Source organism: Columba livia, chromosome 4 (assembly GCF_036013475.1).
Source record: "Columba livia isolate bColLiv1 breed racing homer chromosome 4, bColLiv1.pat.W.v2, whole genome shotgun sequence".
NCBI lineage: Eukaryota > Metazoa > Chordata > Aves > Columbiformes > Columbidae > Columba > Columba livia.
In genome coordinates this window covers 11483730-11608480 of record NC_088605.1, presented here as the reverse complement: position 1 = coordinate 11608480, position 124751 = coordinate 11483730, and the positions used below count along the sequence as shown (strand labels likewise).

Here is a 124751-nt window from a genome sequence, read left to right as displayed (position 1 = left end):
GTAAACAGTAATTGTTAGGTCTACACACCAGCTGTTTTGCTCACTTGCAGCTTCCACACATGTTAAGTTTATCTTCAGCCTTTCATCTTGCATGCATTATGTCTGTCCACACTACAAGCGATTTCTTTTTTCCCCAGAGCTCATAGTGATTCTGTACCTCATTACTGTTGCTGAACTACTCCAGCCAACAAGTGTCTCTGCTGAGAAGCAAGAAAAACCCCACATAGCTCTTCCACTCTCTTAGCTTTCTCAATAATTTTTAACAATGAAACCTGATGACTTTCTAAACATGCATACTCTCTTCTTTCCCTTCCCTGTGTGTCTTACATAGTTTTCATCATGTGCTCTTTAAGGTGAATGGAAACATGAATACTGGAGAGAGCTGGGAGGTTTGCTGGGTGCGCAGACTGTTCCTGGTAGCCGTCAGTGGGTGGGTCAGCACTTCTAAGGACTGATTTTGATGTGGGAAGATTTTCCATTTTAGTTTCTGTCTGAAATAATAGTTAGGTGAGAATAAAACCATTGTTGCCTGAGGTATAACAAAGAAATTGAAAAGAAATAGTCAAAGTCTGGAAAACCTCATGGAGTAGAGTTGGGGCCTTAATACAGCTGGGAGGGGTACGTGGGAGAGTGGGTGAGTTAGTTTGTCGGGAAACATTTAACACTGCAGTTAAGGATGGAGGAGGATGGAGTTTTAAGCTCGCTGGAAACTGCCACAGTCCATCAAGACATATTTTAGGAATTAAGAGCAGGCTGAGGTTTGTGTGCTTGTGACAGCTTGTGAATCTGACTGCAGTCCTGCTTCTCCTACATGGTGTAGATGATGCCATGACATCTGCACTAGGGGTTGTTTCTGGATTAACTGTTCAGAGAATCAGACCCTCTAGTGAAATATCTCCATGTATTTATTCTGTGTGGCTCGAGTTTTGGAAATATTTCTTGTTTCGAGTATAATTCTCAGGATTTTTTTTTTGCAATAATGTGTTCTGGCTGCTCAGTGCTGGCAGCCTTGCTTGTTTTTTGCTCTGCCATATCATGGTTTCCCCAGAAGAAAAAAGCACTACAAAAGTTAGCAATAGCAACTAGCTCAGAAATGGAATGGCAAGCATGAGAGCAATTCCCATTTGGCTATTAAGCACAGAACAGGGATCACACAGCTAAGCGTTTGCTGTTTTTTGTAGCTATTTTACAGTGTAGCACAGAGAATGACACTGTTAAAATTAATGCCTTAATTAAAAAAGCACACCCCTTTGGTATTTTTTTTTAAGTTGCAAGGAAACCTAGAATAAAGATTTAAGTCTGATTCCTCTTATCTGGGACAAGCAGCTAAATAGGTACAGCCTAACCTGACAATTTTGAGGAGTTACTGTCAGAAGTGGAGGTGCTAAAAATGTATCTGTAAGATACAGAGAAAGTAACTCAGACCGAACAGGATTTATTGGGTGGTAGTGGGAGGATAGCTGTTGGACATCGCCTTTGGTGGTGCTGGGTTTTTTTTATGGGGATGCAATATCAGATCAGTCTGCAAACACACAAAACACAAATTAAAAAAATATGGCTCACTAAATGAAATATAACTACTGACAGGAAGCACTAAAACAGGGAAAAGTACAAAGTCATAACTCTTCTTAAGTAACTTTCATTTCTTCTAAAGATTTAGGGATATCTTATTTTGTCCTTGAACTCCAAGGAGAGAATTCATTCCTTTCTGCACATCTCCTTTCTCTGGGATTGCATAATAACTAGTCCTTTCTTTCTTTACCGCCTCAATGTACTAGTTACCTTATAGACAGAAATAGCTGCTACAGTTCTGACCTGACTGTCTTGTAAATAGCCACCGCATCTTCAGTGTGGGACTTAAAATCCCTTTTCAGGATGAGGAGAAAAAAACTTACATGGAAAGAATTTATTATTAGTGTACTTTAAATCCAAACAGTCTAGCAAAGAGTAATTGCTAGCTCAGATCTAATTGTTATAGGTCAAATGAGGCTGGACAGGGCTTTGAGCAACCTGATCTAGTTGAAGATGTCCCTGCTTGTTGCAGAGGGGTTGGACCTGGTGAGCTTTAAAGGTCCCTTCCAACCCCAACTATTCTCTGATTGCAGAAAATATCTAATTAATAATACTGATGAAATTGTTACACTCAGATTTCCTATCCTCTACCCCTTCTCTGATGTTTTGCTCACCCCTCTGCTCCCTCTGGGTCCGAGGTTGATGGCTTCAGCCCAAGAAGATGATGGTGCTGTGCTGAGTTATAACATTCCAGATCCTTTCTGGGGACGGTGTGACACTGGTTGCAGGGACTTCTTCCTCTACTTTGCCATCACAAACATGATGTTGCAGATTTTTTCTGCCTCACTCCAGAGCCCACATGAGACTAACTTTAAGTACATCTTATGAGTGTCCTAAAAGTGTCCACTTAAAAAAAACAAAATGGACAATTTTAAGATGCAGCTGGACAGCATGCTGGGTCATCTTGTCTAGACCATGCTTTTGCCAAGAAAGGTTGGACCAGATAATCCTTGTGGTCCCTTCCAACCTCCTATTCTATGATTCTATAATTCTATGAAAGTCTTTATACACCTTCTATTATGCTTAACCCTTTTTCCTGTCTTTACTGGCTGCGATTTCAGGTTGCGTGTGAATATTCCTGTTGGATACTTGCCGTTTGTTCACTTTGCTATAGTTGAAGCCCATTTTGCATGGTTCCCAATCATTCCTGTCTTTAACAGACTACCATGGGCAGCTCATGGTCTGCAATTTCCAGTGCCAGCCTGTGCCCACTCCATTATCATCTCCTGCCTGTACTGCTCTGCCCCCCAGCCTGGGTCCCACTCCCATCATATCGTGCCACATTCCTCTACACAACATCGTGCTGGTGGGGTCATGAATATTCCACTCTACACTAGATAGCTACTTATTATTCCTAGCTGTATAAAAATTATCGTTATACTCAATGAATATAAAAGGAGATTATTCAAACAAGTTAGGAACTAGCCACCTGGTCATTAGAAAAAAATGCTGTTACAGCTAAACAAACTGAAACAAAACTAAGCTACAAGCAGGCCAACCCAAGCTCAGGCAGTGCCTGATAAGCCTGTTAGTAGCAATGGCAATAGGGTATTTACTGGGCAACAGGGCTACATTAGCTCTGTCACTCTGTATTATTAGCTCTTACGACTTTCTCTTTTTCGCAGCCAAATGTCATATTGACAGGTTAATCCAAGAACCCTTAAATAATTTAAGAATGAAGGTGACTGTTCTGTTAAAAATATGCCTATGGAAATTCATCTTAAAACAGGTGCTTGTTCTGAAGGCTGAGTTCTGTGATCATTAAAATCCAGTTACAGTTGTGTTGGGTGAATGCAAGAGAAGGGTGATGTTGCTTTTATGGAGGCAACTATAAAACCTTTCAAATTTCTCCTTGAGGGAGCTGTGTCTGGGGAATTCAGGATATTGGAAAGCCTGTTGCCCTGACACTGACCCACAGCAAGGGTCCCTCAGAGCAATCTGAATTAGAACATGTACCACAACCCTGCTGAAGCAGTGGCAGGTCTGGGTGAAGTGGCTCCAGCTTCTACTCACTGTCTCCTATGAGGATGTTTGTTCCAGCACTTGGCCAGAAGTCATCCTCCTCTCCTTGATTCTGTTTTGGGCTGGTTACTTTCTTTATCTGTACTCTATACCCAAAACTCTGAAATGATCGTTATTCAAAACCAACCAAATAAAAACCAACCAACAAAACCCACAAAACAAAACCAGCAGCAGTTAAAGTGGCAGATCTGAGGAGATGTTGATCTCTGGTAGGAAGGCAGAGTGAGAGTGGTAAAAAGGGGCTGGGGCTGACAACTCCTTGGCCTGGATCAGCACAGGTTGGGTGTTTTTCTTGAGTAAATATTAAGATGTTCTACCTGAATCTGATGGGTTTGACTGAATCAGGTTAGGGAGCAGTCAGCTGAGCAGTTTACGGCAGGTGATTTGAAAGGGTGCCAGTTTTTCCCAGGGAGGTGGTGATGAGAAGATACTGCTGAAATGGGGAACGTAACCTTTTCACCCAGCTGCGCTCCAGCCAGGGCAGGGTGTAAACAGACCCTTCAGCTAAAATAAAAAATTTCATAGATTAGAAGCTAGGAATAAGGGAGGGAGAGAAACCCACAGATTTAGTAGCAAATGCTCAAATTTCAGCCTAGCAAAATTGGAAAATGAGTGTGAATTTAATAGGACAAATATTTTTGTACCAGTATGTCTCTGGGAATGGTTGGGAAAATCATCTCTTTTTGTTCAGCATCTGGAAAAAAGCAGCGGGCAGGCTTTCAGCCAGAATCCTGTTTTCTCTCTCCTCTTCATTTAGCTCAGGGATGCTCCTGCCCTGCTCAGTGCTGCTTGTCAGCCAATAGTGCTGGACGCTTCTGGAGCAGGATGTGTTTTTTCCCTGTTGATGGTTATTTCGCTCCTTCACCATGAAGAGGCCATAGCACATCAAGGGCAATCTCTGTAACCCAGTCAGGTGGACCGAGAGCAATATGCATCATTAAAATTTAAGTCAAAAAGCAATCTGAAGAGTGAGACGTGTGTTCATACAGGCTCTTCGCTTCTTTTTAAGACAGTCTCCTGGTTTTTCTAGGGCTGATTTATTGCTTTTGAACCTACTGAACCATGCTGAAACCTGAATTTAGCATGAACTTATAAGGATGGAAACATACTTGCTTCAGTTTTAAGGTTTTTAAGCCTCAGTACCTAAGCATTTTATAAGATAAATATACTATGTGACATAGTATTATATCTATTTATAATGTAACTATATAATATAGCTTAAACATATTCCACTTTTTAATCTATTGTTTTAAAATTATTTTTTAATATTATATAAGAAAATTAATTCTATAAAAGTGTAAACTGAGGTAACTGCTTCCAGTTATTATTAGCCTTGAAGAGGTGAATTTTTATTTTCCCTTTCATCACAACTCCATTAAGGTATCAACATGAACTACTGTGAATTAATACTTCTAGATCAATATTTTAAGTAATAATTTTTTCCTCATTTTTAGAGAAAGCTATCCCAACAAGAGGTGATGTATGTTACCTCAACATGCAGTGACAGGTGAGAAGGTGAAAAAAACCCCAACATTTTGATTTCCTCTTTTGGTTGAAAACAGCAAGGATGTTATCTGGAAAAGCCACATGGCAAAAATAGCACTAAAAGGAAGATGCTATGTGATTAATATTTGTAAAATATTTCTTGGTACTCTTGAACAACTCTGATAGTTTTTATTGAAAATGCAAAAAACACATTTAAATGCTTTTCCATTAAATATGAGTAGAGTCATAATTTCAGTCATGTGTAATTTACCACTTCTAATTAACAAAACCAGAAAACTTTCTCTGTTTCCCAAACAACCTTTGCTATAGTGGAGTCTCATCTGTGCAACAGAGTCAATGGGCTGTGACTGCCAGTGTAGTGAAATTAATGAAACCATATTTTTCAAATCCTGATGAAGGGCACATTTGATGGGTATATAAGAAGTCAGGAAAACCAGCTCTGTCTGACACTGCAAGCAGCACGTGTTAGCGCTGCCACCCAGGCTAATTAATTGCATTTAGGCCATACCTGTCCTACTTCTGCCATCCCAGGCACTGCCTGCCTGGTGCTGAGCATCCCGGGCAGCTGCAGTGCAGGGCCGCTCGCTCATGTGAAGAGCACTGAATGTGTCAAAAAAAGAGCTGAGCTAGGGCCAAATTAGTGTTTCTGCTCTGAGATTTCAGACGGATTGTTAAAAGCATTTCATTTACGCATATATACTCACAGGCATGGTTTGGAGAACTATACTGACAGTTTGGTTTTTAATAGTTGATGAATTAAGGGGCAAGAGGCAATCAGAGAGTCCATATTCACAGTTCCTGGGATGAACTGCTACCGTGCTCTTTTTATCTAATACTACTCTCTGCTTGGCTTTGTGGTAGCTGTTTTTTAATTATAGAGTATTGTGGCAGTTGCACATCCCCCTGAGATCTGGAGCCTACAATGGGGCAGCTGATAGCTCTTCAGCACCTTTTGTGCCCCACTGTGACCGTCCCCACATAAACATCTAGGGTGGTGCTGACAGTATCTGGGGGCAGAGTGACTTCACTTCCTACCGGCTGTGGGGGCAGGAGGGTTGGGACCTTTGGTCAGTTGACAGGGTCCTCAACAAAGGAGGTGCCCAGAGAAGCTGAGAAGCTTCGGGACCATGTTGTAATGACCACAGGCTGACCTGACCAGGCTTTAAGACCCCTGGAGTAGTCTTCTCGGAGCAGCAGGTCTGTGAACTGGAGCCCTCTTCTTAGACTGGGATGCCGTCTAAGGAGACTTCCTGGGATTGAGAGCGCCTCACTATGGTGAGTGGTTTTCTCTGCTGGTTATATCCTTGCGTGAGCTTTCACCTAACCCAGGCAAGCAATTATTTCTTCTGGGCACCCTACAGCGAGAGGCCTCTAGTTTTGTTTCTTGTGAGTGAATGTGTGGATGTTGTGGATCCTCATTGTTCTGATGTTGTTGTGCCCCAATAATCTCCTCAACTGATTTCTGAACCTGTATTTTATGTTGTCGTAATGTTAAATAATTTTCTAAACCCTGTTTCTAGTCAGTTTATTTGCTACACTTTTCCGGCTAGAATGAAGTCTGTTTTGGAACTTACTGTCTGCCTAAAATTGACTTTTGGGGTGCCTCCATGACAATTATCTAAAGTGTAAGGTATTTTAGGACTACAAAAGAATACCAGCTGCACCTCCATCAAGCTGAACTTCTGATACATTATATTGCTTTTTTTTTTTTTCCCCTGAACCCAATTCTGCAGTGTTATCTCAGCAGTCCAATATGTGTGCCAGGCTTCTTTTTTCTTCTTCTTAGTGGTGCCTTCCTGATATTGTGACAAGCAAGCTGTGAAAAAATGCAGAACTGATAAAAGAAAAAGAAATTGTTTACAGATAAGCCTACTTCATCCTTGGCTGTTTTACCAGAACAAACAAATTTACTTTGTGAGCTTGAGAAAGAATGTAGGGTTTTTTCAGTTCCTGAAAGGTAGATTTAGAACAAAACAGGAATCACTGCCTTAAGCAAACATTGCTAAAAGAGAAATGGGATCTGCACAATATTACTATAAAACTCAGCTGTTCATTAGCAGTAACTGTTAATTAACCACTCAGAGCCAAGGAGTTTGACCAAGACCTTTTTGATTTGGTGTGTTGGTAATCAGGATAGAATAACATGTGTCTGTATTGCTTGGCATGGCTCCAGGTTGCTTGTCCCAGTCTTGCCTGAAAAGCTTCCCAAATCTTCCTTTACCAGCCAAATTCAGGAAAAAATAGTTAACAAGCAGCATGCACATAATCCAAATTTCAGATGTTCCCAATCCATCTGCTAATTCAGGATGGAGAGAGCTGGTCCTCTTACAGAACTAGTATGAACAGTTTAAGGAAAACCTGTCCTTAGCTGCTAGTTTCTGGAGGTGACTATCTCAAGGCTAAGCCATGTGGATAGGTCACATATTTTTTCGCCTACTTCTATGCAAAGACAACCCAGCTGAAATAGCCCTGAAATGGTTTAGGTTATCTCAGCTGCCTGTGCACTGCGGGAGATGAAGAGCAATTAATTGATCCATTAATAGATTTGGATTCTAATTAAAAGCTTACTTGACTATGAGTATGTGGCTGTGTCTTAAAAACTAACTAGCACGGTTCAGCGTAAGTAGCTGAGCCCTAAGGTGCCTTGGTGGTGATGTGGCTTTCTGAATCTGGTAGAGACATCAGTGTTGCTGCTGGACACAGGAAAAGCTGTCATTTCTTGTTGAGTCCTGTCCCATACCTCATCCACCACCCCCATTTCTAAGGGCATCTTGGACAAAAATTCCAACTCGTTGTGCTATCTTCTCAGGGTGGTGGAAGGTATAATCTATTTCTTAGGACTTGTGTCTGTAGAGCATGACAGGCTTATACAGAGCTGGAAGAAACGCTACCTCTAATGATACACTGATGCTCATGTGTTATTAGAGGTAGCATTTCTTCCAGCTCCATCTCATAGCCTGTGACTTCCCACCACAAACACACATCAGCCTGTGCTTATGAGGCAGCAGCCACAGCTCCCAGGATTTCAAAGCCCATTGACTTCTTGGTTTCATTTTATCTGCTGCTTTGTACTTCTGAAGCTCCCCAGTGACTGATGTCAGTTGTTGACAGCAAAGGCCACCTTGTTTTCAATTTTCTGTTGCACAAAATGGTAGGATGGGAGAAGCTGTGTCTGGCTGGTGCTGTTGTGCAATTTAACAGGGGTTTGCAGTGAGGAGTTTGCTGCCAGATAGAGTGGCTGGCCCATGGCAGGACATGGCAAAGGAACATCCCCAGCCATGGCTACTTTTAGGCTGACACATATTGCTTCACCTAAGACACTGTGGAATCGTTATTTTTATGACTTTTTTTTCCCCCTTAGGCATGTTCTAGAAATTCCATCCATTCAAAAGAAAAAAAAAAAAGAAAAAAAATAATTATTTCGAAGCTAACCAATTATATTGTAGTTTTAATAGAAAATGAGTGCTTGGTAGACTGTTGACATAAAATAATTTATTCTTAGAATTTAGCTCTTTTATGTTTCCCAGTTGCCAGTAAACAGATGATGACAATAAAATCCATAAATGTATATGTCACTTATATGCAAACCAGTAAAAGAGTAATTTATGTGGATAAAAATCAACTCAGATATCGATCTGACCATGAACTGTGTAGTGCAGAACTGTCTGAATGTTTAATATTCTCAGTTATTGTGGGTTTTACCAGAGAGACAGATACCTTGTATTCTTTTCATGAAGGGATAAGTGTTAGTTTCAGGGGGAGTGCCCGGTGCAGATAGATATAGCTGGAGAATCAAACTTAGTTGCCAAAAAGATTTAACATTCATATACCAAGATTGCTTTTTGAAATAAGTCTAAAATAATGTGCCTCATTTTAGTTTTAACTTACTTTTAAAATATTAAATGCTTAGCTTCTGTCAACATGACTACAGTACCTATTATAAATGCAAAGTTTAACACTGCTGTTAACAATGAGAGAAGTGTGTTATTACTGATGTTATGGTTGATGGGACTTCTATTATTGAGAATTTTAAGAACTGGCTATATAAAAGGCCTGGGGAGAGTGATTTTGGTATGGGTGATCTTGCCTTACCAGGGAGGGATGGGCTTGAGAGTTCTCTGTTTTCTGTGAGTCTTTCTGCAGAGAGGAGATTTGTATGCAACAGGTCAAGTAATGGAAAGCCTGGATGTGATGGTCCAAGCGATCCATACTGAAATTAGTAGCAAAATGAGCCTGGAGGGTCCGGTTGGGCTTAAGATCTGTGGGATGACGACTGACTGTATTCAGCCAGAACTAAAGCTGGGCCCACTCCTGTGAATTCAGCCTTATTGTCAGGTCCTTTGCAAAGCCCTTAATGGACTTTTCATCCCTTTGTTTAAAAAAAAAAGTCAACTTGGGCAATGAAATAGAATGATTTTTGAAGATAAGGTTTTTATCAAACAAATGACTACTGCCATTTTGATACTATATTTCTTCCACTGCTGTAATGTACAATTAATACTGATCTATCATGCTATGAAATATGCATGCAGCACTAAATATGTTAACCAGGATTTCTCAAAAGAACGATTTTCTGTGGAGTACTTAAAAAAAATGCAGTCTGAAATCATTTTGCTGCTCTTGGCTTGGTAAAAGGGACAGACTTTTTATTTCATAGAAGATTAATGTGTAGTCAGAAGGAAGAGGGTGCTTATATTTGGATCATTCTTCACAAGCAAAAGGCTGACTTTGTTTCACAGTGATTGCCTTTGTTTGATAAATAGTTCCTGGTTGAAATGGAATACGTAAATATTTGGGGACATAAATAAATCAGTCATGGTGGTGACTTATAGACAGTGATATATCAATGCTATTATGGAAATTTGTGTTCAGCATCATAAACAAAAGCTAAACCATAAACATGGGAGGGTATTTCTGTCCAAGTATTCCAGGGAGCAAAAGTTTGTGTATGTGTTTGCTGCAGATTAGCCCAAATTTCCAAAAGCGAGGTTTTATGAAAGAAACTGGTTCTACAAATATGCATGCTCAATCTGTCCAAACCCACCCTTAGGCTGCTCTGTGTATAGCTGTGAGAGAAGAGAATAGAGACAAGTCTTTAATACATAAGTGGTATCAGATTGGTGAGGAACTGCCCCAGGGAGAGATGGAGCTAGGTGGTACCAGCTTAGTGAGAAAGAAGTCCCTTGAGTAGCTCGTGCTTAGAGCCGACTTGGGCTGGCTTTGTGCAGCTGAAGGAAAACTATGGGCAAAATGAGCACAGAGGTGGACTCGGGTATCCAGCAAAAGATGGGGTGGTTTGTCAGGCTGGGAAGGTGGGCAGGGGCTTGAACTCCTTCATGGAGGGTGCAGTGTCAGGGGCTGGCGATGAGACTTCTTCAGTAATCATCCACTGGAAACAAGAAGACGACACAGATATATTTTTGCATGAGGCTGACTGAGAGCTGCTGTTGTGCTGTTGCTGTGAAAAAGCTAGAGTTGGCTCAGCAAAAAAAAATGTCCATTTGGGACAGAGATCAGAGGTATTGTAGGTCCTTGTGAATCCTGCATATAAATTTAACCAGTCACACATAAGACATTCAGACAAGAGGGTCCAAGTGTGTTTAACACTCTAATTTCAGTTTCCTAATTAATGGATATTCTTTGAATTGACTGCACAGTGACCCTGCATATTCAGATTTCTTAACTTCTGGTGCTTGCCTTCGTAAATGTTGGAATATTTTAAGCACAGGTTTTGTTTATTTGTTTATGTTTTGGGTGGAAATGTATGTAATGTCTTTAAATGCTTGTTACCATCTGGAAACAGGGATGAGAGCCAGAAAAACACAGCCATCTCTCTTAAAAATTCCAGCCAGGTCTTTTCAAATCACGTCAAGGCTTACTGATTTAGAGGATATACAATTGTTGAATATCGTGGAGCACATGCAGCCCGAGGAATGATGAACTTTAGATGAGATTTTGTAGGTTCTCCGGGGATACTGAAATTAAAGTGGCCCCTCTCCCCTGTTCAGAAAACTGCATACACTAGATTCAGACAAGTATTACTGACTGAATGTGACCTCCAGAGATTACTGGTTAGGCTTAGGATGTACTTTCACATTTCCAAGAGCCACTGATGGCTCTTTTTCTAGTCAGCAAACCTTCCGTCTCCAATTCTCAATGAAAATTAACAGGGAACCATACTGAAATATACATCTTCCTGAAGAAACCTAGGTTTTTTCCCCTTCTAATTCTGAGAATGCTAGTGTCAGAATATATGAAGTACCTTAAAAAAAACATAACTGCTTTATTAAAAAAAATATCTAAGAGACAACAGGAAGAAGGAAGCATTTATTTCAGCTTATCTTAGAACTATGTCTGCGTTGTTTGCTGGAAACTATATATACTGTCTGGAAAACCCAATAGCCAAAGAAAATATGAAGAATATGTCTTAAAATACTGCACTGCTAGAATAACACTGCTCAAAATGGGTCACTGTGATGGCTTTTAACTTGCCAAAACACAAGCAGTGTAGATAGAAGAATAGAGCTCTTCAGGTTCATAGGTCTATCTTTACATGAAGCAAATGAATATATCTTTTTCTATCAAAGCAATTTTTAACTTTGGCAGGTTGCTAATTTATTCATGTGTCATGTTGCCTTCCCTCTCCGGTGAAAACACTGTGTACTCACCTTCCAAATACAACCACATGCTGTAGGAAACTGTGGAGGATATTCGCATACAGCTTTCTTCAGGAATTTCTGGGCTTTTTCTTCATGTGCCTTTTGTTTTCTTCTCATTCAAAGGGAATGAGCAGCTCTGAGTTCAAACAGATGATTTCAATTGCTCTCTCCATTTGCACTGTTTGCAACAAAGCTTCCTTTCTTTTTTTTTGTCCCCCACACTTGTAATAACCTTAATAAGGAATCCCTGTATGAGCATAGAGAACTGTGGCACACCTATTCCAAACAAAAAATAATTAAAACCCCAGCTAAAAACATCTCACTAATGTTTATTTATTGGAAACTTCCTCCATGTAAAGGAGCAGAACGACAGTGTTGGCCAGAGAAAGTGCATCACGGGGATGGGGAGTGGGATGGGAGATCCTGCATGGTGTCAGGCACCACAGCTCTATGCCCCAGGTGGTAGAAATCAGACAGATGAGAATATGTGTGAAATGTACCCAGCTATGCATAAACCAGCACACATTTTTTTTCCTCTTCTCTCATCTTTTTTACATGTTGGGGAAGTGCATCTGGCCCAATGTGATCCCTCAGGCATGAAACAACCTCCCTGCACTTGTGATCCATAGTCACAATCAGTCCAGATTAACACAATGAGATGTGTCTTGCTGGAAATCTCTCTCAATAATTTACCATCCTTTTCTTCCCTGTCAATTGGCAGCCTCTGCTTTCCTCCAGGATTCATGCAAAAGCCCATGCAGCAGCATAACCTGATGTACCATATATGAACAGGAACATAAACAGTCATGCCAGAAACAGTAGGGCAAAGTCACAGCACTCCTACCATGGCTGGAGTCTCACACCTCATAGTTTAGTGACAACTATTTCACAGCCAACTAAAAAATCAAATATAAAGTTCTGAATTTTCAATGTCTACAGCTCAGTGAGGCCTGACAGTATTTTAATGCAATTTTACCAATATCAATAAATATTATTTTTACCAATCATATTTCTATTACCATAGTAATTAAGTGTATAACAATCTTCAATGTGACAATGCTTATAAGACCTCCAAAACATTAGAGGGCAATTCACTTCTATGCAGATGGACTGTCCTTTGCTTTGGGAGCAGTCTGGTCTGGTAGAAATTACAGTCCCATCCATTAACACTAAGCCTGTACTTTGTCAAAAGCCTCCACACCCAAGCACAGGAAGGTCCAATATAAATATTCTACATGGCTGTTCCCCTACTTTTACTCTTTGTCCTCTTAGTAGATGTTTTCCCATTCTTTGGGGTTATATTGCTACCAGAACTGATGGTGAGATTTCAACATCTGCAAATGCTGCAACTAGTACTAATTTAGGTGGTGAGGGTATTGACAGCTGTGCAACCACATCAGGATGGCTGTCAGCATGGACTTTTCTGAGCCCAGTGTAGGAGGTAATTTTGAAGAAGCCCATGGTGTTCAGGTTTCCTTTCAGCTGGCATCTGGCTGCCCTTGGTATATATATAGGAATGCCAAATTGTTACATGCTCTCTCTGTAGGTTTCCCTTTGCTGCTTTGCATTTTTTATCCTAAAACAAACTGAGCACCAGAAGCAGAGACGTGAGTTGTGTGGAGAAGGGAGGATGAAGAACAATACTGGAAAGGGTCTGAAATTTTCCCCTGTAGGGCAATCCCAGGTCTTAAAGATTCTTTGTTCCCAGAATGACAACCTCTGTGTAAAAATGTGTTTGCATTGGTGTTTTTTCTAAAAATGTCATGAAATTGAACTACATCCCATTTGCTCTAATCATTTATATTGTGAAAACAATGGTTTTGTCTCACCTATAAAGACAAGGTGCTTAATATTGCTTTCTTTAGCCAGCAGGGAAGTTTTTTTCCGTTGCCTTTGCTACAGAGAGCTGATCATATTTCTGATGGATTCAAACTGGCAGGTGTGTGTTTTCATTGTTCAATTCACACTCTGGTATTTATAGTTTCTGTTAGACTAATAATGAATCTTTGAAGAAGCCCATCTGTTAAGCTGCACAGCCACAACTTTGAAGACTTTAATTTCTCTTGAATTGCAGTATTCTCAGCTGCACAATGAAAGACATCTTTTGATCAGTCCACAGCATTATAATTCTCTGCCAGGCTTATTGTACTTACAAATGTTCTGATTTATATGCTTGTGGTGCTTATGATCTGCATTACAGAGTAACCTGTACGGAAACTTCACAGATTCACATGAGGCCAGCCCAGCTAAAAACAGGGTGGAAGTGGTTGAAGGTCCCATCTGATGACTAGGCTGTTCCTGCCTTACCTGGCTGACAAGAATGGCACTTGATAAATTTTCACTAAGACTGAGGAAAATGTGGCATAAAAATGTTTCATGAGGACATGGAAACATGTAAAGAACAACAAAATTACAGAATGGCTGAGGTTAGAAGGTTGAGGATGCATTGCTGGCTCATGGTCAACTTGGTGCCCACCAGCCCCTCCCCAGGTCCTTTTCTGCAGAGCTGCTTTCCAGATGGATGGCCTCCAGCCCATACTGGCACATGGAGTTATTTGTCCTCAGGTAGAAGATTTTACACTTCTCTTTATTAAATTTCACAGCATTCCTGTTGGCTCATTTCTCCAGCTCACTGAGGTCCCTTTGAATAGCAGCACAACCCAAATCTCCTGGAGCCATCTTCCCTCTAGGGACCAAGCAGGTCCCTGAAGAGGCCAAACTGAGAGCCAGCTGCTAACCTTCCTTTTAGATGTACAAAGTCTGTGCCATGTAAAAGGTTTAGATTCAGCTGTAGTGAAAAGTTCCCAAAATGCTAAACACCAGCTCCGAGGAATATCAATCACAAGCTCTCCTGGCAGCGGGCTCAAGAGGGGAATTTTGTTCCCATTGTCATTGGGTCTGTTTCTGAAGTCTTGACTTTTTCACTGTCTTTATTCAGGCAACTGCCAAACAATTGAATTTCTGAAGAACTTCAGACTCATGGGGTGAAGTCTGACACTGGGCCGGAGTGACAAACTGGGAAATTCTTACGTGGGAGTCTGTGGGTTGTTTACTTTCCTGGGGGGAAATTTAGGTTATTTGCACTGTGTTGTGAAAGTGGAATCATAAAAGAGGAAAATGGGCTCATTTAAAACTGACATTGCTTTGACTAGGCAGAGGTAGGTTGCAGGAAAAAATTAAACTGAATGCTGTGATTAAGTCCATACATTTCCAAATTGCATTTGTTTTTTACATTTTCCTACAGTAAATTAAAAGAACAATAAGCCCCAAGTAAATGAGATGAAAACATCTTGTTTTAGTCTCCATTCGATGTTTTAGTTGACTGGCAAAAAATTTATAGTTGTTTTGCTGAAAAAAGATTCTTTTTATTTTAGCTTTTTTTTGATTCAGTCAGTGATCCAAAAAAAAAATCAATTATTCCTAAGCTTCTCATTTTTCTTCAAAAACTGGGCATGGCTGACAAAGAGAATCAGATATTTATGTAAATATCATAGTGGATTTTTTTTTTTTAACTTGGGAATATTAAAAAGCTCATGTGATATAGATCTAATTCAGTCTAGGAGGGCTTAAATTTTACTGTGCTGAGCGCTACAAAGATAAAAGACTTGGAAAAATGGAAAATAATATAGGTTTTCACAGATCAAAAAACAAACAAACCATGGTTCTAGTACAAATGATGTGGACATGCAAGATGTATTACCTGTCAAATGTGATTGGCTTGATGAAGAAAACTGACAAATGAAGTATAAGAACTACAGCATCACAGCTGGAAAAGAGATTGATTCTCTGTTGTACCCCTTGCCAATGAAGAAATGCTCTCTTTCATTTTAATAACATTTATTGTACTATTTAGTCTCATTTTTACTGAATATTCTTTTGGGAGACTGACAGACCAACTAATCCCCACATCTCCATTATTTTTTTTCTAAAAAATTGTCTCTCTGTTTCTTTTCTTCTTTTGTGTCATTGATTCAGCTTCTTCATTTAAATAGTGTAAGTCTACCCAGCTAAATCTGCAGAGTCATTCCTTTAGGGAGGTCTGCTTTATCAAATGAAGTAAGGATGGTTCAGCTGGTGATCCTTTCCAACTGTATGAATTAGAGAAATCCCTCAAATCCCTCAAATTTCAGCTCTGCCAAGGTAAATTCTAACATTTTTCTTTCTTAATATATTGAAATTCCTTTTCAAACAGCTCATTTGAAAAATAATTTGAAAAAGAGGATTTCTGTATGTGTATATGAAAGATATAATCTGTCCAGACAATACTCACAGGGAAAGTTACACAAGACTCTTTTCCTGTAATTTTATTTCATCTAAGAGTTTATACAAGATATTCCAAAAACAAAAGGTAACTTTACCTATATTTTGCCATGTTTTTTATTCCTTCTGAGTACCTTCCAAATTATCTTTCTACAATCTTTCCCCACTAATTATGTCATCCAATAGAGGTATGTTCTGCAATGTTCAACTGTACATCAATGCATGTATTTAATCTTTCTAACCCCTTTGGTCACTGTCTTTCCTGTCCTTTATGTTCTCAGTCACCTTTTGACACATAAACTGACTTTGACAGACATTTGGATGCACACACACTGCTGGCAACCTATTGTCCATCACCTTTTCTTATTGCTGATAGTAAAAATCTTAGTCTTATATTGTGATTTTCTCCTTTCCTTATTTTCCATCCTTTCTGTTGCAGTCATTTTCCCTTATCTATTAATTATGAGGTATTTTTCTTTGGCTTATCTTTTATTAACTTTTATTACCTGTTGTACTCTTTATCCTGGTGGGAGGGTGGGGAACAGGTAGTTGAACATTGTGATTCCCTGAATTTTGCTTTCGGTGAAGAGACAGCGGAACCAGTACAGAAGCCAGTAACTAGATCCCTGAATGAGATCTTGAGACAGATGGGTTGGAATTCTCGTCAAAGAGACTTCGTGCCTGGCTGGACACTTAACCCACCAAGGCCTTAGTTCCCTTACTCTTTGGGAGTTTCAGGTACCTCATGTTGCAGAGGACTTGGCCCTGTGGTAACAGGTAATTTCACAAAGAGTGATAGAAAGCATAGGACTTCCCAAGTACTCCCCATAACTATCTTGGGATATATGAGCTCTAGGAGCTCAAGGTCCTTCAAGGTGAGCAAGGAGCCTTTGTTTTGTCATATACTGCTCTCACAGATGCCATGGTTTTTCTAGAAATATTTTTAATATTTTTAGGATGTATTTTACCTGGCTGCATTGCTCAATTTTGACAACAATGAAAGAAGAAAACTATGAAGTCTTTGTTGAGAACAATCTTTCTCTGAGTGCCACATCAGAAATGCAGAATGCGCTTTGGCAGAGCTTCTGCTAAAGTCTTACCTCAAAGGGAGATACCTGAAGACCAGCCCTAAAGCTTCTCAGGATTATGGAAAACACAGGAAAAAAATAGGTAGGGTCACCTTCAGAGTTGGTCTGCTCCTATGGGCTAATTCTCACTTATTTGTGAAATGGACTGCCATCAGCTATATATGGCATGTATATATCCAAGCTGGTGCTCTGATTGAGACAGCAAGTGAGGACTGCACTTGCCCATTAGTATAGATTTTCTCTTGCTAATAGCCCAGCTTGGAGCTCTGGTCTGAATTTTCACAGGTGTTTAAGAGAACAGGAACATTCAAGCTCCAGATCAACTACATGGAGTTCTTAGAAAACATTAAACTTCATGTCAGATGCAAAAATTGTGCTCTTTGCCAACTCCTCTTTACTAGTAACTTTTAAGGTTTCTCTTTTGGATAGCTATTCTCCTATGGATATTCAATATTTCTGTATGTATAGGGTTGCTATTAGCTATTTAGCCTTTTTTTTCCCTCAAAAAATAGCAACTTAGAAGGTCCTTATGGACTGAAAAGATTTATTGAGCTCTTTAAGAAGGTAGCATTCAAAACTCTGCAGCATTCTGCAACTAATCCACTAATATTATAATGTTGATAATTGATTCAGTATCAACAGGGTCTTTGACAACATACAGGGAGAAAAAGCCAAGTGGTTTATGTACCTGAAAGTTTGTAATTGGATCAAGACAGACACAGAGTAAAAACACAAACAAAGAGCAACAGCCAGCTCGTTGGCATAAGTCAGTGCAACTTCATAAAACCAGCAATTATGCCCTTTCCATGAGAATGTGACTCATTTTTACCCCCAATGATTGTCAAGGTGTGAAGCTGATACAAAAGCAAAAAGAAGTTTCTGGCTTTTATTTCTGATTGACTGAATTTTTCATAGTGTTGGGCAAATTATTTTGGTAAGATATTAGTCCACATTTCAGCAAATATGAAGCTTATTAAAGGTTCATCAGCTTCAGCAGGAAAAACAAGGCTGATAGTGATGAAGGATGGAGCAACTGCTGTGAAATTCTAATTTGGAAAGCAGGTGATCTTGGGTAATACACTGTGCTTTATTTCTCTTGTATACATTAAATCGATAAGGTGAAATCATTAGTTGTGAATTTTTGTTCGGGTCGCTTTAATTCCCTTTTAGTTGCATTTCAGGAGTTATTCTTTCAAGGGTGTTTCCCTCTACTTTGTAAAATTTGTTTCAAACCTTAACTTGCAGTAGGGTATACCTGATTGCAGTCTGTAACTTAATGTCCCCTCCTCATGAAAAATGGCTCTAATATGGATGTTTGCTAACACACCAAATTGCTACATTCAGAAGGGTTAGTTGAAAGCCTTAAATTAGCATAACAACATACAGATGGCCTTCAATAAAGAGTAATAAAAGTGTTCATGGTTCAAAAGTAATTTATGTCTGAAACTGTTGTCCTTGGCAACACACCTACACACTTTGTCTGGGGAATTTGTTACTGTTTTGTCTGCCGGAAGGGAAAAAAAGAATATTTTATGAAAATAAAAAGGCAAAATATATTATTATGAAGGGGAGAGGAAGGAATCTAGATTAGCACAGTGCTTCACTATTTTTGTTAATCTTGATCAAGAGTTATCATGTAAGTATCTAGTATGTTTTAACTCTGTGTAGGAGACGTTCTATCTTGAGATGTGAGGATAAAAAAATTGGGTCTTTAAATAACATCCCCACAGGAACATGTCTTGACGTGTTTCTAGATATCATTTTTCTCTTGTAAGGTAGAAATTCAGAGCTGCTTTCCTTGGTTTATAATTGTATAGCTGTCATTTTTCCTTTTCAAATCACAGGATAAAACATTTAAAGTCATAAAAATTCATGAAAGAAAAAATTAAAATAATGAACACAATAGTGGCTAGGAAAGGTTATTACTGGAGCTGTTTGATAAGAGTATGTTCATTGCATTCTTTTCACCAGAAAATTACACTCTTTCTAGACTGGCGTGTACACAAATAATTACCATGTGCTCCTGATAGCCGTGGGATAACTGTCTTGAAGCCTGACCCCACCACCCCCACTCTGCCCACAAAATGCAGCTGCTTCTAGTATTTTAAAACTCCTTAAAAACTTTCAAGCAGCCCCAAACCAGAAACACAAATAGAAATCATGTTTGTATTCCCCTTTTTATTCCAGTACCTTCCCCACCACACTAGTTCTTTCTTCTCCTATCTGAGCAATTCCAGAGGTTTAAGGCTCATGTTTCTGACTACCTTTGCACAATTTTTTCTTTCTGGGCACACAACATGCATTGAATACATAAATTGCATAACCAAGGCTGTTCCTCAGGAATCTCTGGAGATTCCTGCTCTACCCTGCAGCAGCAGAAGCACTTCTCTCGTTGGACCTCCAGCTGCTTGGGAAGCCAGGGGAGCTTTTGCATTTTTTACTAGACAAAGCTTGGGAGCAGAGAGGAGGACCTACATTGGAAACCCAGAGATCAGTTGCTTTGTAGAGAGCACTTCTGTAACTACCAAAAATGAAGTTCAACAACTAGGGGGTAACAGGCGAAATACTTGCTGACAATGAGGAAGGCATTGTGGATTCTCACAATTTTTAAAAGTAACAGTTCTTCTGGGTTTGGATAATTCTTACAGGCATACCCTAAGTAAGCTACATGGATTAAGGTACTTCTGAAGTTGATTTTTTTTTGACTGAAGTTGCAACAGAACCAGGAAAAGGCAATTGTATCATCAACTCCATTCCTACAGTCATACCATACAATCCCTTTTAGGCATTCGTGTGTATATTGTGAAATGAATGCAGCTCCATGACATATCAGAGATTATTCTGCATTTCTTCTGTCCTAAATTTAGTTTGGATCTTGTTCCTTTTGCATTGGTCAGACCGGACTCTCCATGCTCTAGAACTTAGGAAATTTCATCTTATTTCCAGCCTAAGTGCGTTCAAATCTACTTATAATATCTATTTATCTGTTTATTCCTCTGCCAGCATTATCCTGTAATAGAAAAAGATCTTCTTCCATATTTCTGAGGATGATCACATCCCATTTTCACCTTTTATGTTTTGAGACTGAATAAACCCATTTCTGTAGGTCTCTTTTCACGTGATCAATTCTCTTTATCCCAAACTTTCTGGGATCCACACTAGTCCAAGTTAACAGAGAAACAACAGTCATATTTCTAAACACCAGGCTGAACAGTATTGATTATTTTTCTTCTAAAAGTAGCACGTTAGACAATGTACTATATAGCATTCTTCAGAATTTATGTAAGTTGGAAAATATACCTAAAATCTGTTTCAAAAAAATACTAGTCTTACAGGAAAATTAAAAAGTCTCCTGTGCCTCCTGAAATTCTGAAATGAATATTTTCATGGAAAGAAAAAATGTTCAAAACTTGTTGGAAAATGCTAACAAATAAATCAAAGATAGAGGGACGCCTTTAATGTATACTGGAAAGTTTAGAGGAACTGCAGATCAGCAAAGTTTTGAAACCACTTGAATAAAACACAGGTTTTGTGAAAAGCATGCTTTGCTTATGGTCTGAGTAATTTCAAAGTCTAATTAAAGGAAATTCAAAGGAAATATTGTAGAGTCCACTTTCAATCAACCAATCAGTCAGTAAAGTAATCAACATTCTGAAGTCTTAGAAAACTGTCATCAGCAAATGAGTGTTGAAAATTTAGAAAGGGACAATTAGCAATTAAGGATTAAGTAAATATAAAATCCAAACCATGCTGTTAACACTTACTAATCAGAGGAAAATGAATGGATTAAAATTTTATTAGAAACTTTTAATATGTTTTAGAAATTTATGCAACTCTTTCCACTTAGAATGAATTTTCACTGAAAAGTAGAATTAAAACCAAATCACTGAAGAATTAAGTATCCAGGTTTCATTTTACAATTTTTAACCTGTTTCTTCTCTAATTAACCTTTTCAATTTCCCTACTACAATGAAGACAGCTGACAGATAAACCAAAGAGTGGGAAAAAAAAACAGCCCACCTTTCCTCCCTGCGGCCTCCAAATTCTGAACTGAAAGTTTATTGATGAAAACTATGAAAAATGTGTTAGTTTTTTTTGTTGTTGTTTTTGCTTTTGCCTTTTGTTTTTGTTGTTGTTCTTTGTTTGGTTTTGTATTGTTTTTAAATTAATTTTTTCACTAACTTCATTTGAACCCCTATGTTTTCTAAAGGTATTTGTTAATCTAAGCAGTTAGAGTAAGAAGGTGTAAACAATTCAGTTAACTTTTATTTTGTTAATTATGTTTGAGCAGAACAGGGATCCATGTAATAATTTAACTTCTCAAGGACTTCTTAATGAGCATTTCTAATTTAATTTTAGCCTTTAAAAAAACATCAATTAGTTTTAATTGAAACTTCCTGAAGCTCAGTCATTTATTTGTTCATGGAAGTCAGGATAGTATGAAACTGTGCTTTCTTCTGGGAACTCCAATAAAAACAGTTTTATCATAAAGAAATTGTAACCCAAAAAAACTAGCAGTGCAATGTGAATCTTGAAGAAGTCCTCCTTGTTCCCTTATACAGCCTTCCTATGAGAGAATTGTCCCTGGGAAAAGGTTCACAAAGGATGTACCACCATATTTCTACCAGATGTGGTACCAAGTAAAAATGCAGTGGGAACAGGGGAGATGGCCTGGATCAGATGCATCACTGTGAGTGCAGGGTGCACCGCAACAAGGTGGACATGTAGGAACAGAGCCAGGACTTGATACCTTTGGACAGAAAGTGTCTCTGAGGTCCTGGAGGGAGCAAACAACTCACAGCACAGTGGTAGCAATTCAGAGACTTTGAGTCTGAGCTTAGGCTTTTCAGCAACTGCAGCTTGAGCCTGAATAGCCTTTTCAGGTGAAGGTTAGTCATTGAGAGTCTTCAGTGACACTCAGGTCTGTCATTTGGAGATGCAGTCATGCTAGGAGGTGTGCTGAGGCTGGGGAGGACAACTGGGAGAGCACCTGGGGGAGCTGGAAGTGGGTGGGTTCTCCCAGCAGTGGCCCCTAAATCAGCCTTGGACACAACAGCAGCACAACAACAGCACCACAGCACCTTCTGCTTCCTCTCTTTGAAGAAAGCCTGAAGCCGTGCTTTAAGCCTGGGATAGCTGAAACAAGAGTATTCGTTGAAAACTCTCTTTTGCTGCATTTTTGTTCCCAGTGCTTCTTTGTTGTTATTGCCCCCTCCAGGACCTACTCATTATTTGTGTAAGGAGGGAGCTATTTTTGACCTCAGTCTTTCCCAGTTCACATACCCTTAAGGCTGACAATGCTGCAATAATGTGTATAACTATCGTCCATGGTTTGTTTTAACAGCTTGCCCTGTGTCACTCTCCATTTCCTTCCTTTCCTTTTGAACAATTCCTCTGATAATTCCTTATAACTCCAGGTATAACCTGTGTCATTCATTATATCAGAAATCCTTGCCATCGTATGGTTTGCCAGTGGTAGCTGTAACAGTACAGTAACATTTCCATAAAACAGGGAATAATTGCAGAGCATCTTTTTGGTGGTTAGGCATTGTAGAGATTCGACTCTAAATAAAAGCGCAGCTGTCTGAAGACTCTTGTTTTCCTGAACTTTAGCTGTAATCTTCGTAATACTTTATCCCTCCTGGGTCTATGAGCTCCTTCAAGACAATGAAGTAACCTTGATTATTTTGTGTTGAGAAAACTGAACTATTTTGTAGGAGGAATGTGTTGATTCAAGTGGTAGTAAGGTCCCATGTGCAGATTCCCTTTTTCTCTGCTTTGAGTGATGATAGTATTTTTTCACATTATATAAATAATGACCTTCAGCATAGTTTTCTTTAAAGAATGTGATTGTTTTCTATTGTATTTTAATGAATTTTAAATTATTTTAACTACTTTGATTCTTTTTTTTTTCTGGGTTGCCATGTCATAGCAAATGAAGACTATCAATAAACCAAGAGATCTTTGAAGTACCACGCCCACATCAACCAGTCGGAGGTGCAAAATGTTGAAAGTTTTCAACAGCTTAAAAGTTTTTGAAACTTATAATTCAAACACTACACTCAACCTACATACCAAGAGCATGCAACACCTAGAAGCTCACAGGGATTGCCACCACCCTCGGGACAGTGACGCATTGGTACACACTGACTAAATCCCCATTTGGATCCACGGTCAAGTTTAACTACTTGGAAATTAGCTGTTTGCATGTAATTCAAATCTTTATTGGAGCAAAGGGAAGCTGACTGCTTAAGAAACACCAAAATACTCATTAGAAGAAAGTTTAGAACACCCTTTTAGGACATCTGAAATATTAAAACTTTCCCTCTGTTGGAGTGAGTTCCCTGTTCTGACCTTTTCAAGAGCAAGCAAATGTGTCTATAGCTGTAAAGCAACACAGCTACTGATCATTAATGAAAAACATAAGTTCTGTATAGCAAATGAATTTCTATTATTTGCCTGAAGAGGTTTTGGTAAAGATGGTTAATGACTTTTCGTTTAAAAGTCAAGCCTCAATATAGTGCACTTTCAGAACATCCTAAATGCTCTTATTTTGCCTGGGTGGTAATTTCAGCTTGTACTTTCCAAATGCAAGGACATGAATACATAAAGAAGCACAAGATGTATCAGTTTCAGTTTAAGTAACATGCTTAGCAAATGTCACTCATGTCTTTGTATTACTTTTAGCTATTACACTTCAGCTGATATTATAAATGCAGTGATGTAAAATCTTCCCTTACTATTTCCTGCAAGTCGTAGGATTTTTTTTTAATTATCTGAATAAATGCATTTATTAGCACTGTTAACCTTTAAATAAAACTCCCATTACTGCCATCAGTCACCTAATTGGGCTTTCCTAACCTGCTCAAGCTCATTAGTTGTTCCTCCATCTTTCATATCAGCCTCCTGTGATAGAGAACTGAAAATCCAGCGCTGCATCCAGGGCTCAGCCAGCAGAGGTTGCCTGGGCAACCAAGATACAGGAACTGGATGTGTGGATAGTGGCAAGAGGAAAAATAAAACCTCTAATAAGAAAAAAAATAAAAAGTCCCAAACACTCTTTATAAATACTTCGCCATTTGTAAAACTGTTTATAAGTATTCCAGGGTAGCTCTGTACTGGTGCTTGAGAAGAGAGTCTCACCTACCTTGCATTTAGAGGCTACAAGAGCTCAGGCAACAGTTTAGCAAAGGGAAGGTTAATATGATCACAGCCTAGAATGATCCAGAGAGAGAAAATAGACTTCTGATACAATACGGCTTTCTATTTTAGAAGAAAAGGTATAACAGTATCTGACAGCCAGATCTAGTTGAAGCTGAATACTTTCAGACTAGAAATAATGTATGCATTTTTAATCAGGAGAGCAGTTAAGCTTTGAAGAAACTCACCTAAGGATTTCTCTCCCTATAACTTCATTGTCCCTTTGTAAAAGTTATTCTCCATCTTCTAGATAAACTGTGGATTTCACAAAGATCTCGCTCAGTATAAGACATCAGGCTGCTGCCTTCTGCAGTTCAAATAGTTCCTAATGGATTAAAGTCTATAGGGAGAAAGCAGAGCAAAATAAATAGTCCTTAAAAAAAGGTATCATGTTTTTCTTATGATGAGTAAATACTAACATGCGGGATCAGACCTGCACTCCAGCTACTTTACTGGTTTTCATTTTTCTACATCCTGACTGAGGCTTTTCAGAGAATGATTTTTTGCAGTAGCCAGTTCTGGCAATTCCTTATCTCTAGAGTCTCTTTCTTTTCAGTTCCAATGGGTGAAAGTGTGGCCTTGGCTATAAATATGGTTTACTATTTGCGATCTTTTCCAGATCTCCATATTTGCTTCTCTCATAAATGTATACATTCTAAGCATTTTTGTCATCCGTATTCTTTTTGATCTTCAAAAACAAGCTGTTGTTTTATATATGAGTTAGTTGCTAGTTGACTTCTGTTGTGGACATTATTTTTCTTAGCAGGATTTAGCCTCAAACCTTAATGACTGGTGTCAACCTGTGCATACCTTCAGTGGCCAGAGATCAAACCCAACACTGCTTCTTTTTGAATTCAAGATGTTACCCATCTGTGAAATATTTTCTGGTTTCCAGTGCTGAAATCTTGCGCACATTTTCATTACAGTAACAGACAAAAATCTCAAGAGAACAGTTTGGGTAATTTCAATGACAAATATAAAACTTATTCCTGACCACAACTTATGCTGTGAAGACTATTTACTAAGTCACCTGAAAAAATAATTTCTATGTTGCAATTTTCTTAGTCGCTCTGGTTAAATGTCTGCCTGGTTTTAGAAGTGCTGTTTGTACATCAGCCATCTCAGAATCACAAAGTGGTTGAGGTTGAAAGGGACCTCCGGAGGTCACCTAGTCCAACCTCTCTGCTCAGGCAGGACCACATAGACCTGGTTGCCCAGGACTGTGTCCAGATGGCTTCTGAGTATCTCCAAGGATGGAAACTCCACAACCTCTCTGGGCAGCCTGTGCCAGTCCTAGGTCACTCTGACAGTAAAAAAGTGTTTCCTGATGTTCAGAGGGAACCTCTGTTTGTACCTGTTGCCTCTGGCACTTAGGGATGGAATAGCTGCAGTGAGGCAAGTAGATGGAAGCTAATTGATGTATTTCATCCTAGTGTCCAAATACAGTGTGTAGCACAGGACAGTCACAAAATCTTCTGTTCTTTTCAGGGAAAGAAAGACATGAGTCTTGCAGCTCATGCTGACACATCCTCAGCCCTGTCAGCCACTTGTGGGTGAAGGGTTTGGCATTGGACATGTCCCTGGAGAACCCTGGAGCAAGGGAGGTCCACACCCTTTTTCCCTGGGTGCCCAAGGGCTGGGTGACACGCAAGATCCTGGCAACAACCCTGGCCATGTATTGGCCATGTCATGGCAGGCAGAGCACTGGTAGTGGCCCAAGCCACAGTTGGGTTGGTGATGTGGCCCAAGATGAGTGTCTGTTGGCTGTCAGGGAGGGGAGGGATCGACAGCCTTGGGGTGAGTCTGGGGGAAGCAGGGAGGCAGGGGCTGCCCATGGCTATGCAGGGTTAGATGCTGCCTTTGTTGATTCTCCTGTTTATTTCAGCCTCAGCCCTTGACTGAGCTCCTTGTGTGGTCCTGTTTCCTCCCCCATCTGCCACGAATCTTTAGAATCTCACCACTTTCTACATCTACATTTGCCTAAGGACTACAGAAACACCCACAGCCTTGGCAGAAGAGAGCTCTACAGCACCCATCCTCTCTGTACCCATCACGATCCTACAGGCAGCTGGAGGGTCACTGAAGTAATGTACAAAGGGAGCTCCACACCACTCACCTTCTCTGTGTAAAACTTACCTTAAAATAAATTTTTTGATTCATGAACCCATTGGCTGGTTTGTGGTGTCTTTTTTGGAAAGTCTTTTGGGACTTTTCCTTTTACATCAGGATTCCATAAGCCTCAGTTTCTTAGGAACTGGGGTGAAAAAACTTAACTGCATATCAGGCATCATATCTAAGATTAAAGTCTGTGGGCATGTGTATGTAAACCAGTTTATGCTTCATCTGAGCAATGTAGCAAATGTATATGATAAAGGAAATAGCAGGTCCTTCAGCAGCGTAACTGAACCCAACTGGCTCCTTGTGAGAATCCTTTTCACATGTAAACTTCAAACCTCTGATCAGCTTTTGAGAATGCAGGAATGAACAAATCTTAGGTTTAGCATCAGAAGCGACAGACTGAGCACAGCAGAAAAGCTTAAAGACTCGCTTTGATTTATGGACATCAATCATGACACTCTAACTTCTTTGACAGGGCTGAGATCAGTTACTCCCTTTCAGAAAACTGGCAGGAAAACCCTCAATTGAAACAATAGAAAACACTCTCTTTATGAGTGTGCAATACCCAGAATGCAAAATTTTTTATTGCCATGCTGGTAGGACCGCTAATGTCACAAGCAGCTGGTAAAATGAGCTTTTTGAAAAGAAGGGCAAATGCAATGTACTGTGAAGTTGCGTGTGAGGACCTGTGCTTTAAAGGATAAGGAACATACTGCACAGCAGCCAGCTGACCTACATTTACAGCTGAAGAAGTAAAGCTCACCCAGAGGGAGCTCTGTCTAACCTACAAATGCAGAAGGAGTGCTGGTCAAATGGACCATGTGTTTTAAAATTATAAAGTACACAGGAGCAGCAGTGTGGGTATAGTTTTTTCCTGTTGCCCTGCGTAAGAATCAAGCCAGATCAATATAGCATAATGAGCCACTGCTGGCAGGGAAACACAGCTCAAAGTAATTCCTACCTCCTCGATGTGCATGCTGTGCAGAGGCAAACCCTGGCTTGGAGGTGATCCCAGATGGGTTGCCAGCATTACCTGAGGTCGCAGCGTGGGCTGAGCTGGACAAAGCGGGTGAGTCCTGGGGTCCCGGTGCAGGCAGCAAGACGGCAGCAACACCAGCGCTGCTTTGCTTTTGCTGTTGCCAAGCCCATGGCAGCAAAGCTCACACAGGTAGGAACACCCATCCACAAATTGAGCTTGTCACATCAGCATGGATAACCTACAGAAGCAAGGAGGTAAACAGTGTGCTGTAGGGCCACAGAGGTGTAAAAAGAGGAGGGGGAAGAGGGGAGAGGAGGAGACAGAGTCAAAACCTCCCCTCTGCACCTAGGCGTGTTGGTGATAACTGAATCAGCACAAAGAGGGAACCGCACACACTTGGGACCAGATTTTTAGCCCCCACCAAACAAAGTAACTCCATTGAGTTCAGCACAGTGCTGCTTCTCACTGTATGAGGATCTCCTTGTTGGCATAAATCAGCCGTATGTAAATGGGCTCCCAGTTAATTTGCTCAGTCCTGCCCCAAATACATTGACTTTTTTTCTGAACAGAGCCTTCCCCATCCCTCTGTGGAGATGCATGGTCGTATGACAGATAAAGAGCACACAAGCAATTACTGCTGCAGTGGAAAAGCAAAGGTGTAAAAGAAAAATTGAAAGTTACTACAAACCAAAAATGCTTATCCTAAACTTGCCTATTAAAGATAAACCATAAGCATTAATTAAACCACCTTGCCTGTAGTTAAATTACATCACACCAACATTTCATTCCTGGCAAGCATGAGTGACAGTTCTATACTTCGGAGTTTTATAATACAAAACAAGACCAAGGAAAATAGCTGTGCTCTGCTTAGTAAATGTATGCAAATAAGCACAGCAGGAAACTGTCATTAAATAAAGCCCAGTTAGAAAGATATCTCCCAGATCACTCAGTGTAATTTTTTTTTCCTTTTCAGAAATCAAGTCATCTATTTTCAAAACTTCACACAGACAAGACCTTTCCTGGGACCAGCTGGTGTGTTTCCACAGTGTTTGGGGAAAGTCTGAAACACAGTCATTGCACCAATGCAAATGCTTAATACAGATGCAACTACCTCCTAGAAACCAGTGCATCTTATCTGCAGTATGAAGAGGGGACAGTCTTGTATCACAAAAGGAGGGCAAGAAGTTAACTGAATAGTTCACTTTCTAATTTTTGATGGTGACCATATTAAGGGCAAGAGGTAGGAGGTTTGGTTTGTAGCCCAGGCAAGAAACTTTAAAACAAAAGCTCAATCTGCTGTGATGGTACTGCTTGAGAAAATTCCTCTTTCTGCTTCCCATTCTGGAAGAAGGAAAAATAATTCAGGTGTTCACTGTTTCTTTCCTGAGACAAGACCATTTTCCCTCCATGCTTAGTTTGAAACATAATCACTTATATTATGAAGGTCACAGCATTTACTCGGTTCAGCAAGCCACTTCCAAATCTTACTCCTCATAGTCAATATTTCAGCAATGCTCTGTGGCCAAAGTTAGGCACTTTTTACTTTTGGTAAACACAGAGCCTTCCATACATTCAGGGAAGATAGACTACAAAAACATTTCAAAGGCAATTACAGGACTCAACAGCTTAAGCCTCTATCTCAGCCACTTTTGAGAAGGTGACTACTTCAGACAAATTTGAAAATTTTACCCTGATCTTTACCTACACCAATTTACAAGAACCTGAGGAGGTGACAGATCATCCCACATAGCCCAAAACATCCTGTCAGACTTAATTTTTGCTAGCTGCATGTAGGAAGTCTGCTGTTTCCTCTAAGAACAGAGGTGACCAGCACATATTCCCCGTGGCAAATTACATCTTCCCTAAAATCGCTCATCTGGAGTTATGAAACATTGCAGAACTCTTTGGAGGTAAAATAAAGAAACAAGTGTATGGTCCTCCTGTAGTTGAGCCTGAAAATGATAAGCATGTAACATCAGACAGAATATTTATTAAAAAGTATTTCCTAAAAAGACAGTCAAATAGAGAACTTGGGTATGTTGGAAGCATTCTACATATCAGCACTAGAGTATTGGCTGAAAGACTACAACACTCCTTGTTTTCACAGAGTTTTAAGTGCCTTATATTCAAGATCCATGAAGTAGCAACTTAAATGATTACATAAACTTTTCAAGGGCTTTTTTCTCCACTTTAGTTACAAGTGTGGAGAAAAATTTTTTCGACTTTGTGCCTTGCACTAAGGTTCCATGTGAGAGCTTGTTCTAGTCTAGACTCACACAAATTGCCACATTTTAATTATTTCTTCGTCAGAGGAGTGACACCAACCTGGTCAAACTTAACTGGTTACATTCCATCACACATATGAAATGATGCATGGTAGGTTATTTACAAAAAATTAAAGGGGCACAAGGATTAGTTTATATGGAGCAACGTGCAGTTTGGCCATTTGCTACTGTCAGAAGTTCAGACTACTTTTTGGGTGACAGTGTTGGAGCAAGTCATGAGTGGCCATAGGTTGCTGTCTCACTGATGAAGCTTGCCCAAAGCAAGATCAACAAGCTTTCCCTCCTCTCCTTCTCCCCTGCTTCCTTCCTGCATCTCCTTGCCCTCAGAAGGACCACAAGCAAGCTTGTGTTTCTGTCTTGCATAAACAAATAAAATTACATCAAAGATATGGAGCCATGTGTAATCAGTGTCATTTTGTAATAGAAACACCCCCAGAAGGCCCCAAACACTGGCTGCCCACTTGAATCAAACCGACTACAACAACTACAGCATAAGGGAGGACATGAGCTGCTCTGAAGAGATCCTGTCACTCATCTGTCTGTTGCAACAGTGGGTGTAGAAAGCTGAGTTGTCGCCTAGCTCAGTAAAATTCATTTTACATAGAAACGGGATGTACAAAAAGGTTTATTTAAAATGAGTCTCATCAAACAGTACTTGTAGAGCTGAACTTTGGTAACATAAACTGAAAATGAAAATGTACCATTTTCATTATAGTAATGGTATGTATCTGTGGAAGATTTTTGTATTGTCTAAGTTGAAGAATACATCTGATATCTTCTCAAAACCACCACCACAACAACTTTCCTCCCAGACACATGCACACACAGTAGTACCATAGTTTGCTGCTGTAGCTGATGAGAGCTGAAGCTGTTTGGAATCAATTTTTCAGGTATAGATTCACTGTAGATATATATCTGTGCACCCTGTGAACTCAAAACCAACCAAACAATTCTTTGTGCCAGACATAAAGTGAAATAAACACAGTGAAAAATGGTTGGTTTTCAAATGTGGTATTTGTTGGATGACTTGGTTGCTGGTTTGGTAGGAGAGCCAGGCCTTACCTTCCATATTTGTACAGCAGGAAGACAGCATCATTATAAAAAATAATAAACACGGGAATGATTAGCAGTACCACATCTTTAGAACCTTTCCTTTCCTTTCCTTTCCTTTCCTTTCCTTTCCTTTCCTTTCCTTTCCTTTCCTTTCCTTTCCTTTCCTTTCCTTTCCTTTCCTTTCCTTTCCTTTCCTTTCCTTTCCTTTCCTTTCCTTTCCTTTCCTTTCCTTTCCTTTCCTTTCCTTTCCTTTCCTTTCCTTTCCTTTCCTTTCCTTTCCTTTCCTTTCCTTTCCTTTCCTTTCCTTTCCTCTTTCCTTCCCCCCCGCCCCCACCTCCTTTTTTGTTATCTCAAGTATTTTCAGTCCAGCAAGGCAGTAATCACACTCTTCCCCTGCCACTTTCAGTAACTGAGTAGGTACCTTTATCATTTGGTTTCAAGAAGCCAAATCTTGTCCTTATGAAAGTTTCAGGGCAATTGCTTAGAAGAAAAAGCAGAAATACCCATGGGTTTCCTTTTCCTTTCCCTCTGATAACAGCTCTCAGGAATAAAGAAGCTGCTCTTAATTAAGACTATTGAATTAACATGCAGTTGTACAGGGATGTGTGTAACACTCTGTCACTTTTCCATCCCCTTCTGAGGCTTTGTGGGTTCACAACAACTCTTTCTTCAGTCAAACTGCTTTTGATGAAAGGTTTATCAAGTTACATTGCCATTTCAAGATACCCAGAGCTGGGACAATTTCATCTGCATGGTTATTCACTATGAAAATAGAAATCTTTTTCCTTCTGCAGATGTTCAGCCCAGAGCAACATTGGCCAAAGAATGTTAAATTTGTACTAAAATCTAGTTCATATTTTCTGGACAGATCCAGCAAAAATTAAAACCTAAAGAATTCTAATATGATCAAAAGATTTTTGTGATTTACCACAACCTAAAAACTAGACCAGAAATTATAAATAAATCAGGTGGTTTTAAAATGATAATGAAATCATCTGTATTTATAAGAGTAAAGTGGGTATTTTAGCAGAAATTGAGTTAGAGAAGGGGAAAATGCCTACGGGAGGGAGCTGGAAAGGAAGGGGGAAAGAAAAAAAAAAAGAAGAATAAAACTGAAAGGTATTTAAAAGGAAAGCTGAAATGTATTGTGAAGGAAAGGGAAAAGGGATGAAAGAAAGAGGGAAATAACAAAAGCTGAATCACCTGCAGATAGGAATTTCCAGCCCAAAATTACAGCTGCCGAGGAGAGAAGGGGAAAATAGATGGAGGGAGGACGGTAAAGTTAAACCAAGTAGAGATAAGAATAAGTAATATAAAAATTGGATTTCATTCTTAGCCCCTAAATTGATGGGTTTAGGAACAGCCTCACTATACAAATGGTCTGTTCCATGCCATAATCATTTATTGATGTTGACCTGCTGCACAGCAACTGATGAGACACAACCCCTATCAGTGTCTGCCCTCTGTCCTTATTAAGGTACTTTCAATACTGATGGATGACATATTCTGTGAAGATTAATGAAGCCTACATGGGAAGTGTATATTAATTTGAGAGAGTACTCAGACTCATCAGAAGTCAATGGGAAGGCTTTGCCAGGTGAAAAGTAAAATTTAGCTCTCAGTCCTGTAGATCTGTGTTTTCTTCCAGACCTTTTAAAATGAACAGGTTTGTTGAATTGAAACTCCATTTACAAATTTCAAAAAATTCTTAATGATCTTAGAAGCAGCAAGATACTCTAAAAATGTTCCACAGTTAGATATGTTTCTAGAAGGATTTTGAAGAGGATAACTTATAATAACGTAAGGTCTAAATAACAGCCCCTTCATAAAACTTTTATTCAAATAAGTCATCTTGTTAACTTTAATAAGCACATTGGAAGGGCTCAGCAGTCTCAGTTGGAGTTACATTAATCCTGCTTTAAGTACCTAGAAGAGCACATTAACTTTAGGTACATCATACACTCAAAGATTTAATGGTCAAAGGAACATTATGCAGATAGTGGAGTCAAACACTCTGTGGTAGAAAATGCCGAAAAAAAAATTGCCTGTGCAATCTTGATTCAGGTCTTGACGAACAGGCTTTCTTTTATGTTCTTTAGCCACATACAATACAGAAAGATGCTTTTCCCTTGCTTTCCTACTTGAATCTGGGCAGAAGATCGCTAGTGCTCAGGCAGTAAGCATAACTTTTTCCTCATTAAAGCGTTAATCAGCATTGGGAAGTAAAAGAAGCATTTTGGGAAATGGTTATTCATTTGTACATCTCCTGCAATAACATCATCCCTTGTTTCCCATTTTACAGAGAGCGAGCTTAGGCACAAAATGTAAAGGCAAACTTAAGGAAAATGTATGTGTGATTGATTTGTTCAGCATATGTATGAAAACTACCGTAATGGACAAATTTACTTTTCTGGCTTTCTCTTAGTTGTATTTTGGTCAAAATAATAACCTTCCTCTTCTATTTTTCACCATACACCTTCTGTCTTCTAATAAATGAAGAGACGAATACAGAGGAGTCAGCAGAAAAGGCCCATCTGTGGAGCATGATATGGATAGAAAGATGTTTTGTGTCATCATGTTAATTGTCCATGTATCCTGAAGCATTAACTCATGGGATGAAGAAAAGCAGAATAAGTGGCACAGCAAATTAAGTTTTGGGATTTCATAAGCATTGAATACTTTACATTGTTCTGTTTTGTTATATGGTGTTGTATGTTCTAAAACAAATTTAAAAAACCATGAAAAGTTAGAAATATGTAATGATGTTGACCTTCACCTGAGTCATCTAAAAGTACCATTTATGCAATTGTTACTTTGGTCTCTGTCACCTGAGAGAGGTGACTTGGTGGTTTATCTGGGGACCATCTCTAGGGAGAGAATATAACACACTACTAGACTCCAAACAACGTAACAAAAGATAAGAAACCTGCAGATCTGGGGGGAGAACATGATTTCACTGCCCGGACTTACTCCTGTCTGAGTTTCTACTGAGTATATCAGCTTTACCTCTGCATTGTGCCATTAGTCCTACTGCCTGCCTGGAGGAGACTTTGCATATCAAATTCCATCAGCTTTTTGAACTGTATTGTGTTTTATTTTATTTTAAACTTCTCCCTTTGTTTATAATGTAATATCTTTTCTTTCTTTCACGGATTTTGACATCTTCACTATCTGGATTCCAGTCCTGTGTTCTCATTTAAGGTCTTCACATGGCATAACTTACCAATCATCCTAGGTGGTCCATCCAGCCTCATCAAATTCTCCTTAAACCCTTGAGTTCTACAGCCAATCTGCTTCCTCATCTTTTGGTTTATCATTACTAGTGTCCTGAGAGCATGAATGGGCCTTAATGATCCTCAAAAGCCTCACCTGGGACTGCTCCCCACCCCCTGATCATGGGCCATGGAACCTCATTTAAGCTCAGACATGGCCATGACCTGAGTTATGTTTGTCTCTAGTTCTGCTTTTTAGAGCTATCTCCTGGATGTTCCTTAGACATATGTTGTAGGCTCATCTCTAGCCACATCTCCTGCTGCTTTTGAATATCCCATGGAGACTCTAATACTCTGGACAAAACTCCTGCTGATTGCACTCCCATCTCAGCAGTGGTGACCCAGAAACTGTGTGGAAGTCAAATACCTGAGTGAGTACAGTCAATGGGGTACAGAAAAGTAGCAGAAATGGGCTTGTGGTTGCTGAAAACTGAATCCACATATAAGTGAAGTATCAAGTTATATTTCAACTGCTATAGTGCAATACATGTTGAATCCCACGATTATTTTGGTGTGGCTAAAACAAAATAACTTTTAAAATGTAGTGGCCTCAGACTAACAGGGACTTAATTGATATTGAATTAGTAATATCAAACTGCTGAGACTCAGTTGCAAGACTTGCAATGTTTTACTCTAACATACTCCTGAAAAAACAGTTAAAAAACCTGTATCTATTGAGTTGACAAACATCTTATTGACTTCTAAAGCACTTCACAAGTAATTCATATTTAACTCTAGTGATAATGTAGACCTGTAATTGCTACAAAACTACATGAGCTGGTTTGTATGACTGTCAGTTTTCAGATCAGGTTGACTTGTTAGCTTCAAGATTTTACTGCCTTGGTTCAGCTATTGGGTCATGTAGTATTGTTTTTAACTAGCCTGAGCCAAAACACTCTCCTCACTGTGGAAAACTAAGACTAAAAACCAATAATAATAAAAAAATTAAAAAAAAAAAATTAAGAACTTCTTATTTGTGAGCTTGGTAACATATAGGATTTAAAATTTAATGTAACCTGCCACATTAAACTGGACAGCTCTAGAATGTGAGTGGGTTATAATTACTGTCTGATTAGCAAGTATCTTCTGCAAGTGATGATGTCCTGATAGCTGCTATTTTAGAAGAAAGTCAAAGAGGCTTCAAGCAGAAGGCTGATGTTACACATAGGCATTTTCTTAGCTGCAGGGTTAAAATATTTCTTTCAGTTTTAACTACTTAATTGCTATGCCTTTGTTCCTTAATCAGTTTTGCTGAAAACTGACATAATTTCCACCACTTCATTACCTCAGTACTTCTTCCATGCTCAGTCACATCCCTGGGAACCCTAGAATTTATCTAAGGGCATCAGCCAGTTTCCAAACTCTCTGCATATAGATGGGAAAACTGACAAACTGTGCAAAAATCACTCCTGAAATCAGTGATAAAACCTGAGACACACAGGTGTTTTATTTTTCCCACTTCCAGTTGAATAGCAACTTCCATTCATCAACACATTTAATAGTATGATAATGGGCTTTGTTGACAAAGGCTTTAATCCATAGAATGCTGTATAGAGTACTATACATTTTTTGTCTTTGTTTCAGAACAGCAGTGTGATGCCCTTCAAGTAATAAAGAAGGAACTTGAGATAATTGTTGTGGGATCTGATGTAGCAGACTTTGCAATGGCTACAAACTTTTGAATCATATTTTTATGTCAGTTTGAACAATAAATAATACAGCACAATTCCTATATTTGACCATTGATGCAGCTAATGTTCCAGCTCTACTTGGAGCTAAATATTGAATGCACAGCATCTGCAGCAGATGCAGCTTTTCCACTGTGTAACTTAAGCTCTTAACAAAAAATACAGTCTGTGTTCATCTAAACAATTTACAAAAATGCTTTATTTCAGAGTAGAAAAAGTGCAATCATGGAATGAAAGTCTTAAGTCATCTGGGGAAACAAATTCTAAGATTTGTATGACCAAGTTCAAACAGTGCTTTGGAACAAACTGCTTTAGTTTTATGTTATGTGTCTGTTGTCAGTGCTGGAGCCACCTGCACATCCCTGTGTAGCAGAGAAAGGGATGCTGGTGAAGTTGAGGAGCTCTGCTGTGTCTCTGCTGAATGCTTTTCCACCTCAAACAGTTTTACTAGACCAGGCTCAAGAAAACCTTTTCATGCAGACCTTTTCATACTTCTATTTCTTCAACCCTTCCTCCTTACAGGAAAATGCAGCTCAAGGTAACTCAGTATAGAAAAACATTTTGTACACCCTGATACATGTAGTAGGACTTCAGTCCAAAAGGCATCAAAAAGTACATGTTTGCATACATGATTGTCAGCAGTTGAAGGGATGGACTTGTCAGCTGGAGTAGTACTTTGGTTTCTCTGATGTTAAATTCACTACACTCCCAAACGCTCATCAGGGTTTTCACAAAGCTAGAATTACTCCATTAGGCTATGAGTCATACTTGAACCCATTGCCTTGCAAGACAACATAGTGCCAGTCATGGTTGAAAGGTGTGTGGGAACAGGCAAGAGCCTGGATGTGCCTGGGGTGGGCATGTGAACAGCTGAATGCAAATGAAATCACCTATTCAAAAGAGCATAATTTGCACCTGAAGAGGAACAGGTCATTAAAGCCACAGGACTGGGGAGCACAACATGCTCCTTAAATTCTCTCTGCTGAGATCTAGAAGCCATAGCACAAATTCAGGAGGAAAAGGAAAACAAAACGAAAATATGTATGGTGTCTCTCTCTACACATCTGCTGACACAAAGGCATGTGACACAGCAAACTATTGCAAAGCTCTGTGGTAAATGGGTCAAAATGCTCAGTGGGTGTTCCTGGCTTTGACCATGTTAGACTACTTAGATGTTTCCCTTTTCTAAACTCATGGTTAAGGTTTATGTAAGAGTGTAAATCTGGCTTTTTGAGGGGTTAGTAAAGTGTTTAGACTGCATGAACTGAATAGCAAAATTAGAGATGTGGATTTGTATACAAATTGTCAAGTGGATAAACTAACTAAGCAGAGACAAGGATGTGTTGCTCTGAGGAAGTTTCACAGAGATGTTTGACAGAACAAGAGAGCACAGAAAAAGGTCTTTGTTATGCAGCCTAAAACCCAGCTGTGTGGTAGCTTGAGACCAGACTCTTTGCAAATAGATAGTACAGTTTTTGTGCTTGTGACAATGTAATTTTTAAATTTAATTTTAAAATACCTCCCCACAAGACACCCTTTAGATTTTTCCCACAAGGTAAAAGGAAGAGATAGAATTTAAGTTGCCTGATGTGCCTGGCTGTGCCTGTGAGTTATGTGTTTCTACCACTTGCCATGGGAGCAGCATAGAACTTAAATATTGTGAAGGATGCCTCATATAGTTACGTTAGCATGATCATTTCAGCTGCTGCATGTTTGTTTAAAATGAATTTTCTAGTGGTAGGCTAAGAAATACTTCTTACAGTACTGTTTTGGGGAAATTTCCCACTTTTTTGCTGAACTTCTGAGGTGTCGAGCACATCTTTCTACAAAGGAGCAGTGAGCAGGTGGGAAAATGAAGGTGTTAATACAGTGCACTACAGGACTGAGCACTCTTACATTAAGAAGGTTCAGCTATGAACTAATATCTTGAGAAAAAAATTAGGAGTTTGAAGTCGCTACCAGTTGTCAAGAGGTTTGCACACAAATCTTCTGCTTCCCTTGGGAACAATTAAATAAAATCAGTTATATTTGCATATAAAATAGCTTTTTCTTTTTTTTTCCCCCTCATCTGAAAATAGGTATTATGAGACTCTTCTCTTTTTCCTCAGAAGAATTCACATGAGGATTATTTGATTGGAAAGCTTAAATCTGTTCTTCTGAAACCAAATAGAAAATTAGATTTTTGTATACATTTTTTAATAATATTCACAAATGGGAATTTTAATAGCTTGCTAATCTGTGGAGAAGTTGTATTTAATACTTTAATGAATTTATAATGCTTCATGAAGTTATATGCTCTCATTAATTTAAAAATTAGTTTTAGGTATTTTAAAGGAACCTTATTAACTAGTCTAGACAAAAGACAAAGAACTCCTACTGCCAAAGCAAGGCCAGCTTTCCAAACTGTTAAGCTAATGAGAATTTGTCAGGACTTCAATACACTTTCTTTTGAATCTCTGTTTCCAGTCTGCTTCTATAAATTAAGATTCAATTTTAAGTTTTGAGACTAGGTTATGAGCCACAAAACAGGAATAAGTAAATCTCCCTGATTTATTTGGGTAAGTTTTTTTTTTTAAATCTTAAAACTCAACCTGTAAGATATTTCATATCTGTTTCTGTGTTTCCTTAATGCCCATAAGAGCAGCTCTGTTCCTCGCCACGTCATTGTACTTCACTTCTGTTTGGGGTAGGGTTTTAAATCCCTTTTCCTGGTGACCACCGGGGCTGACTCCAAAGCTCCTGGGCCATTTCTACATTAACATGTAATTTAGTCCAGTGGGCTTTTCTTACAGTTTGGCTATTGGATCTGAGAGTGATGAGCAATTGGCCAAATAAGTACCCTGTTTCCCCCAAAATAGGACAGGGCCTTATTAATTTTTTTCTCCAAAACTTATTAATTTTTTACATGTATAGCTGCCTGGACACTATTTAAATTCACATTTTTTAATTAACTGTAACTAGGGCTTATATTTTGAGCATTGTCAAAAACCCTGAAAAATCATGCTAGGGCTTATTTTGGAGCAGACCTTATTTTTGGGGAAACAGGTTATTTACCAGATCAGGAACTTTCAGAACTAAGTACGAGACCTAGTAGCGAGAGTTAAACTCTATAGCTGGAAGTGTGTGATTTGTTATCCAGGCAGCACGAGGTTGCTTCAAAGCCCATTCATTATAATATGGTGCTGATAAACATATGGATATATATAACTGTGACTGGGAGGACTGTTGGATAACTCAGTAGGGCTGGTGAGGAGTGCCAGGAAAGCTTTGAAATCCAGGCAGGGTTTTACCAGCCTAGTTATGTACCTGGCTGCTGGATCCTTATCTCTGGCTGCCAACCTTATCTCTGCCTGCTTCCCTGCAGGATCCCCTCCTGGTTCTATGAACTGCACCCAGCGTTTTGGCAGTCCCCATGTACAAACTGGGGTCCTGACACTTCTCAAAACCGCACTCACAGTGCCTCTCAGGGGCATCAAAAGTGGGAGAAAACTAGACACTGTAAGTTGCACTTTGTCAGGGCACTACTATGGAACACAGACTTTTTATACCTTCCCTACTATAACGGAAGTCTTAATGCTTCACCCAAAGTATACTTTTTGGCATCTCTATTTGACTTTAAAAGTTATAGTCCATATGTCAGCTGTGAAAGAACTTTTGAATGCAGCCAACTGCTTTTTGTTTCCATGGGTAAATTGTGGCACAGGTCTGCTTCCAGGCTTGGTTGGGTTTTTTACTTTTGTATTGTAAAAACAGAGAACTTGGAATTAGAAATGAAGCTGGAGATACATTTTGTCCACGTCTTTACTTGCATTGAGTCTGACTTGTTATGAAAGCAATGGCTGTCTCTTCTCAAGAAATATTTCAGGATGTGATTAATTCACTGCCTGCATAGATTTTTTGATGCCTCTTTGCCGTATGTGAACGACCTGCTGAAGCATATGTTTTTCAAATCTAAGCAAGAGTCCAATGTTTCAAACATAGCTTGTGCAGAACTCAGCAGCACTGAAACCTGTAAGCCTTTTGCTAGAAATTACTACTGCAGGAGAATAATAAGGTCGAGGAACAGAGAAGCAGCACTAGCAGATTGATGCCTGAACTTTTGCTCAGAAATCCTGTACAGACATTGTGGTTCTTCTAGCTCCCAAAAGCCTGGTTTTTCATTAAGGTTGTACATAAAGTGTTGCTTCCTTCCCCTGTCCACTTTCCTAAGGAAAGTAAAGTTATCCATGTGCTGTCCCAGAATGTCTTTCTCTCTTTCTGCAATAATACTCTTTACTCGTTGTTTAGTTCTGATTAAGATAGAAAGGTGGGGGGAAACGTCAAAGATTTATGGCTTCCAAGTCCATTTGATGACCCCTCCCCATGTAGCCCTGAGACTGTTGGCTTCAGGCTCACCACCAATGCCAGCAGCAGCCAGCTGGCTGATCAGAACACCTCTGGCTCCAGCAGCATCTGCCTTCTCCTTCCTTGCAGAGTCAGCTGAGGACATGGAGGGGAGCTGAGGTTACTGCAGGGGAGGAGGAAGGGATGGGTGCAGAGCTTGGGAATTGTACTGTAGCTGCAAGAAATCAGTCTTCATTAGTCCTGCTGCAAAGATTTAGAGTGATTTTTCTCTGTGGCTCATGAGACCATCTTAATCATCTGGGACAGGGGAGTTCAGCATCTTTGTCCTGATTCTCCCTCCAGAGGCTGCTCCTTTTTTACGGATAATCCGCTATTCAGTAGAGAAACACTAGGAACTTGCTGGAAAGTGTCAGGAGACTGCTGCTGTTCTCCTTGGCCCACTGGATGTTGAGGTGTTTTATACCCACTTTCAAAAGGAAAAAGGCATTTATTGGAGGATAAAAAGTTCAGCAATGGGGGGAATAACTCCTCCCTCTTCTTGAAGCTGTTACTGTATCTGCTTATATGTTACAAATCATACACATTTAAAATAAAAGGAGGGTGAAAAAAATTCTGAAAGTTTTAGGGTAGAGGAAGATTCAAAAAGGTAACAATGTTCAGCAAAAAAAAAAAACTCAAAATAATTTAAAAAATCTTTTTTCCTTTTTTTTTCCTTCCACCAGAAACAAATCCTGAAGCAATGTTAATGAGATGTTTTGAATCAGTGTTGCAGGACAGCTAAGACCCATTGCTTTGGCAAATACTTGTCTACCATGAGAAACACCCTAGGCATTGCTAATTCCTCCAACACTGCAGGTTCATCAGGGAGTCCCTGCTAGAAGCTGCTCCACTTTCTGATGATTTTTCTGCTTTGGTTCTGTCAAAACTGGGCTTTCTTACAGGGATAATTTGATCCTTCAGAAATCAAGTGATCCCACTGAAACAGTATGTTGTTAGCATATGAGCAGTCACCTTCAGATTTCATCAGGTTTCTGCAAAATGCTCTTGTCAAGCCTGAAAGACTTTTCATTGTCATTTGAAACTAATTAGAGATTCTACCTTACTCTAATTTTATACAAGGCTGCGGCTGGGAAAAATTCAGTTACTCTTACAGCCCTAGCCCTTAGGAAACATCTCTATACAATACAGCAGACATCTAGATGTAAAATATGTATTTGGCATAATGCTTACATGCAATATAGTGTGACATTTGCCAGCCTTAAGATACAGTCAAACACTTGGAGTGCTTCTTTGTATACAGATAAACTCATGCTGATTCCAAGACAGTAGAATTAATATTCTGGTAATTATCTGTTTCCAATTAAAATATCATTGTGCAATGAATAATAATAAAGAAGAGCCAAGACTTTCAAATGTTTGAGGTTGGATGCCTTGAATTAATATTTATGAACCAAAAATAAATGTCCTGACTTCATAAAAGTGCGGTGCACTCAGCAGCATCTTCTCCAATCAACGAGAATGTAGAGGCAGCAGGGTAACCTGCCTCTCTTCTGCATTTTAATTAAGGACAGGACTTGCTGCCTCATTAAGTGCACAAGGCTGCAACACTTGGGTCAGGTGTGAGTCTGAGTTTCCTTGGTTAATGATGACCGTTCACAGTAATAACTAGTTTTAAGCAGCAGATGTACTTAACACTTCAAAAAGCACTCAGCAGCTTCTGAAATCCTGGCTTCTGAATTACAGGCCATTTATTTAGTAGTTTTTAGCTGCCAATCCATGAGAGTGACTTGTCTGAGTGTTAAGGCTTTGTTTTGAACTCTGCGGTAGTTTTGTATGTCTGAAGATTGTGGGAGAACAAATTACTACCATCCATTCCCTTTGAAATAAGCTTAATTAGGCTCTCTGAAGGGCTACGAAATACCTTTCTGCACTTGAAAGCAGCAGTTATTTAGAAAGATACAAGTTCTTCCATATGCATTTGCTGTCCAAACACCTTTCTGAGAGCTTGCTTAACCACTGCATCTTCAAAAGTACAAGAGGAGAAGACAGTTGTGTTGCTCTGTTCTACATCCAGATTTGCAACACTGCACTTGTAAACAGTGTGGGATGCAACAGAGCAAATTCCAGGCTGTTTAATCCTGTTCCCTGCAGTTCCTGGCTTTGCACAGAAAGGATGTGATGTCCTGATGCATGTGAAAATGCTGAGAAGTTGCTTGCACCAGCTGATAGATACTGACAAGTGACACAACATCAGGTCATCTGTTTAATGATGTTGTCTTTAGCCCTTTTCCCGTTGGACTTCTGCAGATATGTTCCTCAATGATATTCTCAAATTTTTAAGTCTTTGGAAAACTGCCCAGCCTTAGCCATTTTTGTATTGTACTTGGAGGTGCTCCTTTTATAAACATTGAGGTTAAAATTTTCTCTATCATTCTTCTGTGCATCCAGTAGCCTGTTTGCTGCTGGCCATCCAGCCAAGAATAATTTCCATAATTTCTTAGCATTGAGTGTTATGTTATCCCAGGCATAATAAAATTGTCCCATACATACCTATTAGTGACCAATTAAAGTGGATTTCAAAACTAATCAAAAAGTATTAACCTACTTTATACCATTCAGGGTGAGTCACTAGAGAAAGTGCCTGACAAGGATTAGGGCCCCCCTAGCCTCCTGTACAGGGTGTCTGTCAGCTCTACCTGCTCCCCAGGACTCTACAGCTCTGTCCAATGTAATCCAACAGTGTTGAGTGAAATAAGTATTTTAACATCCTAAGGTGTGTGGTTTACTTTTTTTCTTACTTCCACTCTCAAATGCAGATGTCCACCAAATAATAAAGTAAATCTTTATTTGGAAAGGGCGATAGGTCATGGTATCAGCTGAAGTTAAATTTGGGGTTTTTTTGCTAGTATAAATGGACAATCTATATCAACATTTCCTGGGTTTTTATCATTATTCCTGACTTTTATTCCTTCTTAGTCTTGCCAAATAACATTCTGCTTTGCACAGGAATTTCACAGCAGTTTGAACCCAAGGGACATCTAACAGTCACAGGGAGTCCAGAGTCAGCTATTTCAGTGAAAGGTGTAAAAATCCACAATTGGTAGACATCAGGTAAAAACATGTCATGTCAGTTCCTTGAATCTAACAGAGATTGGTTTACAGGCTTGTATATGGCATTTAAGTAATTCTATTCACTTTGAATAATTATGTGAAACATTTTTATTAATATATATGTCCAGCAGTCTGTGGCAAAATCTCTGCCTTCCTGTGGTTTGATACTTCACTTCAAGGACAATTTGTGCTAGACAGATGACCAGTGACCTTAGCTTAAAGGCAATTCTCCTGGTTCAAAACTCTTTACTTTCTCCTTCTTTAAATTTCTTAACAATGTTTGAAATAGTAATTTAAAAAAGATAGGGAGTAACTTCTTCCATCCACCCAGTTGTCAGGAATCAGCACAAATCAATCCCTGGCATCCATGATGTGCCAGGGAGACTTTTGGGAGAGCTGGGAAAGTTCAGTGCACCAACACTGGTGAAAATAACTCTGTGTTTGAGCATCACTGTGCTTCTTAGTTGATGCCAGTTTGCAGGAATATGGATTTTTTTTCTGCTGATTGCAAGAACAGGTTTTTGGTTGACTGAAGGGAAATATTCTTAAAAAGTCTCCCAGAACATTGCCAGACTTAAATTCTGATGAAAAACTTGATCTGCTCCATTAATTGCCTTCCAGAACTTCATTTTCTTTCAGAGATGCTCTCCTTGCTCAGCCCTCTGCTCCTGTACTTCCTCAGCTTTAAAAATGCATCTCTGGCTTACTGAAGTCAGAAGAAACTCTTCCATATCACAGGAGACTGCTGTCTGCTTGGAAAAACCTCTCTTTTTTTTTTGCATTCAGGATGAACAGCTGCTGATTGCAAGTGTTTTATGTGCACAGTATTACTGGCAGGTACCTGTGATCAGCTGGTAAGGAGGAATATGGGAAATCATCACTAGACAGCTGCTTAAATCAAACTGTCAGAGAGGTGAAATGGGTAATGGAGCCTTAAAACTCCTGAGGCTCATGTTGAGTTTGAGCATAGTCTGCATGCCATGATGATTGAAAGAGCACTGCACATTCCATTTTTTAGGTAGCATTTGAGCCCTGTCCAAATACGGGAATTGTACAATCCGAAGTGAAATTAAACTATGCAGTTTAGCTGTAAAGTTGTGGTGGAAAACTGAAGAAAAAGTTATAGTAGAACTCTACTGCCACGAATCCAGGTATTTCATCATTTTCCCTGTCTCAGGTTTTTGTTTATAAGCTGAGAACAATACTAATCTTTCTCTCTGTCTTTTGTTGCCCACATGCAATGCAGTTCATGTGGCAGAGACTATCTGTGTATGTTGAGGTTTGGCTAGGGAGGCTCATGGCTGTGAATGAAATGGTTCTTGATGCAAATAACTAAAATGGGATAATACAATTAATATGAGAGGGGGGGAAAAAGAAAGTCTAACCCACAGGTAATACAAGGTAATTGCCTTATGCCTTACAAGGACTGTGAATTTGTTGCAGATTTCATGAATCAAACTTAGAGCCACCTCGACATTATTGGGGACGAGAAGAATTTCTCAGTCTTCTAAACAACGTGGCCTGTGCTGGGACCTGGATCTATGCATGGACAAAGCCCATAGGCAGGCCTGGACTATGGGCATATTTCTCTTCTTTTTGAAATGTCATGTCTATGAAAAGTATCTTAGTACTCATGGACTTTTAAACTTTTATGGCTTCTGCTCCATGTTCTAAGGTATGCTTTTTTCTCTTTCCAACTTGTCATATTGAGATATTACTAAAGAGATCAAAGGCAAACGTTTAAATTATTTCCTTAGTTCCTATTGCATTTTGAATATGAAGTCTTCATTACTGTCTTCCATTTAACAGCCCCCCATGCAACTACCATTATCCATTATCACCCCCTTATCTTGTCCATAGTGCACCTTCATCAGGCTTAGGTTTGATGGGAAGATCTTACCTCAAGGAGCGCAGTTTGGCACCTGTAGTGTGATGCTGTGTGATTTTCGTATCTTGAACACCTTCAAGCCTTGTTCTCCTGTGTTTTTTTTTGTGACATTGGCTTCTGCAGCCCTTCACATAAAGGCAGAGGAGAGTCTGATCAACGTAAAGATGCTGTGAACTGCAGAAGGCAATGCCCAGGGTTCCTGTGAAAATTGGTGCTTTAGTACCATTTAGTGCTATGATTGAATTTAGGGGCATGAACCAAAAGAGTGGAGGAAAACTTCTACAAAGTGTTAAGAACTGAAGGAGAGTAACCTGGAGACAAGACTGCAAATTTCACTGCTCAGGCCCCACTGCCTATTGGCTTATACCTCATGTAAATGTATCACAAACTGTGACACTGAGCCGTGCTGTGCACTTACATGTTGGCCTATTCCAGCTAGTTAGAATTATGTAGGTTTTTTCCTATGGCTGTAAAATATTAGTTAAATTAGAAGTTCAGCTGGATTTCATCAACAGTATCGAAGTGGAAGTGCTATAACTGAATCCCCACTTAGATCTTAATTGTACAATCAACAAAACTGCAAAATTTTGACAGAGAGCTAAAAAGTGTCACTTGTGTCAAGCTAACACTGATTAAGTTGTTGATGTGTTTCTGTTTGGTTCATTACAAGTATATGATTCTGTAAGTAGCTGAGACCTTACCCTGGGACCACATTGTGCTGTTGATATTCCTGCATGGAGATGGTGTCTGTACCCATTCCTACAGAGCTGCCCTGCAGCTGGGTGATTGCTGTTCCGCAGCTGGTTTCTCTGGTCAGTAAACTGTGACAGTTCCACACCTGGTGTCTGCATAACTGGTGTTTTTTTTCTTTCTATATACCTATGACAAACATAGACAGTGAGCTAGAGACTGCTTAAGATTGTCCTACTTCTTATCAATGGAAAAGTTTCTTTTGCAAAAGAAATCACATCTATTAATATTTAGGGGAAAAAAAAACCAACATTAATGTTTACTGGATAGAGGCATAATGGGAATGCCTAGGCATTGATATGAAAGTTCATGTTGTATCCACAGAGAGATAAGATGAACTGGAGCCCCTATAAGCATTGGAAATACTGTTTGGGTGCTGACTATTTAGGCTTTCTGAAAACATGGTTTTGCTCGGGGTATTTCTTTAAATTAAAAATCTTCACAAAACAAACCATTATCTCTTAAAAAACCCTAAAGCCGTAAGCCCTGTTTTCTCTTACATAAAAGAAATTAAATATTAGGGATGACTGAGTATTTTCTATTGAAACTAGTTTATCTATCTTAGATTTTTCTCCAGGATATAAAAAGAGCATTTTCTTCTGTATGCTCTCTCCTTGCACCCCATCACTAGACTTTAGTCATTCGTAGAGAGATAACATTCTATCTGTGCAACACCTTCTAGGCTGTCAGGATAACTACACTGGTTAGTGAAAATCATCACTGAGGGCTAATGTCACTTCCAGTTTAGCTGTTTCCCACTAATATGAATTTTGCTGTCTTAATGTAGTTGAGTGTATATTGATTTTTTTTTTCCCAAGTATGGACTATTCTGATGCATCTGGTTGAGGTGAAGGTAACATGGAGAAACTGCGGCTGAACCATGGATTTTCAGTGTGTTGCCTCAGCCAGGAAAAGTGGTTAAAAATCTGTCTGATGGCATGATTTTTCTGGCTGTGTTTATCACCTTAGATTTAATGGAGAGTCCCATGGGAAAAACCCAGTATGACTTATTGACATTGACTTTGTTACTGAAGCCGGTGTCCTGTGGAACTGTGGCCTTGGATAAATATGACCCAGTATCACTGGGCACGACCATTAGACAGCTTTGTGTGCTGTAGCTTGCATCTATGTAATACAAGTACTGAATACTGAAATCTGAATAGTGGTATTTTATGTGTGTTTTGTGTGGAGTTTGCTGACCAAAAGGAGTAGTAGAGGACCAAGCTGAGGCCATTATCTCGTTTTGACTGAAACTTCCCAGTGCTGCCATATTTCCAGCAGTTGAACCGGGAGATGTTTTTATTAGCTTCTATTTCAAAATCTTTCTTGTCCTTGTAATGCAGACTTCTGAACAGAAGATAAAAACAGAGGCTTAGTCTCAACCCCCTTCCCCTCAAAAAAAAATCAACCAACCAACCAAAAAAAAAATCCCAAAGAAACAGCATACCAGTGTGGTGTACCAAGGAAACCATGAACCATTGGTCAATGTATCCAAATTCTACTTAGAAGGTTGTCAGCCTATATTGGTATTAGTCACAGTAGGTGAGCTGGAAAGGTAACAGCATGTGCTTGCCAAGACATGTCAGTCATTGTCAAGTGCTTTTTTGGCATGTGGCAAAGAAGAGTGTTCAGATGGACTATGAGGAGGATAACGCAGAAGAGTTAAGGAAGGTAGATCAAAATGGAGAAAGCATAAAAAAGTGTGTTTAAAAATCCACTTTGGAAAACCAGACTGACGTCAGCAGTTGATTCAGTGACGGCAGCTCCTGCTACTGCCTGAGGTGATAGGATGTGTTGGGGAACGGCCTTTTGGAGTTAAAACAGGGGCATTTGTGTCTCAGGCAGCAGGGGCCAGTGAAAGTATGGGAAGGTGTCACATAGTCACAGAAATTGACAGGAAGACTCTCGCTGTTCTGTCTTCCCAGGTAGATCTGGACTGGTGAAGTCACTTTTGCTACGGCCAAATAAAGAAGAAACCAGTAACACTGAACTATGTCTCATTATGTTGTCTTATGAGTCAGCCTTACACGTGACTGTCAATATGGAGTGCAACTAGAAGAAACTTCAGATACTGAGCTAAAGGGATTCCCACAAAAATATTGTTTTCCACTTCTCTTCTAAAAGGTGTCCTCAGTTGGATGCAAAGGTGAAAGATGTGAAGGAGGGTGTGATTTGGCCTGTGCCAGCAGAGAAGGTCACAGCTCAGGAGGGAAGGAAGCTAAACGTGAATTCATGCAGAGATCAGTGGTGGAGCTTTAACTGAAATTTTGCTAACTAACAAATTCTGAATTTTCCTAGGAAAGGTCAAGATAGTTTACCAGGGGGAAAAAAAGGCTGCTTCCAAAACACGACAACTTTCTTTCTTTTTCCCAGCTGGGAATAACTCTGAACTATTTGGATAAGTCTAACCTAGTGCAGTGCCAATAAAATAATCAGCCTTCCTTTAAGTTACTTTTCTGGACTATAACAAGGTCTTATCTGAGACATCTGAATAAAATAATAATTTTAAATCAAAAATATTAATAAAGTAGATATTTCAGATACTTCACTTGCAAATAATTCATTATACTGAATTAGTTTTCTCTAATCAATTAGGAGTCTGCCAGGTACCAGCAAATGGTAATTTAACAGCATGAACAATTTTATGTATTTTTAGAGAGGATGAGAGAGTAGAACCAATTTCTTTAAAATTGCTCCTCCATCCCACAGGGCCCTGGCTGAACATTTCCCTCCAACAACACAAGGGCTTATATTCACCAGTCTTCCTGTTTAGAACAAGGATATATTGACTTAGTGGCACTCTGAGCCTTGTTATTTTGTTTGCTGGTGGAGTACCATGAGCATTTACTTTGGTGAGCAAAATATAGAGTCATATAATTTATGTACCTCAAGGACAAACCCAAGATCTGCAGAGACAAATATAAGCGCCTACAGTTTTTACATATATAGCTCACATGGTTTTAGCAGAATGGTGCTTTTGTAATCACCACAGAAACACAGAGAACCAGAGTGACCCAGAATACCCAGGTGGTGATCTGAGACATGCTGCCGATGTACTGTTTTTTGCAGTTCTTGATAGATGCTGCTTATTAGTATTTAATGGATGATAATTTGGTCTAACCTGATTTGTTTGTTCTTATAAGCTCAGGTCTGCCTACAGCAGCAGTAGGTACAAATCATGTCTGAACTCTCACTCCTCTCTGGTATTCAGTAACTTGATATTTTATTCTTTCACCCACACAGAATACAAATAGAAACTATGTCCTGCTTGTCTGTGTCACTTCTGGTGATGGAGTTAGGGCCCTGTCACAGAACATGATAGTCTGACAAAGCCCATGCAGCTTTCAATAGATTAAAACAGCGTATCTTGAAAGTAAAAGGCATTTGACCCTCAGGCAAAAGAAAGTATGTGCCATACAATTGTCATTACTGCTTTTTGGTATGACTGCAAAAACTTGAGTGGCTTGGGGAAGTCATGTTTGACCAACCTCATAGCCTTTTATGAGGACATAATGAGGTGGATAGATGATGGCAGAGTGGTGGATGTGGTCTACCTTGATTTCAGTAAACCATTTGACACAGTCTCCCACAGCATCCTTACAGCTAAACTGAGGGAGTGCGGTCTAGACGGTCAGATAGTGAGGTGGACTGTGAACTGGCTGAAGGAAAGAAGTCAGAGAGTCATGGTCAATGGGGTGGAGTCTAGTTGGAGTCCTGTATCTAGTGGAGTGCCTCAAGGGTCAGTACTGGGGTATATTAGAATGGAGGTGGTTAGGAGTTCAAGAGAGGTTCTCCTTCCCCTCTGCTCTGCCCTGGTGAGACCACATCTGGAATATTGTGTCCAGTTCTGGGCCCCTCAGTTTCAGAAGGACAGGGAACTGCTGGAGAGAGTCCAGCACAGGGCAACAAAGATGATGAAGGGAGTGGAGCATCTCCCTTATGAGGAAAGGCTGAGGGAGCTGGATCTCTTTAGTTTGGAGAAGAGGAGACTGAGGGGTGACCTTATTAATGTTTACAAATAGATAAAGGGTGAGTGTCATGAGGATGGAGCCAGGCTCTTCTTAGTGACAACCAATGGTAGGACAAGGGATAATGGGTTCAAACTGGAACACAGGAGGTTGCAGTTAAATATGAGAAGAAACTTCTTCTCAGTAAGTGTATCAGAACACTGGAACAGGCTGCCCAGTGGGATTGTGGAGTCTCCTTCTCTGGAGACATTCAAAAGCTGCCTGGACACATTCCTGTGTAACTTCATCTAGGTGTTCCTGCTCTGGCAGGGGGATTGGACTAGATGATCTTTTGAGTTCCCTTCCAATCCCTAACATTTTGTGATTCTGTGGAGTTGTCACATTTAGTGCCATAATGGGTTCCACATTTCACTGGGTAAAATCTTAAATACTCTTGTTTCATGGAGTTAAAGAATTCTCTGTATCTACTTCCACAAACTCTATGTTGGTTTTACTATTAGTGAGCATTTTGTTCTGTATAACTGACTGTCTCAAGCCATCATTAAGGAGAATGACAGATGCAGTTCTCTGAAGTGATACGGGACATGTGTAAGGCAAATCAGTTTCTGTTCATGTGAAATGTCTCAGGGAAAAGAGCTGCTTCTCTTGTTTTGAATTGAATAACTGAAGACATTTCTGAAAATGTGTTATTCTAATAGCTACTCTCATACTTTAAAATAGCTATACAGGCTAATATCGGTACTATATTTTATTTGATGCCAAATACATTCTAAGCACTGTACAAAATTTCAAAACAAAGCCTCAAGTCTAATCCAAACCCCTTTTAGAGCAAATTTCTAGTCAACCATACACTTGTTTGTCACTAACCTAACTGAAACAATTTATAGGTGTGAAATGGAAGCACGAGCAGGAGTGCTTTGTAGGTCAAAGCTTGAGGGATTTTTAAGGGCATGAACCAAGGCTGAGGGAAGTCAGTGGGAGGCTTCTGCCTGCCAATGGATTTCAGAGGTCGAGTTGTAAAGACAAAAAATGAGTGCATAGATGTGTATCCAAAAAGGTTCTTGAAATTGTGTGTGATGACAGATGTTAGTACAAGTTTGAAACCCAGTGTCTCATGAGAGTGGAAAAAATAGGTTGTCCCACTGCTGGATGGTCCTTGTGGGACAAAAGCACATTCTCCTCTCCAGCATGCCTCTTGTCTCTCACTCAGTCACTGCGTGAAGACCCTGCTTAAATACAACTGTTTTTTAACGTTACCAAGGGCAATGTTACTAATTTATTTTTACAAATTAGATCTCATTTTTCATTGGAGCTTGGTGAATTAAATTGTACAATATTTTGTGTCTCTATTTTGAAATTTGTGAAAAGCAAAAAACAGTCCTGTTAAAAATGTGAATAACTCTAAGGGTTGTTGAAATTTCAGCTTTCAATAATTTCAGCTGTAATTAAAATAATTAGTGTGCGATTTACTTCATGAAAATGTTTAACAGAAATGTTTAAAGAACATATCAAATTAAAATGTACTTATTTTGAGATTCATAAGGTTTTCAGTCAGGATCTCAAATGACCTTATAGTCCCGCAATTTTTAAAATAAGCATATTATGCCAAACTGCCAGAATTCTGGGCCTTTTCCATCTCAAATATTAGGATTCTCTACAAGCTTATGAAAAGTTTTTGCAGTTAAAATACACCTCTAGTGCACTGTCTAACCTAGTTGCAAGCTAAGGCTATATAATAACTTAATAATTTAACCAGAAAAATGCATCTTGCTGCCCAGAAGTTGTTTTCCTATTATGATGAGGTAGGATGGAGTTGTGGCCAGCAGAGCATTGCTCTAGTTCAGAGCACTGGCAGTAGCCGAGCTTTTCTGTCCACTGCTGTTATATGCTGCTGCATTGTGGATGGAAGAATTTCTGTGAACTTGCCCATTGTGGGCTGGAGCAGTACATGCAGCTTTTAAAAACTGTGCAAAATGGTATAGGAAACTTCTTAGTATCACTAACACCAGCCTTGGCTACTGGATCAGATATTCCACTGCCTGTGCACCTGGAAAAGCAAGACAAGACTTTTGCTTAGGGTGAGAGATGATGCTCTGCAAGGTGCTGAAGATGAAACTGCTTGCTCCTAGCATCAAGCTCTGGGATGCTCTTTTCAGTTTTCCAGTGTTGCCCTTCCTTGATGCTGAGTTCATTTATTTCTTTGATGTGTTACATAGAGCTGCAAAGTGTGTGTGTTTTTTCGTTTGTGTTTTGTTTTTTGTGTGTGTGTGTCTTTGCTTTGTTTATTAAAAAAAAAAAAAAAGTGTAGGTGAGTGTGTGTTGGCTCCCTGGCCAGCTCTTCTCACCTTCCTGGAGGTGGGAATAACCTGTCAAGCAGTTTCCATCCACCCAATGAGTCCCTCTAGTGGTGCCATCCCAAACTAATGAGGACCAACTGCAAATCAAACAGAACAAATATTTTAATGCAACCTGTCATTAGTGAAAATACTGTAACTTTTTGAAATGCAGATGTGTTTGGTCTAATTAACATCATGTTTGTGGAAAATCATGTACCAGAGTAATTACAGTGCTTTCAGTTTAACAGGAGTTGAAACTGTTTCCAGTGACAGCTGAGCAAGGTCCACAACTTTCATGCAAACATGAAGCAAGCTAAAAATATCATATTTTTTCAACATGCAAAATGTTCTTCTCATCTCTTCTCAGAAAAATATTTAAGGAGGTTTATTTTGAGCAAATTATTTATATTTCTATGGTGACCTTGTGAGGGACAATTTCAGCACTATCAGTGCATGTACTGCAAATGGGGAGTTCAATTTGGGGAGTAATGTTCGCAAATAGACCTGAGAAAATAAATGATATTTCTGCTTTCTTGTAGCCATAAAATGTTGGGAAGGAAATAACAGTGAAAGGTTGGAAGTGAAATGGAAACATTGCTGAAAGTGAAATTAAAGAAATGCAGAATGGTCTTTTAAGCAAAAATGCACCTGCATGTGAAATGGTCAGTACAGCATTGTTTTAATTATTAGTGGGTTTTGTGTTGGGGTTTGTTTTTAAGCAGTGTATTTAGGTAAACAGGAGAAAGCAGGTTTATTTGTAGAGGCTTTTTTAGCTTTTGGTGTTCAGGGCAATCCAAATATGGGTAACTATAGCTTGTTCACTTACCATTTCAGTCAGACACAGTTCATCTGTTCCTTGCTGTTCCACCCAGATTCCCAGGCAGCTGAGTTCATGTGTTTTATTTCCCATTTCCCACAACGCCAATGAGCCACTGAGTGAGAGCACCTGATATTTCCATTTGGTTAGGAACTTGTTTGATCAAAATTCAACTTTATCTGGGAATACAACATTAACTCTGTTAGTCTTGGGTATTGAGAGATTCATGTGGAGAAATCAAATTAATTTCCTTTCTTCCACCAGGTTGTCAGTCAAGGTGTAGGGAGCAAAATGGTGTCATTTTTCAGGTTTTTTTCATCATACCTTGAGTTTAGATGAGATTAAATATGCTGTAATACTGCACTGTCAAGCAATGTTCTGCACAGATACTTGACCAAAGTCTGACTGACAAGTCAGTGAAACTGCATGTGGATCTTTACCTGGTCTTTGGATCAGCTGACCTCTGTTAGCCTGGCAAGGCGGCTCTGCTGCTTTTGGGCTGGAAATTCAGTTTCCAACCAGTCCAAAGCCAGCACAGCTCTTCCTACCAGGCTCTGTACTGCAGGCTGCAAATATGCACAGACTGACAGCCAAACAGTCCCTACTTCTACCCAGATATTGTTCTTAAGAGATGTAATGGATGAAATCTTCAAGGGCACCACCTTAAACCTACTATTGAAGTCAATAACAGGGAAACACTGATTGGAAACTTTCCTGGAATAAATCTAAATTTTAAATAGTTTCAAGCTGTTTTGATAGAGCTACAGGTGCTTTGGATATCACAATTTTGCATTTCTCAATGGACTGTTTGAATGTTGAGTCATCAAAAACTTATTTACATTTCCTTGAGTTTGACTATTTTTTTTAATTGTGTTACTTTCAAAAAAAAATGACAATTTGGGAGGAGGCTTTGAAACAGATGAGAATAATAAGAAAAAATATTATGTAGGTTCACTAATTATTCATTTTATTTGAAAACATAAAGCAGACAGCCATGCCTGCTTGATATTTGTGTTTACTTCTCTGCATGCAGAAGTGTTCTGACCAGGGAGGGAAGGTTTGGGCTCTGGAATCAATACTGAGCGCTGAAGTAGCTTTTAGATGCTCAGCTCCTGCTGTGCTTGGTCTAATTTGCAGTTTGTTGAAATCACGTTTTAAATGTCGCTGGAGAAGCCTGCTTTATCTCAGCAAGAAATCTAGGGAAGTTGGTAGTTGAAAATAATGGATCATCGGGAGATAAATGTAGGGATAATGTATGCAGCAAAAGCTTCAGGCATGAAACTTGTTTTGGAGGAGGTCAAGCCCAAATCTCTGCTCATTTTTTACTGCTAGAAACAAAAATCATCCAACCAGTGTGGGGAACGATTTGGTGTAGTAGTTACATTTGGGTCTTATGACTGAAATCCCAGATGGACTTTTATTAATTTGGTCTGACAGAGATAAATATCAACTAGTAATATTGTTTTAATTAAATGCCTTTTGACTAGGAGATAAATGTATTTATAAATAAATTTCAGAAGTGATCATGTGGAAGAAATTCTGGCTGCTCCTGACCTCTCCCTCACGTGCTGGATTTGACCTCTTGCAGCATTTTGGGAAGGGTGTCTGCAAAGCCAGCTGGGTTGAGCTCTGTGTAACTAGAACATTCCTAGTCCCTGCCAAAAAGCACAGCAATTACTGTATGTGTTGTAGTGTTACTTTGGCAAACTGATGCTTGCAGCAAAGGACATGTCAATGTTGGGCAGGAATTCCAGAGGGCAAGAAATAGCCCTCACCCTTCAGAGAGGAGAACGTTTTGATCGGTGAAACTTCCTCTTACCCTGCTCTTTGGCAGCCCCCTTTTTACAGGGAGCCAACAAAGACCACGGTAACTTGTCAGCAAGTTAAATGGAAAAATGAAAGGGAAAACTTTAAAAGCTCATGCTGCCTGACTCCATTCATTGCTATAGCAATAATTCCCTAGGAAAGCAGTGTAAAGAAATGTTTTAGATGGTAACATACTTTTAAAATTCAAAACCACTAGGAAAAACCCTCTCTCAGTGTAACACATGGGTCTGTGAAGTCCTTTGACTTTAATAAGGTTCTTCGCCTTCCTGAAGGAGTTTTCAAGCACCTGGGAATGAATTTAGCAACTACTACTTTGCAGTTGCATGCAAGAATGCAGATGCAAGAGTGCCTAAATAATAGGATGTTTAAGAAGATGTTGTGCCCTGATATGAGCAAGTCCTCTGCCTTCTCCAGTTTTTAAAGCCTCCGGAGCAGTTAGAGATGCAAATGTAACTATTAATAAAAGTCACTAGCTGTCATTTGGGTGTTAATCCCTTTTTGTGCTTTTGAAAATCCACTCCATACCAAAGTGTTAGAGTAGGAGAAACATTCCAAATACTTGTGTCCCAGCTAGGGCTGTGGTATGTCAGAGGCAGGGTATAAAACTAGGTTTTCCTGAAATATGTTATTTGCAATCTGCAGGGTACAGCTACATTCTTACCATAGCCAGTTCCTCATTTGTCTTCTCTATTTTTCTATGAAGAGGGGATGCAAGAGCCCTTTCATACCTTGTAAGGGCACTGGCACTGGGAAGGTTACAGGCTGTGAGGTCCTTGCATTTGGCACAGACTGAATATGAAGAGCTGAGGCTCTGCTGGAATATCTCCCTCTGACCTGTCCAGAAAGAGTCCTTGAAGGCACAGAGAGGACTACCAGCCTCTCCTGTTTGCAAGGCTGTAGTCTTTCTGTGCATTACATTTTTATTCTTCCAAACACCTGTAAAACACAGTCCAAAGAATCAGTGTGTTATTTGGCTTGTAAGGACTTTTTTTTGGTGCTGTTTGCTGAGGTGTTAACCATACCTTCGTGTTTATGTGCCTAGGAAATAGCAATATTGCTTTAATTAAATGCCTTTTGACTAGGAGAATTCAACTACTTTGTAAAAGGAGAAACATGAAGCAGCTTTGTTATATGTTGGTATTTCAGTACTACCCTGCTTTTTCTAAACTAATTACATACCAACTGAGAAAGCATTTAAAGTACTTCCATTTGTCTTAAGGCTTTAGAGTAGCCTTTACACTGCATCTATTTCAGCTGAACAAATGGAAAATTCTGTTCTAGTGAGCCCAGATTGAGCTAGTCTTAGATTTAGGGTGTTGGTTTTTGTTTGTTTTGTTTTGTTTTTTATTTTCAAAATGGGGAAAAATACAGTTGGCCAAGTAAAAGTTTAGTTCCCCTGAAAAAAAATGCTTTATTTTATTTTGGGAAATTCTTGTTGTTACTTTTTAGTGAAGCTACATGTTAGAATAATTTTGAATGTAATTGTTGAAAAGCTACTTGAGTTGTTCCTGAATTTTCCTTCGAGCTGAAACTAATTGCTGAATTTAATCCAAATGTTCAAACTGTTTCATTCCTCTTGACTCAGGGTTTCTCAGTGAAGGAGCTGTCTGCGAGAAAGCCCTCCTGAGCCCCAGGAAAATGTGAATTCTGAGGGTAAATGAGTGTGTGGGAGTTGCCAAGAAGGACCATGTATGTCCTCAGGGCACAGCGGAGCCAGGAGGTCCCATGGCACAGAGGCCCAGGGGAAGAAAACTGGAAGCAGGGAGGTGGTTTTCTTTAAGTCAATAGTATCCAACATATTATGATAAGTTATCCTATATGGTATGATTATTATAAAACTAATATAATATTATAATTATAAATAATACAATGATAATTACTATAATAAAGGATATAGTAATAATAGGATAATTCCTATATTACAGGATAACTTGTAATACATGATATCTGATATCTTGTATTGGAAGCTGTGGATTGCAGGATAACAGAATAATTATTTACTGGCCTCTGGTAGCTTGTGATCATCTCTGTCTCTGTCACTTCTAAGGTTTGCAAATAGCGTGGGGAGAGAGAGAGAACGCAACATCTGAATCAGCTCAGGCACAGTGATGTGATCAAGCCAGAAATGGCAAAGCTAAAGGCTATCTGAACCTCTCTGCATGTTCAACTGTTCAGGTTTTTGCCTGTGTGAGTCATCGGCTCTTTCAAACTTCAGACTGAAAAAAGCAAAATCCTGAAATGAACCACCAGTCACTCAAACGAGGGAAATATTCTTCCTAAATGGACAAAACAACTATTGCAGTATTAACAGGGATCAGTTTTTATGAAGTGAGGGTGGGATGAGGTAGCAGAAAAATTGTCAGATGAGCACACAAATGTATTCTCTGTATTTTGTCAGAATAGCCAACATCATGCAAAAGCCCCTTCCTTTCGCTGATTGTTAGTCCTTGGGGTGAAAGCCCAGAAGCAGCTGTATGCTTGTCAAGACTGGACGTGGTCTTCCAGTTGGAAGAGGTTATCATTCTTGGTCATGAATGGGATAGCTACCCAGTACAGTCTCAGACAGACTTTACTAAAACTGCAAGATCATTTAAAAATGAGGGAGGAAAGTGCAAGCATGACTATCCATTATAACATATATCTGCACTAAGTCTTTTAGTAACAGAAAGTACATGCTGTGTCTTGCTGATGATCAACACCAGCTCGGGGTCCATAGCAGGTCCTAGTAAAATCTGCTACAGCAGAATCTGTCAGTAAGAGAAAATCTACTGCGATGTTGTGTTAAATTCCATCCAGCTTCTCATGGCTGTGAGGCTGAACATTGCTGCAGGAAGAAGGGAGGGACTCTGGTTCAGTGTATACCCAAAAGAGATCTATCATTGTGGCTCCAAGAGCATCTTCTCAAAGTCCCTGAGTGATGCAAACCTTGAGTGGGACAAGTTCCTTCCCTCTATTGAAGAGTTTTCACTATGGGGTGTAATTTACACCTGTAAGCCAAGGGAAGTGAATCTTGAACTAGGTGTTCAGTGGTCAGACCTCAATAAAAGCACACATCTTGCCCCCCAAATTTCTCTCAAGATGTTGCCGTCCCTCAAGGATACCTTTAGGAAACCCCAAGCCACCTTTTGTGTGCCTGAGTAGAGTTGTTCTTGTGATTTTCAGTGGTTTAGTACAACAGCAGGAGAGGACAGATGGACTGTTTGTGGACTGCATATAATGCTCCTAATCTGTACTGGAAATTAGAATATTGGATGAGCTGCTTAAGATAGATGTAGACATACGTTCTGTCAAGCACACAGACAGCTTTTATAAGTATGGTATATGCTGCTCACATTTCCAGCCATTGAATTCATCAGTACAATGAATGCCATTTAGATGGGTAATGAAAAGTCCTCTATTCTACCTTAAACTGGCACATAATTTTCCCTGTCAACAATCTGCAGCACTGAGGTTGTTTCTGAAATTCCTGGCTCTGGAAGTTACAAGGTACTTATGAAAATGTACTTAACTGCCTGTGAGTCAGCATTTGGAGGTCTGAAACTCATTTCCAGGAATTACGTGATTTACAGGGCTTGACTTCCAAACCTGGTGACTGGTATAGCAAGAGAAAGAATAAAGAAACTCTCAAATACAAACCCCAAATGCTTTTCAAATGCAAACCACAGAAAGAAAAGTCTGTCTCTTGAGACATATCTGTCCCTGTCATTTCAAATAATAGGGTAGTGGAGAAATACTCCATCTCAGCTATTTTCTCTTTGGGGTCACAGTTTCTTCACTTACGTCTAAAGATTCCACTGAACCAGAAAAAGGAAACATACTTTAAATTTAACTGTACTAATGAAGAACATTCCTGTTCATTTGTATCCTTTAAATGTGGAATGAAGGCATTTAATATATTACCAGTATCAAAGAAACCGATGGTATCTGCTTAGCGTAGCACTATATGAGTGGAACAGGTGAGGGACTAATGGCAGCAAAAGACTTGGTATTATAATTTAATGTTAATATTTCAGTGAATTCCAAGAGTGTTTTGGCCAGGCTCATTTCCAAAGAGAACTTCCAAATAATGCCAGTGCTTTTCAGGTAGAAGTGAGATAATTTGCAGCCCTGCTTAGGGAATGAGATAGATAATTTATTTAGACCATTAAGGCAAAGGAAGTGACCCTTCCTAGGTGCTTCCTCAGCCACTAAGCAGAATTCTCTGGTAGCAGTCTCTTGGGGAGAATAACTTTTCCTGCTGGCAGTTCCTTCAGCAGCTAATTGTGTGCTCTTGGAAATAAGTTACTGTTCTGTCTCATTTCCTTAATTTCCTGGCTCTATGTCCTACTTCTCAGACAGTTATTTTTCCTTTTCATTAGGGATGGTAAAGTTGTAATTTGTACTTCTAGGAGCCAAAGCAGTAGTAGAGCTAATAAACATGCAGGCGATGCAACCTTATGAGACCCCATGGCTGGAAGGGGCATCCACACTTCTGGCCAAAGACAAGGCAGAGGCTTGTGGCCATGGTTTGCCAAGAGGCAGAACATCTACCCCTTGCACCGGAGCCTTGGTTAACTGAACAATGCTGTTCCTCTTGGGGTGGTATGTTTCTAATTGGAGTGAAGAACATGACAGCAAAGAACTAATGAAATTTGTGGCAAACATTATACACTTTTTTTGAAGAGTGGCATTTAGTAGTTTTATTTGCCATCTGACACCTATTTTGCTGCAGAAGTTACAATCCTCTTTGCTGTGATTGGCAAATACCTCTGAGGAATATGGAAATATGTATAAAGTGCCAATAGCTTTTAGATATACTTAGTTCTCTTGCTTATGGAAAAAATAGTTACTTGGCAAATTCCCAGTGTCCTATAATCTGCAGTATCTCACATTGCTATCAATTCATTTTCAGGCCTGGTTATGTCATGGAAACAAACTGGCTTGATCTTGTGAGAGCAGATGATGTCCTCAAGTTTGTGGGTACAAGTAAAGCCCCCATCAGGATTACCTGGAAAGTTTAGCAGATTTTACTTAATTATGTAGTAGTTTGGGCTGGTATGTGTGATTTGGCTGAACCTGAAAATAAGTGTTTTGTTCATGTCTTTGACAAAAGTCTGACGTTTGTAGTGGGAAAGTGGCCATCCTCCCTAAAAGCTATCTATTCTGCGATCCTATCACGTTCATACATTCCTTGCATATTTCTTTTGCTTAGTCAGTACAAACCTGCAGGTTCTCAATTATGTTTGTACAAATTAAAAGCCCTGACTGTGCAAGGTACGAGAATATATAAAAAAACTTGGGTCGACTTGCTTGTATTTTATCAGAACAGGAGAGGAATTATTTCCTAAGGTTGTTGCCAGGCCATTAAATAAAGAGGAATATGTTCAGTGCTCTGCTGGTAGCATGCCACTGGGGCTTTTCTTTCAAGCTGAAATATCGCAAACCAAATGTTTATGTTCCATCTGGAAGCCAACAGGTGACCTGCCTAGGTTTTTCTGGAAACAGATGCTATAAGACATTCTACATATTTTATGGATGGGGAGCGGGGGAAAAAGACAGCAAAGTTGTCTGTTACAATAGGAAGATCCTAAGGTAAAACAAGTTTAGAAATATTCGTAGGCACTACTCTGGGAACTGTGTGACACCGACCAGAGGTCTGACAGCACACTTCGTTTGTTCTTTGTCCAAAACAAACCAGTATTCCTTCATCATCATTTCATATTACATGACTTCTAGGTCTATTCCTGGGATGAGTTAAGAAACAAAGGAAAATTCATTTGAAATGGAGGAAAATTAAAAATAACATGATCCAAGCTCAATGTAGAGATGGGTGTTAGGTACGAAGGATCCTTATTTTTACATATTAGTTTTGTGATCCTCAATTTAGATCTCAACATTATACTGTAAAGACTGGGCTAGTTAGAAGTAACAAGATGAAATACTATATATTAAAAAAAAAAAAATCAGAGAAAATATTGTGGCTATGAAGAATATTGTACTGGAAACACAACAACATATGTAAACATATGTGAGTAGGTAAATGTATACGCATAACTAACATATGATCTTTATTGCATATAAAACATTAATGTTCTTGAAATCCTAAATAATCAAATGATAATAAATGAAAAAGCTCAGCCTGCTATATCAAGTGCATTCACAGACTTAGAGGAAAGCCTGATATTTCAGTAGACATTACATATGCAGTTGATACAGCACTTGAAAAATGCAACTGTAAATTATTTCTTATCACAGCCTAAATAAACCATTTACATTTTATCTGCTGAGAGAATTTCAAGAGAATTTCAGTAGTTGCCTTAGGCATCATTACTGAGTTCAAAGAAGAAAACATTTTAACCAGGACATCTTTACATCTACTTTTGTTTTAGTGAGGGTTCTTCATGTTCTTATTAAATCTCTTGTTTACTAATCAAGTGGGAAAAGACAGGAAGGTAAACACCATGGAAATTAAAATTGAAAGCATTTTGAAACGTTCCCATATTACTTGTTTTGCAGCCTGCAGAATTTGGTTTTAACACTGCAGCAAGCCATGAGACACTCACTTCTGCAAAATCAGAGGGTTCAGCTGACTCTGTATTGGCCACCATTGAGACACCCACCTTCAATCCTGAATTGGTTCACTCCCAGATGCGCAGAAAAAAGGCTCCACCAGGGACCAGTTCTAGAAAGAAGTGTCACTGCGAATCGTTCTGCTGCCACAACTTCACTCCTGGGCTGGGAGGAGAGAGGTGCAGTTTCAATTTTTTCTCCTTGTTCTGCTTGTTTCAGAACTTCTCCACTAACATATAGAGCTGTCTTCTCATTTAAAAAGGGCCCAAGTGAATGAGCAAGAATTGTAAATGATGGTCCAAGAAGACACATGGTACCCTTCTGTTTTAGGTAAATTTAATTTTAATATTGGATACTTTGGTGTTGCTTGGCCTTTTTTTTTTTTTTTTTTTTTTCCTTCCCGTGTGTCTATTTAACGCATAAATAACTTCCTATGGTGAAACAGCAGCCTCACTAACAATGGAACATCAATTTAACACCACTACAAATGATTATATATTTTAGAAATTTTGCAGAGCTCTTTGTCTCTAATCTTTCGTTGTTACACTATGGGACTTAGTGTTACAATAAATTGTCTGAGTTTGTCTTGCAACAGTAATGATAGCTATCAACCAGATGTTTATTTGCACACCAGTGTAACTAAGGAATAGGCACAAGAGGTACAGCAGCTCAAAGAGCTGAGTCTGCTCTTAAAGCTGAGGCAAACCACTACCATTGCAAACCACTGGAATACTACGAAATATTTTAAAAGCTTTTGTCTAAAAAATAGTTTTAAAAAACACTAAATAATTGTCTTAAACAAGTTCTTGATACAAAAAGTAAACCAAACAACAATAAAATGCTTGAAGAAGCAAACAAATTCATCCCAACCCACCCCCTAAAACCCCTAAAAACAATAAAAACCAACTCAAAATACAGTTTATTGCAACTGTCTCAATTGTCTCTCATAACTGATATGATCCCATTTCTCATTATTTATGCTCACTGTGGTTTTCAAGAGAGCAGTGAGCAGCATGCCATTTTTGGAACTGCTGTAATCGAGGGCATACATAGTTTAATTATTAAAACAAAGGGATTGTGTAGCATACTCTAAATGCTACTGCTGCCACTTAGAAACTGATGTGAATTGCATTCCTTTTAATAAATTAGGTACTTAATTACATTATAAATGTAACCTCTAATTGAAGCACCTTCTCCCAGTGGGCATAACTCTGTGATGATTTGGCATGAACTACCTAGAAGTAGATGCATGCTGCTGCAGGAGTGGGAGTCTCACTAATAAGCACTTAAACATCAATCTTGAGTATTTTTGCAACTTAATGGATCTTTCCCCAGGATATATCTCAGAAGGATATTTGTTCTGCTGCAGTGTTCTGCTGCCTTTTTCTCTGATCCACCACTTGTGACCATTTGTGTGTATGCACTTTTTTATTTGATAGCTTTTATTTTGCATTCTTGGATACCCACTGGTGTCTCCACAGTACATAAAGGTGGATGCAAGTCCCTGTCTATGGGTATTTCATGTTCTGTTTAACTGCCTAAATACAGCTCAAGTTTTTAATATCTGTAATGGTACTGGAGCTATTACATGACCTCTGAAACTTCAGTTTTCTCTGTGCAGTAACTCATGGACCCAGTTTAGAAGGGCTGAGGGTGCCAGGTAAAACTTCATTCTATGCTTAAGTCCTGTATCATTCTGATTGTTAAAGATTTAACAGCTTTAGATTCATTTAATTACCTTAGACTCTTTGCTAAAGTCTCATCTAAACAGTTATTAATATTTTCCTGATAATCTATAATTTGTTGTTGCTGCAGTAAGGGATTAGTTTTTTTGTTTGTGTCTGTAATTACTTCATAAGATTTCTGCCCAGTTTAACTGCCAAGGTGATTGAATTGATGCATTCAAATAACACTTGTCCATATTTCTTATACCTAGAGAGTGTTGTGAAATCGGTGAAAACAGAGTATAAATGAATATATTTAACTAATCTTACCATTCAATTGCAGGTCATCAAGGTGTCAGGCAGGGTTGCATAAAATAATAATTTGTGCCGTGTGGTTGAAGAGCAGCTTTGCAGTTTCTTGCCCTGATTCATATTTGCCAGACTACCCCTGGACTTGCCCTCTGTGTTTGTGACCAGCTCTTCCATCGACTTCCACTGGGGGCTGAAAACCTGGTGCTCAAACTTGAGCAAAGAGGGCACGCTCAGGCCAGTTACAAGTTTTGAGCTGATCTCTGTAACAGTGGTGCAATTCACTTGCTAAATCAGTGATGGAGGTCCTGAGGAGAGTAAAAAGATGTTAAGAATTGTTCAGTTTAGACGTTTCAATAGGTTCACTTGTTTGTTCTCAAATAGTACAGGAATTTCCATACCACATTAAAACCTGGAGTCTGTCTACTATAGTAACTTACTCCGGTCAATAGACAGTACTGCGTAACAGAAGGAGGTCTCAGGAAATAAAAGAACAAGAAAAGGCCATTTTGTGAATTGCTTACAGTTCCATTTCTCCCCAACTCCCTTAGAAAATTTTCTTTTTCTAATTCTTATTTAAAATCTGACTTTATTGCTAATCTCAGTTTTCTGCATGCTTTTCAATACAGTCTTAGTTCTGCTTAACACTGGCTAAACGCATGGAGTTGGGGACATATTTCTTTGGCTTTAATTTACTCTCTTTCACCATGCTTCTCCTGTTTCTCATAGTAGGTTGAAGATGACCAGGTATTTGCCATCTAAAAAAATTCTGATACTTAAATTCAACATGGTGCAGTTTCCTGGATTAGGACAGGTAAGGTAGATAAGAGCTGTGTGACCCTAGGAAAGTCTTATCTCTCAGGTGGAAGTTGAACAAGGTCATGTTGAAGAAGGACAAATCACAACTGTTTCTAGTTACTCTCTATATTCTGTAGACAACACAAGAACCTTCTCAGTTTCTCTGGGAGACATCCAAAGATTAATTCAGCCACTCATATGAATATATATATAGCTGATAGCCTGTAATATTCCTCCCCCCCCACCCCAAACCTCTCATTTTGAAAGATGAAGCCTGAAACTCATATATGAGATAAGCAACCCATTTAATTAGTTTAGGACTCTCCTATCTGTGGGCAGACAAATTCCATTTGTTTCTCTGAAGTACGGCAGCTCCTTTCCACATAAAGCTGAGAATGCAATGACATTTATTTTTCTTTCTATAAATTGTGTCACTAAATACCTAGTTAAAGTATGGGAATACCATTTCTGGTGGACAAACTGCACAAAACCAGTCTGACTGCAAAATGTATGTCTGTAAACATAGGATCGCATTCTCAACTGTGTAGCTTCATTGACTTTGATTAATAAGGATCTGGTCTATTGGTTTTCTTTCAGATAAGTATTAATGTACTCTTCCTTCTGTCTCAAAATTGTTCTCCAAATACCAAATGTAGAAAGCAGGACAGCTAAAGCAAGGCTTCCTAGCTAACACTTATAATAGAAACTATGTTTTTTTTCAAAAATATTAAAGAATAAGCAGTGCATATGGGGCTGCTAAAGAGGGGCGACTATTTTCACAGGGGGAATCTCACTTCTTCACCTTTTGTGGGATATGGCATTATCAAAGGCCAGCTCTGATTTGAATAAACAGATTATTATTTTTATTTTTTTTTTAAGACTTCATCCTGTGCCTATTAACATGTATTTTGTACCTTCAGCACCATCAACAATCACATCTGCAACTATGATGAGAAGACAATTAAAAGGGGAACAAGAGGCATCACTTGGTTTTGGCCAGGTTACCTTATTGCAGCTTAGGATTTTGCAGTCATAAGGCTGAGGATTTTATAGTAGCCTTGGGGTGACCAGTAGCAGCTTCTGAACTTCAGGGTGGTTTTGTTAGAGGCACAAGCAGAGCCTACTGCTGGGCTGTGGAGGAGCACAGTAACGTTTTGCTCTTTATCTGCTACTATTAACTAATTAAACTTGTCTTGGTCAAATAACCACAGTGAAGTTGGATCAACAGTGAAGGGCTTGCTTTTTGGGTGTGCCTACCTACTGCAGAGTTTGGTAATTCTCAGGTTGTTCATGGTGTTTTTTTTTTTTTCTTGGTGCTCCCTGTGGTCATTTAACAGAAGGCAAATTTCTCACCCTCTGCACCACCACCCTGTGTCAGCACTGCAGGTGTTGCTGCTCTTAGCACCCTTTTTGTCTTTTAGATATTGAATATCTCTGGTTATCCAAATTAAGTTTTTTGTTAAATCTCAGAGCTGTTAGAAAATAACATTACAGAATTCAGCACAGCTGTGGGGTCATAATGTAATCTGCATTTGGAAGATAGATGTGAGCAGAAAGGTAGGAAGCTCCCAATCAATACTGCTGGGAAAAATAAGTGGTGTGTACAACATCTGTGCTAGGAAAGGAGGAACTGTCATCTAATGCTGGGTGTGGGAAGCTCAGGGATAGTCATGATAGTTCATTCTGCTGGCAGGATGCCCTCTCCCAGCTGATCTCCATCCACATAAGGCAGGCAGCAGGGGTGCCTTGTGTTTCATGTGGGGGAAAAAAACAACCACCACGGTCAAAAAAAAAAAAACAAATACAACACCCCCCCTTCCCCTAACCAACCCTAAATCTTCATGCTCTGCTTGACTCCCTACAGCTTTGCTCCATGTGCTTTTGTTATACGACATATGGCTCTGTTATGAGACTCACCTTCAGCCTGGGAACTGTCTTTTCACTGCCTGGGACTTGTTTCGCTGCCTCCTGCCATCTGTAACTGTGACAGTTAAAATCATGTTGGTCTGGAGTATACTCAGGGTTTGTTGGTGAAAAACCTCAGAGCTGGAGATGGCCAAGCTATTTTATTAGTAAAGGCCAAAGTGAATGTTCATATGGGAGAGATTAGTTACAGCTTTGCACAGCAGTCACAGTGGTTTCCTCATTAAAGTTGTTTTTCACTAAATATAAGAATTTTCAAAGTTATGTGATGGGTGTTACACCTGATTTCAGTACAAACTAATTGAATGCACTGTGCTGTTCAAAAAGCAGTTTTGATTGACTTCTCTTTGTTCTCAACTTTAATCCAAATGAAAAAAAAGGCACTTAATTGTGCTAATTAATTTATTTATGTTAATGAACATTGATTGACTCATCCTTCTGTATTGCGTTGAAATTTGAGGTGTGCTACAAATCAGGCACAGTTTATCATTTTGAGGCTTTGAGTTGGTTATAAGTCTGCCATAAATAAAGGAAATTGAAAGCACTGACTTCAGGATGCTGGTTAGAGGAAAGCCCTTGTTTTCAGCCTGAGATGTGGCTCAGCTGTGTTTGTAGCACTGGCTATTTACAGCCTTTTATACTCATACAGATTTATAAATAGTTTACAGAAATATCACTGCAGTTGAACAATGCGATCTTTATTTTTTCCAGAAGCGAAGATAGAAGCCACTGAAGGCTGGGGAAGTTGTTGATAAAATGTCATGAACGAGGAGTGGAGGAAAGCCAGCTCTATCTGGAGCAGGATGTCACACAGCTATGAGGAGGTGTACCTAGGGTCATCCAGCCAGGATCTGGCATTTTGTGCCCTTGGGGATCTGTCAGACCAGAGCAACCAGGACAACAGCTTCTCCTTGGCTCATGAATTCAGAAGGACAAGAGAGGTATGGTTGGGATGTCTTGTGGGGGGAATGTTTTCCTTGTGGCTACTCCCAGTTGGAGGAATTTCCCCAAAGCCTCTGCCACCAGCAGAAGAGCACTTGAGCATGGCTGAGGCACAATGTCCAAGGTGGACATGCAAAAGGGAAGCTTTCCAGGAGCATCATCAGCTGCCATTCACCTTCTGCTGGCCACACAAAGGCTCAGCTCTGGCCACTCCCAAGTTTTATTTCAGTCACCCTCTTTCTCACCCTGAGAACACCCTGCACACTGAGCTGGTCAGTCCATAAGTGAGAAAACTTGGATGGCTGCAAGAGGGGTTGACAGGATCTTTTGCTTCTCTTGGATAGCAAGTGATAGATAAATGAAGTGTACTTGCAGGTCCAGCCAATACAGATGTTGGGTCTTGTGCAGCTGGTGAGAGAGCGTCAAGGTTTAAGGCAAGGCGGCAATAAACCATGGCAGACGCTCCCTGTTATCCCCTCATTTCCCGCCACCCCTTTCCTTTAGATCGAAAAAATTATTGGAAAGAAAAGAGGAAAGGAAGATAGATTTAGACTTCAAGTTGGAGAGTTTTAAAGGGTTTTACTAATGCTACTAATAAATAGAGAATATACACAAAATATACAAAACCAATCTTGAGTGCTCGATGTGCAGTTGGCTCAGGCCCCCGGAAGTCATGGGTGGGACTGCACAGCAAACCGGAACCTGGTTGCAGGATGCAGGACCTGAGGCCTGTAGATCACAGACAGACAGACATGGGCCTCTCTAGATGCTGGCCATTGTGTGACTCTTGTGATCACCCTCTTATATAGGGGGTATAACGATTATGGGATGGAATACTTCTGTTGGTCAGTTCTAGTCACCTGTTCCATCCACCCCTCCTCAAACACACCCCTCTCACAATGGAACGTGGGAAAACTTAACACTCTTTCTTAGCTACCGTAGTAATAAATCTGAACAAGAGCTTCTTCAGCATTCTGTTGGTCTCTTATCAGCATCAAGTACGGCATCCTAGGAAAAATATGCAGGCTAAAACTCAGAAAAGTACAGCCACCTAGAAGAACTTAGCTGAAAGAAAAATCACTAAAAGAGAAACGGTCTTGTTTTTAACAGAACCAGGACAGAGAGAAAAAACAAACAAACCAACCAAACCAAACAGTTACTGCTCTGTTTCAAATGCTTTCAAATATGATCTTTTCCCTTTTTGTCCTCTCCTGGTGAGCATCAGAGCCTCATCTCAGTTTTGAAGGATTCATATTTTCATATTGGTCATTTTTGTCATTTTTTTTCCCCATGTGCCTTGGTATCAGGTCATGATGATCCACCTTTGCTCTTGGCAGGTGTCTGCAGTGATTGGGTGGAGGTTGTGGATTGGTGCTGAGGCGAGCAGCTTGCCTACTGGTAGCATGTTATCGTGGGCAGGTATGCTGTACCCTTTCTACAAGTATACTTTGTGGTTGAAGAATGAGAAAGATTTAGGGTAAGTGAAAAAAGGGAAAGTGTGAATGTGAAGGAAAGTAGGAGCTGTGGAAGGGCCAGAGGTAGGGACCTGCCCACAGAGATGAAGTTGTGTTGGTTATTGTCTTCTGACGCTCAGCTGTTCTGGTGATAAAAGAAAAATGATGATCTCTGTCAGGATGACAGTCTTGAGAAGAACAGAAAACCCTCGAATGGGGCTGAGTGAGGAAAAGACCCCTTTTTTTAATCTCTTTTCCCTTCCAACCATGGTGAACATGAGCAGCAGCATAAGCCTACAAAACCATGCCAGGTATATGGTAGACTTTAAAGCCAAATGTTTACAACAAATCTAAACAGTATGACCGAAATGATGCTTGTGGGAGTCCTACACTCCAGGCAGACTTCCAGGCTGGGTGGGAAGTGAGCTGTAATCTTGCCAGGTGAGTATAAAGTGCAGATGTGCCGACATGAACCTCAGTGTTTTACCACGCCAAGAACTTAGCAGAACCTCAAACAGCTATAGGGAAGGTTCTGTGTTTCACCAGCAACTACAGAAAGCTCTGTTCTGTGTGTATACATACACTTACAGGCAGCAACCGATGGTTTCCTTCCACTGTGGCTGGCCAGACCTGATTGCATTTCAAAGCTCTCCACTTTGTGGCAGGATCCTGAAGCAAATTCTCTCCTCTTGCCCTTCTCCCCAAGTTAACTGCCCAGGAGTCTGACAGAGTTTTGCCTTGTGATTTTGGTTCCTTTAAAATCTTATTAAAATACTTTGTGGAGGTGGGTGTTCTCATGTGGAAGGGGCATCTCTATTTGATAGTCTGGTTAAATCGGGCATCATCACTTGGGTGAGTCTGCCTGGATGCTCACTTGGGGATGTAAGACAGCAGCTTTTGTTTCCAAATTTCTTTATATTTTGTGGAATTGCTTTCATCTGTGAGGCTTTAAAATAACATTGATTTTAAATGGTGGCATTTTGCACTTATTTTGTCCAAATGTAAATGTTTAGGCTGTTAGGCAGCAGAGACTCAGGCCTGGAATGAAACTTTTTACTTATCTGTTATTAAATAAAATCCTCTGAGGAAATATGGTCATAATTTCATCTGTCTCTAAAATTTCCACTCTGCCTTTAATCATATTTCCTGCAATACCTCCTTGCTTTTCCCCCAAAAGAATGAGTTCTTGGCTTTCTTTTTTTTTCAGTTTCTTCAGCAGAAAAATTGACAAAAACATTGTGTTTGGATGAATCTGTTGCAGGGAAAGAAATCAGTCAGTTACTACCTCTAGAAATCAACTCATGCAAGGTTATCTTGTGCATCCAGCTGGCAGAATTTCAAAGTTCTTGTTATCAGGAGTTGCAGCATTTCAACCTACCCGGTTTCTGGGAACATCAGTTTTTCCTTGTGCTCTGCAAAGTGGGTGAATGCATTGCTATTTATGGAACAAATGAGAGGTTTGCTTCACTATTGATTAGCTAACTTCAGAATCTACTTTAGGGAGGTAAAATGTGCTATCAGCACTTGAGGTTCAACAGTGCAATTAATAAAAGTTTAGGATTTGCCTGAGTTTCTGAAATCACCCTATTTGTTTGAATATTTAGTTAATTGCTAATTTTTTGTTTGTATAAATTCCTCAGAGAATATGTTTATGATGGTGGAAATTGCACAAATAGAGCATTACTGAATGTTTTCTATCCTTAGGAGCAGCTCAAAGCCTTTTACATACCTGCTTTGTAACTTGAAGCCTAGATTACCATTTAATTTCAGTTGCCCTTATTGCCATATAGCCTTTGGGTCATCCTACATGGAACTGCTTTCATTTTATTGCTATTTTAGAGCGTATGGGAATAAAGGACAAAACTACCCCACTTCAACTCCATACTTCTAATTTTTCTCAGATTTTTCATATGAGGGAAAGTACATTTCCAGAAGATAAACTTGATGCTTAGGAAATACAGCACAGGGACTGCTGTATACACATTCTGTGTATGTTCAAGCCATTTGGGGATTGAATGAGTCAGTTCATAGCCACTGTGGGATTATTTTTTTGTGGCTTTCTGCTCAGACAACTATGCACAAGTACATGGGAATTGTTAACAATGTTTGAAAAGGTGAGAACTGTTGTCCATATGTTGGTAGCTATGTGCATAGCTTTGAATCCCAAACACTGTTATCACAGAGCTAATACTTTACATTTAAAATTTCCCAAAGTTTATTTACGAACTTAAGATCTATTAAAACTTACTGGTTCTCTAGGTGAAAACAGTGTTTTTTTCCTAGTTAAAATGTAGAGATTATTTTTATCTGTAGAAATACGAAGAACAGCATGCTGATGTTTAGGTGTCATTAGATCTTCACACAGTTCATTGTGGTAGTAAACACAGCCAGGGCATATATGCAATATGAGGTGGGTAGGCTCATTTGGAAAAAATAGGTATCATGTAAATTTTGCCATTAGTTGAGTGGTTTTGTTTGTTTGTTTTGGTTGGTTGGTTTTTGTTGTGCTTCCCCCCCCCCCCCCCCCCGCCTTCTCAGATTGAAAATATTAGGACCTAAATTACTACAACATTTTGCTTACACAGGTGGCTGGGAAGTAGTTGGATCATGGCTTCATATGAAAGAATTGTCTACTAGAACAGGAGTTTTTGCCCTTCCAAAAAGAGAAATCTATATAATTAGCTGTAGATTGCTATTAAATGACACATGCTAGAGAAGTCATTAGGCTGTTCCAGGTAATGTTGGTGCTTAGCTACTGTGGGCTTTCCTTTAATCAGAAAAGCATAATTATAGCTTCACCATGGGCAGAAGAAAATCTGGGCTCTGAACTTCCATTCTATGTATTTGAATTTATCTCTGGCACCTCCTAGTTCTTGTCAATTAAGATGTGGGGTTGGAGGTCCAGTGGAGACCCAGTACAAAAACATAAACTTTTAGCAGAACTTCAAGTACCTCTTCCTAGCTATGTTGAATATATGATCCCCTGGACTTAAAAGAAAAATATAGTCTAAAGCTCCTCACTTGTCATTAAACAAACATTACCTTCACCTTTATTGATGTAAAAATACCCTCCAAAGGGATGTTGGATTAAATACAAGGCTGGGGTTTTGTGGGGTTTTTTTTATGCCCACAAACTGAAGTTGTTGCTAAATCTTCTCTATCAAGGAAAAATGTCAGATGTCTGTTAAGTCATCTTTAGTACATTAAAGTGAAAGGACAGTAAATGAATACTTTTTAGTCACAAAGTGTGTTTGCATAGCTGTAAAAATCTGGCAAGCAGATGGCAACACATTGAATTTCGATAGGAAATCAGATCTGCAAAAACATTGTTTGTTACCAAGTTGCTATTGAAGAGAAAGATTATGATGACTGACAGGAGTCCCTGCAATGAACCCCTTGCTCAGGCTGGCAAGCAATTGCTTATGTGAATAGCTGCAATGATTTCAACATACTGGCTTTCTCCCCAGTGCAGCGCAAGTGCATAAACTGGTGCAAATCTTTAATGTAATTCAATGTGCAGGTCAGCAATATTTTCTCTGAGGACTGGCAGATGACAAGATTAAGAGTTTATCAGCAATTGTGTGCATGTGCTTAACCCACAGCAAGTGAAGGGGGATGTGACTGAACAGGCATTGAGCTCTGCTGAGCTGTGCTGTGTTTAGCACAAGCTAAAAACAGGCTTGTGAAAAGCTACCACAGCCCAGCCAATGCATGGTAGGTCTTTAACCTTTTCTGAGGCATGAAAGGGCCTTTTTCACAGGAAAATCCTGTCTGCAGAAAGTGAGGGAATTTCAGGAGTGAAAGCACAGAGCCTGGTACAAGAAATAGCTTCAGCGTAGGAGGATATCTGAGAAGTATGCCTGGGATGCAAAAATACATCTAGGAACCTGGAGAAATCCTTTCAAGAGCTGTTGGAAAAGAGCAGGAGAAAGTCCAAGCAGTTCTGAGACATCTCAAACTAGAGCAAAGCTGTTTTCTCAGTACCTGGGATACATGGCACTGTCTGAAAAATCTTGTGTGTTGTCATTGTGTGTTTCATCATGAGAAAATAATGAAAAAAAAAAATTATTTTAAAGTTTTTGCTAGATAAGCTTAGGGAAGAACTGAGAAGTGCTGCTTTTGTTAGTCTAGCCAGAGTTTGCTTCTGTCTTTGTTCCAAGTCAATATTTTTTTAATATATTTAGGTATTTTTTAATTCCTTTCGTGGAGTCATATGTGAAAAGTAACAGAGAAGAAAAAAATCTATCCATGTGATGGGCTTGTGCAAGAGTCCCTCAAGTCATCTTGTTCTATGGGAGTTTGTGTTTCTTTTGGGAAATATTTAGAGCACGAAGACAAAAAACTGCAAACCACTTTTATAAGAGATGGAATATTTTAAAACCTCTAAATGCCATCTTGGCATGGACATACTTATTATGCAGTGAATTCTCAAAACTCTTGGAGGAGGGTCAAGGAGAGCATCTGTAGAAAGCAAAAATGTAGGTCTGAGATGCTGTGGATCTTTTCATAACCCTATATTTTGCTGTTTCCCCTAGGGTGTATTTTTCTTTGTCTCTTATTTCTTAGTATGATCTTGACTGTTTCTGGGACTCCTAAACTTTGTATCCTTCCAGTCATAGCTCACTGCAGGTGATATATTCTTTTGGGAACCATGCATTCACTGCTTTGCAGACATGGACACCAACACAGTTCTGCAAAACAGCTTAGGCGCAGCTTCCACAGATGAACATGCAGTAAGGCACAGGAGGGCAAGGGGAGATGATGTTAAAAAATAAAGTTATATGGTCTAAAAGTTGTGAAACATCTTAAGATAAGATTTTGGAGATAACATCAGGCCTCCAGTGATTCCTGATATACCTTCTGAGTTGTATAACTCTCTCAACTTTTATTTTTGGGATTGTCTCCTCCTTAGCCTCAAGGATCATCTGAGAATTTGACAAAGCAAAATGATGATGGTTATGATCAAGTTCCTTTATGTTCTTGCCAGAATTTGATGAAATCACAGGAGTTTTGTGTTAGCTTTTAAAAATCTGTTATGTTTTTATGTTTTTCCTCTGTTTCAATTTTCAGTAAGGTGATGGTGTGCACATGCTGTCACAGAGGCAACCCACAGGTCAATTTAAGGGACAACAAGGTCCAAAAACAACTTTTATTAGGCCGGCGAGGAACAGGGTTTTAGCACTCCAAAAGTGACTTAAATACAGGTTCGGATATCAGTGGAGGAAATTATTGAGAGGGGCGGTCCACAGAGTGCATGCACGTGGCTTCACTCAAAACAATACCGGAGCCGTCCCCGAGTCCCGGAGGAGTACACACTTGCCTAAACACGGTGTGGGGTTATTTTTATAGAGATACACGTACTCGTAGTGAGTATGGAAAGTGCGCACTCGCGATTCTGCGAGAGTTATTTTACACGTGCAAATGTGCACGGAAAGAAAATACACTCGCGATTGTGTGAGGGGCTCTCGGCGGCCACTCGCGATTGTGTGAGGAATAAATTTACTTGTGCAAATGTGCGCAAAAAGTATAAATATACTCGCAATCCTGCAAGAGGTTTACTTACACCTGTGGCAGCGAGGCAAGCGGAGTCTCCATCCCAGGGAGGGGGCTGTCCTGGCGGCAGTGGCTAAGCTCGTACTCCGAGAGACCCCCACACAAAATGGGGCTTGGGTCTCGACGAGAGTCCCGTTTTTATCTGATCAGATCTGACTGTAGGCACTCTAGAAGCTTCTCTGCATCCCCCACACTGGCTGTGGGTGCCCCTGAAGCCTCCAAACATCCCCCACACTGGGTGCGGCTCAGTGTGCCTTGGCACTCCCTTCTTCTAATGCCCCAGGAGCCAGGGTGCTCTGGGCCAGACAAAAGAAGCTGTTAGCCTCAAGTAGCAGAGGAAGAGGGAGATGTGCCATACTGAAGGAGGGAGGGGGGTTGCAATCTGCCACACATGCATACATGTGTACTTTGTGTTCTCCATTCATGCTCTTTGCACAAAGGGTGTTAGCTTTATTAACAGCAGATGCTTTCCAGAATTAAAACCTATGTTGCTCCTTTCTTTTTACCAAAATAGTGATCTCACAGAGCACTTAGAGTGGAACAGTCAGATACACATAATTTATGTCAGAAGGGACCTGTGCAGTCACCTACTCCAACACCCTGCTCAGAGCAAGGTAAACTTCAGAGTGCGGTCAGATGGCTCATGGTTTCATCCAGCTGAGTTTTGAGTGTTTCCAAGTATGGGTATTCCACAGCCTGTCTTGCAAGTTGTTTCCACACTGAATCTCCTTCCTTGTGAGTTTTCTCTCTGCCCACCTAGCTGGAGTTTCCCTTTTCTTGCATCTTGTCACAGCTGCTTCCTCTCCTGCAGCTGTGCACCTCTGTCTTCTCACAGCAACCAGATCTGTTCCTGGCCAGACTGAGAAGGATGCGGTCTCAGGCTCACCTCACCCCTCATCCTCTAGCACCAGACTAAAGGAGTCTACTCTGGTTTATGGAGTTCTCTTTCACACTGGGAGATCAAAGCTGGACATGGTGTGCTTAGGCGTGGCCTCATCAATACCAAACAGAGGGCAATAACAAATTATTATTGGGGCTTCTAAGCATGATCCAAAAACTAAATCCACAAACAAATATTAGCATCATTTTAACTGATTTTTGAAGAAAACTTAGCCATGAATATTTCTAAGGAAGTAAATGATATGGCTTTATTTGCTGGCTTCCATAGTTTGTGCCACAATATTCTTATTTCTTGACAGGGGCAAGGTATTCCACTACTAAAAATTAATTAGAAGTGGAGATTATAATAAAAATAGTTTAGGATTTGTTTGTTGCCAATAAAATGCAACAATTTGAACACTGAAGTAGGAAAAATACCACTGGATATAGAAGAAAGGTAAGTTTGAATGTTTGGAACTGATATGACATCATAGTCTTAATTCCCTAAATTCAAGTATGCATGAAATGGGGATAAAAATAGATCTATTTTTTTCTGGCTTTAGTTCATGGGAGTATCTTGTACTTATACCTTACTGCTAATATTTTCCACTGAGGGCTAAAGTTACTGTTACCCTTGTAATTTTCAGCCTTTATAAGCCAACTGATGGTCAGTATAAGAATTGGAGCCAGCTTTTAAGGGTTGTCAATTGATTGCCTTGGTGGAGTACAGCAGAAGTGAAGTTATGTCCAGGAGCTGGCACCCATGATGGTTCCTAGATCCTGCTAATGATAGAAAATCTCACCAATTTCCTACTGTCAACCATTTCAAATTTGGAAGCCTGAAACTATTCCAAACTAATTCCAAAGTTGTGAGCCCTGCAACTGTGGACAAGAATCAACAGTACAAATAATATAGCCACAGCTGATAGTGTTGATTGATGGCATTGCCTTAGATCCAGCTGCCCCTATTAAAAAAGATATTATTAAAGAGTATGGGCTGAGAAAATACATACTAATTTAAGCTTCCCAGAAAGTCATCATGTGCACTGTGGGGGAAATTCTGTGCTACAATAGATCTTCAAATCTCTACCCACCTTCCTGGCTTGAGTGTGTAGCACCGTACTGGTCTTCTGTATTGCAGCAAATACTTCAATTTATCTTTTATTTTCCTGTGTGTTTCCCAGTAGTTTCACAGCTACATCCAGCCTCATGGCATAGCACAGTGGTGGAGGGTCTGACTGCTGCACCCTTGGACTCATGGGGAAAGGATTTCTGGGCAAATCATGCAACAGGCATAAATACACCTCTGCTGCAATTACTGCTTCTGTGGAGCATATTGCAAAGCCTGCCTGGAGTCATGTAAGTGCAATGCAAAGCTGTGTGAGCTTGTGTTTCGATCCTTATTGGGGAAAAAAAAAAAAAAAAAAAAAAAAAGAGGTCTGAAAAGAACTTTAATATGACAGAAATTGATTCAGTTTTCCAGAAAAAAGAGAAAATTCACATGGAAAGATTCAAGTTCAAATTAATATAAATCTGATCATGAAAGACTGATGGAGGGCTTCTGGTCAGAAACATAACTCATTACCTGCCTGTTCACAGCATGCCATTTGCAAAAGTGGACCAAGTGAAAGGCATGGCTGAGTCCACCACTTTTTTTTAATGTTCATTTTGACAGAAGTCACTGGAAATTACCCTCATAGGTCTGATAGGATTCCTGTGGCTAGCAAAAGCAGGAACAATTCAATATTATAAACTATTTATAAGTCCCTAAGGTAGATTTACAAATGTCCTTAGCAACATCAATTTACAGCCTCTTAATAGCTTTAAAAGCTAAAAGCAGAACTGCAGACATTTTCTAGGCATCAAAAAGCAGCAAACACTGACAGACAAGTAGTGAGTAGGCAGATCCCTCTCTGCCCACCTCTGATAACAATCAAGTCGCTGTATTGTGCATTAGCTTCAGGGAATGGATTAGCCCTTTCGGCAGCCCACTATAAAGCACTTTGCAGTAATCTCATTTTGAGATCTCAAAGGCATGAATCATGCAGGTTAAGCTTAAATCAGGCTTTGAGGGCCAGATTCTGATCTTGCATACACCACAATGAATAGAGAGCTATTGCATTAGAGCCAGCGTTGTGCAACAGTGTAGTGTTAGTATGCAGGTAATCAGAACTGGGCCCTAAGGGTGAAAAATTGGCATACTAGTAAAAATTTGCCGAGGGAGGAAGTATGGCTTATTACATATAACAGTAAAGAATCAGCTATTTCTAACATTGAATGAGGAGCTTTCTGACAATAAAGAGAAGGGAATGGTCCAGTTTCAATTAAGTATTTAAGGTACTTACTGATTAGATTCCTTTTTCTTCACTGAGTTTGCCAAGACTCTTCTATGACAAATTATAAGCATTTTGCAGGCAGACATGAATATTTGAATGCATGTATCCTCCCATCACAAAAATACATGCCCCCTGGTTTGGCATGAGGTCTCTCACTGCTGGTCCCTTCTTTTAGTACATGAAAGAGATGGCAGACAGTGGGCTGCTAGATGACTGTCCAACCAATGTCCCGCTCCCCACTTGCATATGAGGGACCCCAGAAAAAGAGGTTTAAAGTGATGCTGGGCACGGGGAGCTGTTCTTGGGGCCATATTGGCCTTGTAGACAGTATCTTTGGCATTTTCTCCATGTGATCAATTCTGAGACTGTCTTCAGCATCAGCACACTGCAGGCTGCATCCTCAGAAGAAGGTATGCATTTTTCAGCTTCATACCATTATAACAAAGTATATAGCACTGAGTTATTTCTTTGTCATGAATACCCAGGGTGAAAGACCTAAATACTTTAGTTTCCTCAGACCTTCTCTTATAAATAGCTGACAGGACACCTGTTTATATATTTTTGAGGCAGCTGACCCTGAAGCTTCTGTCCCTTCTCATACCTTCCTATTTAAATTGCTTGTATTTTTCTCATTTATAGGTTCCTGGTGAGCAGAGCAGATTTATTCCACTGGAGGAGAAAGCCAAGGGGTGGGCCCAGTGCTAATGCAAGAGATTTCTGAAGAGTTGCACACAGCTCTTCCTCTGTAAGCTGCTCGCTCAACCTATCCCACCTTTTCTGAAGGTTTACTTTGGAAATAATATGCTTAAAAGCTGCCTCAATCTCAAGAGCTTCAAATGCAGAGGATATAAACAGTGTCCAGAAATCTGAAATGGAACAAGGCACTGTTCTGTCCAGTGGCCTGGAATAAAAGCAATGTGGCTCAGAATAGCTTGCAGGGGTCAGGTAGTCCATGCCCTGCCTTACGGCAAGCTCAGCCCTTCCTAGAGCTTTACTGACAAGTGTAAGTCTACCTTGTTCTTAAAAAAATCTCCTGGAGGGGAGGTTCTGCTGCCTCCTGAAGAAAACTGCTCTGGTACTTACTCGTCTTCAGTTGCTGTTGATATGTAACAGCACTGAGAAGTTGGACAGGTCTGAACTTAGGTTTCCCTACTTGGTTTTTCTATTGCGATAAAGAGAGTTTTGGTCTGGAATATTCACTTTTGAAGGTGTATGGGGTGGAGAAGACCAGAGCTATTGCTTCACACTACAAGCATATTCTTTGACTTTCAAAGAAAAATCAAGAGGGTTCCCCAGCTCAAAATACTTAAAAGGCGGACTCATGGAAGCTGAAATTTCTGTAACCACTAGTCAAGCTCAGACTTGTAGGATTGTTATCATCTGGCTGCACCGCGGGGAGTCTGTCAGCCCTGTGAAATGCAAGGTGGTGGAAGGGCAGGTGCATTTGTCTTGGAAGGCTAAATTCAACTAGCGTGTCCCTGATAAACATGCAAATTATTGAACTGGCATATTCCTGTAGGGTGGGGGAAAAAGTTCATCTAAAAATTGCTAACCAACCTTTTAGAAAACCACCCTTCCACCATGTGTTTTTCAAATATGCTAATCCTTTCTGCTCAGATAGTTTAAAAGAAGCTTTTGCATTGATTTTCTGGGTCACAGTACAGATGCAAGATTCTTTAAGGCAATTCTACAAGAGTGTCTCTGTATTTTCTTGTAGCAGGCATCTATACGAAGAGACTCCCTCCTCAGCTTGAAAGATTGCCAGATAAGAGACTTTCTGCATGTGGGTTTTGTAGGAAGTGATCTAATAAATGGAGGGAAAATACTGAACTTTGTATGTGTGTGCAGTTTTGTGATAGTGTATCCCTTATATTGCTGCAACATAATCAGCTTTCATTATGATTAATACTGTACTGCCAATGAAATAAACTGCCTGCATGCAGACAATTAGGAGAACAGCTTATTGAGTGGGTTCACAGGTCTCAGGTTCTTTTTCCAAGAACTTCAGTGAAGTAGTAAGGCATTTTTGATTTTTCTGTTTTACAGCCAGAACACCAATATTTGATTCTATACATTCTTTGATCCTTCCATTAATGTCTTCATACCGGCTATGTTTTTACTGAAGTTATAAAGAGACCTCAGCTATAGCAAGAGCTTTTGCCTGTGGAAATAAACACTGCTGCTCCTCAGCTGCCACTCAAGCCCAGGGTTATGAGGAACATTTGCAGAAAAATGCACATCGAATGCAAGAGCACTTTCTTTCCTGCTTACACTTTGTTCCCTCCCACAATACTTGGAATTTAAATGATTCAATCAGTGACCAGGCTCTTCTCTATTTTGCCTGGAAAAAGTTGTTCCCCTCCCAGAAGTCTACAACATCTACAAAACCACAAGTGGTTTCTTTTATAAAAGATTGGAGGCAAAGCTATTCTGTTTGATGCTTGGACAAGAGGAAGCACGAACAAATGCTGCTCAGTTACACAAAATGAATTGACTGTGAAGGCAGGACACATCTTACAAAGTACGGACAACTCAGGATTGGGACAGGACTCTCCTCACAGCAGTGGAAAGGGACAGAGATGCAGCTGTCAGGCATGCTCTCCTTCATCCTTACTGCCTTCAGCTCCAGCACTAGAAAACATACCATTAAAATATACACATTGACAAGTCTTTCAGCAAAGGAAGTCTATTTGCAATTGGGTTTGTTTATTTAAGGCCTCTTTTAAGTAATGCAGCTCCTTTCTGGAACTTAGTGATGGTTTCTGCTCTAGCATCTCATACAGCACCAGCAGGGAACATATGGATGATGGTTTCTGGCTGCTCGTATGAAAGCTTGTCTCCATGAAAGGAACTGACAAGCAAAAGGAGCACGAGAAAATACCGGGAAGTTAAGAACAAGAACAGGTATGGGTGGACCATGAAGGAACTTGCAGGCACTCAGGGTAGCTTTCAATCTCCCAGCTAAATCACCGGCATGTGGATGTATCTGTATGAAACAGGTGTTTAAAAGTCTTTCAAAGTTAGTGGAGATGAGAGGGCTGTGTGGCTGACCAGACGTGAATGTTGAGGGAAAGCATTTGCCCTGGACCTTCTCTGATGTTAAAATGTAGGTGGGTTCCAGTCTGCACCATCTCACATTAGCTGAATTCTTGTTGTGTATCTCCTCATTCTCCTTTTCCTCCTCTCATTCCTCTTCACAGTTTTCATTTGCTATAGTATAATAAGTATATAGCTGAAACGGATTGGAGGCCTAGAAAGACAACCACCACCATCCGTTGACTATATAGACACATAACCAAACTTGGACAGTTTGCAGACTATGTCCCCTAGCTACAATCTGTGGGTCACATTGTGAGCAAAGAAGTTTTTCATACATAGTATTCTACGTTCAGTTAAAGATTTTGCTTTTCACCAGCATAATTTGCTCACTTGTAACTGAGCATGTACTCTGGTGATCTACAGACTCTTGCAAAATTCCTTTAGATGTGAACAAAAATGACAAACACTGTTGTACTGACAGCTTAGTCATTTATCTTGTGGAGAATGAATCCTCCTGGTGCCTAAAATTAGGCTTGTATTAGGTGAATACTTGCTTTTCTCACCAGAACTACAGTGCTGTACTGGAAGACACATCCCTCACCAGAAAATGCTCTCAAAGTAATTGCAACAGCCTTTTATGTATCCCAAGATTACTTTTCCTCTCGGTCTTCTCTAAGCTAAGCAACCACATTTCTTTCAACTGTCCCTGACAAGCCATGTTTCCTCAGGCTCTGATTATCCTTGTCACGCTCTTATTGACATGCCAATTGCTCCCGTCTTTCTCTAATTACAGTATTTCAGATGAGAGGCAGGATTCCTGCTGTGGCCATGGAAGGCCCATCTGCCTCTACAAGCCAGAAAGAGGTAGGTAGATACAGTGCAGTTGTGTGACATTCTAATCTCCTTCAGTATGCAGGCTTGATACTCTTCTCCAAAACTTAACGTTTATCAAGTTCTTTCCCATCTTCTATTTGTGCAGCTGAATAGTCCTGCCTTCTCACCTGTCCTTGCTGAATTGCATCTCATTTATTTCAGACTGCTACTCCAGCTAATTAAGGTATTTCTTTCCTTTTATTTCTACATCAGAGGGCTTGCAACTTACATTAAACTTCAGATTGTATACAAATTTCATAAAGAACACTCCCCACTCTCATATGAGTCATTAAAGAAAATACCGAGAAACACCAGAAGCAAGCTGGATTTTTGCAAAAAGCCACAGGGCATCCTTCTGGTTTGATAGTGAACACCAATAATTTTTGGCATACAGTTTTCAGGGAATTGTAGATAGATTATAACAATTTCAGCTAGGGTAGTCATTTAGAAAATATAGTATAAGTACCTCCAGTAGAGTATCCAAGCTACTTTAAAAACCTTACTCCTAGACAGCAAGATTACTCCTTTTTACCTGAGTGATGTCCAGCAGAGAGTCAGGGACTTATTATCATTATTGACAGTAGTAGCTTAGGAAACCAAGCCTAACTCCTCAACTACTGGACATTCTTGGTGTTTTAAGAAAAATACAACACATCACATCGATTTCCTTCAAGTATTTTGGAACCATTGTAGAATAAAATGCATTATTTGACATCAGTTTGCCTTGGCAATTCATGTAGCTGTTTTTGGCTTTTTAGGGGCTTGTAAATTAGCAATTTTTTTATACTGTCTCAAGGAATATTTGAGTTAGGCTGACCAGGCTATACTTCTGACCTTTTTTGTCTCTGTCTACTCTGCCAAAAGCTGGCCTGAGGAGCCCCATACCTGTGAGGCCCCAGTGGAAGTCAGGACAATAGAGGAGCCTGCCTTAGTTGAGGAGGACTGGGTTAGGGAGCAATTAGGCAGTCTGGATATTCATAAATCCATGGGTCCGGATGGGATGCACCCACAGGTGCTGAAGGAGCTGGCTGAGGGCATTGCTAGGCCAGCCTCCATCATCTTTGCCAAGTCTTGTGAAAGAGGAGCGGCACCTGAGGACTGGAGGAAAGCAAATGTCACTCCAGTCTTCAAAAAGGGCAAGAAGGAGGACCCAGGTAACTATAGACCAGTCAGCCTCACCTCTATCCCTGGGAAACTGATGGAATGACTTTATCCTTGATGCCATCTCATGGCATATCAAGGATAAGAGGGTCTTTAGGGGCAGTCAACATGGCTTCATCAACGGAAGTCATGCTTGACCAACCTCATAGACTTTTATGAGGACATAACGAGGTGGATAGATGATGGGAGAGTGGTGGATGTGGTCTACCTTGACTTCAGTAAAGCATTTGACACAGTCTCCCACAGCATCCTTACAGCTAAACTGAGGAAGTGTGGTCTGGACGATCAGGTAGTGAGGTGGACTGTGAACCGGCTGAAGGGAAGAAGTCAGAGAGTCGTGGTCAATGGGGCGGAGTCCAGTTGGAGGCCTGTATCTAGTGGAGTGCCTCAAGGGTCAGTACTGAGGCCGGTATTATTCAATATATTCATCAGTGCTTCGGATGAGGGAATAGAGTGTACTATCAGCAGGTTTGCTGATGGCATGAAGCTGGGAGGAGTAGCTGAGCTGACACACCAGAAGGCTGTGCTGCCATCCAGTGAGACCTGGACAGGCTGGAGATTTGGGCGGGGAAAAATTTAATGAAATATAACAAGGGGAAGTGTAGAGTCTTGCATCTGGGTAGGAACAACCCCAGGTTCCAGTATAAGTTGGGGAATGACCTATTAGAGAGCCGTGTAGGGGAAAGGGACCTGGCGGTCCTGGTGGACAGCAGGATGACCATGAGCCAGCACTGTGCCCTTGTGGCCAAGAAGCCCAATGGCATCCTGGGGAGTATTAGAAGCGGGGTGGTTAGTAGGTTGAGAGAGGTTCTCCTTCCCCTCTACTCTGCCCTGGTGAGACCACACCTGGAATATTGTGTCCAGTTCTGGGCCCCTCAGTTCCAGAAGGACAGGGAACAGCTGGAGAGAGTCCAGCGCAGGGCAACAAAGATGATGGAGTGGAGCATCTCCCTTATGAGGAAAGGCTAAGGGAGCTGGGTCTCTTTAGTTTGGAGGAGACTGAGGGGTGACCTTATTAATGTTTGTAAATATGTAAAGGGTGAGTGTCATGAGGATGGAGCCAGGCTCTTCTCAGTGACAACCAACGGTATTACAAGGGGTAATGGATTCAAACTGAAACACAGAAGATTCCACTTAAATTTGAGAAGAAACTTCTTCTCAGTAAGGGTGACAGACACTGGAACAGGCTGCCCAGGGGTTGTGGATTCTCCTTCTCTGGAGACATTCAAAACCCACCTGGACACCTTCCTGTGTAACCTCACCTAAGTGTTCCTGCTCTGGCAGGGGGATTGGACTAGATGATCTTTTGAGGTCCTTTCCAATCCCTAACATTCTGTGATTCCGCATTCCTACTCCAGACTTTTTTTTTTTTTTTTAATAGATACACCACATGCACTTTCAAAGGTTTCTGATTTTACCTGTTCTCTAGAATTTTCCAAGTGAATACTGGTGAACTGCCTGACATTGCACCACCACTCAGTTCCTCATACACATCAGTGTGATTTCCACAGGGTCAGCGTGAGCCAGGAAAAGTCATTTATGGAAGTGTAGTATAATATAGGTTACATATAACTTCTGGAGATCATTTATTGCAGTCCTTGCTCACAGGCCCAACTTAAGCTTATCAAAGCATTTTCTGCCTTTGTTTAGTTTTGTTTTCTCTTATTCAAGCTTAAGCTCTCTCTTTTATATTCATGTGGTTGATTGTTGCAGATGCTTAATTACTATTAAACTCCAGAGAAGACTAAGCAAAAAGAAGATAACAGCAGAAAGCTGTTTATTGGCTTTTTAGCCTCACAGAGTGATGAATCAGGTTTATCTTCTTCTGAAGACTGTGTTCATTGAATATTTCCCTGTTTCTGTCAGTATATTTTTCAAAGAACAAAATGAGCTACCTTTTGGTCATCTTTTTCCTATACAATACAGTAACTATCTCACATTCCTTGTGAGTAACTTGAATCAGCAAAATAGTATTTTCATGGGATTCCAAGAGTGAAAGTATTTAGAAGTGCAACTGAACTATTCAGTCTTTTCCTCACAGCAGCAGTTCGTATTTCACTCTGTATTTGTTCCTTGAAGGAATAATTACTGAACAATTCACATTCTTTTCAATGCCAAGATAGCTCCTTTACTTACATTCTTCATCAGGAATGTTACTGATTATTGCTGTTAATTTTCCCCTTTCTACGTTGTTACTCAATGTAGTCCTCAAAAATGTGTCAAGAAGGTGTCTCTCAAAGTCATTTTTCACTGGAGTAGTTTTAAAACTGGAAATGCATTCCAATATTTATCTGTATTTGTTATATTGCACTACTAGATCTTAATCTGTTTAAATCTATAAAGTCTAGGTCATTTCCCAGAATTACTGAAAACAAACAAAAAAAACCCCTGCTCCTCTCTTTCATTGGGCAAGAATTGTTTCCAGGCCTATCATACTTTGACACAGTATAACAACAATTCTTTTTTGTATTAGCCTCTTGAATATGGTAGAAAAGCATGTTACAGTGTTGGCTTTTAAGCTCTTCCTCTGGTTTGATCTCTTTCAGTAAGAGATCACTATAATTTCTAACTGTTTGATTTTGCATGAAGTCTCTGGGTCTCTTTATTAGTGAAAGGTATTATCACTCATATTGATTTTTGTGGCACTGCTGGCCGTGTTGTGGCTGCTGAAGCTGTGGACAGCTGGCTGAGTGCTGGGATGAGTGCTCTGCTGTACTGCCCAATGTGAATTTGTTGAGTCAGTGGGATTAACTCATGATCACAGATATTTCAGTTCTTGAGAGCTAGAGACTTACAAATTAGCTTCTGAAGAAAGTTCATAGTTGCTTTTGTCAAACGTGGCTTAACTTGTGGCTAAAAGCTTCGTTAAAAGACCTTGCTTCTTCTTGGGAAGTGTTATTAAAAAATAACCTTAATTACAACTTCATACACCCCTGAAATACAGAATGTTTGTAAGTACATAAAAGAGCACTGCCTGTTCAGGAGATGTGGTGTGTTATTGTGCTTCAAATATCTCTTACTTCAGCTTATTTATGTGTTCAGAGATACACTTTCATGTCTCACAAAAAAAAAAAAAAAAGGCTTTTCATTTAAAAAAAATCAAAAAGTAATTTACCTGTACATCTGTAAAGAAAATGCAACAAATACATTTATCTTGTATTTGGATTCAGCTCTACCGAATAATTTTCTCTTTTCAGCTAAGCAAAAATATGACAGATGACTGAAAATGAATGTTGCAGTATTGCATTGTGCTGAATTCATTCAATTCCATTTTCTAAGGGAAAATATTGAGACATCAGTATCCAACTCCATGACTTGGAGTGCCTTCTAGTCATGTATAGAATTGTGGGTTTTTTCATGAAACTGCAGCACTATGAGGAAAATGGCTCAATTTCTGCAGTTGAAGAAGCCTTTAAAGAAAACCCTTAAAATTGAGGGCCATTTCTTCAGCTACAAAATAGAAGTAACACCCACTGATTTTATAGAGTGCTGCTCATATTGTACAGTTGGGCAAAGTGCTATGATGAAAATAAAAATAAACAAATTAGCTCTTTTGTCTAATAGGACTAGGGAACCAATTGGTGCCCATGCGTGGGAGTACAGTGATGCAAACATTTGAACTATTCAGCCTAACTTTTAACACGTTTCAGTGTTTGATTTCTGATTTCAGCTTTATCTGTTATACAGCTATGCCTCAGGTTTCATCCAGCTGGTAACGAAGTTTTGTGGGAAGATGAATCTAGCTTTGTGATTGCAGCTTCTGCTTTCCAAAATATAGCAGTTTTCTGCCTTGGAATAAGGCAAAGGTGCACAGTATCTGCACAAGTATTTCCAACTTTTTTCTTTAAGAAACTATTGTCTGTTTTCAGGAGTCAGTTTTTAGCTGTAGATTATGGTTCCTTATCTGTGTGAAATGTTTTCTATTTTTGCATGATCATATAGTTGTGATGTACAGGATGTTTCAAAAAGGTGGGCTTAATTTGTAATCACTTCATTTTGAGATTGAGTCCATCTTTTTGAAACACCCTGTAGACTCTGTATCTTACCACTCAGGGAATATACCCCTCGCTATTCAACAAAGAATGGACAGCTCTTCCTTTTTTCCCCCCTCAGAAGTACCAGGCTTTTCATTATTTTTTTATTTGAGTATTAGTCCTAAAGCCTTTTCCCGCCTGAGATTCTCCTCAGTTTCAAATCTGTTGTTGGATTGCTGAGATGCTTTTTAGTTATCTGTGGAAGAAACTTATCTTTTGAATGTCTTGTCTACAGTCAGCTCTGTTTGGTGGCACTAGTGGCTGCCTTGGTGAGTACTGAGAGTGTTGCAATCTACATAAAGGCATTTGAGAAAAATTTGCAGATAGGAAAGATGTTGTAGTTATATAGAATGGAAGCCAAAAGATTTTTTTATGTAAAACAACAACAATAACAAAAAAAACCAACCAACCAACCAAATGAAAAAAACTATAGGTGTGTGAATGCATTTTAAGATAATCACAGTATCACAGTATGTTTGGGATTGGAAGGGACCTCAAAAGATCATCTAGTCCAATCCCCCTGCTGGAGCAGGAACGCCTAGGTGAGGTCGCACAGGAACATGTCCAGGCGGGTTTTGAATGTCTCCAGAGAAGGAGACTCCACAACCTCCCTGGGCAGCCTGTTCCAGTGCTCTGTCACCCTTACTGAGAAGAAGTTTTTTCTCAAATTTAAGCAGAACCTCTTGTGTTCCAGCTTGATCCCATTACCCCTTGTCCTATCATTGTTTGCCACCGAGAAGAGCCTGGCTCCATCCTCATGGCACTCACCCTTTATATATTTATAAACATTAATGAGGTCCCCCCTTAGTCTCCTCTTCTCCAAACTAAAGAGACCCAGCTCCCTCAGCCTTTCTTCATAAGGGAGGTGCTCCACTCCCTTAATCATCTTTCTTGCCCTGTGCTGGACTCTCTCCAGCAGTTCCCTGTCCTTCTGGAACTGAGGGGCCCAGAACTGGACACAATATTCCAGATGTGGTCTCACCAGGGCGGAGTAGAGGGGAAGGAGGACCTCTCTCGATCTACTAGCCACTCCCCTTCTAATACACCCCAGGATGCCATTGGCCTTCCTGGCCACAAGGGCACAGTGCTGGCTCATGGTCATCCTGTCGTCCACCAGGACCCCCAGGTCCCTTTCCTCTACACTGCTCTCTAATATGTATGGAACCTGGGGTTGTTCCTGCCCAGATGCAGGACTCTACACTTTCCCTTGTTAAATTTCATTAGGTTATTCCCCGCCCAACTCTCCAGCTTGTCCAAGTCCCGCTGGATGGCAGCACAGCCTTCTGGTGTGTCAGCCACACCTCCCAGCTTAGTGTCATCAGCAAACTTGCTGATAGAACACACTATTCCCTCGTCTAAATCGTTAATGAATATATTGAATAATATTGGCCCCAGTACTGACCCCTGAGGCACTCCACTAGATACTGGCCTCCAACTAGACTCCGCACCATTGACTACCACTCTCTGGCTTCTCTCCTTAAGCCAGTTTGCAACCCACCTCACTAGTCTATTGTCTACACCACACCTCCTCAACTTAGCTGTGAGAATGCTGTGGGAGATTGTGTCAAAGGCTTTACTGAAGTCAAGGTAGACCACATCCACTGCTCTGCCATCATCCATCCACCTTGTTACATTCTCATAAAAGGCTATGTGGTTGGTCAAGCATGACTTACCCTTGGTAAAGCCATGCTGACTGCCCCTAATAACCCTCTTATCCTTGATATGCCTTGAGATGGCACCAAGGATAAGCTGTTCCATTACTTTCCCAGGGACAGAGGTGAGGCTGACCGGTCTATAATCACCCGGGTCCTCCTTCTTGCCCTTTTTGAAGACTGGAGTGACATTTGCTTTCCTCCAATCCTCGGGCACCTCCCCCGTTTCCCAAGACTTGGCAAAGATGATGGAGAGCGGTCCAGCAATGACTTCAGCCAGCTCCCTCAGCACCCGCGGATGCATCCCATCTGGACCCATGGATTTATGGATGTCCAGACTATTTAATTGCTCCCTAACCCAGCCCTCATCGACTAAAGCAAACTCCTCCATTGACCTGGCTTCATCCGGGGTCTCAGGGGTACAGGGCTCCCCAGGACAACCTCCGGCAGAGTAGACAGAGACAAAGAAGGCATTCAGTAATTCTGCCTTCTCTGTATCTTCTGCCACCAGGGCACCCACCCCGTTCATCAGTGGGCCTACATTGCCTCTGGTATTAGTTTTATCTGTTATGTATTTGAAAAAGTTCTTTTTGCTGTCATTGACCCCTCTCACCAGAACAATAGTTTGCTAAATACTCTAAAATGTGTGGTTGTTTGGTCTCCAATATACAAAGAAAAAAAAAAAAAGAGACTTGAGTGGAAACATTTATATAGGTAGTTGAAAAGATGTCTGAGTCAGTTGAATATACCAGGTAGGTAAAGGATCCATCTGCTATGTTGTTGAGGTTCAATGACATGCTCTCCCATCTATTTCTTGTTTACATAAGTTGTTATTTAGGAATTGCTGTTGCCTTTTAAATCAATGAATTTTGTTTTAATCAGCAGATACCAAATTTAAACAGGTCCTTGTTAATCACTGGAGCATCAAGCTTTCCACTTAGCAATGTGTAACACCAACTTGGACAGAAATATAAATCAAACAAGATTAAATGTAGCAGGAACAAGCTCAGGTATTCCTGAATCACAGACATTTTCTATTGGAGATGTTTTAAACCTTAAGTGCCTCAGTCCTGCTGTAGTTTATCTCCTCAGCACTGTGGCCGGCTATGCACAATTGCTTTTTACACTAGCTTTTCGGAAGAAGTTGCCTGCAATTCAGGGTCTTGCCCTTACCTTCAAAAGACTCCAGGTAGGATTCGTCAGACCAGATGTAGACTCCTACATCCGAGTGAGTCATCACAGGCTCACTGTACTGTCAGTGAAGAGAAATAGGTGCTCGATGGCAGAAATCTTCTCATCCTGAGGTCAATGCCTAAAATAGTGCAGACAAATCTTACCCTGCAGTGCTTGTTTCTTTCTGTGGGCTATATTTGTGTAAGATGAATTCCATATGTGCTCTGCAGCAAAGGGAAAAAGTATTCTTCTGACTCTAAATACCAGCTGGATTATTACAGAAGAGACTCTACTACAAATATTTCTCCTGCTGGGACTGACAGAGTGAACAGACAAGTGACAAACATCTTACAAGACCTCATGAATGTTGGAGGAGGTGCTGACTACAGGGAGAGCTGGATGTGAACACGCACAGGGCATGCCAATGTAGCCTGAGATATGAGCTGAGCTGCTTTTCCCAATTTGGTAATCTGTTACACAGGTCTCATTTTATCTAAGTATAAATGTACTTCTGTTCAATGTAAAGACTATATTTCGTAAGTCAGTGACATCAGCTTTCTACTCCTCTTCTGGGAACAGTTAAAGTATTTGATATTAAATCAGTGCATATGTTGTTCCTGGTTATCTCTATGATTGTTTAGTACTCCATATGAGCTGAAAATAAATGCTTGGGACATTGTAACTACTGTTTTTTACAGTGAAAATTCCTGCTGGGGTGTGAGCAATTTCAAACGAAGACTCTTGTTTTTAGAATTTGGTTTTCTATCAGGTCAGACAAAGAGTGTTTTCTGACTTCTGTGGCAATGAAAATGTGCTTACTATTTTTCTCTGTACAGCCTACTATCACTTGTCAAGAAGAGAGAGATGGTTTTAGGTTTCCTCAGAGGAATATTGAAAACCAGTACACAGGGAATTTCTTTCTTTAACAAGACAACTTCTGGCTACAAAATAGGATATTACTATTCTTTCCACATGACCTAGGCGCCTTTGCAGAAGTATGCTGCTGTTTATGAAAACATGTCTGTCAATTTAATAATTGAGCAGACATCAGCTTTCATTGAGTCAATCAGAAATAATGTACTGATTATCTAACACTGTATTGTTTTGTAGACTGGTTGAAAGACTGTAGTTGACTCCAAGCTTTCTGATTTCTTTCATTATCATTAAAATAATTTTCTGTTCAGTGTTATTTTTTGTATGGTAATTGGTGCTTAGGGTTTATTAATATTTTTGTGCAATCTATTCCAATACTAGGAAATCCATGTCTACTTACTGTTGCATCAGTCTGCATGGTTTTGAATGAATAATACTTATGAGAATAAGTAGATTGTTAACTGATTATAGTAAGGTTTTCCATGTAACATGGTGTAACTAACGGTCTTCTGATTCAAAATGGCAATACTGGAATTAATTACACAGAGTTAAATAAGTTACTTTGATCTGAAGCTAGTAAAGAGGAGGGAACACCTGAGATATTTTGAGGCTACAATGATCTTACTGAGACAACTGCATGTGATCCACCAGTGTTGCCCATAACAGCAAGTGAGTTATTCAGCTGATCAAAGGTAGGCTCACCTCATGGGAAGCTGAGTACCTCATTGGAATCACTAATTAGAGACAATATTGGCTACAGCAGAAACATTGACACCACAATACCTATATTTAGGCACTCAGATTTAGGTTCTTGCACTCTGAACTGTCTTCCTTAGACAGACAAAAAGGCAGGGAAGACTTTGAAGACTGTTGGGCCAGAGCCTGAAACTCATTTGTTTTCTTTTTCTATCTTTACTGAATCTCACTAAGAACACTTAGGAGTTTGAATTTATAAAGAGGTTTGTTCTGAAATTACTGCTTTGGGAATGTGGTGGTTAGGAGATACCATCCTTTACAAGCTCGAAAGACATGTATTTTTATAAGTCTTCACAGCAGACTGTTCTGTAATTCTGGGTGTGGTGCCTTTGGAAAGAAAAATTAAAACACATATTCTTTTAGATAAATGGCTACCACCTCTTCTAATTAATCTCTTATTAATCCCACCTGTGGTGCAGCAGCCATGCTATTAGCCAGTGACTGACACCTAGGTATGTTTGCAGAAGCCTATGCAGCTGACAGTACACTTATGGAAGGATGCCCTAGTAGGCAAAACACAAATAGCATTTGTACTTCTTGAATGTGGTACAGATATTGCATCTCAGCCCTCAGACCAGACACACATCTCAGTCTTGCATTGATCAAACCCTTAAGCTAGAGATATTTTTAACACCTACATTTATAAACTTTCTACTGTGCTTTGACCCTACTGAAAGGAAAAGACAGAGAGTGATGTGTCAGGCTAAATGGTTGTTATCAGATAGTCCCACAGAGCTTCAAAGAGAACTGGTGAACACATCTGGTAATTGCCATACTTAATCTCTGGATGGTTCCTGGTCCTTCTGCTGATCTGCTTCAGTGAACATATGCCCATGGAGATTTGAATCTGTACCTCCTTATCCATCTCCTTCTTCCAAGCTGGCAAAGACCAAAGTTGCAGGATCATGCTTGTAGATTGCAAGCATCAGACTTGATTGCAAAGTGTCAGACATTCAAAACCTATGAAGAGTAAGTAGAACAGCTCCCATTCCTGTTAGTATGGGGTGGTAGATTTTAATTTAAATCTACGTTAATTTGTAGTAGCTTCAGAATCTGTATTTTAAAAAATATGCTGGCAAGCACTTGTTCTTGGTACTTTCTAGCAGAAATAATATAGCTTCTTTTGACCCTCTGCTGAAGGGAAAGTACTTAGCTAGATCGAACATATGGACTTCACATTTCAAGATCCCATGCTAAATCTTACATGGGACATAAACTTTAAAAGCAGATCTAAGAAGAATTGAAGCTATGATGTCCAGAGTATCTTATTAAGCTGCTGCCAAATCTGTCTTATCATAATGCTATCCAGAAACTCATAATTCTCTTCGTATGCATGACCAGAACAGCTCTAGCTGAGATGGTGTCTTTCAGAAGATGTCGATGTATGCCAGTGCAAGGGCACACAGAAATGTCCAAACAGCTTCTGAGCAAACCTAGATGGTTCCTGAGCTCCAGTCACTTTAACAGTACTGCTCTACCCTGGCTAACTGCACTTCCTAAGAAGCAAACTTGATTTGTCTGGATGGACTTTTTTTAAGTTAACATAGTTATGAGGCTTCCCCAGTCTTCTCTAGATCATTCTAAGCCAGGATCTTTGCCCAACAGAGCACTGCAGTCCTTTGAGGAGCCTAGTTGCAACAACTTTCCTTGGAAACATGGACAGTGATGGTGTTCCTCTCAGATAAAAAAGCCTAGTCCTTAGAGAAAACCAAGCAGTAAGTCCTCACTTCTACTTCTTCCCAAAAGAGGTTGCAAGACTTGCCAGAGTAAGGCTGACATTTTGATGGAAGAAGAGCCATTGCACACAAAATACTCAGCTTTCATTGAAACTTGACTTGTGTCCATCTCTTGGTCTACTATTTGCTCTTGTAAGCAACCCTTTTTGGGTTAATGGCTATTTTGAATATTCTTTTGGACATCTCATTTCTTTCACATACAACTCGGAGTTCAACCACCCAATTCTGTGCTCAGTACTTTCTTCAGGAGCTTCTCTTGTTAGTACCTTACCTAGTTATTTGGCCTAATTATAGTACTCCCAGCAAAATTAGTGGCATATAAGATGGTCAACATTTTGCATATAGAAAAGAAAGATGAATCATCACAGTGTCTTCACCGTAAGATGTCCTCTACTGGCATACTCCACTCAGATAAAACTTGCAGGTTTTCTTGCCTGCGAATAACAATTTGGGTTTTTTTTCTAAATTTCAATGAGCCCAAAATTTCTGTCAGCTGCATCTCTTGTTATTGCTGAAATTCAATCAAACACATTCTGAGTGTCTGACAATTAAAGCATTAAGTTTAGCTTCATGTTTAATTGGAGAGAATTTTCTCAGCAAGTACAAAGGGGCACTGTCTACTGCCTTCAGTCATGTTAGCTTTCAGTAGCAGAGACAGGTAAACTAATCCTTTCTTTCCAGCCAGACGACTGAAAATAGGCCAGGTCCCACTGGGAACAAAAGATGCTTCTAGAAAAGTCTGTAATTAGTCAACTTCAACCGCTCTGCACAAATACCTCATTAAAGTTCCACTATGATCAAGTCTGCTGATGCATAAGACAGACATAAACATATCAGCTGAAAGCTGTATTTTCTTTGATTCATTCTCTGAAGAAAATATTGCAGGGACTGTTTATCTCTTTAATCCAAGTAGACAGCCATTTTTCTTCATTGATAACCCAAACAAATATCTGTTGTAGCTGACAGAATATTTTCTAATAATTTAAAAGGATTGAATAATTTGGATCAGGCCCTGAGAACTGCTAATGCAGGGTCTGCAGAATAAATGCATGCTAGCACTTCATTCATCTCAGTTAGAGGCGTAGCCTGCAGTTGTGCCCAGCCACTGACTCAGAGTCAGTGCCGGCTAGATTTTTGTTCAAAGTTTACATCCATATACCAATGTTAAGTTTGATACTTCAGAAAATAAGATCAGAATGAATGTCTGATTTAAGATTAAGCATGGAAAAAAGAACAGCAAAGATGGTAATTTTAGTCATTTTTCTAATATATTCATGGTGTTCTGCATTCTTTAGCTTTTTCCGATACAGTTGTCTGCACATGAAACTCGAATTATCTCTTGTGAGATGTAGATTACTGTTCTTAGGACAAAGCGTTTTGCCTGCACTAGGATCTTAATCTTCAACACTGGTTCTTGGTTTCACACTTTCTCCCGACCCCACAAAACCCATCCACTGAACCCAGCCAATAGTTTCTGACAGACAAAGGAGCTCAAGGCAGCCCTGGTTAGCTTGCTGTTTCTGTGTGATTCAGCGTCAGATTGAAAAATCAGTTTTCCCCTTTTAAGTGTGATGGTGTCATCTCCTGCCCTGTGACTGGGCTGTGCATCTTTCAGCTGGCAAAGGGAAGCAGAATAGTGATCTCCCTCCCTGCACTTTGGCTAAAGAACCAGCAATGCTAGAGAAAGTTTGTTTCTCAAGAGAGAAGTCCTTGGAGGCTAATGACAAATGTGGTATAACTTGTTCATATTATATTTCTTTCCTAACTGATACAAGACCTCTTTGGAAAGAACCTACACCTTATTAAAATAAATTGGGGAAGACAGGAAGGAAAGGTAGAGACTGAGGCTGAAAATATGAATCTGTATTTTATGATATTCACAGAGAAAACACATGACTGTGATGTCAATTAAAATAATCAAAAGAGATTTAGATAGAAGCGATGAGTCTACAGCCAAAAAAGAGAAACAGAGTAAATTACAGGATTTATTTTGCGTAGGAAACTGTGCCACTTTTTAGTTTTAATGCAGTTGTTTCTACACTGTTTCCTGTTTTTTTTGTTCAAGGGATTTACCAAAGAGTTTTGATGTTCAGTGCTTGTTTTGAAGCCCTCTGCACTGCAGCTTGCTGTTTCAGATCCTGGGGACTGACAGATGCTCTGATCCTTCTTGGTGCAATGCCAACAGTGGCAGCAGGTAATGAACTACACTGCATGGCACTAGCCCATATGGCATGTCCACACATTAATTAGTTCTCAAGAGTCAGTCCTCCTGAGGCCACCCATTTGTTGCTTTCATTGACTACTGCCTTATCTTATTAATCAATATTCATTTCTGCAAATTTCTGGTAAAGCCAGTTAGCAGACCTGTAGCAAGCAAACCTAGAAATATGGCTTTTTGTAGCGTTTAAGTTCAAAACTTAAAGGTTGGCAAAGCAAAGATGACTTCCTAACTTTTACAGTTAGCACACTGGAGACTGAACTTCTGGCTCAGAAAATAATTATGCAGTGTTGATATATTGAAACCTGAATAACTGACAAAGGGACTTGGATATCTCCTTCCATACATGTTCTCCCCCTCCATCCTTATGGTAGTTGCTGCAGATTGAGTTCCTGACATAATACCTTAATCTGATATTTGGAATCAAGTCCCTCTTCTCTAGCAAGACTTTGGGAAGAGAGGAGGAGTAACTGGTAATTTCACTGTCTCTACACAAAAGTAGTGAGATCAATGAAAAAAAAATTATTATATTTATCAGTTCCTTTTCAGTGACTTTTTCTGCTTTAAATGTATCTAACTAGAATGCAATTCCCATTATCTGCCTAAAACTGAAAAATACCTGCCAGGAGTCTTCCAGGTACTGTGGGCTTATGTTTTTCTTTTTGCTTGTTGATTATATCAAGACACGCTCCTATCCCTTGGGAATTTCATGCAGCCAAGGTCATCCTTTGCCTTTCACATCAAACTTTTGGCCTGTCATTTCCTCAGCCTTTCCAAATTCCTGGGAAACTCTCTCTCCCTATCTCAGGTTTTGTTACATGTTTCTAAATGAGTAATTCTTAGATTTGCAAATGTTGATCCTGCACTTGGTTTTGTTTTCACCTGAACTACATTTCTGTCATTTGCAGGCAGGAACAAGCCTTGGACACATAGTTTACTGTCCTGGTTTTGTTAAAAAAACAGGTTTCTCTTTTAGTGAATTTACCTGTAAGCTAAAGCCTTCATATTAGCTGCATTTTCCTGGAAAACAAGATACATGTTTTGGTAAACATAGCAATGGAATGTGAGGTTATTGATAATGATAGATGTACATCTCATGAGAGGGGCAACGAGAAACAGGTGACCAAGAAACTGACCAACGGAGTATAACATTCCATTCACGTGAATACTTCATATAAAAGAGGGAGATCACGAGGATCTTGTCCCTAGTCTTTATGGCCGACACTAGGAGAGGACCTTGCTAGTCATCCCTCTGAACTGAGGCCTAGTGACAGACTGAATCCATCTCCGGCTGGCTGCAGAGTCCAATCCAGGACTTCAGGTGCTGGCTCTGTTGTTGCTGGGACTTTCAAGATTGGTTTTGTATATTTTGTATTATTTTCTCTATTCTTAGTAAAACATTTTTTAATTTTTCCAACTCTCTTCTCTCTGTCCTTCTTTCCCTCCCGATCGCCCATCCTTAGTGTGAAGTGGGGAGAGGGAGGGGCTGAAGGAGGAACTGGGGGGAGAGGGGGTTAACAATACATCTGACACAGTTTTATTGTCACCCCGCAATCAAATCCTCAACATTTATATACAGTAATAAATAAATAAATAGCTGAAAAGACAAGCCAATAAGGAGTACACTTTTTTTTATGACTAGAGCTCCTTTTAGTGCTTGAAAAAAAACTTTTTTGGCTTGGAGCTTGAATCAGTTGCCTAAAATAGGTTTTGAGGACCAGATGGGATGCCTTAGGCTATCCCACCTAGCCTCCAGCTCCACCTCAGCCTGCCTACATCTCCTGTAGGTCCTGAGTCTATTCTGCCAGACCCATGCAGATCTCCACTCACCAAGATCATCCTGCATGGCACTGGACCTGGTACCTTAATCTCTCTGAATGCCCTTCTCATGAACTTTCTTTTCTTTTTGTACATTTTCATCCCTACACCCTCAATATCATCTCTACTTCCCTCTAGGTTCATTTTGCTGGTACTGCGATCATTACTGAGGTCTCTCATGTTGCAGGAGCCAGCCTCCCTCCTCTCTGGTATCCAGAGGTAGGATGCATGGCAATAGTTCAAAGCCGCATCAGAGGTGGTTTCGATACGACATTAGGAAGCATTTATTTACTGAGAGGGTGGTCAAACACTGGAACAAGCTTCCCAGAGAGATGGTCAATGCCCATCTACAGCCTGCACTCTTGCAGAGGGTTGATGAGGAGGAGAAATGCATCTTGTCTGACAGCACCTCACTCAAAAGGGGGATGCATCCATCCTACAGTGCTGTTGCTGGATGGCAGCAGATAGGAGTACACCCAGCAGGGATATGACTAGGCTGTAAATATGCTCTGCCTCCTCTCCGAGATGCAACTACAGTACCACTGTGAGGGCAGCAGGAACCAATGATGCAGCACCATGGATTCTCTTCAGTTTGCTCACCCCAGGAGGTACCTCACCTGCAGGACTGTCTCTCTCCTGCCTGCAGCACCAGGCTTCAGTGCTGCTCCTGCCATGGCACCTTGACCAAGGGGTCTGGGGAAAATCACCTGAGTTGCCATCACTTATTAATCAATTAATCTAGATTACTTTCCCTAACAGTGTCAGATTTTGTGCGTGCTTTCTTGTGCTGGAAGAGTATTATGCAGAAGGAATTGGTCCCAGTGGGTGCTCTTGTACTTGGAGTGTTGGAAGACAGAGGTTACAGCACTGCATAAAAGGATGTGGAGTGCTGGTGCTTTGGTTGTGGAGCCTTCCCTTCCCTTTCTTAAAGATTGTTTTTATTCCTCAGAAGACCAAAAGAAGGTAGAGACGGGAGGGGTCCTTTGCCAGGTCCTCATAGTTCTGCTGCTGAGCTTTCCATCAAAACCAGTTAATCCACAGAGTCTCTATTCTTCTTCATGGACATTACCCTGAGAAAAGTGCTGCACAGCAAAGGCTCTTCAGAGAGTTATCCCATATGTCTCTCAAAAATGTATCCATGACAGTTCGCTTTGATATTATACCTCTAGATATGCCTGCTGTGGGATCAAGTTATGTTTAACTTTCTAAAGTAGAACATGAAGCAGAGAGGTGTTGTGTGGTAAAGTGAATATTCATATGGTGTATATCATGATGAAAATGTATATCCAATAAAAGCAAAATTATTATAGGACAGAGATAAAGGAGGAAACTGTATAGTATTGTGATATAGAATGATCAACCTAACTCCATAGTCAGTTATAAATCAAGTACAGTCAAGTCCAGAGCGTGATGGTTTTTTTCATTCCAGATTTCAATACACATTACCTTTTTTTCTGAAAAGGAAATGTATTGTAAGCATAATAGAGAATTTCACCAAATGCATTTTCTCATGTACTGATGCTGCATCCAAATTTTTATTCAGCTCTGGGTAAGTGCTGGTAGAAATTTTAAGAGAACAATTAAAGCCTGAAGAATTATTTACATTACCATTAAATCAAAGGATTTCCTGTGTTCACAGTTTCTTTGTCTTCTAGCAAGACCTTTTGCTGGAAGTTAAGGGACACGTCCTCCTGTAGTTCTCAAAGATGTAGCATAGACTCCCTGGAGACAGAGCTTACGAAACAAAACAATTCACAGAGAAGATGAGACAGAAAGGGCAAAAGTAGAGTGGAGGAGGGAGAAAACTCACCAGCGAGACTGTACATCTGCTCAGCAGGGACAAGTGCATGGTGGAATGAAGCACATCTGAAACAGAAAAGAAATAACTGTCAAGGTAGATAATTGGTTTGATGTTTTGCCAAATGAGTGGGTGTTCACATCAGTCTGAGCAGAGTGTAAGTGGTTTTGCAGGTGGTCCTAAAACATGGAAGAGAGCCTGGGGACAGTGGTGGGGGAAATGGATGTGCAGAAGGTTTGGGAATTTATTGGATAAACATACAGAAATCTGAACATGAGCTTGAATCTGCCCAGGCTTCTTAAGGAAAAGTCTCACACGTTACTGTGGTGGTAGCCAACAACTTTAGAAAAGTATTCAGAGACTTGAAAGGAAGGAATTAACTGAATGATTTTGCAATGTAAAGAGACCAGAACCAAAAGCCCATCAGAGGATGAAGAATTTCCAGTCCCATGTTGATTTAATAGATAGTCAACCTCACTTGAAAATCAAAACCCCTCATTTCTGCCTTGAGTTTTCTGAACTATTGTTTCGGCTGCCAGCCATTGAATCACATTGTGATTTTAGCTGATACCTGATAGATCTTACTGGTATCATTTTATGTTCTTATGTGATTTGTTTGGTTTGGTTTTGACACATTAGTCTCATGCAGTGAATGTAAGAAAGATTTCCTTAGCCAGTTTGTTTTAGGAACATTTGGATTTTCTGTGACCCTTTAAAAGCTCTTAAAATGCTTCTATATTTTTCAAAGCTAGGCAGATCCTTAGCATAAAGTAGTGGGGTGAAGTAATAAGAAGCTGATTATTATTTTGTAACATATCATAATGTAACATATCATAACATAACCTAGCATAACACAAGAGAGTGATTGCTGTAAAAACTGGTGCTAAGGTTGGCCCATTCACACTCTGTTTTCCTTCTACTCCCTATCCTGAAAATCTGCACCTGATATGAAAAACACAATGTAAATTTGAATAAATAAGAGTTCACATCTCACCATACATTATGTTTCATGAACAAAGTATGGACCATGATGTGAAAAAAAAACTCCTAAAATTGTTTTATTTTTTTATTTGATTTGGATAGCTTTTGTACTTCAGGACAAAGCTTGGCAAGTTGAGTGTATTTTTTTGCTGAAAGCCATCTGCTGAAAAAGATTTGAGGTTGAACTGTAATTTCAGGTTATTACTGCAAATTCCACAAAGGAAGGAAGTGGGAATTGACTACCTATTTTTCAGCTGCTCTAGACTAAATGAGAATGACAAGCACTGGGAAAAGAAACATCATTTCAGACACCAGGCACTGTCTCATGGGAAAGAAGTAGAAATAATTGATGTCTAAAAGTAAACTACTCATTAGGATGGACATGTGTATTAGAGAACCTGTGGTTGAACAACAGGATTGACTTTAGTCAGAATTTCTTTCTCATTCTCAGTGTATAAAAATATCAGCAGTGAACAAAATAGGTTTACACTGAAGCCAATACCCCAGGACAGCCCTGGGTGAGATAATTTTATATCCAAGTTTACTTGAGAACTAGACCAAGGCAAGTTGCCAGAGCTATTTCTGTGGTTCCTCAGCTTGTCCTTCCACTGGGATAAGGCTGTTCACTGAGGTGAAGGTAGGAATAAAATTTTCTTTTGCCAGCCAGCTTTGTTTTGCTCATTATAAGCTTGGCTGTTTCTCTAACTAGCCTGCCTTGGTTATCTTTCATGTCCTTTTGTAATGCCGAAGTCTTCAAGCTGTCTGAAGGCAAGTATTACTCAATGGGTGGTATGGTTACTGTGCCATTGCAGAGCAACACATGCTATCCAGTTATGTAAAGGGGAGAAATAAGTACATATGCTCATATAAATGTACAGAATCTTTCACTTAATGCTGTGAGGGATCAGCACGGCCTGGGAGCTGTGTGGGACCCCAGCTGGGCAGGCTGCAGTGTCCCTAAGATGGCACCAAGCCCCAGGAGGCAAACTCCAAGAGAAGATGGGTGCTCTGCAGGCTCTTACAGCACCTTTTCCAAACGGTGAAGAGAAAGACCATCATACCGATGGGAATCTAGTATGACCATCATTAAAAGAGCTTTACTCCTGCTTTAGGTCAAGGACACAAAGACAACAAAGCCATTAATTTCATAGGGCCCTTGGCTGCAGTGCCAGGGATGCGGTTCTCGGCACTCACAGGTTTCCTTGACACAGCAGCACCTTTAGTTTGTAAACCGCAGAATTTGGTGAATCAGTCTAGCTCTGTCCCAAGTCTCCCCACAAAATTGCTTTTTCTAGCACTCCCACTCCCAAGAAAAAAGAGTAATTAATAGCAGGTTCAGTTACTGACTACTGTTACACCTGGTGGCTTGCTCTGATGCCTGGACTCCACACTGCTGCAGGTGTTAAAAAGCAGAGACAGTATATAACCATAGGCTGGGTCTGGAACCTGAGATCAACATTGCCTATCACAGCAGGCGGCATTGATGAAGGATGCTTGCTGAACATACTTCCACCGTCACCTGTGTAAGGGTCCTGGTTTTGGCTGAGATTGAGCTAATTTTCTTCCTAGTAGCTGGTATGGTGCTGTGATTTGGGTTTAGAATGAGAATAGTTGTGATAACACTCTGATGTTTTAGTTGTTGCTAAGTAGTCAAGAACTTTTCAGCTTCTCACACTGTGCCAGGTGCACAAGGAGTTGGAAGGGGGCACAGCCAGGACAGGTGACCCCAACTGGCCAAAGGGATATTCCACACTCTGTGACACCAGTATATGTTTTCGGGGGAGCTGGCCAGGGGAACTGCTTCTTGGGGATGGGCTGAACATTGTGCATTGCACATTTTGTATATTCTTGTTTCATTATTATTTTCTCTTCCCTTGTTGTCCTATAAACTGTCTTTCTCAACTCTTTTTTTTTTTCATTCTCCCTCCCATCCCACTGTGGGGTGGAGGAGAACAAGTGGCTACATGGTGCTTGGTTTCTGGCTGGGGTTAAACCATGACAGTAAGAAAGTTAAAGCACTTATTTCATAGACATAAGTTAAAGCCTAGAGAACATAGGATTTAAGATGATCTTTTTAAGCAGAACCATGTCTATAAACATCTGATCTTAAAAATGGCACACAGCTACTCTTTCTAATGCCTTAGCTGCCTTCCCACTCACATACACATTTTTGAAATCTAGGGAAAAAACTTAATCATGCACCTCAGGCAGTGGAGGTACAAATTGGTCCTCTGTATTTTAAAAACTGCCATAAATACATTATACAGGTGGATGAATAAGCAGTCTTACAGATCCATGATTGCTTATTATGGTTTCCAGGGATTTTACCTCTGCAAAAAAGTGGCAATTCACTTACCCCACTCTCTTGTCTTCAGTTTCAGTAATCATTGTAATCAGGTTTATTTTTGAGCTTTTCTGATTGAGGTGACTAAGCAGCATGTAAATAAAATGTACTTCTTTAAATTATTGTTCTGGAACCATTTTTAAGCCTTTAATTTTTAACTGAAAGGGAAGACAAAGTATACATTCTTTGTGGACAAGACCATCATATGGGGAAATCACTTCCCTGGACCAGTAACATGAGATACAGCTGCAATTTCTGTGCTGTGGTGAGTGAAGATGGCAGTAAAAGCTCAATTTAACTGAATTTCTTTGTCGTAGGATATTCTGAAACTTGTTTTTCTTCTGAAGAAGAATGATTTGCAATAACTTTGGAAATCCTGAAAAGGTCTGCTCCATTTTAAAAAGCGTCATTCCCCATTTCTAGGAAATCTTGTATTGCATAGCTGAAATAAAGCCTTTGTCAAAGGCAAAGTGTCATTAACTTTTTGGAAATGTTTATTTGGCACAAATCACTGATGCAAAGAGTAAACATGCCAGAGCCAGGCTGGGTGGCTGAGTGGTTCTCTTTAACATTCTTTCATGTGGTCCTGGAGGACAGCCATGGTGTGCTGGAGGAGGAGTGAGTATCACAGCAGCTGCTGCATTTCCCTCCCACAAAAATTTCCAGCACAGAGCTGGAGAAGTGCTGACTTTTCCCATGGTGATGTGGCATTTTTTATTCTCTGCCACTAGCAAACTCACGCTGCCATAGGGATGCTATGTTATTGAAGTAGATGTCACACGTGTTCAAAGATCCTGAGGACACTCATAGAGGATCATGGAAAGCACAAGCTACAGTAGCATGTCCCAGATAGGGAAGATGACAGTGAGAAATGAAGAGATAACGAGTGTATCATATAGGGATGAAACCTCAAAGTAAAGAAAGGAAGAAAAAGCAGCTTTTGACAAAAAAAAAGAGGGGGCGGTTGTTGTTTGAGATTAGTTGAGGGTATTTCTCAGAAGCGATTGGTAGTTTTCTTCCTTTCAGGGAGTCCTGAACATCTCTGTTTCTCTACCTCTGCTCAGGAAGAAGCTGCTTGGTTAAACAGGGAACTGCTCAGCAAGCTCAAGTGGAAGAGGAGCGTTTACAGATCATGGAAGGAGGGGCTGGCAACTCAGGAAGCACATAAGGCTGATGTCAGAGGATGTAGGGAGGCAACTAGGAAAGCTAGAGCCTCCTTAGAATTAAATCTTGCAAGAGGGGTCAAGGACAACAGAAAGAACTTTTTAAAATACATGGCAGGTAAACCTAACACTGGAGGCAACATAGGCCCACTGATGAATGAGGTGGGTGCCCTACTGACAGAAGATACAGAGAAAACAGAGTTACTGAATGCTTCTTTGTCTCTGTCTACACTGCTGGAGGCTGTCCCGAGGAGCCCCATACCCCTGAGGCCCCAGAGGAAGGCAGGACAATGGAGGAGTTTGTCCTGGTTGATGAGGACTGGGTTAGGGAGCAATTAGGCAATCCGGACATTCATAAATCCATGGGTCCGGATGGGATACACCCACAGGTGCTGAGGAAGCTGGCTGAGGTCATTGCTAGGCCAGCCTCCATCATCTTTGCCAAGTCTTGGGAAAAAGGAGAGATGCCTGAGGACTGGAGAAAAGCAAATGTCACTCCAGTCTTCAAAAAGGGCAAAAAGGAGGACCCGGGTAACTATAGACTGGTCAGCCTCACCTCAACCTTGGAAAGGTGATGGAACAACTTAGCCTTAATGTCATCTCAAGGAATATGAAGGATAAGAGGGTCATTAGGGACAGTCAACATGGCTTCATCAAGGGAAAGTCATGCTTGACCAACCTCATAGACTTTTATGAGGACATAACGAGGTGGATAGATGATGGCAGAGTGGTGGACATGGTCTGCCTTGACTTCAGTAAAGCATTTGACACAGTCTCCCACAGCATCCTTACAGCTAGACTGAGGAAGTGTGGTCTGGACGATCAGGTAGTGAGGTGGACTGTGAACCGGCTGAAGGGAAGAAGCCAGAGAGTCGTGGTCAATGGGGCGGAGTCCAGTTGGAGGCCTGTATCTAGTGGAGTGCCTCAAGGGTCAGTACTGGGACCAGTACTATTCAATATATTCATCAGTGCTTCGAATGAGGGAATAGAGTGTACTATCAGCAAGTTTGCTGGTGACACCAAGCTGGGAGTAGTGGCTGACACACCAGTAGGCTGTACTGCCATCCAGTGAGACCTGGACAGGCTGGAGAGTTGGGCGGGGAAAAATTTAATGAAATTTAACAAGGGAAAGTGTAGAGTATTGCATCTGGGCCAGAACAACCCCAGGTTCCAGTATAAGTTGGGGAATGACCTATTAGAGAGCCGTGTAGGGGAAAGGGACCTGGGGGTCCTGGTGGACAACAGGATGACCATGAGCCAGCACTGTGCCCTTGTGGCCAGGAAGGCCAATGGCATCCTAGGGTGTTTTAGAAGGGGAGTGATTGGTAAGTCAAGAGAGGTTCTCCTTCCCCTCTGCTCTGCCCTGGTGAGACCACATCTGGAATATTGTGTCCAGTTCTGGACCCCTCAGTTCCAGAAGGACAGGGAACTGCTGGAGAGAGTCCACCACAGAGTCACGAACATGAATAAGGGATTTGTCTACAAAAAATGTAGTATCTTTTTTTTAGCATTTTTTGTCTACCATCAAAAATGACTAGTATTTCAGAATAAACCCAAGCATATCTAACACTGTAATCCACTTATATTGCCATTCTTCATGTATTTCTTTTTTTTTGTTGTTTACTTTAGTCTTACAAAATTTTGAAGTTTTCTTCTTCCTCTTCTTATGCAACTTTAGTACTGTCATGTCAGGCTTGTGTCATGAAAACCGGTAATGAAAGTACTGCTTTTTTAAAAAAAAAACCCTCATTCATTAATCATGGTGACATCTCATTTTAACTAGTTAATGTATAAAGGCCTTTGGACTTTTATGAATCTGTCATTTCAGAAGAACTAAAATGAAGTAATAGTATTTCAGGCAACCAAAGAACAATTCACCAAGGGCAAATTTAACATTATGCAACTGTTCCAAAAATATTCATTCTATACACAGAACAATACACTTTTTAAAAGTAAAAATCAAAACACACCAGAGATTTCACATATGAAAGCCTGGCTGCTTTCTAGGCAGAATGTCAGTTCTGTATTGAATCCTTACCATTCAAAGGGCCTCTTCCTTGCAATCAAAAAAGTCTTTGAAGAGAACAGGAAAACACGCTGACTAACTTTCTTAGGTGTTTTTTTAAGGTAGTATACATAGTTATTTGCTAGTGATCACTTTATAAGAAAGCGATACATCATGCGAATAACTACTGGTTTTACGATACTCTTGGTGCCTTATGCCTTACGCCTTACCTAACAAATAGTACCACAGATTTCTAAGGGGTTTTGTGTTATTTAACTGGAGTAAATTTTGAGACCTGAGTGTTTCTTACTAGCATGTAAGCATGCTAGATAAGGCTCTGAATCTCATGTGTAATTTGTCACTGTCATTAGATTAAGTTCCTTCTAATACATTCAATACGCAAATATAACAAAAAGTGCTAAAAACCCCTGTATCACCAAAGAAGCCATGCATGCTGGCAAAAGACTGTATTTCACAAATAGAGATAAATTACTTGAAAACATTGAAGTGAGGTGGAAATGCAGAATGTCCAAAAAAAGAGAAATATTGAAGAAAAAATGAAGTTAGAAGAGTGGCTTTAGAGAAACATATCTGAAATGTGACCTGGCAACATCTCATGCTATGATTCCTGAGTTGCTTTTCGCACCTGTAGAGAGTATCACAGAATCACAAAATGTTAGGAATTAGAAAGAACCTCGAAAGATCATCCAGTCCAATCCCCCTGCTGGAGCAGGAACACCCAGATGAGGTTACACGGGAAGGTGCCCAGGCAGGTTTTGAATGTCTTCAGAGAAGGAGACTCCACAATCCCCCTGGGCAGCCTGTTCAAGTGTCTGTCACCCTCACTGTGAAGAAGTTTCTTCTCATATTTAAGTGAAAACTCCTGTGTTCCAGTTTGTACCCATTGCTCCTTGTCCTATCATTGGTTGTCACTGAGTCACTACTTTTTTTCTCTTTTTTTTTCTTTCTTTTTTTTTTTCCTTTTTTTTTTTTTTTTTTTTTTTTGTGAAAGAAAAGCACCTCTTTTGACGGAGTATGTATGAGGGCAGTTTTCAGTTAACCATGCAATAACAGTGAATAGGGGTAGTAGAAATGGGTCTGTGACTTCCGATCAGGGTGACCCGCATGCAGGCTTGCTAGAGTTGCTCTTTACTTCTGCTGTACATTTCTGTGCAGTCTCTGGTAGTTGTCCAGGTGCATGTTAAAGAGCTCAGTGTGGTATTACAAGTCAAATTAATTATTTAGTCTGTGTGAGTCTTGAATTCATTACCTCGTATCTCCACTGAGCACAGGGATATGGCTGCCTGAATAAATTACTGTGAGATAAGACAGGCTGTGCACTTAAAAAGTATCATCTGCCTTGTGGAACTTGTCTACTTGCATGCTTCACTCTTGAAAAAAATATGAGGGAATTTGGGGTAACTTGCCTCTCAAAGTTTATGGTTGGACTTGATCTTAAGGGTCCTTTCCAATCAAAGTGATTCTATGATTCAATGCATGAAAAACACATTACAGGAGAGTTCCTGGGAGCAGTTACTATGAGGCAGCTGCCATGCTATATATGTCCATACTGGTTTTGATGTTTTGATAACTTTGCAATGACTCCCAAAATATGGGAATGAGAAGATCTGTACGCTGTTCTTACCACAATGAATTATGGTGGGGTTTTTTTGCATTTACAGCTAATCCATCAAAGAACTGAATATTCTTTAAGAGTAGAACATTTTCTGGCAAATACTCAGGATGTTAAAAATTGACACTTTAAACTGTAGCTAATGAGGCTGAAAATGACCTGGAAATGTTGTTTACTCCATTCCTTATCCAAAGACAGGATCAACAATACATTTATCATTCTTTACAGAAGTTTGCCTAACCTTTAACATGACCTCTGGTGCAGAAACTCTGTGACTTCCACAACCAGTGAACTTAAATTCCTTTTAAATCAGAGCTTGTAATTAAAGAGTTTTCCTAGTGTCTTACATAAATATTTTTGTCCTTTCTATCACAGATTAGAAGAAGATTTTACAAACTTTTTTTTTTTTTTAAAAAAAGAGACTTGAAAACCATCTTGCAAGACTTTAAAGAGTCTTTTTGCATGTAGATGGTTTACTGCTCCACATCAGTCTTCCAAAAACTTTGATTCATTCAACTGTTCCTTGCATGCAACCAAAAGCAATATTTTCCAGACTTCTGTCAGGCACATGACTTCTTTCTGGACCTTCTTTCTTTCTGCACTCGATTTCTGAATTGCATTTCTGCAAAAGAACTGCACAATTTGTTGTTCACCATCCTGTCCACTTTGTCACTCATTTATTTTTAGAACCTTGCGCTTGCTGAATTTCATCCCAGTTTTGGACCATTCTTCCAACTTGTCAGGATCACATCCTACAGCCTATGCAGAGTCATTTCTAGCTTTGTATTATCTTTGCTTTCAGTAGGCATACTGACCGTCCATCATCCAGATAATAAATTGAAATATTGTACAGACTTTTGGAGAATCCTGCTTGAGAAGTCTTTCAATTTTATCAGTGAATTCAATGAATTAGTCTCTGGAAATGAGTAGCCAAACTTTTTTTTAGCAGAGTCATTAAGGGCACTGGTAGTCTGTCCTAAAGCACAGTTAACGGACTTACCAAAACCTAGATACGTGATACCTTCTTTGTCCTTCTATCCACAAAGGCTGATGACCCTGTTATAGAAATAAATATCTTTTGGCAGAGTCAAAAAAGATTATACTTAACAACTCTGTGTTATATACTCCTTGTTTCCTTGCTAAGAAGTGGTTGGCTAATCAATATTTTCTTTGTTGCTCTCCTTTTTAAAGATAGGCATGTTCTTGGGCTTCATAGAGTGTTTCAGTGCTATAGCTGTCATTGCTGGAGTCTTATAAGCATCATTAGTTGTTCTGAAATTGCTTCTGTCAATTCCAGCCAACAACATGCTGTACTATGCCTTGGAGAATGAAACACTCAAGTTCTGTTTTTCACTAATAGCTTGGTAAATAGGAATACTGAAAACAAATATGTTCCTCTTGATTTACATTGAACAAACTGGAAACACAAAATTTGTTTCCATTTGGGTGTTGCCTTCATGGTGCTGATTTAAAAAATTACAAAAGTGATAAAGAAAGCATTATTCATTTTACAGATAGTGCTGAGATCAAATTAAAAATGAAAAATTTCTTCTGTCTTTCCCATAATGGTTCTTTCTGTGGTAATGTCCTTCTTTCCTGGCTATGATTGATTGCTTTTATTAATTAGTTACAGGCTAGTTTGTCTTATTTCTTTCACACACACACAGAAAAAAAGTCAATCCCCTGTCGGTGTATTTAGTAGAGAGTCTAGTCCACAGTTTACTGCATTAACTTTATAGTGAGTTGGAAGCATGTAGGGAAGACACTTATAATTCCTGGTTCTAAGAGCTCACTATAGCTAAAAGTAGACTTCAGATCCCTGGTGGGCTTTCTCTAAAGTGAGTAATTAATATTGTGTACTTTGTGTCTCTACTCAAGTGACTCATCTTCAGTGTCACTCTTGTTCAGAAACTATAGACCATAATCCCATGAGTTGATTGTGGCATCAGAGATTGGGTCACATCAGAAGTCAAGTTTGGCAACTGAATTCTCAGAGGGAAAACTGGATCTAAATAATGGCCTCTTTTGCTTTCTTGTTAGTTCCAGCACTCTATAACAGAGCAGGATGTCTAATCTTATGCCCTTTTCTTGTTCCTTTTACTTAGTCAATACATTACACTCTTGTCTTATTTCTTTCCTATGTTTTGTAATCAGACGAAGTCAAAACACACTATTGTATTCCCCATTTCATTAAAATTCTTGTTAGTTATTACTTTTTCATTTTCTCTCTTTCGAATGCCTCAACATCTGAAATTATCAAGTGGTTCCTTTAATGTACTTCAGTTCATGAAAACTGCTGTACATCTAGCCTGAGAATGTGACAAGTCATTTGATCTTTCATGGTATATTGCTTGATTTCATCTGTTCTCGAGTGGTGAATGTGCTTACCTTTGGTCAGCCCCCTGGTTTGAACTGTATCACAATTTCTCATACATATGTTTTAAAAGTAGGAGCTGGTTTTCTGCAGTTGTTTGAATTGGTGTCCTTCGAAGAACGTTATTGCAGGCGGGGGGAAAAGTTAACTGGGTCTGGGAGAAGTGATGGTAGTTGTATCCCAGTGTGGAGGTGTCATGCAGCTTCCCACTAACCTACATGGTCAAACTTGGGTTACATATGCTGACAAATCCTGATAGCAATGGCTTAACTAGACTGACATGCATCCCTGAAGCTGTTATGGACACATTGAGTATAAAGAAGCCGATTTTCCTGATTTGTGCTAATTTGATATTTTCTAACTTGGGCAAAATTCCAAGAAGTGGAAAGTAAAGAAGTTCAAGGAAGGTGAAGTAACAACATTGAAAGACATGGTTCTCATACAGCAGGGACACAGATCTGACATTGACACCATCTATGTCAGTTGTTTCTTCTTAGCCCAAGCTGGAGCTGAGATAAGCACCTCTAAGAAATGGTCAAAGTTTGTCTTTAAATTACCAGGTAATATGTAATATTCAATTAATAGCTATCTCCTACGGTTTTTGAAGAGGCAAGTTCTTACTGAACTGCATAAAATAAAATATGATGTGATGTTATGAAGCTACCATGGAGCTCGACGTATGTCAGCACTGAGAGTTATGTAGCCATTGTAACAACCTCAGGATTGCAGTGAAACAATTATATTGCTAGGTCAGGGGAAACTAAAGTAAATTATGGTCCTATACCTTATGTAATTGTTATTATGGTCTCAAAGAAGTGAATGAGAGCTCTTCTAACTTCATTTCTAATAAATATTCTTGACGAATTTTTTGCTGGTGAATGTAGCAATGGGCTTCTGTTCCATATATGACAATGAAATTAGTGCCTTGTACTTGCAAAATGTATCATCAGTAAAGTGTAAATCAGAGATGAACAGTTCTGGTTTATTGTTATTCTTGCAATAAGGAAATACTTTTTGAAGCTGGAATCATCCTGTTTTATTTTGCTGTTACATTTGGGAAAACTTTATGTGAAATTATGTTTACTTCTTGGCCAGCAACAGATTTTTCTGTAATGGCTTGGCAGATAAACAACATTTCATTATTTCTGCACTCTGTTTCATTACATCATGTTAATCTTCTTATGCAGGTACAAATTAATATGAATTCAACACTGGAAAATAATGCATGCTGAAAGACTATTCCTCTTGAAATACTAAATCTGATTTTTCTAATGTGAAGAGAGATCTGCGTACAATGGGCCTGAGTTTTCTAACAGAGCCAAATTTTTCCAGGAACTCAGCTTTCAGACCTAAAGAAAAGTGGGGGTTTAAAACTAAGAAGTACCTAATTTTTTTCCAAAGATACCAATGGATTATGAAAGGATTTGAAGTATTGGACTCTTTTAAGACACTCGATCATTGATTTTGTTTCATGTTCTTTTGAAAATTCCCTCTACATTATGCATTCTTTATGTCTTGATCAATTTCGTGTCACACCTGTGAATTGCTATTTTCATAGAGATTCATAGCTGTAAAGCTGTTCTGATACAAAGCTTAATGCTTTTGAAATTACTTTATTGTGTGAACAGATGTGTCTGAATTACAGACCTAGAAATGGAGGAGTTGGTATCTCTAGTATTCGTTTTCTTTGTGTCATTTTCTTTAATTAAATCCTCCAAGGAGTGACAAATTCAGAGATAAACAGCAATTAATAATTCACAGTGGCCAGAGGGAAGTAACAGCCAGTTGCACTTCATTGCACAGATCTAACAAGTAACACATAGCTTGGACACCCAGTTGAAGGAGTTGGTCACTAGCTGATTCTTCTTCAATTCAATCTCAGTTTGGATAAAACGGATCTGTAAACTTGAATACTTGTCTTCATAAAGCAATGTAAAGAATACTTATTTCTCTAACCATTGTCTTATTAATGCAATCTGTAATCTATTCTGCAATGCACATTGGTATTTTATCTCACTAAAATGGGATTCTTTTTAATCATCTGATGTGCGATAGAGGAAAAAAAGTCCCTTTCATGTCTTTTCTATGTTTGAAAGACTCACTGTGGTTATACACATGGTAGCCCCATGTCATTTCCTGGAGTTTAGCACCATGGGAAGTGACTATCACAGCCATTTAGTCATTGCAAATGCAAATATAGTTTTTAAAAACTTCTCTCATATTCAGGCTCTCTTCAGTCCCCATGAAGATTTCTTTTGCCTTCAAAACCCACTTCTTCCTTCCCATGTCTGTGCCTTGGCTTTTGCCTGTTGACACCTTCCCGTTCTCCATGGATTAACTAAAAAGCTTTTCTAGGTTATGGACTTCAAATCCATCCAAAATGTTCTGCTTGGGTCACATCATGTCTAGAATTGCCTCTTCTGCTTTCCACATTAAATCCATCTTCAGCCATCACATTTTCTAAACCAGAAAAAGACAGACCTGAAGTGGATATTCCTGCAGACTAATCTCCAATTCCTCTGATTTGCACTGGCTTTTTTTTTTTTTCTTTTTTTTCCTTAAGACCTACTAATGCAGTTTTCTTCAACTAATTTAGATCACAGAAACACAGAATATTTTGGGCTGGAAGGGACCTTAAAGGGCTTGTCTAGTCTAACTCCCTTGGAATAGGCAGGGACATCTTCCACCAGATCAAGTTGTTCAGATGGTGTCCTCTTGAAACAAGACAAAATTTTAGCAGTCATAGAACCTCTGTGACAAGGAGTTCCACAGTTTCTTTTGTTATTGCTTCAGATTATTTTCGTCCTGCCATATGCTCTTTTAATTTAGGCTCACTTAGTGTTTTTACAGGACATAGAAATGAGCAGCCATACTTTGTTTACTTTTTCCCTCCCATCTGAACTATACTTTCCTGTTGTATTTCTTCCTTCGTCATGTCTTTTGCAATGCAATAGATTCTTGATCTATTTTATCAGTCCTCATGCAGAAACTATTTGATTTTCCTTATCCTTTGCACTTACTTGAAATCAAGACTTTACAATTTGTTATATGCAGTATAGACAGACCTCTATTCAAATCCTAATTACATGTTTACTTTGCTTCAGCAAACTAAATATGAAAAGTATGTCTACATTTGAAAATGTTGACTGACAACCTTGGACTATTATTTTATCCATATTAGATTATAAACTACACGGGTTTGGTACCAAGTGCCAATTTCCCTTTTGAGTACATCTGCATTAATATTGAATAATAATAAGTAATTGAATATGCAACTGATGTTTAAAAGTCACATCCATTATGTAGAGACTTTTCATTGAAAACAGGCAAAATAGTAGTCGAAGAGTTCCAGAAAGGATTAATCAGCTTGATTTCCTGTACACTAACAATAGTTTAAGTTCTGAACATTCAGTGGTGGTTTTTTTTTTAAGATAATGTATCTATTTGTGGTATTTATCCGGACTTAATCTGGTGTTTAGTGGTAAGAATTGAGCACCTTTGGCTTTTGAGCAGCAGTCAGAAACATCCTGGGAGAGTACAAAAGGATCAGCTTAGCTCAGATACTTTGGTAGCGATTTCAGGCTGAATTTTGCACCAGCTAGGGGCAAGGATTAGATTTTTCACTAAATACAACATTTCTTACTGTTGCTAACATAATTTTATTTTAACATGTAGTAAGGACTATTGCAATTACTGGGCAATTCATATATTATTTTGAGGATTCTGAACTTAAGCTATTCAAGATCTTACATTTGGTAAACAATCTTTCTCCCTTTTTTCCCTTTGGTTAATATTTTTCATAAGCATACTGTTCTTGTTCCATACACTTTTTCCCTGAAAGCATGCATTATTTACTTTTATTTGTCAGAATTCATCTTATCTTGCAGTATGCTGAATTATAGATAAACTAGAAGGTTAGGTGAGCTGCCTCAAACTTGCTGAGAGATCTTATCTATTCTTATCCTGTTTCAGGAAAAAACTGCTCTGTTAAGGTGGTTTTGGTGAAAGTCTAAAGTCAGCATTCAGAAGATGGATATAACTTTGAAAAATATTGCTGGTGAGTAGAGTGACAAGTATCACTAAGATGCCAGAAAGAAGCAAGGTTGGAAAACACATATTCTCAGTCATAGGACAGCAATGTGAAGTAGTTTTGTTTTGTTTTGTTTTGTTTTCAGAAGGATGAAGGCTTTTCCAGGAGTCAGTAAGTAGTGAAAAAAATGTAAAAATTAGATTATTTGTAGTTGTTGGAGAAAGCAGAAGGGTCTATCTCCACCAAATTAACTTGTTTTGTTGGCTCAAGTAGCAGCTTTTTCTCACAGTCTCTCTTTGAAACTCATGCACCTGAAAACTGTGGATGAAACCTCCACCTGATGTATCAGGTCTTCATACATATATTTGTTTGGGGTTTTTTTTGCTTGTTTGTCTTGCTTTCTCATTTTGGTTTTGTTTTGTTTGTTTTCTTAGTTGTTGGTGGTGTTTTTTTGTTGTTGTTGTTGTTGTTTTTTTGGGTTTTTTTTTGTATATTTGGTTGATTGGGGGATTTTGTTTGGTTGGTTTTGGTTTTGATTGTTGTTTTGTGGTGTTTTTTTTTCCTCTCTCTATTTGCTTAATATGCAGTGAAAAGTAGATTCTAAATTTGCAGGTAAAGAAACATGCCAGGAATCAAATGTTCTCAGTGTTGAGGAAGTAATTTGACACTGTCTGAATTCCCTTTCACACAACACAAGCCACTTCAGAGCTTTTTTCAGGCTGTGTAACACTAGTGAAGTGATGGGGTCACGGCTGAAATTAATTACATAGATTCTACGGAGCTTGTCATGGAGGGTGCCATGAAAGTGCTTTTGACTGTGATTGGGATTGTAGAAGCTCATTGACTACATATAAAAATCATAAGCATCTCTCTAGTGAAGTAGTGTTTTCAAAGTGAGTAAGATATGGCAAGGTCATTTTGACATCTTGTAAAGCTGTTGTTAGTCAGGAATTTCCAAACTTGCTGTAGAGCAGTTAGTATCTTAATAAATACAAGATCTGTAGACTCATCTCTTTGTAAAAATGCAGTAACTTGTGGTAACTACAGCAGTTGCAATTGTATATAATTATTCTTAAATATTTTTAGGGTAAAGTGCCAGGACATTTCTTAAAAAAGTAGAATTTTAACTTTTATTTTTGTTTTCTGTACTCAGTCCCTCGGTACCATTCCTGTCTTCCCTTTCATAAAGTCTTCTCTGCTGTGTGTGTTACTTTTGATTATTCTAGCTACTTCTGCACTTTGGATACCAAATATTTGTCTGTTAATCTGACAGTACTTTCTAGTAGTGCTTCCTACTATCTATTAAGAGTCCATGGCAGAGAAATCTGATTTCTCTTTCAACTAAGAATGTAAGAACATAGTAACAAAATGGACCACAAAGATCATCACATCCTTTCCCCTGGGAAAGGGAAGGATTTTCCTTCCCTTTGTTGATTCTCCCTCTCACCATGTATTGCTTTTGGTTTGCCTCCTTTCTTCTTTTGGAACTGTCCCTAGGTAGCAAGGAAGATTGCATTTTGACTATAATTAATACCACTTCATTCATTACCAAATAAATATTCTTAGCACTATTTACAGCTGTGGCTATTTTAAAATTCTTCCAATGCCAGGTTACAGACGCATTGATTAAAAGCTGATTATAAACCATAAACCAGTTTACCATTACTGTAAACTAAGAAAAAATCTAAAATAACACAAATAATGGTCAACCAGCAGATTCTAAATTTTCATTCAGGTTTAATACATTAACATTATCCATAAAGTATTATCCATAAAGTGAATGATAGCATCTCTAAAAATACTTACTACTTTCAGCCAAACATTATATCTCTCAGTAGCAATGTCTATCAGAAGAAACATCAACACATCTGTAGCATTCGCCATGTTCGCCTCTGCTAGAGCCTGTGGGAACAGTGCAACAGGTACAACAAACTGAACGTCTTTGTAAATCCTACTCAGACTGTTTGGAGTATTGACGCAGAGGCATTATTCTGCTAAGGAGAATGTATGAATCAAAACATGAGCCTTTGCACCTGTCTGTCCTTCGCAATCATTTTCCTATTTTTTTTGTAAGAAAGGATACTATGGTATTGATTTATCAGTATTCATCTTTGTCCTTACTTCTCATCTTAGATGTAACCAGTTAATTCAAGAGGTTGCTAGAAACACAGAAAAAAAAAATTAAAATTTAAAGATTTTTAGTTGCTAATGACTCTGTCAATGATATACAGGTTAGACATCTCTGTATTCATTATTTAAAACAATGTACACACCCCCATGCTTTGATAGACTCTGTAGCTGACAAGTTCAGCTTCCATTTCATTTATTGCATTTCTTTATTTGTTCTACTTATTGCTTCCATTTCATCCTTCACCAGCAGAAACGCTCTAAAATGTGTTCTTAATTGTGTTAAATAATTTTTCACTTGTCCCCATTGCCAGTGTACTTCTGCAAGTCTCCATTTGCAGAATATACTGAGAAGCTAATGTGGGTTTGACAGCAAAAGGAATCACTGGAAGAAAAGGGAATAAATTGTAGCCTTTACTAGGATTGTCCCTCTTTGTTGTACCGAGAGTTAAGCCTTTATAGCTGACTTCTGAATTCATTTTTAATAGCATGAACTCTAAATGTGCAAAACTTCCTCAAATCTGCCTATTACTGTTAAAAGTCTTTGGTTTCCTGGGGCAGAGGTTTTAGTCTGAGGTGTCTCATTATTTAGACATCCAAGTGTACCTGCAGATGATGTGTCATGAGTCAAATCCTGTGGTCCTAGCATCATTGTACCTGACCTCTGAAGTCAGTGGGAGTCTTATATGACCAAAGAAAATGGCATAATATTGTTAGGTTTTTAAAACAAAACAAAACAAAAAACAAAACAAAACACCACATCTCTGGTGTGAGAAAGAGATGGAGTCCAAGGTAATACAAATTAAGGAGCTGAACAGTGAATTAATAATTCTGAAATTACTGAAGAGTGCTATCAGTGAAAACACCAATAATACTCTGTGTTTATGCAATGAAAAAAGAAACATACAGGTATTTCCAGTCTTTCATTTCAATGTTTAGACAATTACATTTACATGTCCAGTTAAAAAAAAAAAAAAAATCTGTTTAGCAAGTGATTAATTACATTTACTGAGAATATTAAAAAGTCATAGATTCATAGAATCATAGAATGGTTTGGGTTGGAAGGGACCTTAAAGATCATCTAGTTCCAACCCCCATGCCATGGGTAGGGACACCTTCCACTAGACCAGGTTTCCTCAAGCTCCACCAATCTGGTCTTGAACACTTCCAGGGATGCAGCATCCACAGCTTCTCTGGGCAGCCTGTTCCAGTACCTCACCACCCTCATGGTGAAGAATTTCTTCCTTATCTCTAATCTAAATCTATCCTCTTTCAGCTTAATGCCATTACCCCTTGTCATATCACTACATGCACTTGTAAAAAAGTCCATCTCCGTCTTTCTTGTAGGTACCTGTAGGCTGCTATAATGTCTTTCGGAGCTTTTGCTTGTCCAGACTGAACAACCCGAACTCTCTTAGCCTGTCTTTGTAGGAGAGGAGCTCCAGCCCTCTGATCATCTTCATGGCCTCCTCTTGACTCACTCCAGCAGGTCCATGTGCTTCTTATACTGGGGGCCCCAGAGCTGGATGCAGTACTCCAGATGGGGTCTTGTAAGAGTGGAGTAGAGGGGCAGAATCACCTCCTTTGATCTACTTGTCCCACTTCTTTTGACACAGCCCAGAACATGATTGGCTTTCAGGGCTGCAAGTGCATGTTGCCAGCTCATGCTGAGCTTCTCATCAACCAACACCCCAAGTCCTTCTCCCCAGGGCTGTCCTTTGTCCGTTCTCTGACCAGCCTGTATTTATTCTAGGGATTGCCCCAACTAATGTGCGGGATCTTGCACTTAGCCTTGTTGAAATAAATTATTATGTGAGAAAATTAAGTGTGAAAACTGGAACCAACTTATTTTAAAATGACAGGAAACAATAGCTAAGATATAAGAGAGCTAGGTGCTCAGACATTAAATGTTGTGTTGTCCTAGGTCTGAATTTACATTTATTTGCCTTTCAAGTTAAAACAAAACCAAACCTTCCATTATGTCAGATTTGTTCATTTCTACTCATATCTTAAACCTGGCAGGACCATTGTGATCACCTGCTCTGATTTCCTGCATGAAAAAACAAAAATAAAATACAAGCAACAGAGCATTAGCAAGTAATACCTGTATCAGGCTCACAGACAGCAGAGACTTTATTTTTCAAAGAAAGCGATTTAATCTTGATCCTAATATTAAAAGCCAAATGCATAAACTAGACTGAAAAAATGAAGACTCTGTTTGCAATGCGTTTGCAAACCCATATGACTAACTCATTACTTCCACTTTAAAGTTTTCAACTTTGAAATGTTTATTTGCTCTATTTATATATTATAACCTGTATATAAGTTATACTTCTCATTGTGTCTGACAGCTGAAAAATGTTTTGTCAAACAAAAACTCTCACTGTTCCCCTCCCAGTGCATTTTTCCTGCTGAGTAAGAGGAAGAACAGTGAAGGAACTTATTCCTCTGTTGCTGATTTTTATCAGATTTCTTTTGATGAGGGAAAAAATCTCCACATAGAATGCTACATGCATTCTAGAGGGATTTCTTGTTTTCATAAATGTAATTATGCTTCACTTACCTTTGGTTATTACATTTGACAGAAAAATAGAAATGTGCATTGGATTAAGGGTAAAATAGGAGTATCGCAGTACCTTGGTTTTAAGCACGTAGTCCATAGACAGTATCTAAAATCCAAATTCAAGTAGACAACATCTTTATATATGTAATTTTCATATATTAATGTATATATATAATTTACAAAATATTTATTAAAGTTTATGGAAAACTGTAATTATTAATTATTACAGTTAACAGAAAACCTCTTGGTGGTCTGAAATCCCCATGCAGCTGGTAAGAAGCTGCCTGAATTTAGAAAAACTGGTGAAAGGAAGGTTGCTGAAACCCTTCATTTCCTCAGAGCTTAGCTTGGCTCTGGTCTTGAGCCAACTGTAATCCACGCTGAGCTCCCTACCATGCAAATAGTAACTCTTGTGAGTTGGCTAAGGAAGGGTTGGGGTGTTTTTTGTTTTGTTTTGTTTTGTTTTTTCCTTTATGATGCCTCTTTTTTTATTGTCTATAGCTGTCTAATGGCAATATCCTACACAAGACATACACGTTAATTGACATTCTTCAGTCTGATGGAAGAAAAACCTCACAGCTGCAGCCTCCTATAATGGCCAAAGGTACATTTATGGGGATGGGTATTTCCCATTTCACTGTGGATGTTGTGTCATAAAATAGCCTTGAGGAGAAAAATGTGTAAAATGGCTTGGTAGCTTTTCTTCCATATGAGTACCAGACACTTAAGAGTCCTTAGATGAGTTTCTCTTCCAAGTTATTTCCAAGGTCAGGTAACTGTGTTTGTATTCAAAGACTCCTGAATGTACAATGCTCAAAGGAGTGTTTTGAATTCAGGTCCACAGAACAGTCTCCATCATGAGGAGGTAACTGTTTGTTTCCTCTTTTCCAAGCAAGCAGCCTCACTGCCCTCTCCTAACTGCCCAGTCCCAACAGAAAGTAGAGAAAAACACATGGATTCAGATATCACCCTTCTTGGCTGCAGATCTCTGTGTATTTTACTGTTGCTGCCTGGGTTGTGAGGAGAAAGCGACTGCAACCCAGTTTTAGTGGGTGTTTCTGGCTGTGCTGGGCATGGCCCATGCCTGTTGGATGGGGTAGGAAACCAAGCTGCCACAGCACTCTACCTCTTCAAATCAGTGAGGATGGTAAGGCAGCTTAGGTGGCATCCAGTAATAGACAGATGCTCACCAGAGATCTTGGGGAATCATCTCTTTTCCAGACAAACACTCCTACTCTTGTGGATCATGCAGCTCTTGCAAGACTGAAAAATTTATTTTCTTGGTTTTCTTGAGATACCAACCTAGATGGAAGTCTCACAGCAAATGACATTATCATAACAGTTTAAAAACCTACATCAGATTATGGTTAAGCAACATTCCTACACAATTTCACTTTTTTCCTGCTTGGAAGGAAATGGCAAATGGATGTACAAGTCCACAAGTCCTGTTGTAGTTTTATCCAAGACACTAAAATGAAAGGGCAAATTTTATTATACTGATTTGTTCCTCTTCCCTTGAAATTTGAGTAGTTCAGTGGGTTTAATTTCTCTCTAAAGAAATATGAGTCCACATAGTATTAGATTAAGAATTAAGTGTTAAGAATTATAATGAGCTACCTAATATGTGATTTCCAGCTGTTGAGCACTAATCTTGCTTCAGTGAAGCTCACAGAAGAAAAATACAAAACAACCCAAATTGGCATAAAGACCATTTTAGTGATAAATACGTTAAACCTCTCCAGTCAACCACTGTACATCATTGACTCATTCCGCTGGCAAGTGAAAAGGAGAGCTGGCTTGCCCATGTGTTTATGACAGACTCAGCTGGATTTCTCAGAAGAGCTGGCACAGAGGCCCTGAGTGCCTCCAGGGCAGGTGGACATCACTAATCCCACTTTTTAATTGACTTAATAAAAACACTGGAAACTATAAAATAGAAGAAACTAGAAGAAACTACAGAAATTACTTGTCTTATTCTTTTTGAATAGGGAGGACTGACGCATTTAAGAGTGGGCATGTCTGCCAGCAGTGGCAGGTCTTTGAACTGGAACTACCATTTTCTCTCTGAGGGACAGTGGACAGTGCACCTCTCCCTTCTTCCAGGCAAGTCTGAAAGCACAATCATGACTTCCATCCTGGCTTTCCTCAGTTACAAAAAAATATTTTTCCATGTGGCCACTCATCGTGTTGCTAGACTCTCTGACACAGAAATAAAGAAGATTCAAAACCTCTCCTTGACAGCTGCAATTTGGCACAGAGCAACCCCATTGCAATTGATTGTCCTAGATACACACATCATGGTGTTTGTCCTTTCTGGGTGCCATAGTATAAGCAGGATATAAAACTACTGGAGAGTGTCCAGAAGAGGGCTACAAAGTTGATGAAGGGTTTGGAGGGGAAGCTGTATGAGGAGTGGCTAAAGTTTGTTCAGTCTGGAGAAGTTTAGACTGAGAGGAGACCTCATGGCAGTTACAGCTTCCTCACAAGGGGAGAAAGAAGGGCAGGTGCTGATCTCTTCTCCTTGGCGATCACTGACAGAACCCGAGGGAATGGCTGAAAGATGTGCCAGGGGAGGTTTAGGTTGGACATTAGGAAAAGGTTCTTCACCCAGAGGGTGCTGGACACTGGAGAAGGCTCCCTAGGGAGGTGTCATGGCACCAAGCCTGGCAATATTCACGAAGTGACTGGACAACGCCCTCAGACACATGTTGTGAATTTGTGGTTGTCCTATGCAGTGACAGAAGCTGGACTCGGTTATTATTATGGGTCCCTTCCAACTCAGGACATTCTATGATTCTATGAAATTTTCTTTCTATAGAGAGCATAAGGACTCTACAGAATAAGTGAGGCCAGTGTTTGCGGCCCCTTGCACTACAAGCGGATGTTCTACCTGCCATCTTGACAGGACACACACTGTTTTTAATTTTATTTTTATAATCATCTCATGTCGGCTTAGTTTAGTTTTATAGTTTATTAAAGTACACTGGAAAGCAGGAATTCAGGAACTGAAAAATGTATTTGTGCCTCAAATATAAACAAATGCTGCTGAAGCTCACGCTTCTGAATGATGCAGCCATGCCAAGCTCCTGCCAAGAAAGCTTGCCTACGCGCAGTCTCAATGTGAGTCTCTCTGTCTGTCTCTTTCTGCTGTAAATAAAGTTACTCATTGGTGAACATCCCAGGAAAACTCGCTATTCATATGCACAGAAAATACAGACCCTCAAAAAAAAAAAAAAAAGACAAAAGAGGAAAGAAACGGGTGATGACCAAGATGAATGGAATGAACCATGAAATAATAGAACTGGATTTCTTTTCATTCCAGGACAAAGTTCAGTTAATTAGTGAACCATAAAACTGGATGAAAGAGAAAAAAAAATATACAATTTTATCATAAAACAAAAACCAACAAGCACCCTATCAATAGTTACTGGAGCAGTGCAGTGTTGTTTTCGGTTAGCAAACTGTATTATATATCTTGCTTGCAGATTTTGATGAATACAATTATCTGGGAAAGAAAAAAAGAAGCAGTTGTATTTTATTGGTTGTGAAGTATTTTTATCACTTCAGCTGAAGTACCAGCTCTATAGACACTTCACACATGTAAGTCATTATAATAAAGTCAAAAAAGCTACTTGGATGCATGGGGTTATATAATGGTATCTTCAAGAGCAGGCTTTATTTTCCTTGGGTTTTACACTGGACTTTACAAGAATAAATCCCAGCTCATGATTACACAGCAGTAAGTAGTCTTAGTTACTCAGGTTGATATTTGCTGTAGCTTAATTAGGAATTTAGGCAGCTCAGGTAGGGAATGTAAAGAGGTATGTTCCTGCAGAGCATGATTCAGAGCAACTCACTTAGTAGCCTAGCTCACATGCTCTGAATATTCTCCTCGAGATGTCTGCCTGCCAGGGAGGGCTGGGCATGTCCAAAGTCAGGACTTAGGAATACCAGGTTTGCCTCCATGGTCCTTTGGCTCAGCTCAGCATCAGGACTGAGGACAGCTGAGCTTGGTGTGAAAGAGCATTAGATGGGCTCTGTGTCTGTTGAAGGTCCTTTTATCAATTTTGTTAACATCCTGTTGGCATGGCCTTGTAGCCTCCATTCCTCCCTGTTTCCATACCACAATATGTCACTAAACCCACAGTATTGATTTTCAGGCTCAGAATCCAGATTCTGTATCCCCCAAAAGGCAGCTTAGCTTCAGCTGAAAGGCTCACCAGAAAGAGATCCCTCCTGTTCTCCCTTCAGCACAGGAACAATCTAGTTCACAATGACTCTTATTTCACCATGGCTTTATGAGGTGCCAATACACCAAGCGGCTTATTCAGTCTTCTCTCTGCCTACCAGTCAGCTTCCTGCTAAGAGCAATTGGCTCAGCTGACAGCATCCCACACAGATTTCACTTGGGCAGATAAGGTGGAAACCATTAAAGGAGGTGTTTGGAAACCAGTAAGGCTTCCTCAGTTTGGGCTTTCCTTTGAAGGTCCTCAACCCTGATGGGAAGTCAGGTTTGTAGGAATTCAGTAGGCTTCTGAAAGATGCTCTGACCTGCAGAACAGCGGTTTCCTCTCCAGCTTCCCTGGTGCAATCTCTGCATTCTGAAATCTAAATTTTTATTTGCCACATGCAGCTGTCTCTATTACAGCATCAACCCATTCATCCTCAGTAAGTGGGTGGACTTTGTTTCTCTTTTCTGTTAATAGCAAAACTGCATTTAGCCACTGTGCATTTCTGTTACTCATATCTGTTCCTAACAAGAGAGTCACACTTTTCTTTTTCACTTCTCTGGGTTTAGAGAAAAAAGCTCTACAGTGGGATTTAAATCTGACACTGATCATTGTTGGCAAAAAAAAAAAAAAAAGTTAATGACCAAAAAAGACAAAAATATTCCTTTGATTCAAAAAGCACCTGAGGTACAATCGTGTCATGTGGAGCACCTGGATTGAAAAAAAAAAAAAAAAAGAGATCTTTAAGCCAAGTCTAAGATCTTTAAGCCAAGTCTAATAATGTAATATTTCTGGAGAGTTTACTTTCTCTCCAGCTGACTTTTCAACATGTCTGATGAGGGTGTGAAAGATTTGATCCCAAGACTACTGAAATCAAAGTAAATGTTCCCAGCCATGCCTGAACTCTGTTGATTCAATCTAAATTATTAGTTGGATGAACCTGTTTCAGAATTGTGGGTTTGTTTGTTCCAGTAAGTCAACTTCCATCATACATAACTGACCACATTTCACTGACAACAGTGAACTGACCACATTTCCTCCATTGCAGGCTGTCCCCAGGGTATTTTCTATCCCTCCCATTTGAAAATCTCTTCCTTCAGACCTTTAGGGCTTTCCTAGAGTCAGTGTTCAGTGGTAAGAGCTTTCTTGGTGAAGGGAAATGAATCCACATGATATCAAACTAAGGCCACCCTCTTCACGAGTACATTCGCCTCCATGTGTTGTTCTGTGAGAAAATCTCTATAAACTGCAGTTCTGGTAATTTATATTCTAAGATTCATCAATATTTATGATTCCAGCTAGCATATCTGAGCTGTGGATTTAAGACCTCACTGCCCTTCAGGTGTGAGGACCCTAATGCTTGCCCCAGATGAAGGGACATCTCAGCTGAGCCAACAGTGGGACGTGTGAGCTGGTACCTCAGTTCTTCCCACTTATAGTACCTTGATTGAAGTGCATTTGTACAAATACACCTGAATCTACAACACGGACTTCACAGCCAGAGCAATCAACGAGGCAGATAGCTTAGGGGAAAGTAAAATCTTACACTGCCACAGCAAAATCCTTTATCGACGTCTTTCACCTCAAGCCATTTCATTGGATGCCATTGCATCTGCCATGCCATTTGAAGTTCTTCTGTGAAGGTCTGATCGATGGACCAACAAAAAAGCCAGTGTTCAGGTTATAAAGAATAAATTGAAAGTTCCAAATACTGCTCTGTCATTCAGCTCAATATTTTGTAAAGTGTTTGTGCTAATATGGAGTTGAGAATTTTATTTAAAATTCATTAGTGTGCATTTCAAGGTGACTGCACTCTTTATTCTGAAAACTTCTTCTGCATTACTTCATTCAGCCCTATAAACACTTATGGAAAGCACTCTAAATATAAATTCCATTTGCACTTCTCTCATTTAAATTGCTTTCAGGAAAATGCTGATATCAGGAAAGAGGCACCCACATCCATATGTTTACATTTATAGCAAGTCTCAGTCACTTTTCTAATGTTAATTAGGAAATTATGCTATTTGAAAAACCTGTAATTACTCACAGAGCAGCACTCTGTCTCCATATTCACTGCTCTTATTAATGTTTATGGTACCTACAAAAATTGCATTCAGATTCAGGGCTGAGGCACACAGCTGAGGCAGACAATATAAATAAAAAGAGATACACTTTTCCCTCAGTGTGATGACAGGTCAGAGTGACCACCACTGGGCCGTGTATAATGCTGGGGAAAAGAGAACCACAAGATGAAAGCTGTGTTCCTGCTGCAGAAGCACACATCATCTGCCTGCAGGAGACCTCCTCAGCTCAGGAACAGTTATCTAAACAGGGTTAGTGACAAAGAGAGGTTCTCCTGTCCCAGGCACTTCACAAGGAACAATTTCTCCAGTCAATCATGTCCACAGATGGGTCTGCATGGAGGAATTCAGCTCTCCTGGATGGTTGCTGGTGGCAGCTGTGGGGTGCAAGCTGATGCATCTCCTCTGGGGCAGAAGGGGAGGGTGCCCTGCCAAGAGGTTGCTGTGTGTGGGGAGGAATATGAGGCTACAACAGTTTTTGAGATTGGGAATTGAGCTGGTTTGCCACTGGAACAAAACCCAAGTCTTCAGCTGTTTGGAAGGCACTCATCATTCAACCTTTTCTAGCAAAATGAAGGTCTGCTTTATTCTTCTCAGAAAGAAACAAAGACCGATCATGAAACCCAGGTATTTTCTATGCAAAAGAAAATCCTCTGACATCTCAGTCGGTCCCAGGCTACTTGTTTGTCAACCTTTTAATTGGAAATACTATAATCTATCAAAAGCCTTGGGCAGGTGTGAATAATACATAATGCGTAGATATATTCTATGGGTGTGCTCCTTATGTAGTAGGTCCAACCTAGTCATGTCTCACCATGAGAAGTGCAGGGTCTTTGATGCTCTGTGTGAGTAGCTATTTCCTTGGTGAGTTGCTGAGGTCTCTCTTTAGGCACCAGTGTGATGTATATAGTAAAGAATAAGTAACACTTTGTGCACTTGA

The 124751-nt window shown here is 39.7% G+C and overlaps 2 long non-coding RNA genes across 2 annotated transcripts; both read left to right on the top strand.

Moving 5' to 3' along the window:
* The first annotated feature begins 34195 nt into the window (after positions 1-34195).
* Positions 34196-69535, top strand: LOC110359197 (uncharacterized). The gene is made up of 3 exons (XR_002414187.2): positions 34196-34385; positions 66698-66927; positions 68266-69535. It is a non-coding gene; the product is annotated as an uncharacterized LOC110359197 (long non-coding RNA).
* Positions 69536-75996: 6461 nt separating this feature from the next.
* On the top strand, positions 75997-78976 carry LOC135579461 (uncharacterized). The gene is made up of 2 exons (XR_010472610.1): positions 75997-76173; positions 77790-78976. It is a non-coding gene; the product is annotated as an uncharacterized LOC135579461 (long non-coding RNA).
* Positions 78977-124751: the final 45775 nt, after the last annotated feature.